Source organism: Lissotriton helveticus, chromosome 2_1 (genome assembly GCF_964261635.1).
Source record: "Lissotriton helveticus chromosome 2_1, aLisHel1.1, whole genome shotgun sequence".
In the NCBI taxonomy this organism is placed as follows: domain Eukaryota; kingdom Metazoa; phylum Chordata; class Amphibia; order Caudata; family Salamandridae; genus Lissotriton; species Lissotriton helveticus.
Window position 1 is genome coordinate 862,816,537 of NC_136059.1, and position 144,179 is coordinate 862,960,715.

Sequence of the window (144,179 nt, forward strand, 5' to 3'; positions counted from 1 at the left end):
TGCGTCACGTTGTAATAATCCTGCAGCATGGCGCTTTGTGTGCTCCGCCGCTGCGTCACTAAAGTGACCCTATGGCGGTGCACAGAGGCGCAGGTGCCTTGTTGATCTGCCCATCAGTCCTTATGGACTCAATGGTGGTTGGGAGCACACTGCCTTACAGTCCCAGCACAGTTTGCCCCTTTGCATCCGGGTAAATGCTGTTTACAGTACTAACTTACTCCTGAATCATCTGTGTTTGCAGGGAATGCTGCCAAGTTCCTCTCAGATCACAGTAACACTCACAGGCACACAGCAAACCCAGATGATTTACTTTGCTGTCTGAAACTGCTGCTCTCTACTGATGAAGCGCTCATTCCAGGAACACGTGTCTAGAGATATACAGCAAAGTCAGCTGCAAAATTGGTGTATGGCTCCAGATTATTCCAAAGTAAGTTTGAACTGTGTACTGCATTTACCAGGATGCAAAGGGACAAACCGTGCTGGGACTGTGAGGCAGTGTGCTCCCAACCCCCATTCTGTCCATGCACTCACATTACATGTATGCACACTGTCATATACTGAATTGAGTTTTACATGGACATCTCATGTGTATTATTGTGGCTTGCGCAACTGCATTATCCAAACCTCAACCTTGGCATTGTTGTGATCTGTGTGTCGTGTCACTGCTGCATGTGCCAGTTCAACTACAAGTCCACCATAGGAGAACATGAAGAGTCCAGATATAATAGATATTTGCCATTGATATGGATTAGCAGCTATTTAACGTCTGGACAAGTGTCATCTGCTTTGTAGCATTGTATGGGACAAGACAAATGTGGGTCACACATCCACATGGGGTCTGGAGTACTCCTCTAGCTACATTGTGTGTCTGGCCTTTTGATGTCCCCACACATCTTCGGACAATCCAGTGCCACATAGTGCCTTACTTGACTTACAAGGTAGTGCAGTACACCGCTGAACAGTGGTGGGCGGTTGTGACAGCTACCTGTACATGTGAAATGTCATATAGGCCACTGAGGGTGAGACGTCTGTCAGTGGACACACCTTGCCAAACTATGTGAACTTGTGAGTGATGCAAGGATCTCAAAATCTGTCATGACTCCAAAGCACATGATGATCTGTCTCAATTGGAACACAACGCTACAGGTGCAATGCTAATCACAACATCCAATCCCCTATGGCCTGCCATGTGCAGACTGGACAGTCTCTGTACCATCGCTCATCCAATGCACACATCTGTTATGATTGACTTCGTTCAATTGTAGTGGTGCTGGCAGAGCAGAATTCAATATGGATGCATGAGTGCAGCGCATTTACCCAGTTGTCATGAGAAAACTACAACTCCCAAAAGGCTCCCTGGCCTGTATAGTACATATGCCACAGTGTGCCTCTTGAAACCTGGTGCCTGCTGCTTGGACATGCAATTGGCTAATGGAGGCATGGAACACACAATGGTACAGCACTGTTTCACTCACATCATACTCCCAGACTCATATTGCATATGATGCACTTACTAGGTCCATGCTGCTCGTGCTCCTCCAGCTGAGCATGGAGGGTCGGCCAAGCTGCTCGCAGGACCCTCCTGTACAGTGGTGACAGGCGAGGACGATGTACATGGTGCTGGGATGACAGGCCAGCCAGCTCGGTAGCCTTGGTACGGGCCCACCGCTTCAGGTCCTCCCAGCGCTTGCGGCACGCCCTAGGCCTCCTCCTGGCCACTCCCACTGCACTGCAGCGCTCGGCGATGTTGGCCCATAGCCTGCCCCGGGCTGCAGTGCTCAGCTGGTGCTCAGGGTCCCCATATAGCTGAGGGAATTTCTCCAGCACCCCCTCCACCAAGATGTCCAATTCCCTGTCTGTGAAAGGGGGGGCTCTCTCCTCATATTCCTCAGCCATTATAGGGAATGAGGTCAGATGAGAGCAGCAGGATGCCTGAGGATCTGATCAGTGATAGAGGATGACTCAGAATGACCACAAAATGGCTGCCAACTACTTCCTGTGATGTATTTTCTGTCTCCCACTTCATGTATTGCCTTGCCTGTATGAAATTATGTGTTCTAGTTTATTTTCGTAATTTACGGCCCAAAATCGTAGTTTCCGGTTCCGGGGCGTAGTTTACGCGCACGCGCATTACGATGCGGCGCCGAAAACTACGATTTTGTGCTGTAAAGTACGAAAATGACCCGGAACACATTATATCATACAGGAAATGTTATACAGGTAGTGGGAGACAGGAAATACATCACAGGAAGTATTTTGCTGCCATTTTGTATTCATCTTGGACCATCCACATTCAGTAAACAAATACACTGCCATCCTGTTGATCTGATGTAGGGGAAAGTGAAATGACAATGCAGGTGTGTATAATGAATATGCATGAAAAGGGGGAACAGGTCATTTCAAGTCATGTATGCAGTGACAGGGGGTAGGGGGCTGAGAACATCCATCCCACTTTCCTAATCTCATACTTTGCATTATGGGACATGTAGTTCATATTGAGTACTCAGTATCAGAGTTGAATGATGTGTTATGTAACATTGGTGTGGATATGTCAGATACATATGGGGGCAGCTATACGAGCCCTGTGTGCACCAATTGCGCCACAGTAGCGTAACTTTGGTGGCGCAGCAGCGCTACGCCACCTCCATGCTGTGGGGTATCTTCAACATGACGCATCTGTGAAATGTGTCATATTGTAAGGCCCTGCACCGCAGTTGTGCATTCCTGCATGGGGGGGCCTTCCAGCACACAAACACCTCCGAACAGTGGCAGGGTGAAATTTACACATTTACACTCAGTCATTTTCATGGCCATGCTGCGTCACAACCCTGCGCCTGCATGTAGGAGGCCTAAGAATTGATGCAGCATGTTAGGCATCGGCTCGCCACTTGCCTTGCTGGAGCTGCATTGCTCTTGCGACCCAACTCCAGTGGTGCTTCACCTTTATGACAGCATATGCTTCACGCTTCTGTCTATACTTGGCCCACAGCGCACAGCTTTGTAAATGTGGCACATCCATGATGGCGCAAGGGATGTCTGCTGTGAGGCACAATTACTGGGGCATCCCTGCTGATAGGCAGAGATGCAACTGTTATTGTGAACCTGACCCATGGTGCATGAATCTCCCATGACATCATCACTCACATTCTGTGCCCATCATTTGTGGGGGAGTCAAATGTGTAGTGGCCATAGGCCTGAGTATGAAACCTTTTGTGATTTGGTGACCCATCCTTATGAGGTCCAGGTATGTCTGTCAGGACATGTATTGTTTGTCATCAGCGTGAATAGTTTGTTTCAGGGCTGTCCACTACGCTGCTTGCTGACATGGGCACATGACCTGAGGCACAATCCACCTTTTGACTTCTGTCAGCAGCTGTGATTTGCATGCAGTTAGTGTGGTTTGCAAAGTCGTCTCAGGGTGGCATTTATGGACACTGTTGTGTCTGGCCACATTTCATCATTGACAACAGACAGCAAACCACATGTTGGCCGTGACACTACCGTTTGCTCATGCAAAATACGTGGCAACGAGCTGATCACGGACTTGCATGTCCTGACGTCGGTCATGTGCAATAGCCCGGTCTCCCACATTCAGAGCTAGTCGAGGTTCGAGAGGCATGTGTAAGCCATGCATTAGAGCAATGTTGTGCAAAACACAACAGGCTAGTATGATCTTGCACACGACTACTGGGGAGTACAGAAGCACACCCCCTGTACGGTCGAGACATCTGAATCGCGACTTCAACAGTCCAAAAGTGCACTCGATGATGGCTCGAGTACGTATGTGTGCCCTATTGTACCTACGCTGAGGTACAGTGTTAGCACGCCTGTAAGGGGTGAGGAGATGTGGAGAGAGTGCATACCCAGCGTCACCTGAGGAGGAAAGAAAGGGCAGTTGTTAACATTTCACTCTTTGACTTTCATAGGACATGATCTATACGTTCATACATGCAGTGTCTGTTGGGCCATGTATCTTATTGTACAATCATTACTATTGGGGGGCATTCAGACATTTCAATGACGCATATCACTCATTTTCATTGCTTGGTACTTACCCAGTAGCCACATGTTACCAAATTCTCCAGCAGCCATACGCCGAGCAAGAGGTGACATGCGGAATATGAAGCTGTCATGTGTACTGCCTGGGAACACTGCATGCACATTGATGAACCTTCCACTGGCATCACAGACTGCTTGAACATTGATGGAATACCATCTGTGTCTGTTGCAGAAGATGTGTGCAATGTGGCGGGGTGGCTGAAGGGCCACATGGGTGCAATCAATTGCACCCAGCACACGTGGGAATTGTGCAAGGAGATAAAAATCTCTTGCTGCCCTTTGTCTCATGGCCAAAGTATATGGCATTTTGATGTAGTTGGGGGCTCTATCAGTGATGCATTTCAGTACCTGATGCAGGCACAGCGACTGGCTCGCCTGGGAAATGCCCACATGGTCACTGGTGACCCTTTGGAAGGACCCAGTAGCAAAGAAGTGGAGGGCAGAAAGGTTCTTGAGGTATGCTGGTATTGCATATGAGCAGCAGGTCACAGAGTCAAGTTCCTGCTCCCACTCACATATCAGTTCCAAGATGACTTCAGGTGGGAAACGGTACCTGGCCCTTACATCCTGGATAGACATTCCAAATATGTTGACCCTCTGCCTGTAGATCCTCTCTGCTCTTCTCCTCCTCCGCAAGTAGTTTTGCCGCATGGCAAGGGGTAGTGCTACAAACACGTTCAGTGACATCCTGAAAAGGGATTGTTTGTGTCTGCTCTGCTTTCATACATGCAGCAGGGCAGGGATTGGCTGCTGTGTGTCAGCTGATCCATGTTGGGGGATGGGTGGACCATGGCCAGGTGTTTCCCCTTGGCTAACATGCCCAACGGGCCAAAATCGTAAAATACGTCCCGTAATCGTAAAATACGCCCCGTAATCGTAAACTACGCCCCGTAATCGTAAATTACTGCACGGTGGCGTAAATTACGATTACGGGCCATAAATTACTCCCCGGCGGCGGACGTAAAGTTAGTAGTCTTAAGTCAAATCTGTGAATACCGAAAGTAGTAAGTTTATTCTGTGAATCCCGAAAGTAGTAAGTTTATTCTGTGAATTCCGGAAGTAGTAAGTGCATTCTGTGAATACCAAATTGTAGTAAGTGCATTCTGTGAATACCAAATTGTAGTAAGTTTAGGATTTTGTCTTAAGTTCATTCTGTGAATCGGGCCCAATGTGCGTGACATTCCATCCATCAAAAGCTCTCTTCTCATCTACCGGAATGTTTCCCTTTTCTATAATCTTAGCCATCACAACTATACCTTTTATTAAGGAGCTGCGGATGAAATCCAATCCAGTTTCTGAGGTTTTTACAGGATTTCTAAGCTTGTTGTGGTATGCGGCCGAAAACATAGTCAGATAGGCCCAAGCTGAACCTTCATATGAGAAAGGGAGGACCAAATAAGGCATTCCCTTCTGCGTATTATGTGGCATAAGACCGCACACCCAACAGTCAGTCATATTGACGGGCAACTGGTGTTGGTGCTACCTCTTGTATTTTGTTGACTCACGACTGTCACTTTTGTAATGCACCGTTTACTACCTCTTATACTTTGTTGGCGCACAATTGTAATTTTGCTTCATTTAATGTAACGTTTGCCTTTGTATTTTGCTCACTTGTAATGTTCTCATGTATCAGTTCTGTTCCTAGTGTGAAGCGCTCTGACACCTTCGGGTAAAGTCCGCGCTATATAAAAATGCATAAATAAATAAATAAATAAATAAACTGAATGAATGTATTATTCATGTATTCAGCTCCCCTTATCTGTTCATGAGGGGGTAAAGCATGCATTTTATGTGACAGGACAGAAAGACAAGAGGGCAAAGAAGTTGTAGAGTTAACATCATTCTTTGGTTGTAGAACATGGACAACCCAACCGATACAAGCTAATAAAATACACAAAAACATAAAAATACACAAGGTTACGCCAAATCGACTACGCAATGATTTGCAATATTTCAATCTCATTTCTTGTTTCCTATTTTCCCTACTTATGGTTGTTGTACCATCCATCTTTATCTAAAAGAAATGTCGCTAACGGCAATCTTCTTGAATCACTCAGCTATGTACTTCTGTATATCCTGAGGCGCTAGCCACTTACTAAAAGAACAAAAACCAGGTTACAGTTTGAGTCTCCTACTGTGACCCTGCGACGGAGACGGATTGCACTTCTAATACTAATACCTCACAAAAAAACAAACAAAAGGACAACAAGAGGACAAAGCAACCAAAAAGTGTCTTTAAAATGGTATGAGAAAGAAGGAAAAATGCGTTCAAAGTATTCAGTTCTTCTGGTCAACTCTCGACCTCAAGTTATAGCGAGTTTTGCTCGGCACTGTCTGATCCGAAAACAATGTCTCTGGATCCGTAGTGTCTATTCGAAGGTGCGCAGGCACAGCAGCTTGAAGAATGTCGTTGTCTGCTTTTTCGGACTGAGTTCCATAAATTTGAGCATCACTGAAGGGCAGAAAACAAGGGACTGATGCAGTATCTGATTCTCTTACACCACTGCGAATCCACTGGTCAAAGGGTAATGGTAATGGCACTTTCACAGCCGTGCGGGTGACGAGCAAAACTTGCGAAGGTGTAGACCAACGAGGCTCCAAGTTTTTAGTCCTTTGGAAATTCTTGATGCAGACCCAGTCACCGGGCAGGATGGTGTGACCTGGGTCCGTGGAGGCCTCTGGCAAAGCACTTTGTACCTGTTGACGAATGACACTTAATTTAGTAGTCAAATCATGCAAATAGTCAATTAGCAAAGGATATGGTATATCAGAAAACTTTTTGGGGCGGGGGACACCCCAAACGTTTGCTGGCCGTCCAAATACCACTTCATACGGGCTAAGTCCCATACGAGAGTGTACAGTAGTTCTGGTTGACAAGAGAGCTAGGGGCAAGGCATCTGGCCAAGCAAGACCCGTACTGGCTTGAATCTTGGCTAGTTTAAGTTTGAGTGTACCATTATAGCACTCAACCAAACCTGCTGACTGTGGGTGGGTTACCGCATGAAATTTCTGTCTGATCCCAAGACCAGAACAGACTTTCTGCATAATTTGACCCACGAATTCACTGCCATTGTCACTCCAGACAATTCGCGGCAAACCAAATCTAGGGAAGAATTCTTTAAGTAACACCTTAGCAGTTTACAGAGCAGTGTTATCTTTCAAGGGGTAGGCCTCTGTCCAACGGGAAAAGGCACATACCACCACCAGAACATACTTAAGGTTGTTACATCGATCCATATGAATGTAATCGATCTGCAACACCTCAAAAGGATATGACGGGGGAGCAAAATTACCTGCCGGAGTTGGGGTACCCTTTCCTGGGTTATGCATTAGACAAACAATACAATGCTTAACCACGTTCTCTGCACATTTCGGAATTCCTTCATTCTTCCACACAGGAGCCAAAAGCTTGCAAATGCCTTTCGAACTAATGTGTGCTGGACCATGAGCCATAGTTACAACCGGCAATACATAAGCGTCCGGTAATAACCATCGCTGATGTTCCGACAATTCCGTCCAACAACCCGTCGAGTCTAACATTCCCGTACTTTCGTTCCACGTTCTTAATTCCTTCTCAGTCGCTTCTCCCTGAATCGTTTTCACTCTCTCAATCGTATCTTCACACATTCCAATGTCCCTAACCCAATTTGCAGGACCTGCCACATACATTCGGCTAGCTGTGTTTCTAGCTGTAGTTTTTGCTACCTCGTCTGCAAACGCATTTCCACAACCCACATCATCTGTGACTTTCTTATGTGCGCTGCACTTTATGATTGCTATCTGTGCAGGTAAGGTAAGTGACTCAAGAAGATCAGTCACTAACTGACCATGCTGAATCTTTGTCCCGTGAGAGGTAAAGAATCCTCTCTCCCTCCATAACCTACCAAAACTATGTGCAACGCCAAAAGCATACTGGCTGTCGGTGTACACATTCACTCTCTTTCCTTTTGACAACACACACGCTCTAGTCAAGGCTATCAATTCAGATGCTTGTGCTGAATTATGTCCAATACGTGCCGCCTCGACAATTGTAAATAAGGTGGTAACAGCATAGGCAGAAGTAGTCTCCCCATTTGGAAGCTTGAAACAGGAACCGTCTACCCAAAGGATCCCATCCGGGTCCTTGAGCGGAGTGTCCTTCACATCAATTCTACCCTTCGTTTCTTCTTCCGTTCGAAGAAAACAATCATGTTTTTCCTGAACATCTTTCTCATCTGGTAATGGCAACAATGTAGCTGGATTTAACGTGTTACATCTTTTGATGTGCACATGACTCGCCAAAAGTGTCAGCTCGTATCCAGACAAACGAGCACTCGTAAGATGCTGTGTTCTGGTTCTATTCAACAAAGTATCCACTGCATGTGGAACCATAACAATGAGTGTGTTATGGTAAGCACCTGGAAGCGGCCAACTCTTGATTACCGAGCCCGTCCTGCACGGCATTACTAGCCGAGCAGAGGATGGTAGAAGTAGTTTACTGGCCTTTTACCTCACCAGCAAACTGTAAGTAGATTAATCCTTCTCCCTACAGAAACCCTGACACCTAGTCTGGCATTTTATCGCGAAGCATTACCTTACCGAGGTGGGCATCCCTCACGCCCCTCGGTGGGTAACAGACCTGTCTCTCACTAGTACATATTCAATCATTACAGAGTATGTTTTCACTGCGTGATGAGCCTACCCCCTGCCCGCCTAAGCATTTGACAGCATCAAATTAAGTAAGCCTTTCTTCCCCGTCATGCAGTACCAGTGTGCCTCTTCATGTTACATGTCTGTTAGTCCTTGTGTGTCATTTATTTATATATACGGGCAAAGTTTGCACTCCGATTTTCCAGATCACCATAGCTGGGCATACCGAATGTAATATTGCGCCGATTGCTGTATTCACAAGACAAATTGCGACTGCGATAAAAATAATGCATGCAATAGAGCACGCACCCATTGATAAGCATATGTGTCACGGACACCCGATCATCACGTTCTTGATCATATAAAGGTCTTCCAATCACATTGGTATGAAGTATGAAAGCACAGAGACACATCACGTCGTAACAGGCTAGTAAGAATGATCACGCCTGATAACTGTTTACTTTCTCTTCTCCACAGGTCTTTTTTACCTGATATCCTGATATCCTGTGTATTCCTGTCGGAGACCTGGCTGTCCGAGTCGTATGCCCCTGATTTGGCAAATGCCGTACCCTCCGCCTACAATATATTTAGGAAAGATAGAGCATCTGGTAGAGGCGGTGGAGTGGCGATTATAGTGAATAAGAATATAGCATGTCGCACCTTCCCTGTTGATAATATACAGGGCAGTGAAGCCCTTGGCTTCACCCTTCAGCTCTCGGCTACTCAGGCTTGTACAGGGATTCTTGTTTATAGGCCACCAGGCTCAGTGGGGCCGTTTTTAGAAGAACTACAGGCAGCCCTATCGACCCCCTGCCTTAGATCTAATCACTGCCTCTTACTGGGTGATCTAAATATTCATATGGATATTAGCTCTGATCCGGACACTAAAAAACTACTGGATATTACTTCCGTGCTCGGATTATCTCCCTATGTGGTAGGACCGTCCCATGAGAAGGGCCACACGTTGGATCAGATTTTTTCTACTCTTCCTATTGGAGTGGAACCTCCCGTGCCAGTTCTGTGGTCGGATCATTTTCTTATTTCCTTCTCCCTCCCTAATATGGTTTCAACACGGTCCAAACCTGAGGGGCCGTCAAAGCATTTCTCTAAATCTTTCCATCTTCTTACTAGAGAGATGCTATCAAACGCCATAACCAACTCTCCTTGTCCTACATCTGACAATGTAGAGGAGTATACTGCTCTTTTCCATAAATGGCTCCTAGAGTGTTTGGAGAGCTTGGTTCCGGCCAAGGCACAAAATTCTGCCAATAAAAGGACATCGGCCCCATGGTTCACTCCTCAGCTAAAAAAAGCTAGACAAGATCTCAAAAAAGCTGAAAGAGCATGGAGGCGATCTTATGATCACTCTGAGAGGCAGAATTTTAAGGCATTGACTAGAGCCTACCATAAATCAATTTGGGCGGGAAAGAAAGCTTACTTGGAATTTAGAATTAATGAGGCGGAGCATTCCTGTAAAGAACTCTTTAGGGTGGTAAAAGATTTTACTTTTCCCTCCGCTTATACCCCTATCCATACTCACTCTGAATCCTGGTTGAGGGACCTGGCTGTCTATTTTGTACAGAAAATTACCACCATTCAAGATTCCCTCCAATCTACTTTCCAGCAGCAGTTTGTGAGTTTGGGGTGTCCCACGTCGGATCATGGTCCTTTGTTGTGTGATTTTCCTTCATTGGATCATGAGAGCTCTCTTGACATCCTGTCCAGTCTCAAATCGGGATCTCCCCAGGATCCGTGCCCGGCCAAGTGTCTAGCAAATTTGGCACCTGTGCTAAATGACCTGGTTAATGCCATCTTAAATATGTCGCTCTCATCCGGGGTAGTTCCAAAGGCTTGGAAGAGCGCCATGATCCTGCCACTCCTGAAAAAACCAGCACTTGACCCCCTAGTCCATGCCAATTACAGGCCTATTTCCTTACTCCCTGCTCTAGCGAAAGTGACTGAGAGGTTTGTTCACAGATCAATCTCTAATTTCATCGAGGAAAATAATCTGTTGCATAACACCCAATCCGCTTTCCGTGCGAATTTTAGCACGGAGACTGCGCTCCTCGAAGTCACAGACGCCATCCGGGAGGAGCTGGATGTTGGAAGGAAAGCTGTATTGGTCATGCTTGACCTGTCGGCGGCATTCGACACCGTTCCCCACGCGCTTCTCCTTTCTAGACTCTGGGACTTTGGTCTGCGGGGAACGGTGTGGAGTTGGCTCAAATCCTTCTTAGCCGACCGCCGTCAGACAATCTGGGCTCCTCCTTACTCCGCCGAGATGCCACCGCTAGAAGTGGGGGTTCCCCAAGGTTCCATCTTGAGCCCCCTCCTTTTTAACATCTTTATGGCTCCTCTGGCGGTGGTGGCGGAGTCCTTCGGCGCCCGGATTGTCACCTATGCCGACGACACCCAGCTCCTGTTTGTACGCAACAGGGATGGTCTGTTTGACGATGATCAGGTTAGGGGCTGTTTGAAGGCAGTTTTTGAGTGGTTTGGACGTCATGGATTGAAATGCAACTCCGACAAGTCGGAGTTGCTCTTCTTTGGTTGCATCACTGAGCCTGATTGGAAACCCTGGTGGCCGCAGGAAATGTTCCCTCCCGCTAGTTCATCCTTGAAGGCCAAAAATTTGGGAGTTATCATTGATAGCGACTTATCTTTTGGACCACATATTTCCTCTCTTATTGGGAAATGTTTTGGCATCCTTCGGATGCTTCGTAAATTTCTCCCTTTAGTGTCCATCGAGCATAGGAAAATCATAGTCCAGGCACTGGTCGGCTCTAGGCTGGATTACGCAAATGTTTTATTTCTGGGACTTCCCAAATATCTGGTCAGGCGTCTACAAATCGCTCAGAATTCTGCGGCCCGAGCTGTCTTCGGCCTTCCAAGAAGAGCCAGAGCTACTGCTCTTCTTTCAACCTTACACTGGCTACCTATTGCCAAAAGGATTCTTTTTAAAACTCTGACCACGACTTTCAAGGCCTTGCATGGTATTGGCCCTAAATATATCTCCAAACGATTGTCTTGGTATCAGCCCCCTAGATCTCTCAGATCTTCCTCGCTATCTAAAATGAAGGTTCCCATTATTAAGCGCGCCAGAGCAGGAGGACGGTCCTTTCGTTATTTAGCTCCTCGTGCTTGGAATGACCTCCCGATCTCTCTAAGACAGGCTTCTTGCCTGCTGTCCTTCCGAAAGGCCCTTAAAACATGGCTTTTCCCTTAAATTGGTGCTGCTTTTCTTCTGTCTCCTGTTTTTACATGTCCCTTTAGTGTTATGTTTCTCCCTTACTTGGTGGGTACCTTCGATAAAGCGCCGGGATACTCCGTGGAGTGGCCGTGCGCTATAGAAGCATAAAAATAACATAACATAACATAACATAACCCTTGCTCGTCCAGTTTTGATTGAGCATTTCATACCATTGGCAATTTGCCAATAGGTACACAGGGATTTAGGATAGGGTGCGCCTTTTAGGGGGCCCATACCGTCCATCTCCCTGGTCCTGAGGAATACCGGGTATTAACCCATATGGTAGAAACATGTCGACCAACCCACAAATACACATATAGAGATACACTTCCCTACCAGTATCTCGCCACTGCTTTTTAACATTGTCCAGTTACTTTAAAATAAAATTCTTGTTTTAAGTTAAACCAGGACAATTTTTAACACTTTTTTGCACTTACAGTCACAACCCGCTCCACTGTATTACAGGTGTCGAAGCACATCCTGGTGATGCTAGGTTACCAGGGTGGACCCCGATGATGAAGAATGTCACCACCAGGTTGGTGAGTGAGGGGTTTCCTACAAACGGATAAAAAAAATTCCTTTTTTCTAGTAAACCCACCCTGCAGAAAACCTTCTATTTTTCCTTTGGTGGTACTCCTTTATTTGTTTGACTTATGGTAAGCACCACCAGCTCATCCGCACCACCAAGAAGAAATCACTGAAGGAACGACTGGACAACAACGCCCACGACAGCAAGGAACTCTTCAGCATTGTCAAGGAGTTCTCCAACCCCAGCACCGGCAACAACGACATCACTCCGTCACAAGATCTCTGCGACTCCCTCGCCTCGTTCTTCCACCGCAAGATCGCCGACATCCACAACAGCTTCGGCGCATCATCCACGCACCCAACCGTCGAACCAACACCCCCCCACCGCCACCCTCCGCACCTGGACCACGGTGACCACCGAAGACACAGCCCGCACGATGAACACGATCCACTCTGGATCTCCAACCGACCCCTGCCCCCACCACGTCTTCAACAAGGCCGACTCCACCATCGCACCCCAACTCCGGAACATCATCAACACCTCTTTAAACACCGCCAACTTCCCGGAGAGCTGGAAGCATGCCGAGCTCAGCGCCCTACTGAAGAAACCAACAGCGGACCCCACCGACCTCAAAAAACTTCCGCCCCATCTCGCTCCTGCCTTTTCCTGCTAAAGTCATCGAGAAGATCATCAACAGACAGCTTGCCGCCTTCCTCGAGACGAACGGATCCCTCGACCCCTCGCAGTCCGGTTTCAGAGCCAACCACAGCACCGAGACCGCCCTCATCGCAGCCACCGACGACATCCGAGCCCTGCTCGACAACGGGGAAACAGCGGCACTCATCCTCCTGGACCTCTCTGCAGCGTTCGACACTGTCTGCCACCGCACACTAGTTCAGCACCTCAGCAACATCGGCATCCAAGAGAAGGCACTGGAGTGGATCATCTCGTTTCTCGCCGGAAGAACACAGAGAGTCCGCCTCCCCCCGTTTCGCTCCGAGGCTACCGAAGTCATCTGCGGCGTACCGCAAGGATCATCACTCAGCCCCACCCTTTTCAACGTCTACATGAGACCTCTTGCAGCCATCGCACGCCAACACAACCTCAACATCATCTCCTACGCCGATGACACCCAGCTGATCCTCTCCCTCACCAGAGACCCCGACACCGCCAGAACCAGCCTACACGAAGGGATGAAAGACGTCACCGAGTGGATGAAGAACAGCCGCCTGAAACTGAACTCAGACAAGACGGAAGTCCTCATCCTGGGACCATCGCCATCCGCCTGGGACGACTCCTGGTGGCCCCCCGCCCTGGGCACCACACCCAAGCCAACAGACCACGCACGCAACCTGGGCTTCATCCTGGACTCCTCACTCTCGATGACCAGACAAGTCAATGCCATCTCCTCATCGTGCTTTCACACCCTGCGCATGCTTCGCAAGATCTTCCGATGGATCCCGACCGAAACCAGGAAGACGGTCACCCAAGCACTCGTCACCAGCCGACTGGACTACGGAAACACCCTCTATGCCGGAACCACAGCCAAGCTACAGAAAAGACTCCAACGCATCCAGAACGCCTCCGCCCGACTCATCCTGGACATCCCCCAATGCAGCCACATCTCCGGCCACCTGAGAGACCTGCACTGGCTCCCCGCCAACAAGAGGATCACGTTCCGGCTCCTCACCCACGCACACAAGTCTCTCCACGACCTGGGCCCCAAGTACCTCAAGGACCGCCTGACCTTCTACACGCCCACCCGCCAGCTACGGTCTACCAGCCTCGCCCTCGCCGCCGTACCACGCATCTGAAGAGCCACCGCCGGAGGAAGATCCTTCTCCTACCTGGCGGCCAAGACATGGAACTCCCTCCCCATCCACCTTTGGCTGACCCAGGACCATCTCGCCTTCAGGAGACAAGTCAAGTCCTGGCTGTTCGAGCAGTAGCGGACCCTTTCCCCCAAGCGCCTTGAGACCCTTCCGGGTGAGTAGTGCGCTATACAAGTGTTATGATTGATTGATTGATTGATTATCCAACACTAATCCAGCCGATTGTCCAATAGAAATTGCCGCAGCTGCTGTGGCTCTAAGACAACTAGGCAAAGCTTTAGCTACTGGGTCTAATGTAGCGGAGAAATAGGCACATGGCCTCTGCTTATCTCCAAATTTCTGCGTCAAAACTGACAATGCGCAACCCTCTCTCTCGTGAACATACAGTGTAAAAGGCTTACTGTAATCTGGGGTACCCAACACCGGAGCAGAACACAGAGCAGCACGTAGATCAACAAAGCTTTTCTGACATTCATCCGTCCAAGGGAGCGGATGTGGCATATCTTTCAACGTTAAGTCCAACAGAGGTCTAGCCAAAAGTGAAAAATTGGGAATCCATTGTCTACAGTAGGAAGTGATACCCAAAAAGGCACGCACTTCTCTCTGTGTAGTGGGTACAGACATCTGTGAAATAGCATGAATACGTTCTGGGGTCAATCGCCTTCCCTCCTTCGACAAGAGATGACCTAAATAGGTAACCTCTTGGCGGGCATATTGCAACTTAGAGGGGGACACCTTATGCTGTAGTGCAGACAAATTGTGTAACAACGCAACAGTCACTTCCTTACACACATCTTCCGTATCAGCAGCCACCAACAAATCATCCACATACTGAATAAGTGTAGCGCCAGGAGGCAAAGAAAAAACATCAAGTTGCGACTTAAGAGCCTTGCTATAAATAGATGGACTTTCACAATAGCCTTGAGGAGCTCTCTTAAATCTAAAACTTCGGCCTTCGAGAGAGAAACCAAAGATATCCCTACTTTCTTCAGCAATAGGAATACTAAAGAAAGCATTCTTGAAGTCTATAACTGAAAACCAAGCTGCCGAAGGAGGAATCATTGTCAACAAAGCTGTAATGTCCGGAACAACAGGAAACTGTGGCACCACAATTTTATTGACCTCTCTAGGGTCAATAACAAATCTGTAAACAGGAGGTTGTGAAGGATCAGTTCTCTTAAGAATCGGAAGAACAGGACTGTTACAAACATTGTTTCCTCAACTACGCCTTTCTGTATAAAATCATCGACAATAGCCAAAGTGCTCTCTCTCCATCACTAGAGATACGATACTGGGGAATGCGTGGCATACTCACATTCTCCTTAACTGTGACAACATATGGTGGAATTGCAAAACAACCCACGTCATTTGGGCCCGTAGCCCAAAGACTTTCAGGAAGAGAAAGCAACTCGGGTTTGAATTTGTCCCGTGACAGATACACGGAAGATGTCATTTTCTTCCCCAACGTAAGATGCACACCCGAAGGGGAACAATACAGTGTTGCATGTAATCTTTTCAATAAATCCAGACCTAGCAAGTTCTCTCCGCAACCAGTAGTTAGAATAGGCGGAGCTTTTAGGTCATAAGGACCAACCAAAACAGGCAAGGGACAAGAAACCGGATTACGAACTGGGGTACCAGAAAATCCTACAGAAGTATTTATTAAGCCAGACAAAGGTGCCCCAGGGAGTTTAGCATGCATAATAGAACTTCTCATCGCGCCAGTATCCAAAAGAAACGGTTCTGAAACACCAATAGTATTGATCGTGACATATGACCCATTTTGATCTACTGGAATCGACACAACTCCCTCACTTCGTCCATGGCTGTCCTATTCGATCTGAAAATCGTCAGCCCTTTCTTCACAATAATCGTAAATATAATACTGTGTGGACTGAACTCTCTGCTGATCAAAATAGTTCGTAGTAGATGGAGGAATAGAACGCTGCTCCTGAGAGGACACACCTCGTCCTCTACCTCTAGATCCTGACTGAGAATTACCACGACCTCGTCGAGCAGACATTCCATTATTACGCTGTAATAGGACCGGACAACTATTCTTAAAATGTCCTTCTTCTCTACAATAGGCACATTGATTAGGACCCAACGGAAGACGTGGTGCGAAATACTCAGGTTTCTGAAACACTTTCTGAAACTGTTGGGGTTGAGAAAACTGAGGCTGTGTAGATCGCGGGATAAGCTTGCTGCAAAAGCACCTTCGTTTTCAAATCTTTATTTTTCTTCTCTTGTTTCTCTTTCTCCTCCTTATCTCTATTCTCATAATACTGTGGAGTAGCCAGGATTTTAGCAGGGGAAGAAGCAGCCCACGCACTTTCAGAACTTTTTAGTTTATTCGATAATTCAGGAAGCAAATTGTATACAAACTTATCCACAAACAACCGCTGTCCACCCTCTACACTCAAATCCTGACCACTGTGATCAATAAACGTCTCTTCAAAACGGGTGAAGAAATCCGAAACACTTTCGTCTTTCTTTTGCTTGCATGCGGCCAGCTTATCCCAATTAACTCGTACCGCTGGCATCATAGTTTTCGTTAATTCTGTTATTCTGCCTGGTAGGGCCGTAATTAGATCATCTGGTTTTGCACCACCAACTTGACCTGCATCAGCGGCTCTAATAGCAGCCCAATCACCACCTAATTCAGTATTATGATTTTCCCTACGAATCCGTGCCCACAAGGCTTGTGGAACGACATTCCCAAACAACATATCTATATAGGCCAAATTCATAATACAAGCGTCAACTGTTTGAGATAATTCCTTATAATATCCAGCCGGATTTTTACGAGGGTCCGGAAGAGTTTGCTTAAGCGCCAACACTTCAGACCTTTTCCAGGGTTCATGGACCCATATACGCTGGAAATGAGTGGGAACAGCAGGTGGACCAACTATCGCGTCCCTCCATACAGGAGGAACTTCACGCATCGGATAATTCTTAACGCCTGTGTGTTTGGCAGGATCAGCCTCGGAAAGGGATAAAGACAAGAACATTGTTCGAAACACAATAAGTTTAGTGACTGCGTCTTCGACTCGTGGCCCTACAATAAAACCTTTATCGAAATCAGCTGGTAATTTCAACAGCTCTGAAGGAACTGTATCCAACCCCATATCTTCCCAACCTTTGATGAGAGTCTGACACATGACATTAAAAACATATCTCTGTGTGGGCTCTACCCATTGGTTAAAAGAACTCATAATATCTTCTGTACTATAATCTAGTCCTCTCTCAATCCATTTACGAGCGAGGGAACCCAAAACTACCTTCTCGTCCGTAAGAGGAAGCTGACAACGGGATTGTCGTCTAGAGAAAGCTGGAGACAGATTCAAAGACCCGAGAAGAGGAGAAAAGTAATTGGAGACAGTCTCAGCCAGTCTCCTATGTGATGTAGGGGAATCCCTCGAGAGAATGGGAGGCAATACAGATGCAGAAGGTAACGGAGACTGATATGTAGCCGACTGAGGAACAAGAGTGGGAATTGGTAGAGGTGGGGGCTGAATTGCAGGCTGTAAAGACGGAGCAGAAACAGGCAGGGAAGCATTAACGGGCTGAGCCGGTTGCAGAATAATCGGCAATTGAGCAACCAGTGGTTGAGCGATAGGAGGAGGTAATGGAGTTGCGTTCAATAAACAAGACATTAGGGAATCTTCTTCTAATTCCTTATTTTTATCTGAAGAGGAAGTAGGCAACACTGGATAGCATCTATCTATAGCCATGTGATGTTGTCTTTCTAATACCTCATTTGCACCATCTGCTTCATTATTTTTAAATTGTTGAGCAGCCACTATAATTGACATATTTTGTGCTTTCTTATCCTTTTTTGCTTGCTTAATTTCTTTCTGTTTGGCTCCCTTACGCCAAAGGCGAAAAGAGTCAAACATTGCCGGCTGGGCTTTTCTTCTAAACAAAATCGTTTCCAAATTATCTAGTATGGCGGGATCAAAACTACCATTTTGGGGCCAACTCAAAGCTCCACTATTTTTCGTGTATCGGACCCATGTCTCGATAAAGTTAATGGGACCAATACCATGCTTAGAATAGAGCTCATAAGTGGGAGTTCCAACTGGAGGAATCGGACATGAATCCTCCAAGGTTGTCCCTTGTACAACCTAAACAACAAATCCTTTTGAACTTACTCAGTCCAGGCATCGTTACTTCTCTAGACTGTTCACAAACAACAAGGGGTATAAATCACTGAAACAGTACAATCGTACTTACCCCTTGGCTTCGGGTATTGCAATACCTGAATAAAACCCAAAAACAAAACAAAACAAAGAATCGTGGGAGCGACCCACCAAATACTTAACTAAGGATCGTCCTACACCAGCGAAGGTCCGTCTATCGTCTTGCTTTACCAAACATCATCAGAAGGGTCCAAGGCAGGGCGACAGTCAGGGCAGCAGTCTTCAGTAGCCGTCCGAAAGGAGTAGCCACGCTGTCAAAGACCTTCGGTCCACTTCGACATACAGGGGTCGATCACGTGGTGCGCGTCCTCCATAATATTCTTGCGGGCTCCTCACGACCCTTGGGCTTAACCGCTACCTCTGAAGTCACCCCACGTTGGGCGCCAGTTGGAGAACTGTAGCCTTAGGGCCCGGTGGCGCAGGGTACGCCTGAAATCCCCGGGATTCACCTGCCTTGTCAAATACAGAGACACGGACTCTTCGTCTGGCGTAGAAGATGGTATTTATTAGCTGCAGCTAGTACAGTGGTCTTATAAGTCGTCAGTACAACGAGGTTCAAAAGAGACTGCCACTTAACTCCGTGGCGCACAGGTTAATATATGGTACAATACAATGCAAAATGCAATCACACAAGAGCAGGAGACATAAACAAATGTTATAAACAATGCCTTAAGCCCAAAGTAACTCAAGTTTCCCGGTTGCGTTTGTTACTCGACCCCTTAAGTAAAACATCGAGTGAATCCACACAATTTGGTTTACAAGCAGAGAAAACACAGCTGTATGTGTTAGAAGAATAGTCGTGAAACAGGAGAATACATGAGACATGTAGCGAAGGACAGCAGATAAGATAACCTGGAGGAAAGAATGGTGTGAGCCAACAAATAGTCCGGACGGGGATTAATCAGCTCAGACAGGAATTAATGTACTCGGCCAGACCCTGACACTCGCCGGTAAACATGAGCAAAGAAGCCACCTGACACGTGAATGCAGAAATTTCAAAAACATTGCGTTCGCCGCGCTGCCTGAGTGAGGGCAACACAAAATGGCGGCGATTACAAAATGGAGGCTGAGCACGAACGAATTCGTAATTTACAGAACCTCAAGCTGGGGTCCCTGGTTCCCACGTTTTATTTTAATGAGGCCCCTGGGTGTAATAGGTTCCGGGGGCATTTCTTAAAAAACTAATAGCAGGGGCTCGCAGGGATTGTGGGGGCCCGCTGGGGTCCGTGCAGCCCGAGGGCTTCACTCATGTTGGGAGGGAGCCCTCCATGTGGTTATAACTTTGGCTTCGTTTGACGTATCTTTGCAAAATTACCCAAAAAGTGGCTTTGATTAGCTCCTACATTGAAAGTTTGGGGGTGAATGGTGTAGAAGGGGCTAAGAAAAAAGGAGTTCCCAAAACGTGTTTTTTCCATGCAATTTCATACAAAACTTTACAGAAGAGTAGAGTTGAAACTGATGAACGGAATTACGCCACATTTGGCAGGGAGAAAGGTGAGGTTCCAGAAAGCACGCTTTTGTTTAAATGGTGTAAATCTGTTCAGTAGTTTTTGAGAAATATCAAATTTTACAGATATTGATATTTGAGAATTCTGACATCTGATTGGCTGAGGCGTTACGAGTATGAGCTTGCTTTTAATTGGCTGTAAACTGTTGAAACCAGGAAGTGTTGGCAGGCATTTTGTGACTTAGTCCGTCAGCTTGCATCTCTCTGTGTAGAAGCCATCAGGTCCGCAGTTTTACCTGTGCAAGGTAACAATGGCATCTGTGATATTTTGTGACACTCAGTCACATCATGAGTTAGCTATCATCTAGCCAAGAAAAATGAGTTTGTGCATTTTGGATTAGGGCAGTAACTCGTGTTATCTGTCAGTCACTAGCTAAGGCTCAAGAATATTTTTATGCCCCTCAGGTATTTACTCATTTACTCATTAACCCACACATGACCGGGGATAAGTGCCAGTGTCTCCTAGCAATTAAAAGAAGGAATTGTGGCATATTCATATGCAAAAAGCAGAACAAAAACTACCAGTCCCACACTCCGGAACGAGCCGAATAACGTGCTGCCAGGATGTTTGTTTTTTACGTTCTGTACGCAAGTAGGCACCGATTATCAACCACTTCACTATCACCATTTTTGCCATGAGCCTGGAACTCGTTTCCACTTCCCGGTTATACACACCTTAATCATTCCTGATTGGGACAATACAAACACTGTCTTCACGCACCTTGGCCTGAATATCCGTTCATTTAATCTACTGATAAGATCACTCCGCCAATTGTCCCCCTGGCAGGTCCTTCTGCTTCAAGCTTTAAACAATTCATTAGTAAGTTTCACCACGTGTTACTTTTGACTGAGACCACTCTTCCATGTGCCTATTCCTGTTGAATTGATCACTGAAACACCTAGTGCATGACTTCCTTGACCAAATACTACTGCCACCATGTCTATTCCTGGTGATTTAATTACGGAATCACCTAGTGCATGACCTCAATGACCATGCACAAGCTCTGACACCAACAAATCTCATGACAGGCTCCAAATGCTCTCTCTTTTTCTCCTTTTTTCCTAACAGGCATTGTGTGTACATTCAGGCAATTATTCGTATAGTTCTGATGATGATCCCAGTATTCTCTGTGCAAGGGATCGAAACATCGTCGACCAACTCAATAGTTCCACGCCTAACCAACGTGTGACAGTAGTGCGGTTACTATTTATGGATAGCTTTTTCACTTTCTGATCTAAACAAGCTTCCATGTTTTTGTTTTGCCTGAAATTTTATGTTTAATGTTTTCCTGTTTCTTGTTGTTTGTACTGGATGCAGGATTGTGTCCCGCTCTGTTGTTTTTTTCATTTGTGCTCAATTTACTCTATCCAAACATATTAAAACTCTGTGTCATGCTGGACACTGTATAAATATAGCGCCTATCTTGGTCTTTATTTCATTTTTGCCTTAAAAATTGCTTTTCTAAGGACCATTGTGACATGATATAATTGACACCCGGGGTCCTTATTTACTCATCGGGTTCCCTTGTTTGTTGAAAACAGTTAACCAAGGTATGGGCAGGTGTCCCTAGGGTAGGCGGAAGAACAATTCAGTTTTGTATGTAAGCCAATGGTGCTGTATTAATTGCCCGGATTGCCAGGAGTTTGCAACAGCTTTTAGAATCTTTTATTACTTTTATGAATAGCCTGGACCTTTCTACCAACTTTTAAAAGTCTTTTTTTTATGGTTGGGGGCCCAATAAATACCACAACACGCAGTCTTTCTGCACAGGGCCAGATTTTATCCAGGATTGATGATTTCTCCTATTTAGGTCTTCTCTTGAATTCTGGTCTTAGTTGGGCACCTTTAGTTAAGGAAATGGGAGAATTCAGCAATGCAATTTCATGAGTGCATGCCTTTGCCAGATGTATTGGCCATAAACCAGCTGATCTTATTTTAAAAATATATATGCCCAAGTGTATTTTGATGCCCACCTTTGGCTGTGAAAGTTGGGGGTGGGGGGGTTCCAAAATTAACACAATACAAATGTTTGAGAATATCTTTCTGAGGAATCTTTTGGCTGTAGGTCAAGGTATCCCTGCTGAGATCTTTCATGAGGAATTGAGAATGGCTTTCATTTTTGATCTCATTCGTGTATACCAGCATTTTTGTGGTGTTTTTTCTGGTCAGAAGACGTATTGCATTTAAATAATCCTACAGGACTGTCTGTCACTAGATAAAGCGGATCATATCTCATGTACCTCATACATAAAGAAAACTTTCACGTGATTGGGCCGCCCAGACCTCTTTTATGATCCTGTGGGTATCACAAACTAGGACCTAATTTGAGTCAAACAGGCCTTTGTCCAGAGGGTGATTACAGTCGTTTTGTTGTTATGCAATTGTTAAATCTATCTCGGGAATGGAGCTGTACCTCCTTTTTTCAATATGCCTAATCATCATCAACGTCTCTTAACATTTCTGAGACTCAATATTTTCCAGCAAAAACCCAGGGTGATGGACGGAATGTTGCACATTGGCAAAACATTCAGCCCCAGGCACAGATCTGGGTTTAATTCATTGTTATTTTACTCACCACGCCACCTCAGTTCAGACATGGCCATATGCAAATCAGTCTTGACCCTGTGCCTCTTGGGAACAGTCCAGCCCGAACTGTCATGCCATGTCTTCCCTGGACCGGAATCAAGCATCCTAGGACCAGTTTCTGGCTATCAGCCGTCATCAGCCAGGATAGCTTGACTCCAGTGGCGTAGTGACCACGGGACCCACGTCTGGGCATACCCTTCCCACATAAGGCGAACAGCAAAACACACACGGTGATGGACGGAATGTTACACATTGGCAAAACATTCACCCCCCAGTCACAGATCTGGGTTTAATCCTTCGTTATTTTGCTCACCACGCCACCCCAGTTCAGACATGGCCATATGCAAATCAGTCTTGACCCTGTGCCTCATGGGAACAGTTCAGCCCGAACTGCCAAGCCATGTCTTCCCTGGACTGGAATCAAGCATCCTAGGACCAGTTTCTGGCTATCAGCCGATCAGCCAGGATAGCTTGGCTCCAGTGGCATAGTTAGCAAGGGACCCACGTCTGGGCATTGCCTTCCCACATAGGACGAACAGCAAAACACACATGTGATGGACAGAATGTTGCACTTTGGCAAAACATTCACCCCCACTCAATATTTTCCACCAACTGTTATTCCCAAAGGAGATTTGGTTTTCTCATTCCAACCTTCCTCTATGCACCTATGATAATATTTCCATCTGTACCTATGTGCACATAGTATTTTATGGCTGAAATTTTCCACCCTCCGACATAAATATCTAATGCCTATATTGATTGCATGTTTAACCAGATCAGACTCCCTTACCTATACTAACAGCTTTTGACTACTCCCAATCTGTGGTTTTTTGTCTTACATTTTTTTAATCTGGGGACTTAATTTCTACTCAATAGTTATTTATCTATTTGTCTGAGGAATGCTTTGTTAATCTCTATTTTTTTTAAATTGCTTTAAAAAACGTGACTGATTTTAATGCTGAATGGATTGATGTATTTTATTTTTTAGCCAATCTTGCTTGTTATGATTAATTTCTTTATATTCTGCACTAGTATGACAATTGAGTAAAAGTTTATTGATTGATTCATTGACTAGGAAGTTAATGAACAATATGTTGTACTAGACCAAATAGGTCTACAATATACATAAGGTAAATCTTCAATGCACTTAGGCCAGCCCTCGATTGCATTATTGCTAAACCCAATTGGGACTTTTGGATTTTAAAGCCCACCCGCTTTCCAAGTATTTTTATGAGTATTGAAATCAAATCCTCATTAAAACAGGTGCCCGCTATTAGAATATTTCAGTGTGCACACATGCGTGCATGGCAGCCCTTTAATGCATTGCTGTTATGGCAGATTAAAAAATGGATGTTAAAAGCCAACTGCGTGGTACGAGTTCCTATGCTTTGTATCCTTACACTATATAATAATTTACAACAAGGGGTGGTGATGGACAGAGTCTCTGAATTAAGCAGAGTACTCTCACCCAGTCAAGAGATCAGGGCTAGATCCAACACCGTTTTTTAGCTCATTGCACCATCCCAGTTTCAGAACCTGGCTGTATGCAAATTAGTCTGTCCCTGGCCCAGTGCATCATGGGAACAGGGCAGACCAGACTACAAAAGCCAATTCTTACACTGGGAAGGAAACAAGCTTCCGGGGACCGGTTTCTGCCATTTCAGGCGTCTTCGGCCCGGCTTGCTTGAATCCTGATGGTGCAATGAGCAAGGGACTCACATCTGAGTATACCCTTCCACGCTTAGGGTGGACCAAATTATTTACAACAAGGGGTGGTGATGGACAGAGTCTCTGAATTAAGCAGAGTACTCTCACCCAGTCAAGAGATCAGGGCTAGATCCAACACCGTTTTTTAGCTCATTGCACCATCCCAGTTTCAGAACCTGGCTGTATGCAAATTAGTCTGTCCCTGGCCCAGTGCATCATGGGAACAGGGCAGACCAGACTACAAAAGCCAATTCTTACACTGGGAAGGAAACAAGCTTCCGGGGACCGGTTTCTGCCATTTCAGGCGTCTTCGGCCCGGCTTGCTTGAATCCTGATGGTGCAATGAGCAAGGGACTCACATCTGAGTATACCCTTCCACGCTTAGGGTGGACAAAATTATTTACAACAAGGGGTGGTGATGGACAGAGTCTCTGAATTAAGCAGAGTACTCTCACCCAGTCAAGAGATCAGGGCTAGATCCAACACCGTTTTTTAGCTCATTGCACCATCCCAGTTTCAGAACCTGGCTGTATGCAAATTAGTCTGTCCCTGGCCCAGTGCATCATGGGAACAGGGCAGACCAGACTACAAAAGCCAATTCTTACACTGGGAAGGAAACAAGCTTCCGGGGACCGGTTTCTGCCATTTCAGGCGTCTTCGGCCCGGCTTGCTTGAATCCTGATGGTGCAATGAGCAAGGGACTCACATCTGAGTATACCCTTCCACACTTAGGGTGGACAAAATTATTTACAACAAGGGGTGGTGATGGACAGAGTCTCTGAATTAAGCAGAGTACTCTCACCCAGTCAAGAGATCAGGGCTAGATCCAACACCGTTTTTTTGCTCATTGCACCATCCCAGTTTCAGAACCTGGCTGTATGCAAATTAGTCTGTCCCTGGCCCAGTGCATCATGGGAACAGGGCAGACCAGACTACAAAAGCCAATTCTTACACTGGGAAGGAAACAAGCTTCCGGGGACCGGTTTCTGCCATTTCAGGCGTCTTCAGCCCGGCTTGCTTGAATCCTGATGGTGCAATGAGGAAGGGACTCACATCTGAGTATACCCTTCCACGCTTAGGGTGGACAAAATTATTTACAACAAGGGGTGGTGATGGACAGAGTCTCTGAATTAAGCAGAGTACTCTCACCCAGTCAAGAGATCAGGGCTAGATCCAACACCGTTTTTTAGCTCATTGCACCATCCCAGTTTCAGAACCTGGCTGTATGCAAATTAGTCTGTCCCTGGCCCAGTGCATCATGGGAACAGGGCAGACCAGACTACAAAAGCCAATTCTTACACTGGGAAGGAAACAAGCTTCCGGGGACCGGTTTCTGCCATTTCAGGCGTCTTCGGCCCGGCTTGCTTGAATCCTGATGGTGCAATGAGCAAGGGACTCACATCTGAGTATACCCTTCCACGCTTAGGGTGGACAAAATTATTTACAACAAGGGGTGGTGATGGACAGAGTCTCTGAATTAAGCAGAGTACTCTCACCCAGTCAAGAGATCAGGGCTAGATCCAACACCGTTTTTTAGCTCATTGCACCATCCCAGTTTCAGAACCTGGCTGTATGCAAATTAGTCTGTCCCTGGCCCAGTGCATCATGGGAACAGGGCAGACCAGACTACAAAAGCCAATTCTTACACTGGGAAGGAAACAAGCTTCCGGGGACCGGTTTCTGCCATTTCAGGCGTCTTCGGCCCGGCTTGCTTGAATCCTGATGGTGCAATGAGCAAGGGACTCACATCTGAGTATACCCTTCCACGCTTAGGGTGGACCAAATTATTTACAACAAGGGGTGGTGATGGACAGAGTCTCTAAATTAAGCAGAGTACTCTCACCCAGTCAAGAGATCAGGGCTAGATCCAACACCGTTTTTTAGCTCATTGCACCATCCCAGTTTCAGAACCTGGCTGTATGCAAATTAGTCTGTCCCTGGCCCAGTGCATCATGGGAACAGGGCAGACCAGACTACAAAAGCCAATTCTTACACTGGGAAGGAAACAAGCTTCCGGGGACCGGTTTCTGCCATTTCAGGCGTCTTCGGCCCGGCTTGCTTGAACTACGATTTTGTGCTGTAAAGTACGAAAATGACCCGGAACACATTATATCATACAGGAAATGTTATACAGGTAGTGGGAGACAGGAAATACATCACAGGAAGTATTTTGCTGCCATTTTGTATTCATCTTGGACCATCCACATTCAGTAAACAAATACACTGCCATCCTGTTGATCTGATGTAGGGGAAAGTGAAATGACAATGCAGGTGTGTATAATGAATATGTATGAAAAGGGGGAACAGGTCATTTCAAGTCATGTATGCAGTGACAGGGGGTAGGGGGCTGAGAACATCCATCCCACTTTCCTAATCTCATACTTTGCATTATGGGACATGTAGTTCATATTGAGTACTCAGTATCAGAGTTGAATGATGTGTTATGTAACATTGGTGTGGATATGTCAGATACATATGGGGGCAGCTATACGAGCCCTGTGTGCACCAATTGCGCCACAGTAGCGTAACTTTGGTGGCGCAGCAGCGCTACGCCACCTCCATGCTGTGGGGTATCTTCAACATGACGCATCTGTGAAATGTGTCATATTGTAAGGCCCTGCACCGCAGTTGTGCATTCCTGCATGGGGGGGCCTTCCAGCACACAAACACCTCCGAACAGTGGCAGGGTGAAATTTACACATTTACACTCAGTCATTTTCATGGCCATGCTGCGTCACAACCCTGCGCCTGCATGTAGGAGGCCTAAGAATTGATGCAGCATGTTAGGCATCGGCTCGCCACTTGCCTTGCTGGAGCTGCATTGCTCTTGCGACCCAACTCCAGTGGTGCTTCACCTTTATGACAGCATATGCTTCACGCTTCTGTCTATACTTGGCCCACAGCGCACAGCTTTGTAAATGTGGCACATCCATGATGGCGCAAGGGATGTCTGCTGTGAGGCACAATTACTGGGGCATCCCTGCTGATAGGCAGAGATGCAACTGTTATTGTGAACCTGACCCATGGTGCATGAATCTCCCATGACATCATCACTCACATTCTGTGCCCATCATTTGTGGGGGAGTCAAATGTGTAGTGGCCATAGGCCTGAGTATGAAACCTTTTGTGATTTGGTGACCCATCCTTATGAGGTCCAGGTATGTCTGTCAGGACATGTATTGTTTGTCATCAGCGTGAATAGTTTGTTTCAGGGCTGTCCACTACGCTGCTTGCTGACATGGGCACATGACCTGAGGCACAATCCACCTTTTGACTTCTGTCAGCAGCTGTGATTTGCATGCAGTTAGTGTGGTTTGCAAAGTCGTCTCAGGGTGGCATTTATGGACACTGTTGTGTCTGTCCACATTTCATCATTGACAACAGACAGCAAACCACATGTTGGCCGTGACACTACCGTTTGCTCATGCAAAATACGTGGCAACGAGCTGATCACGGACTTGCATGTCCTGACGTCGGTCATGTGCAATAGCCCGGTCTCCCACATTCAGAGCTAGTCGAGGTTCGAGAGGCATGTGTAAGCCATGCATTAGAGCAATGTTGTGCAAAACACAACAGGCTAGTATGATCTTGCACACGACTACTGGGGAGTACAGAAGCACACCCCCTGTACGGTCGAGACATCTGAATCGCGACTTCAACAGTCCAAAAGTGCACTCGATGATGGCTCGAGTACGTATGTGTGCCCTATTGTACCTACGCTGAGGTACAGTGTTAGCACGCCTGTAAGGGGTGAGGAGATGTGGAGAGAGTGCATACCCAGCGTCACCTGAGGAGGAAAGAAAGGGCAGTTGTTAACATTTCACTCTTTGACTTTCATAGGACATGATCTATACGTTCATACATGCAGTGTCTGTTGGGCCATGTATCTTATTGTACAATCATTACTATTGGGGGGCATTCAGACATTTCAATGACGCATATCACTCATTTTCATTGCTTGGTACTTACCCAGTAGCCACATGTTACCAAATTCTCCAGCAGCCATACGCCGAGCAAGAGGTGACATGCGGAATATGAAGCTGTCATGTGTACTGCCTGGGAACACTGCATGCACATTGATGAACCTTCCACTGGCATCACAGACTGCTTGAACATTGATGGAATACCATCTGTGTCTGTTGCAGAAGATGTGTGCAATGTGGCGGGGTGGCTGAAGGGCCACATGGGTGCAATCAATTGCACCCAGCACACGTGGGAATTGTGCAAGGAGATAAAAATCTCTTGCTGCCCTTTGTCTCATGGCCAAAGTATATGGCATTTTGATGTAGTTGGGGGCTCTATCAGTGATGCATTTCAGTACCTGATGCAGGCACAGCGACTGGCTCGCCTGGGAAATGCCCACATGGTCACTGGTGACCCTTTGGAAGGACCCAGTAGCAAAGAAGTGGAGGGCAGAAAGGTTCTTGAGGTATGCTGGTATTGCATATGAGCAGCAGGTCACAGAGTCAAGTTCCTGCTCCCACTCACATATCAGTTCCAAGATGACTTCAGGTGGGAAACGGTACCTGGCCCTTACATCCTGGATAGACATTCCAAATATGTTGACCCTCTGCCTGTAGATCCTCTCTGCTCTTCTCCTCCTCCGCAAGTAGTTTTGCCGCATGGCAAGGGGTAGTGCTACAAACACGTTCAGTGACATCCTGAAAAGGGATTGTTTGTGTCTGCTCTGCTTTCATACATGCAGCAGGGCAGGGATTGGCTGCTGTGTGTCAGCTGATCCATGTTGGGGGATGGGTGGAGCATGGCCAGGTGTTTCCCCTTGGCTAACATGCCCAACGGGCCAAAATCGTAAAATACGTCCCGTAATCGTAAAATACGCCCCGTAATCGTAAACTACGCCCCGTAATCGTAAATTACTGCACGGTGGCGTAAATTACGATTACGGGCCATAAATTACTCCCCGGCGGCGGACGTAAAGTTAGTAGTCTTAAGTCAAATCTGTGAATACCGAAAGTAGTAAGTTTATTCTGTGAATCCCGAAAGTAGTAAGTTTATTCTGTGAATTCCGGAAGTAGTAAGTGCATTCTGTGAATACCAAATTGTAGTAAGTGCATTCTGTGAATACCAAATTGTAGTAAGTTTAGGATTTTGTCTTAAGTTCATTCTGTGAATCGGGCCCAATGTGCGTGACATTCCATCCATCAAAAGCTCTCTTCTCATCTACCGGAATGTTTCCCTTTTCTATAATCTTAGCCATCACAACTATACCTTTTATTAAGGAGCTGCGGATGAAATCCAATCCAGTTTCTGAGGTTTTTACAGGATTTCTAAGCTTGTTGTGGTATGCGGCCGAAAACATAGTCAGATAGGCCCAAGCTGAACCTTCATATGAGAAAGGGAGGACCAAATAAGGCATTCCCTTCTGCGTATTATGTGGCATAAGACCGCACACCCAACAGTCAGTCATATTGACGGGCAACTGGTGTTGGTGCTACCTCTTGTATTTTGTTGACTCACGACTGTCACTTTTGTAATGCACCGTTTACTACCTCTTATACTTTGTTGGCGCACAATTGTAATTTTGCTTCATTTAATGTAACGTTTGCCTTTGTATTTTGCTCACTTGTAATGTTCTCATGTATCAGTTCTGTTCCTAGTGTGAAGCGCTCTGACACCTTCGGGTAAAGTCCGCGCTATATAAAAATGCATAAATAAATAAATAAATAAATAAACTGAATGAATGTATTATTCATGTATTCAGCTCCCCTTATCTGTTCATGAGGGGGTAAAGCATGCATTTTATGTGACAGGACAGAAAGACAAGAGGGCAAAGAAGTTGTAGAGTTAACATCATTCTTTGGTTGTAGAACATGGACAACCCAACCGATACAAGCTAATAAAATACACAAAAACATAAAAATACACAAGGTTACGCCAAATCGACTACGCAATGATTTGCAATATTTCAATCTCATTTCTTGTTTCCTATTTTCCCTACTTATGGTTGTTGTACCATCCATCTTTATCTAAAAGAAATGTCGCTAACGGCAATCTTCTTGAATCACTCAGCTATGTACTTCTGTATATCCTGAGGCGCTAGCCACTTACTAAAAGAACAAAAACCAGGTTACAGTTTGAGTCTCCTACCGTGACCCTGCGACGGAGACGGATTGCACTTCTAATACTAATACCTCACAAAAAAACAAACAAAAGGACAACAAGAGGACAAAGCAACCAAAAAGTGTCTTTAAAATGGTATGAGAAAGAAGGAAAAATGCGTTCAAAGTATTCAGTTCTTCTGGTCAACTCTCGACCTCAAGTTATAGCGAGTTTTGCTCGGCACTGTCTGATCCGAAAACAATGTCTCTGGATCCGTAGTGTCTATTCGAAGGTGCGCAGGCACAGCAGCTTGAAGAATGTCGTTGTCTGCTTTTTCGGACTGAGTTCCATAAATTTGAGCATCACTGAAGGGCAGAAAACAAGGGACTGATGCAGTATCTGATTCTCTTACACCACTGCGAATCCACTGGTCAAAGGGTAATGGTAATGGCACTTTCACAGCCGTGCGGGTGACGAGCAAAACTTGCGTAGGTGTAGACCAACGAGGCTCCAAGTTTTTAGTCCTTTGGAAATTCTTGATGCAGACCCAGTCACCGGGCAGGATGGTGTGACCTGGGTCCGTGGAGGCCTCTGGCAAAGCACTTTGTACCTGTTGACGAATGACACTTAATTTAGTAGTCAAATCATGCAAATAGTCAACTAGCAAAGGATATGGTATATCAGAAAACTTTTTGGGGCGGGGGACACCCCAAACGTTTGCTGGCCGTCCAAATACCACTTCATACGGGCTAAGTCCCATACGAGAGTGTACAGTAGTTCTGGTTGACAAGAGAGCTAGGGGCAAGGCATCTGGCCAAGCAAGACCCGTACTGGCTTGAATCTTGGCTAGTTTAAGTTTGAGTGTACCATTATAGCACTCAACCAAACCTGCTGACTGTGGGTGGGTTACCGCATGAAATTTCTGTCTGATCCCAAGACCAGAACAGACTTTCTGCATAATTTGACCCACGAATTCACTGCCATTGTCACTCCAGACAATTCGCGGCAAACCAAATCTAGGGAAGAATTCTTTAAGTAACACCTTAGCAGTTTACAGAGCAGTGTTATCTTTCAAGGGGTAGGCCTCTGTCCAACGGGAAAAGGCACATACCACCACCAGAACATACTTAAGGTTGTTACATCGATCCATATGAATGTAATCGATCTGCAACACCTCAAAAGGATATGACGGGGGAGCAAAATTACCTGCCGGAGTTGGGGTACCCTTTCCTGGGTTATGCATTAGACAAACAATACAATGCTTAACCACGTTCTCTGCACATTTCGGAATTCCTTCATTCTTCCACACAGGAGCCAAAAGCTTGCAAATGCCTTTCGAACTAATGTGTGCTGGACCATGAGCCATAGTTACAACCGGCAATACATAAGCGTCCGGTAATAACCATCGCTGATGTTCCGACAATTCCGTCCAACAACCCGTCGAGTCTAACATTCCCGTACTTTCGTTCCACGTTCTTAATTCCTTCTCAGTCGCTTCTCCCTGAATCGTTTTCACTCTCTCAATCGTATCTTCACACATTCCAATGTCCCTAACCCAATTTGCAGGACCTGCCACATACATTCGGCTAGCTGTGTTTCTAGCTGTAGTTTTTGCTACCTCGTCTGCAAACGCATTTCCACAACCCACATCATCTGTGACTTTCTTATGTGCGCTGCACTTTATGATTGCTATCTGTGCAGGTAAGGTAAGTGACTCAAGAAGATCAGTCACTAACTGACCATGCTGAATCTTTGTCCCGTGAGAGGTAAAGAATCCTCTCTCCCTCCATAACCTACCAAAACTATGTGCAACGCCAAAAGCATACTGGCTGTCGGTGTACACATTCACTCTCTTTCCTTTTGACAACACACACGCTCTAGTCAAGGCTATCAATTCAGATGCTTGTGCTGAATTATGTCCAATACGTGCCGCCTCGACAATTGTAAATAAGGTGGTAACAGCATAGGCAGAAGTAGTCTCCCCATTTGGAAGCTTGAAACAGGAACCGTCTACCCAAAGGATCCCATCCGGGTCCTTGAGCGGAGTGTCCTTCACATCAATTCTACCCTTCGTTTCTTCTTCCGTTCGAAGAAAACAATCATGTTTTTCCTGAACATCTTTCTCATCTGGTAATGGCAACAATGTAGCTGGATTTAACGTGTTACATCTTTTGATGTGCACATGACTCGCCAAAAGTGTCAGCTCGTATCCAGACAAACGAGCACTCGTAAGATGCTGTGTTCTGGTTCTATTCAACAAAGTATCCACTGCATGTGGAACCATAACAATGAGTGTGTTATGGTAAGCACCTGGAAGCGGCCAACTCTTGATTACCGAGCCCGTCCTGCACGGCATTACTAGCCGAGCAGAGGATGGTAGAAGTAGTTTACTGGCCTTTTACCTCACCAGCAAACTGTAAGTAGATTAATCCTTCTCCCTACAGAAACCCTGACACCTAGTCTGGCATTTTATCGCGAAGCATTACCTTACCGAGGTGGGCATCCCTCACGCCCCTCGGTGGGTAACAGACCTGTCTCTCACTAGTACATATTCAATCATTACAGAGTATGTTTTCACTGCGTGATGAGCCTACCCCCTGCCCGCCTAAGCATTTGACAGCATCAAATTAAGTAAGCCTTTCTTCCCCGTCATGCAGTACCAGTGTGCCTCTTCATGTTACATGTCTGTTAGTCCTTGTGTGTCATTTATTTATATATACGGGCAAAGTTTGCACTCCGATTTTCCAGATCACCATAGCTGGGCATACCGAATGTAATATTGCGCCGATTGCTGTATTCACAAGACAAATTGCGACTGCGATAAAAATAATGCATGCAATAGAGCACGCACCCATTGATAAGCATATGTGTCCTGGCACAACTATAAGCCCCCACGGACACCCGATCATCACGTTCTTGATCATATAAAGGTCTTCCAATCACATTGGTATGAAGTATGAAAGCACAGAGACACATCACGTCGTAACAGGCTAGTAAGAATGATCACGCCTGATAACTGTTTACTTTCTCTTCTCCACAGGTCTTTTTTACCTGATATCCTGATATCCTGTGTATTCCTGTCGGAGACCTGGCTGTCCGAGTCGTATGCCCCTGATTTGGCAAATGCCGTACCCTCCGCCTACAATATATTTAGGAAAGATAGAGCATCTGGTAGAGGCGGTGGAGTGGCGATTATAGTGAATAAGAATATAGCATGTCGCACCTTCCCTGTTGATAATATACAGGGCAGTGAAGCCCTTGGCTTCACCCTTCAGCTCTCGGCTACTCAGGCTTGTACAGGGATTCTTGTTTATAGGCCACCAGGCTCAGTGGGGCCGTTTTTAGAAGAACTACAGGCAGCCCTATCGACCCCCTGCCTTAGATCTAATCACTGCCTCTTACTGGGTGATCTAAATATTCATATGGATATTAGCTCTGATCCGGACACTAAAAAACTACTGGATATTACTTCCGTGCTCGGATTATCTCCCTATGTGGTAGGACCGTCCCATGAGAAGGGCCACACGTTGGATCAGATTTTTTCTACTCTTCCTATTGGAGTGGAACCTCCCGTGCCAGTTCTGTGGTCGGATCATTTTCTTATTTCCTTCTCCCTCCCTAATATGGTTTCAACACGGTCCAAACCTGAGGGGCCGTCAAAGCATTTCTCTAAATCTTTCCATCTTCTTACTAGAGAGATGCTATCAAACGCCATAACCAACTCTCCTTGTCCTACATCTGACAATGTAGAGGAGTATACTGCTCTTTTCCATAAATGGCTCCTAGAGTGTTTGGAGAGCTTGGTTCCGGCCAAGGCACAAAATTCTGCCAATAAAAGGACATCGGCCCCATGGTTCACTCCTCAGCTAAAAAAAGCTAGACAAGATCTCAAAAAAGCTGAAAGAGCATGGAGGCGATCTTATGATCACTCTGAGAGGCAGAATTTTAAGGCATTGACTAGAGCCTACCATAAATCAATTTGGGCGGGAAAGAAAGCTTACTTGGAATTTAGAATTAATGAGGCGGAGCATTCCTGTAAAGAACTCTTTAGGGTGGTAAAAGATTTTACTTCTCCCTCCGCTTATACCCCTATCCATACTCACTCTGAATCCTGGTTGAGGGACCTGGCTGTCTATTTTGTACAGAAAATTACCACCATTCAAGATTCCCTCCAATCTACTTTCCAGCAGCAGTTTGTGAGTTTGGGGTGTCCCACGTCGGATCATGGTCCTTTGTTGTGTGATTTTCCTTCATTGGATCATGAGAGCTCTCTTGACATCCTGTCCAGTCTCAAATCGGGATCTCCCCAGGATCCGTGCCCGGCCAAGTGTCTAGCAAATTTGGCACCTGTGCTAAATGACCTGGTTAATCCCATCTTAAATATGTCGCTCTCATCCGGGGTAGTTCCAAAGGCTTGGAAGAGCGCCATGATCCTGCCACTCCTGAAAAAACCAGCACTTGACCCCCTAGTCCATGCCAATTACAGGCCTATTTCCTTACTCCCTGCTCTAGCGAAAGTGACTGAGAGGTTTGTTCACAGATCAATCTCTAATTTCATCGAGGAAAATAATCTGTTGCATAACACCCAATCCGCTTTCCGTGCGAATTTTAGCACGGAGACTGCGCTCCTCGAAGTCACAGACGCCATCCGGGAGGAGCTGGATGTTGGAAGGAAAGCTGTATTGGTCATGCTTGACCTGTCGGCGGCATTCGACACCGTTCCCCACGCGCTTCTCCTTTCTAGACTCTGGGACTTTGGTCTGCGGGGAACGGTGTGGAGTTGGCTCAAATCCTTCTTAGCCGACCGCCGTCAGACAATCTGGGCTCCTCCTTACGCCGCCGAGATGCCACCGCTAGAAGTGGGGGTTCCCCAAGGTTCCATCTTGAGCCCCCTCCTTTTTAACATCTTTATGGCTCCTCTGGCGGTGGTGGCGGAGTCCTTCGGCGCCCGGATTGTCACCTATGCCGACGACACCCAGCTCCTGTTTGTACGCAACAGGGATGGTCTGTTTGACGATGATCAGGTTAGGGGCTGTTTGAAGGCAGTTTTTGAGTGGTTTGGACGTCATGGATTGAAATGCAACTCCGACAAGTCGGAGTTGCTCTTCTTTGGTTGCATCACTGAGCCTGATTGGAAACCCTGGTGGCCGCAGGAAATGTTCCCTCCCGCTAGTTCATCCTTGAAGGCCAAAAATTTGGGAGTTATCATTGATAGCGACTTATCTTTTGGACCACATATTTCCTCTCTTATTGGGAAATGTTTTGGCATCCTTCGGATGCTTCGTAAATTTCTCCCTTTAGTGTCCATCGAGCATAGGAAAATCATAGTCCAGGCACTGGTCGGCTCTAGGCTGGATTACGCAAATGTTTTATTTCTGGGACTTCCCAAATATCTGGTCAGGCGTCTACAAATCGCTCAGAATTCTGCGGCCCGAGCTGTCTTCGGCCTTCCAAGAAGAGCCAGAGCTACTGCTCTTCTTTCAACCTTACACTGGCTACCTATTGCCAAAAGGATTCTTTTTAAAACTCTGACCACGACTTTCAAGGCCTTGCATGGTATTGGCCCTAAATATATCTCCAAACGATTGTCTTGGTATCAGCCCCCTAGATCTCTCAGATCTTCCTCGCTATCTAAAATGAAGGTTCCCATTATTAAGCGCGCCAGAGCAGGAGGACGGTCCTTTCGTTATTTAGCTCCTCGTGCTTGGAATGACCTCCCGATCTCTCTAAGACAGGCTTCTTGCCTGCTGTCCTTCCGAAAGGCCCTTAAAACATGGCTTTTCCCTTAAATTGGTGCTGCTTTTCTTCTGTCTCCTGTTTTTACATGTCCCTTTAGTGTTATGTTTCTCCCTTACTTGGTGGGTACCTTCGATAAAGCGCCGGGATACTCCGTGGAGTGGCCGTGCGCTATAGAAGCATAAAAATAACATAACATAACATAACATAACCCTTGCTCGTCCAGTTTTGATTGAGCATTTCATACCATTGGCAATTTGCCAATAGGTACACAGGGATTTAGGATAGGGTGCGCCTTTTAGGGGGCCCATACCGTCCATCTCCCTGGTCCTGAGGAATACCGGGTATTAACCCATATGGTAGAAACATGTCGACCAACCCACAAATACACATATAGAGATACACTTCCCTACCAGTATCTCGCCACTGCTTTTTAACATTGTCCAGTTACTTTAAAATAAAATTCTTGTTTTAAGTTAAACCAGGACAATTTTTAACACTTTTTTGCACTTACAGTCACAACCCGCTCCACTGTATTACAGGTGTCGAAGCACATCCTGGTGATGCTAGGTTACCAGGGTGGACCCCGATGATGAAGAATGTCACCACCAGGTTGGTGAGTGAGGGGTTTCCTACAAACGGATAAAAAAAATTCCTTTTTTCTAGTAAACCCACCCTGCAGAAAACCTTCTATTTTTCCTTTGGTGGTACTCCTTTATTTGTTTGACTTATGGTAAGCACCACCAGCTCATCCGCACCACCAAGAAGAAATCACTGAAGGAACGACTGGACAACAACGCCCACGACAGCAAGGAACTCTTCAGCATTGTCAAGGAGTTCTCCAACCCCAGCACCGGCAACAACGACATCACTCCGTCACAAGATCTCTGCGACTCCCTCGCCTCGTTCTTCCACCGCAAGATCGCCGACATCCACAACAGCTTCGGCGCATCATCCACGCACCCAACCGTCGAACCAACACCCCCCCACCGCCACCCTCCGCACCTGGACCACGGTGACCACCGAAGACACAGCCCGCACGATGAACACGATCCACTCTGGATCTCCAACCGACCCCTGCCCCCACCACGTCTTCAACAAGGCCGACTCCACCATCGCACCCCAACTCCGGAACATCATCAACACCTCTTTAAACACCGCCAACTTCCCGGAGAGCTGGAAGCATGCCGAGCTCAGCGCCCTACTGAAGAAACCAACAGCGGACCCCACCGACCTCAAAAAACTTCCGCCCCATCTCGCTCCTGCCTTTTCCTGCTAAAGTCATCGAGAAGATCATCAACAGACAGCTTGCCGCCTTCCTCGAGACGAACGGATCCCTCGACCCCTCGCAGTCCGGTTTCAGAGCCAACCACAGCACCGAGACCGCCCTCATCGCAGCCACCGACGACATCCGAGCCCTGCTCGACAACGGGGAAACAGCGGCACTCATCCTCCTGGACCTCTCTGCAGCGTTCGACACTGTCTGCCACCGCACACTAGTTCAGCACCTCAGCAACATCGGCATCCAAGAGAAGGCACTGGAGTGGATCATCTCGTTTCTCGCCGGAAGAACACAGAGAGTCCGCCTCCCCCCGTTTCGCTCCGAGGCTACCGAAGTCATCTGCGGCGTACCGCAAGGATCATCACTCAGCCCCACCCTTTTCAACGTCTACATGAGACCTCTTGCAGCCATCGCACGCCAACACAACCTCAACATCATCTCCTACGCCGATGACACCCAGCTGATCCTCTCCCTCACCAGAGACCCCGACACCGCCAGAACCAGCCTACACGAAGGGATGAAAGACGTCACCGAGTGGATGAAGAACAGCCGCCTGAAACTGAACTCAGACAAGACGGAAGTCCTCATCCTGGGACCATCGCCATCCGCCTGGGACGACTCCTGGTGGCCCCCCGCCCTGGGCACCACACCCAAGCCAACAGACCACGCACGCAACCTGGGCTTCATCCTGGACTCCTCACTCTCGATGACCAGACAAGTCAATGCCATCTCCTCATCGTGCTTTCACACCCTGCGCATGCTTCGCAAGATCTTCCGATGGATCCCGACCGAAACCAGGAAGACGGTCACCCAAGCACTCGTCACCAGCCGACTGGACTACGGAAACACCCTCTATGCCGGAACCACAGCCAAGCTACAGAAAAGACTCCAACGCATCCAGAACGCCTCCGCCCGACTCATCCTGGACATCCCCCAACGCAGCCACATCTCCGGCCACCTGAGAGACCTGCACTGGCTCCCCGCCAACAAGAGGATCACGTTCCGGCTCCTCACCCACGCACACAAGTCTCTCCACGACCTGGGCCCCAAGTACCTCAAGGACCGCCTGACCTTCTACACGCCCACCCGCCAGCTACGGTCTACCAGCCTCGCCCTCGCCGCCGTACCACGCATCTGAAGAGCCACCGCCGGAGGAAGATCCTTCTCCTACCTGGCGGCCAAGACATGGAACTCCCTCCCCATCCACCTTTGGCTGACCCAGGACCATCTCGCCTTCAGGAGACAAGTCAAGTCCTGGCTGTTCGAGCAGTAGCGGACCCTTTCCCCCAAGCGCCTTGAGACCCTTCCGGGTGAGTAGTGCGCTATACAAGTGTTATGATTGATTGATTGATTGATTATCCAACACTAATCCAGCCGATTGTCCAATAGAAATTGCCGCAGCTGCTGTGGCTCTAAGACAACTAGGCAAAGCTTTAGCTACTGGGTCTAATGTAGCGGAGAAATAGGCACATGGCCTCTGCTTATCTCCAAATTTCTGCGTCAAAACTGACAATGCGCAACCCTCTCTCTCGTGAACATACAGTGTAAAAGGCTTACTGTAATCTGGGGTACCCAACACCGGAGCAGAACACAGAGCAGCACGTAGATCAACAAAGCTTTTCTGACATTCATCCGTCCAAGGGAGCGGATGTGGCATATCTTTCAACGTTAAGTCCAACAGAGGTCTAGCCAAAAGTGAAAAATTGGGAATCCATTGTCTACAGTAGGAAGTGATACCCAAAAAGGCACGCACTTCTCTCTGTGTAGTGGGTACAGACATCTGTGAAATAGCATGAATACGTTCTGGGGTCAATCGCCTTCCCTCCTTCGACAAGAGATGACCTAAATAGGTAACCTCTTGGCGGGCATATTGCAACTTAGAGGGGGACACCTTATGCTGTAGTGCAGACAAATTGTGTAACAACGCAACAGTCACTTCCTTACACACATCTTCCGTATCAGCAGCCACCAACAAATCATCCACATACTGAATAAGTGTAGCGCCAGGAGGCAAAGAAAAAACATCAAGTTGCGACTTAAGAGCCTTGCTATAAATAGATGGACTTTCACAATAGCCTTGAGGAGCTCTCTTAAATCTAAAACTTCGGCCTTCGAGAGAGAAACCAAAGATATCCCTACTTTCTTCAGCAATAGGAATACTAAAGAAAGCATTCTTGAAGTCTATAACTGAAAACCAAGCTGCCGAAGGAGGAATCATTGTCAACAAAGCTGTAATGTCCGGAACAACAGGAAACTGTGGCACCACAATTTTATTGACCTCTCTAGGGTCAATAACAAATCTGTAAACAGGAGGTTGTGAAGGATCAGTTCTCTTAAGAATCGGAAGAACAGGACTGTTACAAACATTGTTTCCTCAACTACGCCTTTCTGTATAAAATCATCGACAATAGCCAAAGTGCTCTCTCTCCATCACTAGAGATACGATACTGGGGAATGCGTGGCATACTCACATTCTCCTTAACTGTGACAACATATGGTGGAATTGCAAAACAACCCACGTCATTTGGGCCCGTAGCCCAAAGACTTTCAGGAAGAGAAAGCAACTCGGGTTTGAATTTGTCCCGTGACAGATACACGGAAGATGTCATTTTCTTCCCCAACGTAAGATGCACACCCGAAGGGGAACAATACAGTGTTGCATGTAATCTTTTCAATAAATCCAGACCTAGCAAGTTCTCTCCGCAACCAGTAGTTAGAATAGGCGGAGCTTTTAGGTCATAAGGACCAACCAAAACAGGCAAGGGACAAGAAACCGGATTACGAACTGGGGTACCAGAAAATCCTACAGAAGTATTTATTAAGCCAGACAAAGGTGCCCCAGGGAGTTTAGCATGCATAATAGAACTTCTCATCGCGCCAGTATCCAAAAGAAACGGTTCTGAAACACCAATAGTATTGATCGTGACATATGACCCATTTTGATCTACTGGAATCGACACAACTCCCTCACTTCGTCCATGGCTGTCCTATTCGATCTGAAAATCGTCAGCCCTTTCTTCACAATAATCGTAAATATAATACTGTGTGGACTGAACTCTCTGCTGATCAAAATAGTTCGTAGTAGATGGAGGAATAGAACGCTGCTCCTGAGAGGACACACCTCGTCCTCTACCTCTAGATCCTGACTGAGAATTACCACGACCTCGTCGAGCAGACATTCCATTATTACGCTGTAATAGGACCGGACAACTATTCTTAAAATGTCCTTCTTCTCTACAATAGGCACATTGATTAGGACCCAACGGAAGACGTGGTGCGAAATACTCAGGTTTCTGAAACACTTTCTGAAACTGTTGGGGTTGAGAAAACTGAGGCTGTGTAGATCGCGGGATAAGCTTGCTGCAAAAGCACCTTCGTTTTCAAATCTTTATTTTTCTTCTCTTGTTTCTCTTTCTCCTCCTTATCTCTATTCTCATAATACTGTGGAGTAGCCAGGATTTTAGCAGGGGAAGAAGCAGCCCACGCACTTTCAGAACTTTTTAGTTTATTCGATAATTCAGGAAGCAAATTGTATACAAACTTATCCACAAACAACCGCTGTCCACCCTCTACACTCAAATCCTGACCACTGTGATCAATAAACGTCTCTTCAAAACGGGTGAAGAAATCCGAAACACTTTCGTCTTTCTTTTGCTTGCATGCGGCCAGCTTATCCCAATTAACTCGTACCGCTGGCATCATAGTTTTCGTTAATTCTGTTATTCTGCCTGGTAGGGCCGTAATTAGATCATCTGGTTTTGCACCACCAACTTGACCTGCATCAGCGGCTCTAATAGCAGCCCAATCACCACCTAATTCAGTATTATGATTTTCCCTACGAATCCGTGCCCACAAGGCTTGTGGAACGACATTCCCAAACAACATATCTATATAGGCCAAATTCATAATACAAGCGTCAACTGTTTGAGATAATTCCTTATAATATCCAGCCGGATTTTTACGAGGGTCCGGAAGAGTTTGCTTAAGCGCCAACACTTCAGACCTTTTCCAGGGTTCATGGACCCATATACGCTGGAAATGAGTGGGAACAGCAGGTGGACCAACTATCGCGTCCCTCCATACAGGAGGAACTTCACGCATCGGATAATTCTTAACGCCTGTGTGTTTGGCAGGATCAGCCTCGGAAAGGGATAAAGACAAGAACATTGTTCGAAACACAATAAGTTTAGTGACTGCGTCTTCGACTCGTGGCCCTACAATAAAACCTTTATCGAAATCAGCTGGTAATTTCAACAGCTCTGAAGGAACTGTATCCAACCCCATATCTTCCCAACCTTTGATGAGAGTCTGACACATGACATTAAAAACATATCTCTGTGTGGGCTCTACCCATTGGTTAAAAGAACTCATAATATCTTCTGTACTATAATCTAGTCCTCTCTCAATCCATTTACGAGCGAGGGAACCCAAAACTACCTTCTCGTCCGTAAGAGGAAGCTGACAACGGGATTGTCGTCTAGAGAAAGCTGGAGACAGATTCAAAGACCCGAGAAGAGGAGAAAAGTAATTGGAGACAGTCTCAGCCAGTCTCCTATGTGATGTAGGGGAATCCCTCGAGAGAATGGGAGGCAATACAGATGCAGAAGGTAACGGAGACTGATATGTAGCCGACTGAGGAACAAGAGTGGGAATTGGTAGAGGTGGGGGCTGAATTGCAGGCTGTAAAGACGGAGCAGAAACAGGCAGGGAAGCATTAACGGGCTGAGCCGGTTGCAGAATAATCGGCAATTGAGCAACCAGTGGTTGAGCGATAGGAGGAGGTAATGGAGTTGCGTTCAATAAACAAGACATTAGGGAATCTTCTTCTAATTCCTTATTTTTATCTGAAGAGGAAGTAGGCAACACTGGATAGCATCTATCTATAGCCATGTGATGTTGTCTTTCTAATACCTCATTTGCACCATCTGCTTCATTATTTTTAAATTGTTGAGCAGCCTCTATAATTGACATATTTTGTGCTTTCTTATCCTTTTTTGCTTGCTTAATTTCTTTCTGTTTGGCTCCCTTACGCCAAAGGCGAAAAGAGTCAAACATTGCCGGCTGGGCTTTTCTTCTAAACAAAATCGTTTCCAAATTATCTAGTATGGCGGGATCAAAACTACCATTTTGGGGCCAACTCAAAGCTCCACTATTTTTCGTGTATCGGACCCATGTCTCGATAAAGTTAATGGGACCAATACCATGCTTAGAATAGAGCTCATAGGTGGGAGTTCCAACTGGAGGAATCGGACATGAATCCTCCAAGGTTGTCCCTTGTACAACCTAAACAACAAATCCTTTTGAACTTACTCAGTCCAGGCATCGTTACTTCTCTAGACTGTTCACAAACAACAAGGGGTATAAATCACTGAAACAGTACAATCGTACTTACCCCTTGGCTTCGGGTATTGCAATACCTGAATAAAACCCAAAAACAAAACAAAACAAAGAATCGTGGGAGCGACCCACCAAATACTTAACTAAGGATCGTCCTACACCAGCGAAGGTCCGTCTATCGTCTTGCTTTACCAAACATCATCAGAAGGGTCCAAGGCAGGGCGACAGTCAGGGCAGCAGTCTTCAGTAGCCGTCCGAAAGGAGTAGCCACGCTGTCAAAGACCTTCGGTCCACTTCGACATACAGGGGTCGATCACGTGGTGCGCGTCCTCCATAATATTCTTGCGGGCTCCTCACGACCCTTGGGCTTAACCGCTACCTCTGAAGTCACCCCACGTTGGGCGCCAGTTGGAGAACTGTAGCCTTAGGGCCCGGTGGCGCAGGGTACGCCTGAAATCCCCGGGATTCACCTGCCTTGTCAAATACAGAGACACGGACTCTTCGTCTGGCGTAGAAGATGGTATTTATTAGCTGCAGCTAGTACAGTGGTCTTATAAGTCGTCAGTACAACGAGGTTCAAAAGAGACTGCCACTTAACTCCGTGGCGCACAGGTTAATATATGGTACAATACAATGCAAAATGCAATCACACAAGAGCAGGAGACATAAACAAATGTTATAAACAATGCCTTAAGCCCAAAGTAACTCAAGTTTCCCGGTTGCGTTTGTTACTCGACCCCTTAAGTAAAACATCGAGTGAATCCACACAATTTGGTTTACAAGCAGAGAAAACACAGCTGTATGTGTTAGAAGAATAGTCGTGAAACAGGAGAATACATGAGACATGTAGCGAAGGACAGCAGATAAGATAACCTGGAGGAAAGAATGGTGTGAGCCAACAAATAGTCCGGACGGGGATTAATCAGCTCAGACAGGAATTAATGTACTCGGCCAGACCCTGACACTCGCCGGTAAACATGAGCAAAGAAGCCACCTGACACGTGAATGCAGAAATTTCAAAAACATTGCGTTCGCCGCGCTGCCTGAGTGAGGGCAACACAAAATGGCGGCGATTACAAAATGGAGGCTGAGCACGAACGAATTCGTAATTTACAGAACCTCAAGCTGGGGTCCCTGGTTCCCACGTTTTATTTTAATGAGGCCCCTGGGTGTAATAGGTTCCGGGGGCATTTCTTAAAAAACTAATAGCAGGGGCTCGCAGGGATTGTGGGGGCCCGCTGGGGTCCGTGCAGCCCGAGGGCTTCACTCATGTTGGGAGGGAGCCCTCCATGTGGTTATAACTTTGGCTTCGTTTGACGTATCTTTGCAAAATTACCCAAAAAGTGGCTTTGATTAGCTCCTACATTGAAAGTTTGGGGGTGAATGGTGTAGAAGGGGCTAAGAAAAAAGGAGTTCCCAAAACGTGTTTTTTCCATGCAATTTCATACAAAACTTTACAGAAGAGTAGAGTTGAAACTGATGAACGGAATTACGCCACATTTGGCAGGGAGAAAGGTGAGGTTCCAGAAAGCACGCTTTTGTTTAAATGGTGTAAATCTGTTCAGTAGTTTTTGAGAAATATCAAATTTTACAGATATTGATATTTGAGAATTCTGACATCTGATTGGCTGAGGCGTTACGAGTATGAGCTTGCTTTTAATTGGCTGTAAACTGTTGAAACCAGGAAGTGTTGGCAGGCATTTTGTGACTTAGTCCGTCAGCTTGCATCTCTCTGTGTAGAAGCCATCAGGTCCGCAGTTTTACCTGTGCAAGGTAACAATGGCATCTGTGATATTTTGTGACACTCAGTCACATCATGAGTTAGCTATCATCTAGCCAAGAAAAATGAGTTTGTGCATTTTGGATTAGGGCAGTAACTCGTGTTATCTGTCAGTCACTAGCTAAGGCTCAAGAATATTTTTATGCCCCTCAGGTATTTACTCATTTACTCATTAACCCACACATGACCGGGGATAAGTGCCAGTGTCTCCTAGCAATTAAAAGAAGGAATTGTGGCATATTCATATGCAAAAAGCAGAACAAAAACTACCAGTCCCACACTCCGGAACGAGCCGAATAACGTGCTGCCAGGATGTTTGTTTTTTACGTTCTGTACGCAAGTAGGCACCGATTATCAACCACTTCACTATCACCATTTTTGCCATGAGCCTGGAACTCGTTTCCACTTCCCGGTTATACACACCTTAATCATTCCTGATTGGGACAATACAAACACTGTCTTCACGCACCTTGGCCTGAATATCCGTTCATTTAATCTACTGATAAGATCACTCCGCCAATTGTCCCCCTGGCAGGTCCTTCTGCTTCAAGCTTTAAACAATTCATTAGTAAGTTTCACCACGTGTTACTTTTGACTGAGACCACTCTTCCATGTGCCTATTCCTGTTGAATTGATCACTGAAACACCTAGTGCATGACTTCCTTGACCATGTACTAGTGCCACCATGTCTATTCCTGGTGATTTAATTACGGAATCACCTAGTGCATGACCTCAATGACCATGCACAAGCTCTGACACCAACAAATCTCATGACAGGCTCCAAATGCTCTCTCTTTTTCTCCTTTTTTCCTAACAGGCATTGTGTGTACATTCAGGCAATTATTCGTATAGTTCTGATGATGATCCCAGTATTCTCTGTGCAAGGGATCGAAACATCGTCGACCAACTCAATAGTTCCACGCCTAACCAACGTGTGACAGTAGTGCGGTTACTATTTATGGATAGCTTTTTCACTTTCTGATCTAAACAAGCTTCCATGTTTTTGTTTTGCCTGAAATTTTATGTTTAATGTTTTCCTGTTTCTTGTTGTTTGTACTGGATGCAGGATTGTGTCCCGCTCTGTTGTTTTTTTCATTTGTGCTCAATTTACTCTATCCAAACATATTAAAACTCTGTGTCATGCTGGACACTGTATAAATATAGCGCCTATCTTGGTCTTTATTTCATTTTTGCCTTAAAAATTGCTTTTCTAAGGACCATTGTGACATGATATAATTGACACCCGGGGTCCTTATTTACTCATCGGGTTCCCTTGTTTGTTGAAAACAGTTAACCAAGGTATGGGCAGGTGTCCCTAGGGTAGGCGGAAGAACAATTCAGTTTTGTATGTAAGCCAATGGTGCTGTATTAATTGCCCGGATTGCCAGGAGTTTGCAACAGCTTTTAGAATCTTTTATTACTTTTATGAATAGCCTGGACCTTTCTACCAACTTTTAAAAGTCTTTTTTTTATGGTTGGGGGCCCAATAAATACCACAACACGCAGTCTTTCTGCACAGGGCCAGATTTTATCCAGGATTGATGATTTCTCCTATTTAGGTCTTCTCTTGAATTCTGGTCTTAGTTGGGCACCTTTAGTTAAGGAAATGGGAGAATTCAGCAATGCAATTTCATGAGTGCATGCCTTTGCCAGATGTATTGGCCATAAACCAGCTGATCTTATTTTAAAAATATATATGCCCAAGTGTATTTTGATGCCCACCTTTGGCTGTGAAAGTTGGGGGTGGGGGGGTTCCAAAATTAACACAATACAAATGTTTGAGAATATCTTTCTGAGGAATCTTTTGGCTGTAGGTCAAGGTATCCCTGCTGAGATCTTTCATGAGGAATTGAGAATGGCTTTCATTTTTGATCTCATTCGTGTATACCAGCATTTTTGTGGTGTTTTTTCTGGTCAGAAGACGTATTGCATTTAAATAATCCTACAGGACTGTCTGTCACTAGATAAAGCGGATCATATCTCATGTACCTCATACATAAAGAAAACTTTCACGTGATTGGGCCGCCCAGACCTCTTTTATGATCCTGTGGGTATCACAAACTAGGACCTAATTTGAGTCAAACAGGCCTTTGTCCAGAGGGTGATTACAGTCGTTTTGTTGTTATGCAATTGTTAAATCTATCTCGGGAATGGAGCTGTACCTCCTTTTTTCAATATGCCTAATCATCATCAACGTCTCTTAACATTTCTGAGACTCAATATTTTCCAGCAAAAACCCAGGGTGATGGACGGAATGTTGCACATTGGCAAAACATTCAGCCCCAGGCACAGATCTGGGTTTAATTCATTGTTATTTTACTCACCACGCCACCTCAGTTCAGACATGGCCATATGCAAATCAGTCTTGACCCTGTGCCTCTTGGGAACAGTCCAGCCCGAACTGTCATGCCATGTCTTCCCTGGACCGGAATCAAGCATCCTAGGACCAGTTTCTGGCTATCAGCCGTCATCAGCCAGGATAGCTTGACTCCAGTGGCGTAGTGACCACGGGACCCACGTCTGGGCATACCCTTCCCACATAAGGCGAACAGCAAAACACACACGGTGATGGACGGAATGTTACACATTGGCAAAACATTCACCCCCCAGTCACAGATCTGGGTTTAATCCTTCGTTATTTTGCTCACCACGCCACCCCAGTTCAGACATGGCCATATGCAAATCAGTCTTGACCCTGTGCCTCATGGGAACAGTTCAGCCCGAACTGCCAAGCCATGTCTTCCCTGGACTGGAATCAAGCATCCTAGGACCAGTTTCTGGCTATCAGCCGATCAGCCAGGATAGCTTGGCTCCAGTGGCATAGTTAGCAAGGGACCCACGTCTGGGCATTGCCTTCCCACATAGGACGAACAGCAAAACACACATGTGATGGACAGAATGTTGCACTTTGGCAAAACATTCACCCCCACTCAATATTTTCCACCAACTGTTATTCCCAAAGGAGATTTGGTTTTCTCATTCCAACCTTCCTCTATGCACCTATGATAATATTTCCATCTGTACCTATGTGCACATAGTATTTTATGGCTGAAATTTTCCACCCTCCGACATAAATATCTAATGCCTATATTGATTGCATGTTTAACCAGATCAGACTCCCTTACCTATACTAACAGCTTTTGACTACTCCCAATCTGTGGTTTTTTGTCTTACATTTTTTTAATCTGGGGACTTAATTTCTACTCAATAGTTATTTATCTATTTGTCTGAGGAATGCTTTGTTAATCTCTATTTTTTTTAAATTGCTTTAAAAAACGTGACTGATTTTAATGCTGAATGGATTGATGTATTTTATTTTTTAGCCAATCTTGCTTGTTATGATTAATTTCTTTATATTCTGCACTAGTATGACGATTGAGTAAAAGTTTATTGATTGATTCATTGACTAGGAAGTTAATGAACAATATGTTGTACTAGACCAAATAGGTCTACAATATACATAAGGTAAATCTTCAATGCACTTAGGCCAGCCCTCGATTGCATTATTGCTAAACCCAATTGGGACTTTTGGATTTTAAAGCCCACCCGCTTTCCAAGTATTTTTATGAGTATTGAAATCAAATCCTCATTAAAACAGGTGCCCGCTATTAGAATATTTCAGTGTGCACACATGCGTGCATGGCAGCCCTTTAATGCATTGCTGTTATGGCAGATTAAAAAATGGATGTTAAAAGCCAACTGCGTGGTACGAGTTCCTATGCTTTGTATCCTTACACTATATAATAATTTACAACAAGGGGTGGTGATGGACAGAGTCTCTGAATTAAGCAGAGTACTCTCACCCAGTCAAGAGATCAGGGCTAGATCCAACACCGTTTTTTAGCTCATTGCACCATCCCAGTTTCAGAACCTGGCTGTATGCAAATTAGTCTGTCCCTGGCCCAGTGCATCATGGGAACAGGGCAGACCAGACTACAAAAGCCAATTCTTACACTGGGAAGGAAACAAGCTTCCGGGGACCGGTTTCTGCCATTTCAGGCGTCTTCGGCCCGGCTTGCTTGAATCCTGATGGTGCAATGAGCAAGGGACTCACATCTGAGTATACCCTTCCACGCTTAGGGTGGACCAAATTATTTACAACAAGGGGTGGTGATGGACAGAGTCTCTGAATTAAGCAGAGTACTCTCACCCAGTCAAGAGATCAGGGCTAGATCCAACACCGTTTTTTAGCTCATTGCACCATCCCAGTTTCAGAACCTGGCTGTATGCAAATTAGTCTGTCCCTGGCCCAGTGCATCATGGGAACAGGGCAGACCAGACTACAAAAGCCAATTCTTACACTGGGAAGGAAACAAGCTTCCGGGGACCGGTTTCTGCCATTTCAGGCGTCTTCGGCCCGGCTTGCTTGAATCCTGATGGTGCAATGAGCAAGGGACTCACATCTGAGTATACCCTTCCACGCTTAGGGTGGACAAAATTATTTACAACAAGGGGTGGTGATGGACAGAGTCTCTGAATTAAGCAGAGTACTCTCACCCAGTCAAGAGATCAGGGCTAGATCCAACACCGTTTTTTAGCTCATTGCACCATCCCAGTTTCAGAACCTGGCTGTATGCAAATTAGTCTGTCCCTGGCCCAGTGCATCATGGGAACAGGGCAGACCAGACTACAAAAGCCAATTCTTACACTGGGAAGGAAACAAGCTTCCGGGGACCGGTTTCTGCCATTTCAGGCGTCTTCGGCCCGGCTTGCTTGAATCCTGATGGTGCAATGAGCAAGGGACTCACATCTGAGTATACCCTTCCACACTTAGGGTGGACAAAATTATTTACAACAAGGGGTGGTGATGGACAGAGTCTCTGAATTAAGCAGAGTACTCTCACCCAGTCAAGAGATCAGGGCTAGATCCAACACCGTTTTTTTGCTCATTGCACCATCCCAGTTTCAGAACCTGGCTGTATGCAAATTAGTCTGTCCCTGGCCCAGTGCATCATGGGAACAGGGCAGACCAGACTACAAAAGCCAATTCTTACACTGGGAAGGAAACAAGCTTCCGGGGACCGGTTTCTGCCATTTCAGGCGTCTTCAGCCCGGCTTGCTTGAATCCTGATGGTGCAATGAGCAAGGGACTCACATCTGAGTATACCCTTCCACGCTTAGGGTGGACAAAATTATTTACAACAAGGGGTGGTGATGGACAGAGTCTCTGAATTAAGCAGAGTACTCTCACCCAGTCAAGAGATCAGGGCTAGATCCAACACCGTTTTTTAGCTCATTGCACCATCCCAGTTTCAGAACCTGGCTGTATGCAAATTAGTCTGTCCCTGGCCCAGTGCATCATGGGAACAGGGCAGACCAGACTACAAAAGCCAATTCTTACACTCGGAAGGAAACAAGCTTCCGGGGACCGGTTTCTGCCATTTCAGGCGTCTTCGGCCCGGCTTGCTTGAATCCTGATGGTGCAATGAGCAAGGGACTCACATCTGAGTATACCCTTCCACGCTTAGGGTGGACAAAATTATTTACAACAAGGGGTGGTGATGGACAGAGTCTCTGAATTAAGCAGAGTACTCTCACCCAGTCAAGAGATCAGGGCTAGATCCAACACCGTTTTTTAGCTCATTGCACCATCCCAGTTTCAGAACCTGGCTGTATGCAAATTAGTCTGTCCCTGGCCCAGTGCATCATGGGAACAGGGCAGACCAGACTACAAAAGCCAATTCTTACACTGGGAAGGAAACAAGCTTCCGGGGACCAGTTTCTGCCATTTCAGGCGTCTTCGGCCCGGCTTGCTTGAATCCTGATGGTGCAATGAGCAAGGGACTCACATCTGAGTATACCCTTCCACGCTTAGGGTGGACCAAATTATTTACAACAAGGGGTGGTGATGGACAGAGTCTCTAAATTAAGCAGAGTACTCTCACCCAGTCAAGAGATCAGGGCTAGATCCAACACCGTTTTTTAGCTCATTGCACCATCCCAGTTTCAGAACCTGGCTGTATGCAAATTAGTCTGTCCCTGGCCCAGTGCATCATGGGAACAGGGCAGACCAGACTACAAAAGCCAATTCTTACACTGGGAAGGAAACAAGCTTCCGGGGACCGGTTTCTGCCATTTCAGGCGTCTTCGGCCCGGCTTGCTTGAATCCTGATGGTGCAATGAGCAAGGGACTCACATCTGAGTATACCCTTCCACCCTTAGGGTGGACAAAATTATTTACAACAAGGGGTGGTGATGGACAGAGTCTCTGAATTAAGCAGAGTACTCTCACCCAGTCAAGAGATCAGGGCTAGATCCAACACCGTTTTTTAGCTCATTGCACCATCCCAGTTTCAGAACCTGGCTGTATGCAAATTAGTCTGTCCCTGGCCCAGTGCATCATGGGAACAGGGCAGACGAGACTACAAAAGCCAATTCTTACACTGGGAAGGAAACAAGCTTCCGGGGACCGGTTTCTGCCATTTCAGGCGTCTTCGGCCCGGCTTGCTTGAATCCTGATGGTGCAATGAGCAAGGGACTCACATCTGAGTATACCCTTCCACGCTTAGGGTGGACAAAATTATTTACAACAAGGGGTGGTGATGGACAGAGTCTCTGAATTAAGTAGAGTACTCTCACCCAGTCAAGAGATCAGGGCTAGATCCAACACCGTTTTTTAGCTCATTGCACCATCAAAGTTTCAGAACCTGGCTGTATGCAAATTAGTCTGTCCCTGGCCCAGTGCATCATGGGAACAGGGCAGACCAGACTACAAAAGCCAATTCTTACACTGGGAAGGAAACAAGCTTCCGGGGACCGGTTTCTGCCATTTCAGGCGTCTTCGGCCCAGCTTGCTTGAATCCTGATGGTGCAATGAGCAAGGGACTCACATCTGAGTATACCCTTCCACGCTTAGGGTGGACAAAATTATTTACAACAAGGGGTGGTGATGGACAGAGTCTCTGAATTAAGCAGAGTACTCTCACCCAGTCAAGAGATCAGGGCTAGATCCAACACCATTTTTTAGCTCATTGCACCATCCCAGTTTCAGAACCTGGCTGTATGCAAATTAGTCTGTCCCTGGCCCAGTGCATCATGGGAACAGGGCAGACCAGACTACAAAAGCCAATTCTTACACTGGGAAGGAAACAAGCTTCCGGGGACCGGTTTCTGCCATTTCAGGCGTCTTCGGCCCGGCTTGCTTGAATCCTGATGGTGCAATGAGCAAGGGACTCACATCTGAGTATACCCTTCCACGCTTAGGGTGGACAAAATTATTTACAACAAGGGGTGGTGATGGACAGAGTCTCTGAATTAAGCAGAGTACTCTCACCCAGTCAAGAGATCAGGGCTAGATCCAACACCGTTTTTTAGCTCATTGCACCATCCCAGTTTCAGAACCTGGCTGTATGCAAATTAGTCTGTCCCTGGCCCAGTGCATCATGGGAACAGGGCAGACCAGACTACAAAAGCCAATTCTTACACTGGGAAGGAAACAAGCTTCCGGGACCGGTTTCTGCCATTTCAGGCGTCTTCGGCCCGGCTTGCTTGAATCCTGATGGTGCAATGAGCAAGGGACTCACATCTGAGTATACCCTTCCACGCTTAGGGTGGACAAAATTATTTACAACAAGGGGTGGTGATGGACAGAGTCTCTGAATTAAGCAGAGTACTCTCACCCAGTCAAGAGATCAGGGCTAGATCCAACACCGTTTTTTTGCTCATTGCACCATCCCAGTTTCAGAACCTGGCTGTATGCAAATTAGTCTGTCCCTGGCCCAGTGCATCATGGGAACAGGGCAGACCAGACTACAAAAGCCAATTCTTACACTGGGAAGGAAACAAGCTTCCGGGGACCGGTTTCTGCCATTTCAGGCGTCTTCGGCCCGGCTTGCTTGAATCCTGATGGTGCAATGAGCAAGGGACTCACATCTGAGTATACCCTTCCATGCTTAGGGTGGACAAAATTATTTACAACAAGGGGTGGTGATGGACAGAGTCTCTGAATTAAGCAGAGTACTCTCACCCAGTCAAGAGATCAGGGCTAGATCCAACACCGTTTTTTAGCTCATTGCACCATCCCAGTTTCAGAACCTGGCTGTATGCAAATTAGTCTGTCCCTGGCCCAGTGCATCATGGGAACAGGGCAGACCAGACTACAAAAGCCAATTCTTACACTGGGAAGGAAACAAGCTTCCGGGGACCGGTTTCTGCCATTTCAGGCTAAATAATGGTGATGGATCAAGCCCTGATCTTTGGACTGGGTAAGAGTGGTCTGCTTAATTCAGACACTCTGTTCATCACCACCCCCTTTTCTGAATCGTTTTTGGCCACTATAGGTGTGGCAGGGTAAACTCAGACATGAGTCCCTTGCTCACTGCTCCATCAGGATTCAAGCAAGCCGGGCCGACGAGGCTGAAATGCCAGAAACCGGTCCCCGGTAGCTTGTCTCCTTTCTGGTGAAGAATTGGCTTGGTAGTTTGGTCTGCCCTGTTCCCATGATGCACTGGGCCAGGGACAGACTAATTTGCATATAGCCAGGTTCTGAGCTGGGATGGGGCAGTGAGCTAAATAACGGTGATGGATCAAGCCCTGATCTTTGGACTGGGTAAGAGTGGTCTGCTTAATTCAGACACTCTGTTCATCACCACCCCCTTTTCTGAATTGTATCCTTACACATCTTTGTTTAGAAGTGTATTAAGAGATCCTAAGTAAACATATGTGCAGCGTGTGTCAAACACACTCAAGCTAACCTCCCAATCCATTTTTGCCATTTCACTTTGTCCCGTTTGAATGTTCAAGGCCGTCTGCTTTCGAGTTGTTCCAAATGGTTTTATATTGAAACCCTCATTAGAAAAAGCGCACCAACTGTTAGGCTAGCATGGCATTGACAATATCTCAGTGTTCACGCTCACAGTACACACTCTGCAACTCTGTAGCACTTCTAATGGTTGGCTCAATATGACTGTAATCATAAAGGAACATATATGCTAGTGGGATGTTACTAATGTATATTTGCATTTCAGCAATATCATATTTGATGTACATAAGGCCAAGTGTATTTTGATGTCCACCTTTGGCTGTGAAAGTTGGGTGGGGGGGGGTTCCAAAATTAACACAATACAAATGTTTGAGAATACCTTTCTGAGGAATGTTTTGGCTGTAGGTCATGGTACCCCTGCTGAGATCTTTCATGAGGAATTGAGAATCTCATTAATTTCTGATCTCATTCGTGTATACCAGCTTTTTTGTGGTGTTTTTTCTGGTCAGAAGACGTATTGCATTTAAATAATCCTACAGGACTGTCTGTCACTAGATAAAGCGGATCATATCTCATGTACCTCATACATAAAGAAAACTTTCACGTGATTGGGCCGCCCAGACCTCTTTTATGATCCTGTGGGTATCACAAACAAGGACCTAATTTGAGTCAAACAGGCCTTTGTCCAGAGGGTGATTACAGTCGTTTTGTTGTTATGCAATTGTTAAATCTATCTCGGGAATGGAGCTGTACCTCCTTTTTTCAATATGCCTAATCATCATCAATGTCTCTTAACATTTCTGAGACTCAATATTTTCCAGCAAAAACCCAGGGTGATGGACGGAATGTTGCACATTGGCAAAACATTCAGCCCCAGGCACAGATCTGGGTTTAATTCATTGTTATTTTACTCACCACGCCACCTCAGTTCAGACATGGCCATATGCAAATCAGTCTTGACCCTGTGCCTCTTGGGAACAGTCCAGCCCGAACTGTCATGCCATGTCTTCCCTGGACCGTAATCAAGCATCCTAGGACCAGTTTCTGGCTATCAGCCGTCATCAGCCAGGATAGCTTGACTCCAGTGGCGTAGTGACCACGGGACCCACGTCTGGGCATACCCTTCCCACATAAGGCGAACAGCAAAACACACACGGTGATGGACGGAATGTTACACATTGGCAAAACATTCACCCCCCAGTCACAGATCTGGGTTTAATCCTTCGTTATTTTGCTCACCACGCCACCCCAGTTCAGACATGGCCATATGCAAATCAGTCTTGACCCTGTGCCTCATGGGAACAGTTCAGCCCGAACTGCCAAGCCATGTCTTCCCTGGACTGGAATCAAGCATCCTAGGACCAGTTTCTGGCTATCAGCCGATCAGCCAGGATAGCTTGGCTCCAGTGGCATAGTTAGCAAGGGACCCACGTCTGGGCATTGCCTTCCCACATAGGACGAACAGCAAAACACACACGTGATGGACAGAATGTTGCACTTTGGCAAAACATTCACCCCCACTCAATATTTTCCACCAACTGTTATTCCCAAAGGAGATTTGGTTTTCTCATTCCAACCTTCCTCTATGCACCTATGATAATATTTCCATCTGTACCTACGTGCACATAGTATTTTATGGCTGAAATTTTCCACCCTCCGACATAAATATCTAATGCCTATATTGATTGCATGTTTAACCAGATCAGACTCCCTTACCTATACTAACAGCTTTTGACTACTACCAATCTCTGGTTTTTTGTCTTACATTTTTTTTAATCTGGGGACTTAATTTCTACTCAATAGTTATTTATCTATTTGTCTGAGGAATGCTTTGTTAATCTCTATTTTTTTTAAATTGCTTTAAAAAACGTGACTGATTTTAATGCTGAATGGATTGATGTATTTTATTTTTTAGCCAATCTTGCTTGTTATGATTAATTTCTTTATATTCTGCACTAGTATGACAATTGAGTAAAAGTTTATTGATTGATTCATTGACTAGGAAGTTAATGAACAATATGTTGTACTAGACCAAATAGGTCTACAATATACATAAGGTAAATCTTCAATGCACTTAGGCCAGCCCTCGATTGCATTATTGCTAAACCCAATTTGGACTTTTGGATTTTAAAGCCCACCCGCTTTCCAAGTATTTTTATGAGTATTGAAATCAAATCCTCATTAAAACAGGTGCCCGCTATTAGAATATTTCAGTGTGCACACATGCGTGCATGGCAGCCCTTTAATGCATTGCTGTTATGGCAGATTAAAAAATGGATGTTAAAAGCCAACTGCGTGGTACGAGTTCCTGTGCTTTGTATCCTTACACATCTTTGTTTAGAAGTGTATTAAGAGATCCTAAGTAAACATATGTGCAGCGTGTGTCAAACACACTCAAGCTAACCTCCCAATCCATTTTTGCCATTTCACTTTGTCCCGTTTGAATTTTCAAGGCCGTCTGCTTTCGAGTTGTTCCAAATGGTTTTATATTGAAACCCTCATTAGAAAAAGCTCACCAACTGTTAGGCTAGCATGGCATTGACAATATCTCAGTGTTCACGCTCACAGTACACACTCTGCAACTCTGTAGCACTTCTAATGGTTGGCTCAATATGACTGTAATCATAAAGGAACATATATGCTAGTGGGATGTTACTAATGTATATTTGCATTTCAGCAATATCATATTTGATGTACATAAGGCCAAGTGGATTTTGATGTCCACCTTTGGCTGTGAAAGTTGGGTGGGGGGGGGGGTTCCAAAATTAACACAATACAAATGTTTGAGAATACCTTTCTGAGGAATTTTTTGGCTGTAGGTCAAGGTACCCCTGCTGAGATCTTTCATGAGGAATTGAGAATCTCATTAAATTCTGATCTCATTCGTGTATACCAGCTTCTTTTGTGGTGTTTTTTCTGGTCAGAAGACCTATTGCATTTGAATAATCCTACAGGACTGTCTGTCACTAGATAAAGCGGATCATATCTCATGTATCTCATACATAAAGCAAACTTTCACTTGATTGGGCCGCCCAGACCTCTTTTATGATCCTGTGGGTTTCACAAACAAGGAACTAATTTGAGTCAAACAGGCCTTTGTCCAGAGGGTGATTACAGTTGTTTTGTTGTTATGTCATTGTTAAATCTATCTCGGGAATGGAGCTGTACCTCCTTTTTGGATATGCCTAATCATCATCAACGTCTCTTAACATTTCGGAGACTCAATATTTTCCAGCAAAAACACACGGTGATGGACTTAATGTTGCACATTGGCATAACATTCAGCCCCAGTCACAGATCTGGGTTTAATCCATTGTTATTTTACTCACCACGCCTCCCCAGTTCAGACATGGCATAAGCAAATCAGTCTTGACCCTGTGCCTCATGGGAACAGTCCAGCCCGAACTGTCAAGCCATGTCTTCTCTGGACCGGAATCAAGCATCCTAGGACCGGTTTCTGGCTATCAGCCGTCATCAGCCAGGATAGCTTGACTCCAGTGGAGTAGTGACCACGGGACCCACAACTGGGCATATACCCTTCCCACATAAGGCGAACAGCAAAACACACACAGTGATGGACGGAATGTTGCAAATTGGCAAAACATTCACCCCCACTCAATATTTTCCACCAACTGTTATTCCCAAAGGAAATTTGGTTTTCTCATTCCAACCTGCCTCCATGCACCTATGACAATATTTCAATCTGTACCTCCGTGCACATAGTATTTTATGGCTGCAATTTTCCACCCTCTGACATAAATATCTAATGCCTATACTGATTGCATGTTTAACCAGATCAGACTCCCTTACCTATACTAACAGCTTTTGACTTCTCCCAATCTGTGGTTTTTTGTCTTACATTTTTTTTTATCGGGGGACTTAATTTCTACTCGATAGTTATTTATCTATTTGTATGAGGAATGCTTTGTTAATCTCTAGTCTTTTAAACTGCTTTAAAAAACGTGACTGATTTTAATGCTGAATGGATTGATGTATTTTATTTTTTAGCCAATCTTGCTTGTTATGATGAATTTCTTAATATTCTGCACTAGTATGACAATTGAGTAAAAGTTTATTGATCGATTCATTGACTAGGAAGTTAATGAACAATATTTTGTACTAGACCAAATAGGTATACAATATACATAAGGTAAATCTTCAATGCACTTAGGCCAGCCCTCTATTGCATTATTGCTAAACCCAATTGGGACTTTTGGATTTTAAAGCCCACCCGCTTTCCAAGTATTTTTTATGAGTATTGAAATCAAATCCTCATTAAAACAGGTGCCCGCTATTAGAATATCTCAGTGTGCACACATGCGTGCATGGCAGCCCTTTAATGCATTGCTGTTATGGCAGATTAAAAAATGGATGTTAAAAGCCAACTGCGTGGTACGAGTTCCTATGCTTTGTATCCTTACACATCTTTGTTTAGACCTGTATTAAGAGATCCTAAGTAAAGATATGTGCAGCGTGTGTCAAACACACTCAAGCTAACCTGCCAATCCATTTTTGCCATTTCACTTTGTACCGTTTGAATTTTCAAGGCCGTCTGCTTTCGAATTGTTCCATTTGGTTTTATATTGAAACCCTCATTCGAAAAAGCGCATCAACTGTAAGGCTAGCCCGGCATTGACAATATCTCAGTGCGCACGCTCACAGTACACACTCTGCAACTCTGTAGCACTTTTAGTGGTTGGCTTAATATGACTGTAATCATAAAGGAACATATATGCTAGTGGGTGTTACTAATCTATATTTGCATTTCAGTAATATCATATTTGATGTAATGGACAATCACAGGCAATTGGGATATGTGTACCACACGCCACTGAAAAGATATGATTTAAGGGATAATTTTAAATCTTTAGAAATGACTTGAGGGTTTAGACTTGTCCCCAAATAACATGCCAAGAATGGCCACAGTGACTCAAATATGGCAAGTTAATGCTAAGCACAATCATGTCACTAACCCCAACTCAACTAAATTTGTGTCAGTCACCATCAATATGGCGTTTCGTTGCACGAAAGACTAACATGAAATGCGAGGCCTTCATGGCGGGAACTTTTATATCCCGCCTGAGAGTCACCTAGCTGAAAAGGGTGTTGCACCTGTGTGGTGCACACCAGGGAGCATGTGAAAATTACCTCCACATATTTAAACTCAGAAAAAACAAGGAAATGACCTGGACATCTCACACGAGCAATCTCCTGCAAAGCCAAGACTGGCCACATTCAACAATACTATCTCTATATTGCACAAAGGAGGCTCAACCTGCGCATATCACCAATGGAGCCCACGGTCCAAGATACCTCATCATTCTGGGTAAATATAAGCAAAGAAGACAGAACAAATTTGTATGTGCTACCTTCAGGACTTCATAAATGAGAATGCCCGGCGTGTTCTTGTGTCCCCCATTTGGAAAAGACTCTCTGAGTCCTGAACTACTAATCCTGTATACTGCATAGACCAGAGTGCCACACCCACTCTTATATATTAGATGTTGAAAGACGGTTTGTGCCATAAACCAATATGTAATGCTTTTGGTTTTATTTGTTAAGAAAATAAAAAAATATTTTCCCTAAATGTAAAGCCAGCAGATTTTCCGTTCTTTAAAGTCAGGCCCCTTTCCCAGATGATTGAGGAGGAAGGAACACTGAGGCTAATTGAGATGAAGGGAAGTCAGGGGGTGAGATGTTTAGAAAATAGGCCTGTGAGGGAAGTTTGATAACCCTGATACAGAAGCTAATCAGGGAGATTCAGGATGGATTAATAACTTCTGAGAACAACCAAAGAGGAATCCAAGAGGACTGCAGAACTTTGTGGGAAAGGCTTGATGACTTGACAGTGCATATACTGATGATAGAGTTAGATTGGAGAGGGTCTCCAAACAAGTGGAGAAATCTCAACAAGATATCGCAATATTGAAGGCTCAGGATAAGAAGTTCAATGGGACATTAGAGAGGTTAGAGGATCACTCTAGGAGGAATAACCTACAAATTCTAGGTGTCCCAGAGGCCAGTGAAGGTGGTAACCTGGTTGTATTAGTAATCTCAGTGATCAAAAAAACCCTGCTAGACAGAAGCCCAGAAGGATACTAATAAACTTTCAGGCATACTTAGTGAAAGAAAAGGTCTTGACTAAATCATTGCAACCTAAGCAGATGGGATATCACAGCTATTCCTTTATGATTAAGTCATTGCCATGTGACACAGGACAGGCAGTGGGCCCTTAGTCAGAAAATGGAAGAGTTGCATGGGGTAGGTGAAAGAGTTAACATGAAGTTCCCTGCTACCCTGAGAGAAATGACAGATAATCAGATGTAAACATACAGGTACATAGAGGCAGTACAGGAACCAATTGTGTTATGGGAAAAAAAGTAATATATAGGGTCTCTGCCATTTATACTATAGTCCCCTGTTTTTTATAATGTGGATAAAAGAGAAATGAAATAAGTAAATAAAAGAAAATAACATGGAAATAAAAGTTTAAAGTAAATAATCAACTACATAAACAAATAAAATGCATATTGTGGTGTCACATGGGTCTTTGAGTTATAGGACCTGAATAAAAACTTTACGAATGGTTTACTCTGTCCCAACGGTGATGGATATGCCATCTGCCAAAATATAAATCCTATTATATGCTGTGGGGTTTATATTTCAGCTGACATTGTGATGGAGTAACCCGTCCTCAAAGATCGAAATCAGGCCCAAAGTCAAGAGATAGTGATTTTGAAGAATGGGAGGGTTCTTCTGGAAGGATGGGAGAGGGGAAGGGTCACTGGGTAGGGAGCATAGCGGTAGAAATAATTAAAAAAAGAAGTTCTCATTAACCTACCTCATATTAAAGTCCAGAAGTTACAATGTATGATGCTGGGCTAAATTAGGATGAGCAGGGGCAGTAGTGATCCCAAAATAGGGTTCAGAAAAAGAGAGCCCCTGTTACAACAAATGGGAGGTGTCGACCAGGGGAACAGTACACTTTACAAAACGAGTGTAATTCTGCCTACCACAACATTTATAAATTTCTCATAAGCCTCTTTTCAATATTACAGAATAGAATAATGTTGAGCCATAAATAACATTTACAAAACAGCTTTTATTAATTTTTTACAAAAAATAATGTTTTCTCACGTATGAGACATCTTTTTAAAATATCAAGTGATTTAATGCGTGTAACATAAACTTCCAAACCTTTTTCCCTCAATCAAAATCATCCCTCCCTCACATCCTCAACCCACCAGTGCAAAATTATTTAAGACCGCTACCTACTAATCTATCTCACTCATTCATGCCACATTCATACTGTAAATGCTCAACATCACTCAACTAACTAAAACCAACAAAAAGGAATGAGATTCCTGGGCCAAATAAATCACACAATACAGGTATGTTTTACCCAAATACTTCTCTTATGACATCTAAATGCTGATTTCAATAGCGTAACAGATCAACCCCTTCTCCTTGCTTCAGTGGAAATCTAATAATTCAACTCCATTAGTGGACCAGGTGGATAACTTCAATAACAATTTCTTAATTCAAAACGTAAGGAGGGTCATGCATGGGGGTCAAAACACAACTGCAACAATAAAATAATGATAGATAAAATAGAATACATACGGCTCATACTGGGGGAAAAAATCTTAATTCAAAAAATAAATACAGGAATAAGGCTCTTAGCATTTAATATTGTGTGTGTAGTCGGTAAACCAAAAAGTAAACAAACCATCACTATAATCATCCGTGTGTATGCACCCAAGTAAAATCTCCGTTCAATCTAATTGCCCCCCTGGATATGGCACCACCTGCAGATAAAATTACATGAAAAGCCTAATATATTCAACGTTTGTAGAGGGGTTATTCTATGAGTGCTATCACCAATAACAACCATATCACTACCTTGTAACTTTATAGTAGGCACCAAAAAGTGGTTAATTGGGGAACAAACTTCGATGGTAACTGCTGGAGAGCAAAATCTAGTAGGTAAGTAAAAAAATGAAAAATCAACAGATTACCAGCAAGCCATCCAAGGTACAATCCAAATAAAGTGTAATCCTTCATAGAATTAATATGTACATCGATTTCTGTCTCACTTCCCTTCTTGGAATCATGACACTTGTAAATCCAACAGTTTTGGTATGATGGAAAAGATCTTCTATTACAAATAATCAATATAGATCCATGATGATCTCCAACCCCATGTAACTAATCACCTCAAAGATATCAATTCTACAAAAGAAAAGGTTATAGCAGTAGTCAAAACAGGGATAATATTAAGACAAGAAACAAGGTCTGGTCTATACAATTGAGCATAGTCTGTGAATAGCAGTTCAGGACTGTATATGTTGCCTCAAGTAATGCCCACATTGATTTCAAGTTCTTTCTTCGAGCATCCGCCAATCAAGCAATGAGAAGCACATTTCTACACATAGTTAGATACCATGCAATCACGCTATATCTCTTCCGGGACTGTCTCATATAGTCTAGCTTTATACACCATGGTTAAGGAGCAAGAGAAAGTAAAAAGACTTACTGTCAAGGAACTCTGCTATATCTAACTCCAGCCACATTCATTACTAGCATCCCAACCACTGCAACATTAACCCCTGGGTTCATAATCTCAAGTACTGGCATCCACCTCATATAGCAATGCGAGGCCCCAGCGCAGATTCTAATACATCTACTTACCTCTTTATTAACCCAATGACTGCATGGTCTGCCATTTCCATTCTGGATGTATAAAAAACACGAGATGCCTTCATTTTCCTTTATATTTGTCTCGGTGTTCAACACATAATGCTGAAGTTGTCGGGCATACACTAGAAAGATGATGCAAACCAACTGAATAGCTATATCACCTACTTGAAATAACTTCTTGTCTCAATTCCATCCAATAATATCCATTCAAGTTGAACAGAAAAACCTTTCAACTCCTGTTGTTCTAATTATACAAGGGAACGAGGAGCGAAACCCCTTTATTATAACCATATTATGAATATGTTGTTCCACAGAGTCCTGCAGGCATAACACTTGTCATCCATCGCTATTTATTTCACGGGCGCCCATTTTGATATGGCTTGCTGGAAATGATTCACCCTATAATTATACTTATACTGCAAATGTGTTCTTATACATATAGTAAAATGGTTAGAAATGACAAGTAAGCAAAAACAGATTAGTTAAAAAGTGTTTTGCAAGCACGTATATACAACAGATACTGAACACATCTATCACAAAGTTCCTAAATGCTTTGCAAACAAGTACATACAAGAGATACAATTTGAGTACAAAACACAAAGCCACAATGCACCCCTAAAAAAGATGATACATCAAAGGTCATATTGAACATGTCTGTTTCCCAACTCACATCAAGGACCCTCTTGAGAAAATCAGATATTTCTGATGTAGGATGTAGGATGTTAAATTCTCAACCAATCATCTTAAAAAATAATCACTATATCTAGAAACATTGTGAAAAAAACAACCTTTCCAGCGCAGCAACAATAGGACACCCTAGAGGGTTTGTGGCATCAATATATATTTTTGGTACAAGGTAGAAAAAGGCTAGTTTACAGTGTTCATTCTTCAAATATGTATATTGTTCCCAATTTAGAAGCCCATGAAGCTTCCATTCATTAAGATCATAATAAAATCATTATTGATTTGTAAATACACTGCTTTAATGATTTTCTTGTAACATTCAGCATCAGTAAGTTGTTAATTTACTTCAGTTACGTCCATTTGTTTGGACTACAAAATCACATTATCCCCCTTATCTGAACTTATAACACTGCTTTTATTCTAACTTAGTTTACTCACAGTCTGTTTCTATTTAATCATTCCTTTTCTTTGATATGTCCTCTTGTTGTTATTCTTATATTTCATACTTTGCAATGTGAGGCTTGAGATATACTCCTTGATTTAGGTTTGAAAGTGGTACCCCCTTCTTCCTTTAAATTAGGTGCCATCAATTCAAAAGTATGAATGTCACTTACAGTCATGTTAGCTCCCACATTTTCGCTCTCTAGCAGATCCCTCATCAGATCTACATCAGAGACTACCAAATTGTTTTTTGTCTTTGCTTTGAGTTTGATACCCACCTATGTACAGATCTAGATCTAATGAGGCAACACTAGGAAAGTGTTGGGAGTTTGGAAGGTTTACATTCATTATTTCCACTCCAATGTGAGCAAAGTAATAAAACAATTTAGACTTTTGTGGGGTTATATATACTTTCCTACCCCAATCTAAGCTACAACAGGGAAACTGTTTAACTTTGGAGGAATGAGACTTACTCCACTCCAACATAAGGAAAAACCTTTTGTAATTAGTAGAGGTTAGATGTACCATTTCCACTCCTAATGATTTAAGAAAATATTTTTAAAACTTACAAAACATATTGAAAATAAAAATATAAAATATCAATAATTAAAATTAAATGTACATGATTAAAAAAATCTGAAATGTATTTAAAACGTAATACATGAAATAAATACATTTGAAATATATTCACCTGCCTCCCTAGTGCTCACAGATATTCACATATACCACCAGAAATAAAAAAAAACATTATAAAAGTAAAAAAACAAATACAAATAAAACTATTAATAATTACAAAATACATTCCAGAAACTTAGGCCCTCATTACAATGGCCGTTGGCCAGACCTCTTACCGCCGACAATGAGTTGGCGGTCCCGCCTGCCCTTTTATGATAGGACTGCCATGCAGGCAGTAGTGAAGTGCTCTTTTCTACTGCAGCTTGTGCTGCAGCCCAGGAAAAGGGCTGCAGCACCAGCCGCAGTAGAAAAAGGCACTTTGTGCACACACAGGCACCTTGTGCCAGGCACCATGTAGTGCCTGGCACACGGTGCAAGGGTGTGTAGGGGGGCAATACATGTGCCCCCAGGCCACTTAGCAGTGGCCTATGGGTGATGGGAGCCCTGCTTGGATCATCCAAAGTCGCTTTCTGTCTGACTTTTCATGGTGATCAGACCTTCATGAACAGGCAGTCAGAAAGGGATATCCTAATCCCTAAGGCAGTGCCTGTGTAGGCACCAACTCCATTGTAGGGATAGGAATGCGACAGCCGTCTTGCCAGGATCTTTGATGCTGTTGGAGGCGGTTGTCCAACCCCCCTACCTCTGAGGTCTGACCGGCTGCATTTTAGCGCAGCAGTCGGACCAATGCTGTGGATGGCGGGCAGACCACCACCGAAGTACTGCCTGTGGCGATTTGCCTGCCATCGTAATGAGGGCCTTATTAATTACTAAGCCTTATTTACAAATGAACAATTAAATACAATTCATCAAATTACATATGACAAATACTGAATTAAATAATGCACATAATTAGTTATAAAACAAATACTTTGTTAAATAAATATACATTAGCGATTAAACTATAGAACGATAAATTATAAATACAAATTCACAAAATCCATTGAACCAATTGAAATATCCATTAATCTATTAAGCAATTGACATCATTTCCAAATAAATATTTATTTTAAGTTAAAAAAATTAAAAAATATAATTTAAATAACTTTCTATCCCAACCTGCTATCAAGTCATAGGTAAATAAATAAACTACAAAAACATTACATTAAAATTCACAAAATACATTGAAATAATTTAAATACTCATTAAACATTTAGCTAATTTACATAATTAAATACCAAATGCATTTTTTATTAGACAATTAAAATCAAATTAAAATAATATTTCAGCAGCACTTATATAACATTCCACTCTATTAACCTAACACCCCCAAAATCTGCTACTTCATTAACTAAATGAAAGCCTAAATTAACAACAAAATAAAGTTAGTATATTATCATTACTGCACCTAAAGTTAATGTAAATACTAATATATATATATATTAACATATACAAACAATATTTATTGCAACCATTTTAAAGTAAATAATCTATATAGAATGGGTTTTTTAGAAAGATATTACCCACATAAGAAATGATATCCTTACCTTTGATACCCTGGTACATCATATTTTTGTAATGATGGCATTTTTTACCCAGTATTTAGGTTACACAATATATTATTAACCATTGTAAGTGGTTTTGTTTTCAAAATTTTACATGGCATCTAGTGTGTATGCTTACCTTTCATTTTGCTCAAAGGCTGCCAACTATTTGAAGATCCATTTTGAGGGCTTGAAGCAGCAAGTGCATTTTGGGCCGGTTGACTGTTGGGTGGGCTGGGTTTACCTATTTATAGTTTCTTCTTTTATTAAATGAGTAAAGTATTTACTGCCATGAATCCATCAGCAGATGCCACCATCAAAAGCATTCAGATGGAATTGAGTTTCCTATTGGGCAATCCAACAATGTTCAACCAAAATGACAACAGACAGCAGGGTAAGAATGTGGAGGAGGCAGAAGACAGAATATGGAGGTTCCATCTGAAATTTTTCACACTCTTTACATGGTGGATAGTAAGGTATGACAGAGGACAGAACATCCTCTTTTTTATGTTGATTCTTCCACAGCTGCCGAACTCTAACTAAGACCCTTAATGCCTGATTCATACATACCTTTAATATGACTACCTTTACAAAACAGGTCTTTATGTATTTTGTTTAAAATAGTTAAAAATATTATTATGTACAAAACACTACATTTAATCATTTCAAGTTAAAATGTTCATTAAAAAAGTTAATATAATGTTAAGCAATCTGGGCATATGTTCTAAACCTTTGCTTTGCACAACCTTCTGTTTTTATTACAGCACATAAAACGTCTCAAGACAAAGCAAAAGTTTAAACAATCTTTATATAGCCACGTAAAGGTCAAATGTTATCACCTTTCATGAGTATTCATAAAGACCCTTAATATTCCTATCACTCTATCACAACAAAGACTGCAAAAAACATTGGGGCACATACTCAAGGAACTATCACCGAGTTATCTGCACTTTATCACAGCCAAAGGTGCGATAAACTTATCTCCCCATTCACAAGCTGGTGCTAACAGCTCATATCACCAGTTTACCCACTATAGCAGCCGCATAAAACATCGCCACAGATGACCCCGGCAACTATCGCTAATGAGATGCAGAGTAGGCGTTTCCGTGCCAAAAGTCGCAACAACACCACTCCGCAACATTCTTAAGGATCAGCCAGATCGGCGATAAGATCACAAAACATGCGAAAAGGCGCGTTGGCAGCAAGAAATTAACACCTGCTCTGACCTGGTGTAAAGTCGGATGACATCCTGCACCAGAAAAGGGAGCCCAGGCCAGAGCTACACCTGAAGGGCAACAGATGCCATGGAGCCACTGATCATGCAGACCAGACATCCAAGAGGGCCACAACACCCACTGCAACCACCCCCAGGACCTCACCGGCCACTGGCCCTACCCCGGGCAACCCCACCTCCTCCGGACCAAGATATTGCACATCAACATCACAAAATCATGATCAAAAGCATTCGCCTGAAATCGCCCCTATACAACAATCAACATATATATGAGTACAGAAATTCTGATTTATTCATTCACCATTGAAAGTCCAAACAAAATATCACATTCACATTTGTCTCCAAACAACTACTTTGAAGAGTCATGGCAGGGCCTCCCTGGACAATCTGTGAGTCCCAGCCAGCAAGACAATACCCAAGATAAGAAGGTGTGTCAGGCACTCATCAAAGGACAGAGAGAGAGAGAAAAGAGAGAGAGAGAGAAAGAAAGAGAGACAAAGAGAGAGACTGAACAAGGAGCGCAAGGCCAATCGGACCCTTGGCTCATTCAAACATGCCAACTGCTGCATGTGTTTTGCAATTGGTGCACCCGAAATCACAGGCCTGGCATCAAAGTCAGTGCGAAGGCTACACCACATTTAAGAAATGCAAGCAGTAGTCAGACTAAAAATAGGTATGAAAGCTCCTTTGTCTTAATACACAAGGCGGAAGGACAACCAAACCTCCAACCTTGGTCCAGAATGAGGCTGGCACATCCTGCATGACATACCATACCAGCCTCCGGTGACTCCCACACTACGAACTGCGCAAATAAAAGACCAACATGTCCACACCCCACACACACTTGTCCCTGCACGAGCTACACCTGCAAGGGATGCTGACACATTAGTTAAAAACAACCCATACATCCAAATGTTGCACACACATATGACTCATTGCCCAGAGCTGTGGCATATCGTCCACCGTAATGCTGCCGGTCTGAGGATTGTCGGTGCCACAAGACCAACAAACTCAATGGCAGGCATTTCTGGGCACATGTACAACCCCTGTCACGTGGAACTGTACGGTGCATGAATGCTGCATCTGTCGGGATCTGTGCCAAAGGCAGTGTTGCAAATCCGTTTCCGTCTGAGTTTCCATCTTGCCAACATCACCTGCATCCAGCCCTGGTTCCACTGTCGATCATGTACATTCGAGTGACCCATGGAGGTCTGCCTATCCAACACAACGGTAGCTCAGTTGGAGTATGACCTAACAGTGCGCCCCCTTTTGGCCCACGAACAGGAGTGTCACTGGGATACCCGTGCATGGGATGCACTGATCTTTGGCGTATGTGCTGGCAGTTGTGCATGGAAGATTGCACAATTCCTCATGTGCAGTGACCACATCGAGGCGCTCCCCTATTGGTCTGTGTTGCGGATTGGTGAAACTGCGTGGACTGAGCACATCTGCCTGGACCAGTTAATGGATTGGCTCTCCCCGGTGTTCCTTGAACTCGACAACAATGTACTCTTAGAACAGATTGCCCAAGAAGCTGCGCTCACATTCATGGACGGGTAACGACGTTCCTGCAGCCACATCAGATTGTCACCCACAGCACAGGTCTCAACACCTTGTTTCATCTTGGGGAATGCTCACAAATCCGACCACAATAATGGACATGTCTGCCTTCATCTGGACTCAGAATGCATGTGTGTGGAACTGCACGTGTGACCACACACCTGTGGAAGGTGATGCAGTTTCATGGGCGGAAAAGCACAGCGTCGTTTGGCAACGTTCCCTTTCGGACATACTGCTGGGGGGAGAGTACACACATGGCAATGTAGCACGCCATTCGACCTTGTCGGACCCTTTCAACTGCTCACTGTCAGCAGAGCAGATAGTTGGCGCAGTCCAGTGGTATAACACTATGCAGATCCCATGGGCTGTGAGTCGTGTCCCCTGACACGGGGCAATGAGCAGACGCCAAACTTCACATGACTCGTCCAGCAAGGCAAGGTGGGCTGAGACCGTTGCCATCTATAATGATCTGTGTACATTTTAGCCTCCCCATTTCTTGAACCTCAACATGTTCCCATGCTGCCTGTAAGTTTCTTAAGCATTTCCCTGCATGTTGTGGCTGTTGCCTTGTCCGTACTGACACGCACATGCTAATAAAGTCTAGCAACTTCATTAGTGTCCAACTGTGATGTGTGCCGGTTAGATTGACAAATTGTTTGCCTCAATGAACATTGTCTGTACACAGGGAGGGACTGACTGACGCATGTACAATTGAGGTGGGTCCCTTTTGACAGCTCCACCTCCGTGAACCAGACATTGTGTTTGGGATTGTTGCTGGCAGACCTGTGCACTTACGTGTTTTCAGCAATGTTATTGTTGTTATTGTTATTGTTAGTTTATATTTGTAGAGCGCCAATCACCATAGGTCTCTAGGCGCTGGTAGCGTGGACCGAGGTCCATTGGTCCCAAGTGTTATTAGCGCACTGAATGGATTTAGCCGAATGCCTCAGTAAACAAGATGGTTTTAAGTTTTTTCCTAAATGGCAGTAACACAGTTTCCATTCGTATATTATCCGGAAGTTTATTCCAGACCTGGGGGATTACGACTGAGAAAGCCCGTCCGCCCATGGTGGTTCTATTAAAGCACGGGCAGGCCAGCAAGCTGGCCTCTGATGACCGGAAATGCCTACTAGGCATCTATGACTTCAGGCGATCTGTGATATATTTCGGTGCCATTCCATATTTGGCTTTGTGCGCAATGCACAGACCCTTAAACCTGATCCTCTGCCTAATAAGGAGCCAGTGCAACTGTTACAGCAGGGGGGTGAAATGTGTTCTTCTAGGAGATTTAAAAATCAGCCTTGCTGTATCATTTAAAACTATCTGGAGTTTCCCCAGGAGTTTTTCAGGGAGACCTATGTATATTGCCTTACCATAGTCCAAGAGTGACAATATTAGGGCTGTCATGATGGTACGCATAGTAGAAAATGACAGCAGGGTACCAAGCTTTCAGGGTTGCCGCAACCGATTTGTGCAGCTCACCACTACCGCGGACACTTGATTGTTTAGGGTAAGTTTGGTATCTAAATTGATGCCGACTCTTTACAATTGATACTGGTGTCGGGGTGGTATTGAGCTCTTGGGGCCAGAAAAGATTTGACGTGGGTGAGGCCTCTGTGGATAGGGCCAACACCTCTGTATTATCAGGATTCACTTTTAGTGAGTTCAAGGTCATCCAATTCATGATGAAACATAGTATGTTCTAGACATTGAGTTGATCTTGGGGACAGCTATTGACTCAAACTATTAGATAGGTGTTGTCAGCATAGTTGAACACCTGGCATTCTAGTTTTGCTAGTGATTCGACCAGAGGCTGAAGATAAATATTAAATAGCTGGGGGGATTGCGCTGAGCCTTGTGGGACCCCCCACGGTAGGACACCCTGCCTAGACCTGCAGTCCCCAAGTTGGGTTCTTTGAGACCGGTTTTCCAGAAAGGAAGTAATCCATTGAAGCACCCTCCCACTGATTCTTAGCCGCCGGACACGGGCCAGCAGCTGCGCATGGTCCACCGTGTCAAACGCGGCTGAGAGGTCTAGTCGGATCAGTGTTGAGGGAATCTTCTTGTCAACTGCTAGCCTCAATTCATCCAGCACTAACAGCATCACCAGCTCAGTGCTGTTGTGGGCCCTGAAACCTGCTTGTGGAGTATGTAGCAACTGATGTTCTTCCAGGAAGGTCGAGAGAGTTTTAAGTCTATGTTGCTCCAGGACCTTCGTCAGGAAAGGCAGCTGGCAGATCGGTCTGAAGTTTTTCAGATTTCTCAGGTCCGCCCGTTATGGCTTCTTTGAATTTTTGAAGTACCATCTCTGTAGTTAGAGAGAGATTTAGTAAGGATAGTACCTCTGACCCTACTGCAGAGACAACCTTTTTAAACAACAAAGAAGGGCAGGGATCTTCGGGAGACCCAGACTTTACTTTGGCCATAATGTGGGCTAGGCCCTTAAAATCGAGTGTCGGAAAGGTAGAGAGCAAGGTATCCAGGGGCTCTGGAGGCTCCACCACTAATAGGGGACAGGGAGTGATGCCAGTATTGTTTATTTCAGTGATAATGTTTTTAACCTTGGTCAGGAAAAAATCCTGTACCTTTTCACATTCTGCTTGGTTTACCACAATCCTTTGTTATTTTGTGCGACTCAGTTCCTTGAGTATGTTAAACGTCTCTTTCTGGATGTTTGTTGCCTAATCCTCCCTTCATAGTACAGGGTTTCAGTCCTAATGATTGATTTTTTATAGATAGCTAGTGATGTTTTATACTTTTCTCAGGATTCAGAGTAGTGTGCTTTCCACCAGTGCCTCTCGCTTTGACAAAGGGCCTGTCTTTCCCCTCTGAGTGCTGGTGTATACCAGGGAGCCCCTTTCGTGGTGTGCCTTATCCTTTCTTTTTGCATAGGTGCCACCAAATCGAAAGCTCCCCTCATCCCAGATAAAAGGGTTTTGTTCGCCCGGTCCAGATCCCCGGTCTGAACACCCACATGTAGTGTCTTATTTAGTTCTTCCCTCAGTTTAGCGTCCTCTATTTTGTGCCAGTTCCGTGCTGCCCTCCAAATTGGAGGGGGATGTATCGGGCGGCAATCTACCGGAAGTTGGAGGCTGAACAGATGATGATCTGACCAGCTGCAATGTTTACATTCAGTGTGTATCTTAGCTGAGGACGTAGTCCATATAAGATCGAGGGTATGACCCTTCTCATGGGTGGGGGACTCCACGAGTTGCTGAAATCCTAGCATAGTCATGGACTCTCCGAACCACCTGGCTGCATGGTCCTTGGGTAGAGAGTCCCAATGGTAGTTAAAATTCCCAAGAACCAGGATCTGTTGGTATCTGGAAATTAGGTCGCTAATCACTTTGTGAAACATGTCGTTAAATAGTGGGGTTGGTTGGGGCGGACGGTAGACCATCACCACTATCAGGCACGATGATTTGAGCCTCATCTTGGTCGCCAGCACCTCCGCCTCATCCCAGTTCTCCTCAACTATTTTCTCTGTTGATAGTGGCCTACGGTAGTAGAGTGTGACTCCGCCTCCTCTTTTGCTAGCTTGCCTGTTGTATGTTAAGATTTCATATTCTGGGGGAAGGGAGGCCACTATGTGAGTATGGTCTCCAACCTCTGGCCATGTAGAGCAATGTTATAAATTAAAATAGACTGTGTCCACACAGATGTGTTTAAGTAGGTATGCAAAGTGATGTTCTGTTGTCGCATGTGATGGAGCACACCACTTCTGGCCTGCTACCAATTTTGTCATTTCTACAGACAGCCCTATTTAATACATGGACGTGTGCCTACGTTGGGGGGTTGTGAGATTGTTGTTCATGTGCAATGAGGTCACAGCTAGTTCACACCTTCACAGTCATTTAATTGGCCATGTGGCTCAGGGTCAAACATGTGCATTGATGCCATTTACCAGGGTGTACCTTCTTGTTCAATCAATGTCCCTTCATCCATCCATACTTCCATACTTGAGTGAACATAGACATGACATGACATGACATGACATGACACATCTGTGGGATTTTGAATGTTTTATTCACATTCTGGTAAATGCAGAGCTGGAGCTGTACATGGCCATGCCAAGCCCACATTACATGTTAGACCAATGGTGGGCCAACCAGAGTCCTTTGGGGATTGAAAAGTGAATTGGAAAAGGGAGAGTGCAGTCCGCAGCAGGATTGCTGTGTAATTGGCAACCAGTGACGATATGGCAGTCCATGTCGGGGCCCAGGTGAATGTCTCAGGGTGTTCCGGGGGACAGTGGGAGGTGTTGTCCCAGGGCATGATGCATAGAGCTGACCCATGCAGGGACAGGGCATATGGCGTGCATGGAGACTACTACCTCCTTCCTCACACAGTCATTACCATCCACATCTTACTCCTCTGATACTTCTTCTGTGTCCGGTGTGTCAGGTGTGTGTGGTGGTGTTATGGCTGCATCACTGTGTGCCACTGACACATCAGGGTGTGAAGGTGATAGGGCTGCATCACTGTTTGCCACTGACACATCAGGGTGCGAAGGTGATAGGGCGGCATCACTGTGTGCTAATGATACATCAGGGGTCGGAGATGTGTGTGCCGAAGTTCCCGCTGCAGTTATCTGGGACAGGCTCAGTGGCAGCAATAGTTCAAGTTCAAGTTCGGGCATTTGTATAGCGCACTACTCACCCAGAGGGTCTCAAGGCGCTTGGGGAAGGGGTTCATTATTTGTCGAATAGCCAGGTTTTCAGTTCTTTTCTGAAGGAGATGTGGTTCTGAGTAAGGCGGAGGTGGGTTGGGAGTGAGTTCCAGGTCTTGGCAGCCAGGAAGGAGAAGGACCTGCCACCCATGGTGGATTTCCGGATGCGTGGGACTGCGGCGAGGGCTTGATTGGACGATCTTAGTTGGCGGTTGGGTTTGTAGAAGGACAGTCGAGTGTTGAGGCATTCGGGTCCTAGATTGTAGAGGGCTTTGTGTGCGTGGGTGAGAAGGCGGAAAGTAATTCTTTTGTTGACGGGGAGCCAATGAAGGTCAATGGCAAGATCCCAGCTACATCTCACTGGTGTTCAGCTGTGGCAGCCATACTTCCAGCCTGCATCGGCTCCATGGTCTCCATTGTCCTGCGCATCTGTGCCAACTCTGTGCTGTCATCGCTGGTACCTTTCTGACTATACAGTTCTTGAATCCATGTAATGGCCCCAGCGATGTCAGCCAAGGATTGTCAGGGAGCATGGTGCGGACAGTGGGTGTCCGTTAGGGACTGTAATTGGTCCCTGATGGGACTCAGACACTCACGTATGGCATCGAGTTTGGCAGCCACGAGCTCGAAACCCACCCACAGCTGATCAGCCATCTCCTCCTGGCAACCCAACACATTGCATTGGAATGCCATGTGTTGTTCGGGGGGGTCCTAGGAGACAGCTGTGGTGGCATGTGTTTCCTGGTGTGGGGTCTGTGCAGGGGTGGGGTCACCTTGAGGCAGCTGGGCTGCCCTGCTCCAGGGGGTGGGGGGCGGAGGCTGTCCATTAGCCATTGGAGGGTGTCTGAGCATATGTGCAGGTTTTCCTCTTCATCATCACTGATGGGATTTGTGGTCTGCTCTGCAGTAGGTGTTTGATTGTCCCTCTACAATGTAAAGCAGAGATGCAGGTTAAAAGAGTGTCCCATGTATGTTGACGCTTTGTAGATGTTTACATACTGACTGCATGTCAATGTATATTGTGACTGCTTTGGTGCAGCTTGAGGGATGTATGGTTGTACTCGTACTTATCATCTCACAGTTTCATGCAATTCCAGATGTGAGTGGCCAGTTACTATGCACAAGCGGAACCTGTTGTGTCCTCTGTCCTGTGGTGTAGGTGTTGCACTTTGTACCACATTGCTCAATGTTGATGTGCTGTGATTGCTATGTGTGTGTGCTGCATTGTGGGAGAGTCGCTCCTGCAGCTCTGATTTCGCATACCCTTATCCCGTTGAGGTGGTGTGCCTTTGAAATGTGTGCTTTCAGGGGGCTGGAATGTTTTAGACATGGGTCATGTGTGCTCTTGGACAGATTTTGTGGTCTTGTGTATTGTTTGTCTGCTGATGTGTAATGGACGACATGGGTTGTAGGTGCACATAGATGTGTCAGAGTGTGACCTGCTCCTTTATGGATGCGATCCACACAGGGACACCTCAATATCGAATCTTGCACCATGTCGATTATTTTGACTGCAGCCATGCTAACAGTCATGCAGTGTCACTTGCATAGTCAGTGTGGCTCACACAGTCTCTGCTTTTCTGAATTCTGCACATGTGCATGGGTAGGTTGTGGCGTTGGTGATAAGGAGGGGGCCCATTTGTGCACATTGTGCATGGTGCCCTACTTTGTGTTTCTATGTGTGCTGCAGTGTGCGAAGGGTATTGGGGACATGTTCCTCTATCATTGTGTGTGTGCAGTGTGCCCATCTGCCCCGTCCCCCCAGTCCCTGGTCGTTACTCACCCTGCTGCAGTTGGGTCAGGTCATATCGAGCTCTGTCCAGTCCCTCCACTCCTTTCACTGTCTCCACACTCCAGCTCATCCAGCTCCTCCTGTGGTGCAAGACTCCCACCTCCAGTTGCCTTTGCTGCCTTTGCTGCCTTCCTGTTGGCTGCGAGTTTCTGCTTGTTCTGGCTTTGCACATCATACCAGCGCCTCTTGACCTCCTCCATTGACCTCCTTGACACTCCGACTGCATTGACGTTGTTGACAATGGTCTGCCATATTTCCGTTTGTGCTGCCAGTGCCACAGTGGAGGTGACAAACTTTTGTTGGTAGTGTTCTGTCACCTCCGTGACGATGATTCGGTCTTCCTGCGGACTGACCCCCGTCTTCCTCTTCCTCTTCTCCTTGCCCTTCGCCCAACTGGCTAGTCCTCCATGGGGCTTGTGGGGTTCGGGTTGTCCTCGGTGCATCCATGGTGCTACGCAGTTAACTTCGGTTTTGGTGTATTTATTTTGCTTTTATAGTGCATTTTCTCGCATGACGCGTGGGAATTGCAGACCTGTCGCTGGTTGTCGCTGATTTTTGTATCGCGATTTGGGGGCACCACAACTTTTTGGGCATTCATATTTTGCATTTTTTGTGCGTCACGTTGATTTTTACGCTGTCATTTGGTACATTATCCTGGTACTATTGCATGGTGCAGTCGGGTTGGGAATTGGACGTTTAGACTGTGTTGTTTTCTCGTGATAGACTGCGATATGCAAAGTTGTGTTGAGCTAAATTTGAAATGTTTATCACACGTTCTTGTGAATATGCCCCATAATACAGTATCTTAATTGAAAATGTCAAAAATAGCATAAACTAAAAATAATGGTTTATTCATACATTTAATCATATTAAAACTAAGATTCTAACTTGAATTTTCATATAAATTATGGTAAAATGTTCAAAAATGTTATAAAAGCAGATGTCTACTACTTTGTGCACAGTGTTACACTGACCAGAGAAGTGACCACATGCACTGTTGACAAAAGGAGAGTCAGAAACAGTGACTACTGAAAACGGTGCCACCTACACGGCAAAGTAGGTATAACTGTAGAAAAATAGATTCTATTTAAAGTAATACTTATTAGCATTCAGAATTGTTTTTAGAATGGATTATATTTCTCACATCCGCAGACACCATCTTTGAAGAAATGTATATTTTTCTCTGTCATTCACTTACTTTGTATTCAATCAATCAATCAATCAATCACAGTATTTGTAAAGCACAATATTAACCTGTGAGGGTCTCAAGGTGCTGAGGGTGAGGGGGTGCTGCTACTGCTCCAAGAGCCAGGTCTTGACGAGCCTTCTGAATGTGAGTAAGTCTTGGGTCTGCCGTAGGTGGGTGGGGAGGGTGTTCCAGGTCTTGGCGGCGAGGAAAGAGAAGGATCACTCGTTGGATGAGGGGGAACGTGGTGAGGGCGAGTTCGGCAGAGCAGAGCTGGCGGGTGGGGGTGTAGAAGGTGAGTCATCTGTTGAGGTATGCTAGTCTGGTGTTGTGGAGTGCCTTGTGTGCTTGGGTGAGGAGTTTGAAGGTGATCCTCTTGCTGACAGGGAGCCAGTGCAGGGGTCTCAGGTGGGGAGTGATGTGGCTGCAGCGGGGGGTGTTGAGAATCAGATGTGCCGAGGCGTTCTGGATGCGTTAAAGCCGCATCAGGAGTTTGGCCAGAATTCCTGCATAGACTGCGTTTCCGTAGTCCAACCTGCTACTGATGAGGGCCTGGGCCTGGGTGACCGTTCTTCTCGTTTCGGTGGGGATCCATGTGTAGATCCATGTGTAGATCCTGCAGAGCATGCAGAGGGTGTTGAAGCAGGAGGAGGAGACGGCGTTGACCTGCTTAGTCATGGAGAGTGTGGAGTCAAGGATGATTCCTAGGTTGCATGCGTGGTTGATGGGTGTTGGTGCTGTTCCCATTGTGGTTGGCTACCAGGTGTCATCCAGGGCGTGGATCCGAGGATGAGGACCTCCGTCTTTTCTGAGTTCAGCTTCAGTCGGCTGTTCCTCATCCATTCTGCGACGGCCTTCATTCCTTCATGGAGGTTGGTCTTGGCGGTCTGATGGTCTTTGGTGAGGGGGAGCATCAGATGGGTGTCTTCAACATAGGAGATGATGTTGAGGTTGTGTTGTCGGGTGACGTGGGCGAGAGGGGCCATGTAGATGTTGAAAAGTGTCTGGCTGAGGGATGAACCCTGGGGTATGCTGCAGATGATCTTGGTGGCTTCGGAGTAGAGGGGGGGAAGCGGACGCTCTGCGATCTGCCGGAGAGGAAGGAAGTAGTCCAGTCCAGGGCCTTCTCTTGAATCCCGGCATCGTGGAGGCGTATTTGTAGTGTGCGGTGGCAGACCGTGTCGAAGGCGGCTGATAGGTCTGGGAGGATGAGGGCTGCTGTTTCTCCGTTGTCTAGCAGGGTCCTGATGTCGCCGGTGGCGGCGATGAGAGTGGTCTCGGTGCTGTGGTTGCTTCGGAACCCGGATTGGGACGGGTCCAGGATGTTGTTCTCCTCGAGGTAGTGGGTCAGTTGTTTGTTGACGATTTTCTCGATGACCTTCGCCGGGACAGGAGCAGGGAGATGGGCCGGAAGTTCTTGAGGTCCTTGGGGTCAGCCTTGGGATTCTTGAGCAGGGCGTTGATCTCGGCTCTCCGGGAAGGTTGCTGTCTCGAAGGAGATGTTGATCACTTTCTGGAGTTGGGGTGCGATGGCTGTGTCAGCTTTGTTGAAGATGTGGTGTGGGCATGGGTCTGATGGTGATCCTGAGTGGATGGATTTCATGATCATGCGGGTGTCGTTGTCGCTGATGTTGGTCCAGGAGAGCAGGTGGTTGGTGAAGGTGGTGGATGCGGAGGGATGGATATATCACCTACTTGAAATAACTTCTTGTCTCAATTCCATCCAATAATATCCATTCAAGTTGAACAGAAAAACCTTTCAACTCCTGTTGTTCTAATTATACAAGGGAACGAGGAGCGAAACCCCTTTATTATAACCATATTATGAATATGTTGTTCCACAGAGTCCTGCAGGCATAACACTTGTCATCCATCGCTATTTATTTCACGGGCGCCCATTTTGATATGGCTTGCTGGAAATGATTCACCCTATAATTATACTTATACTGCAAATGTGTTCTTATACATATAGTAAAATGGTTAGAAATGACAAGTAAGCAAAAACAGATTAGTTAAAAAGTGTTTTGCAAGCACGTATATACAACAGATACTGAACACATCTATCACAAAGTTCCTAAATGCTTTGCAAACAAGTACATACAAGAGATACAATTTGAGTACAAAACACAAAGCCACAATGCACCCCTAAAAAAGATGATACATCAAAGGTCATATTGAACATGTCTGTTTCCCAACTCACATCAAGGACCCTCTTGAGAAAATCAGATATTTCTGATGTAGGATGTAGGATGTTAAATTCTCAACCAATCATCTTAAAAAATAATCACTATATCTAGAAACATTGTGAAAAAAACAACCTTTCCAGCGCAGCAACAATAGGACACCCTAGAGGGTTTGTGGCATCAATATATATTTTTGGTACAAGGTAGAAAAAGGCTAGTTTACAGTGTTCATTCTTCAAATATGTATATTGTTCCCAATTTAGAAGCCCATGAAGCTTCCATTCATTAAGATCATAATAAAATCATTATTGATTTGTAAATACACTGCTTTAATGATTTTCTTGTAACATTCAGCATCAGTAAGTTGTTAATTTACTTCAGTTACGTCCATTTGTTTGGACTACAAAATCACATTATCCCCCTTATCTGAACTTATAACACTGCTTTTATTCTAACTTAGTTTACTCACAGTCTGTTTCTTATTTAATCATTCCTTTTCTTTGATATGTCCTCTTGTTGTTATTCTTATATTTCATACTTTGCAATGTGAGGCTTGAGATATACTCCTTGATTTAGGTTTGAAAGTGGTACCCCCTTCTTCCTTTAAATTAGGTGCCATCAATTCAAAAGTATGAATGTCACTTACAGTCATGTTAGCTCCCACATTTTCGCTCTCTAGCAGATCCCTCATCAGATCTACATCAGAGACTACCAAATTGTTTTTTGTCTTTGCTTTGAGTTTGATACCCACCTATGTACAGATCTAGATCTAATGAGGCAACACTAGGAAAGTGTTGGGAGTTTGGAAGGTTTACATTCATTATTTCCACTCCAATGTGAGCAAAGTAATAAAACAATTTAGACTTTTGTGGGGTTATATATACTTTCCTACCCCAATCTAAGCTACAACAGGGAAACTGTTTAACTTTGGAGGAATGAGACTTACTCCACTCCAACATAAGGAAAAACCTTTTGTAATTAGTAGAGGTTAGATGTACCATTTCCACTCCTAATGATTTAAGAAAATATTTTTAAAACTTACAAAACATATTGAAAATAAAAATATAAAATATCAATAATTAAAATTAAATGTACATGATTAAAAAAATCTGAAATGTATTTAAAACGTAATACATGAAATAAATACATTTGAAATATATTCACCTGCCTCCCTAGTGCTCACAGATATTCACATATACCACCAGAAATAAAAAAAAACATTATAAAAGTAAAAAAACAAATACAAATAAAACTATTAATAATTACAAAATACATTCCAGAAACTTAGGCCCTCATTACAATGGCCGTTGGCCAGACCTCTTACCGCCGACAATGAGTTGGCGGTCCCGCCTGCCCTTTTATGATAGGACTGCCATGCAGGCAGTAGTGAAGTGCTCTTTTCTACTGCAGCTTGTGCTGCAGCCCAGGAAAAGGGCTGCAGCACCAGCCGCAGTAGAAAAAGGCACTTTGTGCACACACAGGCACCTTGTGCCAGGCACCATGTAGTGCCTGGCACACGGTGCAAGGGTGTGTAGGGGGGCAATACATGTGCCCCCAGGCCACTTAGCAGTGGCCTATGGGTGATGGGAGCCCTGCTTGGATCATCCAAAGTCGCTTTCTGTCTGACTTTTCATGGTGATCAGACCTTCATGAACAGGCAGTCAGAAAGGGATATCCTAATCCCTAAGGCAGTGCCTGTGTAGGCACCAACTCCATTGTAGGGATAGGAATGCGACAGCCGTCTTGCCAGGATCTTTGATGCTGTTGGAGGCGGTTGTCCAACCCCCCTACCTCTGAGGTCTGACCGGCTGCATTTTAGCGCAGCAGTCGGACCAATGCTGTGGATGGCGGGCAGACCACCACCGAAGTACTGCCTGTGGCGATTTGCCTGCCATCGTAATGAGGGCCTTATTAATTACTAAGCCTTATTTACAAATGAACAATTAAATACAATTCATCAAATTACATATGACAAATACTGAATTAAATAATGCACATAATTAGTTATAAAACAAATACTTTGTTAAATAAATATACATTAGCGATTAAACTATAGAACGATAAATTATAAATACAAATTCACAAAATCCATTGAACCAATTGAAATATCCATTAATCTATTAAGCAATTGACATCATTTCCAAATAAATATTTATTTTAAGTTAAAAAAATTAAAAAATATAATTTAAATAACTTTCTATCCCAACCTGCTATCAAGTCATAGGTAAATAAATAAACTACAAAAACATTACATTAAAATTCACAAAATACATTGAAATAATTTAAATACTCATTAAACATTTAGCTAATTTACATAATTAAATACCAAATGCATTTTTTATTAGACAATTAAAATCAAATTAAAATAATATTTCAGCAGCACTTATATAACATTCCACTCTATTAACCTAACACCCCCAAAATCTGCTACTTCATTAACTAAATGAAAGCCTAAATTAACAACAAAATAAAGTTAGTATATTATCATTACTGCACCTAAAGTTAATGTAAATACTAATATATATATATATTAACATATACAAACAATATTTATTGCAACCATTTTAAAGTAAATAATCTATATAGAATGGGTTTTTTAGAAAGATATTACCCACATAAGAAATGATATCCTTACCTTTGATACCCTGGTACATCATATTTTTGTAATGATGGCATTTTTTACCCAGTATTTAGGTTACACAATATATTATTAACCATTGTAAGTGGTTTTGTTTTCAAAATTTTACATGGCATCTAGTGTGTATGCTTACCTTTCATTTTGCTCAAAGGCTGCCAACTATTTGAAGATCCATTTTGAGGGCTTGAAGCAGCAAGTGCATTTTGGGCCGGTTGACTGTTGGGTGGGCTGGGTTTACCTATTTATAGTTTCTTCTTTTATTAAATGAGTAAAGTATTTACTGCCATGAATCCATCAGCAGATGCCACCATCAAAAGCATTCAGATGGAATTGAGTTTCCTATTGGGCAATCCAACAATGTTCAACCAAAATGACAACAGACAGCAGGGTAAGAATGTGGAGGAGGCAGAAGACAGAATATGGAGGTTCCATCTGAAATTTTTCACACTCTTTACATGGTGGATAGTAAGGTATGACAGAGGACAGAACATCCTCTTTTTTATGTTGATTCTTCCACAGCTGCCGAACTCTAACTAAGACCCTTAATGCCTGATTCATACATACCTTTAATATGACTACCTTTACAAAACAGGTCTTTATGTATTTTGTTTAAAATAGTTAAAAATATTATTATGTACAAAACACTACATTTAATCATTTCAAGTTAAAATGTTCATTAAAAAAGTTAATATAATGTTAAGCAATCTGGGCATATGTTCTAAACCTTTGCTTTGCACAACCTTCTGTTTTTATTACAGCACATAAAACGTCTCAAGACAAAGCAAAAGTTTAAACAATCTTTATATAGCCACGTAAAGGTCAAATGTTATCACCTTTCATGAGTATTCATAAAGACCCTTAATATTCCTATCACTCTATCACAACAAAGACTGCAAAAAACATTGGGGCACATACTCAAGGAACTATCACCGAGTTATCTGCACTTTATCACAGCCAAAGGTGCGATAAACTTATCTCCCCATTCACAAGCTGGTGCTAACAGCTCATATCACCAGTTTACCCACTATAGCAGCCGCATAAAACATCGCCACAGATGACCCCGGCAACTATCGCTAATGAGATGCAGAGTAGGCGTTTCCGTGCCAAAAGTCGCAACAACACCACTCCGCAACATTCTTAAGGATCAGCCAGATCGGCGATAAGATCACAAAACATGCGAAAAGGCGCGTTGGCAGCAAGAAATTAACACCTGCTCTGACCTGGTGTAAAGTCGGATGACATCCTGCACCAGAAAAGGGAGCCCAGGCCAGAGCTACACCTGAAGGGCAACAGATGCCATGGAGCCACTGATCATGCAGACCAGACATCCAAGAGGGCCACAACACCCACTGCAACCACCCCCAGGACCTCACCGGCCACTGGCCCTACCCCGGGCAACCCCACCTCCTCCGGACCAAGATATTGCACATCAACATCACAAAATCATGATCAAAAGCATTCGCCTGAAATCGCCCCTATACAACAATCAACATATATATGAGTACAGAAATTCTGATTTATTCATTCACCATTGAAAGTCCAAACAAAATATCACATTCACATTTGTCTCCAAACAACTACTTTGAAGAGTCATGGCAGGGCCTCCCTGGACAATCTGTGAGTCCCAGCCAGCAAGACAATACCCAAGATAAGAAGGTGTGTCAGGCACTCATCAAAGGACAGAGAGAGAGAGAAAAGAGAGAGAGAGAGAAAGAAAGAGAGACAAAGAGAGAGACTGAACAAGGAGCGCAAGGCCAATCGGACCCTTGGCTCATTCAAACATGCCAACTGCTGCATGTGTTTTGCAATTGGTGCACCCGAAATCACAGGCCTGGCATCAAAGTCAGTGCGAAGGCTACACCACATTTAAGAAATGCAAGCAGTAGTCAGACTAAAAATAGGTATGAAAGCTCCTTTGTCTTAATACACAAGGCGGAAGGACAACCAAACCTCCAACCTTGGTCCAGAATGAGGCTGGCACATCCTGCATGACATACCATACCAGCCTCCGGTGACTCCCACACTACGAACTGCGCAAATAAAAGACCAACATGTCCACACCCCACACACACTTGTCCCTGCACGAGCTACACCTGCAAGGGATGCTGACACATTAGTTAAAAACAACCCATACATCCAAATGTTGCACACACATATGACTCATTGCCCAGAGCTGTGGCATATCGTCCACCGTAATGCTGCCGGTCTGAGGATTGTCGGTGCCACAAGACCAACAAACTCAATGGCAGGCATTTCTGGGCACATGTACAACCCCTGTCACGTGGAACTGTACGGTGCATGAATGCTGCATCTGTCGGGATCTGTGCCAAAGGCAGTGTTGCAAATCCGTTTCCGTCTGAGTTTCCATCTTGCCAACATCACCTGCATCCAGCCCTGGTTCCACTGTCGATCATGTACATTCGAGTGACCCATGGAGGTCTGCCTATCCAACACAACGGTAGCTCAGTTGGAGTATGACCTAACAGTGCGCCCCCTTTTGGCCCACGAACAGGAGTGTCACTGGGATACCCGTGCATGGGATGCACTGATCTTTGGCGTATGTGCTGGCAGTTGTGCATGGAAGATTGCACAATTCCTCATGTGCAGTGACCACATCGAGGCGCTCCCCTATTGGTCTGTGTTGCGGATTGGTGAAACTGCGTGGACTGAGCACATCTGCCTGGACCAGTTAATGGATTGGCTCTCCCCGGTGTTCCTTGAACTCGACAACAATGTACTCTTAGAACAGATTGCCCAAGAAGCTGCGCTCACATTCATGGACGGGTAACGACGTTCCTGCAGCCACATCAGATTGTCACCCACAGCACAGGTCTCAACACCTTGTTTCATCTTGGGGAATGCTCACAAATCCGACCACAATAATGGACATGTCTGCCTTCATCTGGACTCAGAATGCATGTGTGTGGAACTGCACGTGTGACCACACACCTGTGGAAGGTGATGCAGTTTCATGGGCGGAAAAGCACAGCGTCGTTTGGCAACGTTCCCTTTCGGACATACTGCTGGGGGGAGAGTACACACATGGCAATGTAGCACGCCATTCGACCTTGTCGGACCCTTTCAACTGCTCACTGTCAGCAGAGCAGATAGTTGGCGCAGTCCAGTGGTATAACACTATGCAGATCCCATGGGCTGTGAGTCGTGTCCCCTGACACGGGGCAATGAGCAGACGCCAAACTTCACATGACTCGTCCAGCAAGGCAAGGTGGGCTGAGACCGTTGCCATCTATAATGATCTGTGTACATTTTAGCCTCCCCATTTCTTGAACCTCAACATGTTCCCATGCTGCCTGTAAGTTTCTTAAGCATTTCCCTGCATGTTGTGGCTGTTGCCTTGTCCGTACTGACACGCACATGCTAATAAAGTCTAGCAACTTCATTAGTGTCCAACTGTGATGTGTGCCGGTTAGATTGACAAATTGTTTGCCTCAATGAACATTGTCTGTACACAGGGAGGGACTGACTGACGCATGTACAATTGAGGTGGGTCCCTTTTGACAGCTCCACCTCCGTGAACCAGACATTGTGTTTGGGATTGTTGCTGGCAGACCTGTGCACTTACGTGTTTTCAGCAATGTTATTGTTGTTATTGTTATTGTTAGTTTATATTTGTAGAGCGCCAATCACCATAGGTCTCTAGGCGCTGGTAGCGTGGACCGAGGTCCATTGGTCCCAAGTGTTATTAGCGCACTGAATGGATTTAGCCGAATGCCTCAGTAAACAAGATGGTTTTAAGTTTTTTCCTAAATGGCAGTAACACAGTTTCCATTCGTATATTATCCGGAAGTTTATTCCAGACCTGGGGGATTACGACTGAGAAAGCCCGTCCGCCCATGGTGGTTCTATTAAAGCACGGGCAGGCCAGCAAGCTGGCCTCTGATGACCGGAAATGCCTACTAGGCATCTATGACTTCAGGCGATCTGTGATATATTTCGGTGCCATTCCATATTTGGCTTTGTGCGCAATGCACAGACCCTTAAACCTGATCCTCTGCCTAATAAGGAGCCAGTGCAACTGTTACAGCAGGGGGGTGAAATGTGTTCTTCTAGGAGATTTAAAAATCAGCCTTGCTGTATCATTTAAAACTATCTGGAGTTTCCCCAGGAGTTTTTCAGGGAGACCTATGTATATTGCCTTACCATAGTCCAAGAGTGACAATATTAGGGCTGTCATGATGGTACGCATAGTAGAAAATGACAGCAGGGTACCAAGCTTTCAGGGTTGCCGCAACCGATTTGTGCAGCTCACCACTACCGCGGACACTTGATTGTTTAGGGTAAGTTTGGTATCTAAATTGATGCCGACTCTTTACAATTGATACTGGTGTCGGGGTGGTATTGAGCTCTTGGGGCCAGAAAAGATTTGACGTGGGTGAGGCCTCTGTGGATAGGGCCAACACCTCTGTATTATCAGGATTCACTTTTAGTGAGTTCAAGGTCATCCAATTCATGATGAAACATAGTATGTTCTAGACATTGAGTTGATCTTGGGGACAGCTATTGACTCAAACTATTAGATAGGTGTTGTCAGCATAGTTGAACACCTGGCATTCTAGTTTTGCTAGTGATTCGACCAGAGGCTGAAGATAAATATTAAATAGCTGGGGGGATTGCGCTGAGCCTTGTGGGACCCCCCACGGTAGGACACCCTGCCTAGACCTGCAGTCCCCAAGTTGGGTTCTTTGAGACCGGTTTTCCAGAAAGGAAGTAATCCATTGAAGCACCCTCCCACTGATTCTTAGCCGCCGGACACGGGCCAGCAGCTGCGCATGGTCCACCGTGTCAAACGCGGCTGAGAGGTCTAGTCGGATCAGTGTTGAGGGAATCTTCTTGTCAACTGCTAGCCTCAATTCATCCAGCACTAACAGCATCACCAGCTCAGTGCTGTTGTGGGCCCTGAAACCTGCTTGTGGAGTATGTAGCAACTGATGTTCTTCCAGGAAGGTCGAGAGAGTTTTAAGTCTATGTTGCTCCAGGACCTTCGTCAGGAAAGGCAGCTGGCAGATCGGTCTGAAGTTTTTCAGATTTCTCAGGTCCGCCCGTTATGGCTTCTTTGAATTTTTGAAGTACCATCTCTGTAGTTAGAGAGAGATTTAGTAAGGATAGTACCTCTGACCCTACTGCAGAGACAACCTTTTTAAACAACAAAGAAGGGCAGGGATCTTCGGGAGACCCAGACTTTACTTTGGCCATAATGTGGGCTAGGCCCTTAAAATCGAGTGTCGGAAAGGTAGAGAGCAAGGTATCCAGGGGCTCTGGAGGCTCCACCACTAATAGGGGACAGGGAGTGATGCCAGTATTGTTTATTTCAGTGATAATGTTTTTAACCTTGGTCAGGAAAAAATCCTGTACCTTTTCACATTCTGCTTGGTTTACCACAATCCTTTGTTATTTTGTGCGACTCAGTTCCTTGAGTATGTTAAACGTCTCTTTCTGGATGTTTGTTGCCTAATCCTCCCTTCATAGTACAGGGTTTCAGTCCTAATGATTGATTTTTTATAGATAGCTAGTGATGTTTTATACTTTTCTCAGGATTCAGAGTAGTGTGCTTTCCACCAGTGCCTCTCGCTTTGACAAAGGGCCTGTCTTTCCCCTCTGAGTGCTGGTGTATACCAGGGAGCGCCTTTCGTGGTGTGCCTTATCCTTTCTTTTTGCATAGGTGCCACCAAATCGAAAGCTCCCCTCATCCCAGATAAAAGGGTTTTGTTCGCCCGGTCTAGATCCCCGGTCTGAACACCCACATGTAGTGTCTTATTTAGTTCTTCCCTCAGTTTAGCGTCCTCTATTTTGTGCCAGTTCCGTGCTGCCCTCCAAATTGGAGGGGGATGTATCGGGCGGCAATCTACCGGAAGTTGGAGGCTGAACAGATGATGATCTGACCAGCTGCAATGTTTACATTCAGTGTGTATCTTAGCTGAGGACGTAGTCCATATAAGATCGAGGGTATGACCCTTCTCATGGGTGGGGGACTCCACGAGTTGCTGAAATCCTAGCATAGTCATGGACTCTCCGAACCACCTGGCTGCATGGTCCTTGGGTAGAGAGTCCCAATGGTAGTTAAAATTCCCAAGAACCAGGATCTGTTGGTATCTGGAAATTAGGTCGCTAATCACTTTGTGAAACATGTCGTTAAATAGTGGGGTTGGTTGGGGCGGACGGTAGACCATCACCACTATCAGGCACGATGATTTGAGCCTCATCTTGGTCGCCAGCACCTCCGCCTCATCCCAGTTCTCCTCAACTATTTTCTCTGTTGATAGTGGCCTACGGTAGTAGAGTGTGACTCCGCCTCCTCTTTTGCTAGCTTGCCTGTTGTATGTTAAGATTTCATATTCTGGGGGAAGGGAGGCCACTATGTGAGTATGGTCTCCAACCTCTGGCCATGTAGAGCAATGTTATAAATTAAAATAGACTGTGTCCACACAGATGTGTTTAAGTAGGTATGCAAAGTGATGTTCTGTTGTCGCATGTGATGGAGCACACCACTTCTGGCCTGCTACCAATTTTGTCATTTCTACAGACAGCCCTATTTAATACATGGACGTGTGCCTACGTTGGGGGGTTGTGAGATTGTTGTTCATGTGCAATGAGGTCACAGCTAGTTCACACCTTCACAGTCATTTAATTGGCCATGTGGCTCAGGGTCAAACATGTGCATTGATGCCATTTACCAGGGTGTACCTTCTTGTTCAATCAATGTCCCTTCATCCATCCATACTTTCATACTTGAGTGAACATAGACATGACACATCTGTGTGATTTTGAATGTTTTATTCACATTCTGGTAAATGCAGAGCTGGAGCTGTACATGGCCATGCCAAGCCCACATTACATGTTAGACCAATGGTGGGCCAACCAGAGTCCTTTGGGGATTGAAAAGTGAATTGGAAAAGGGAGAGTGCAGTCCGCAGCAGGATTGCTGTGTAATTGGCAACCAGTGACGATATGGCAGTCCATGTCGGGGCCCAGGTGAATGTCTCAGGGTGTTCCGGGGGACAGTGGGAGGTGTTGTCCCAGGGCATGATGCATAGAGCTGACCCATGCAGGGACAGGGCATATGGCGTGCATGGAGACTACTACCTCCTTCCTCACACAGTCATTACCATCCACATCTTACTCCTCTGATACTTCTTCTGTGTCCGGTGTGTCAGGTGTGTGTGGTGGTGTTATGGCTGCATCACTGTTTGCCACTGACACATCAGGGTGCGAAGGTGATAGGGCTGCATCACTGTTTGCCACTGACACATCAGGGTGCGAAGGTGATAGGGCGGCATCACTGTGTGCTAATGATACATCAGGGGTCGGAGATGTGTGTGCCGAAGTTCCCGCTGCAGTTATCTGGGACAGGCTCAGTGGCAGCAATAGTTCAAGTTCAAGTTCGGGCATTTGTATAGCGCACTACTCACCCAGAGGGTCTCAAGGCGCTTGGGGAAGGGGTTCATTATTTGTCGAATAGCCAGGTTTTCAGTTCTTTTCTGAAGGAGATGTGGTTCTGAGTAAGGCGGAGGTGGGTTGGGAGTGAGTTCCAGGTGTTGGCAGCCAGGAAGGAGAAGGACCTGCCACCCATGGTGGATTTCCGGATGCGTGGGACTGCGGCGAGGGCTTGATTGGACGATCTTAGTTGGCGGTTGGGTTTGTAGAAGGACAGTCGAGTGTTGAGGCATTCGGGTCCTAGATTGTAGAGGGCTTTGTGTGCGTGGGTGAGAAGTCGGAAAGTAATTCTTTTGTTGACGGGGAGCCAATGAAGGTCAATGGCAAGATCCCAGCTACATCTCACTGGTGTTCAGCTGTGGCAGCCATACTTCCAGCCTGCATCGGCTCCATGGTCTCCATTGTCCTGCGCATCTGTGCCAACTCTGTGCTGTCATCGCTGGTACCTTTCTGACTATACAGTTCTTGAATCCATGTAATGGCCCCAGCGATGTCAGCCAAGTATTGTCAGGGAGCATGGTGCGGACAGTGGGTGTCCGTTAGGGACTGTAATTGGTCCCTGATGGGACTCAGACACTCACGTATGGCATCGAGTTTGGCAGCCACGAGCTCGAAACCCACCCACAGCTGATCAGCCATCTCCTCCTGGCAACCCAACACATTGCATTGGAATGCCATGTGTTGTTTGGGGGGGTCCTAGGAGACAGCTGTGGTGGCATGTGTTTCCTGGTGTGGGGTCTGTGCAGGGGTGGGGTCACCTTGAGGCAGCTGGGCTGCCCTGCTCCAGGGGGTGGGGGGCGGAGGCTGTCCATTAGCCATTGGAGGGTGTCTGAGCATATGTGCAGGTTTTCCTCTTCATCATCACTGATGGGATTTGTGGTCTGCTCTGCAGTAGGTGTTTGATTGTCCCTCTACAATGTAAAGCAGAGATGCAGGTTAAAAGAGTGTCCCATGTATGTTGACGCTTTGTAGATGTTTACATACTGACTGCATGTCAATGTATATTGTGACTGCTTTGGTGCAGCTTGAGGGATGTATGGTTGTACTCGTACTTATCATCTCACAGTTTCATGCAATACCAGATGTGAGTGGCCAGTTACTATGCACAAGCGGAACCTGTTGTGTCCTCTGTCCTGTGGTGTAGGTGTTGCACTTTGTACCACATTGCTCAATGTTGATGTGCTGTGATTGCTATGTGTGTGTGCTGCATTGTGGGAGAGTCGCTCCTGCAGCTCTGATTTCGCATACCCTTATCCCGTTGAGGTGGTGTGCCTTTGAAATGTGTGCTTTCAGGTGGCTGGAATGTTTTAGACATGGGTCATGTGTGCTCTTGGACAGATTTTGTGGTCTTGTGTATTGTTTGTCTGCTGATGTGTAATGGACGACATGGGTTGTAGGTGCACATAGATGTGTCAGAGTGTGACCTGCTCCTTTATGGATGCGATCCACACAGGGACACCTCAATATCGAATCTTGCACCATGTCGATTATTTTGACTGCAGCCATGCTAAGTCATGCAGTGTCACTCTCTGCTTTTCTGAATTCTGCACATGTGCATGGGTAGGTTGTGGCGTTGGTGATAAGGAGGGGGCCCATTTGTGCACATTGTGCATGGTGCCCTACTTGGTGTTTCTATGTGTGCTGCAGTGTGCGAAGGGTATTGGGGACATGTTCCTCTATCATTGTGTGTGTGCAGTGTGCCCATCTGCCCCGTCCCCCCAGTCCCTGGTCGTTACTCACCCTGCTGCAGTTGGGTCAGGTCATATCGAGCTCTGTCCAGTCCCTCCACTCCTTTCACTGTCTCCACACTCCAGCTCATCCAGCTCCTCCTGTGGTGCAAGACTCCCACCTCCAGTTGCCTTTGCTGCCTTTGCTGCCTTCCTGTTGGCTGCGAGTTTCTGCTTGTTCTGGCTTTGCACATCATACCAGCGCCTCTTGACCTCCTCCATTGACCTCCTTGACACTCCGACTGCATTGACGTTGTTGACAATGGTCTGCCATATTTCCGTTTGTGCTGCCAGTGCCACAGTGGAGGTGACAAACTTTTGTTGGTAGTGTTCTGTCACCTCCGTGACGATGATTCGGTCTTCCTGCGGACTGACCCCCGTCTTCCTCTTCCTCTTCTCCTTGCCCTTCGCCCAACTGGCTAGTCCTCCATGGGGCTTGTGGGGTTCGGGTTGTCCTCGGTGCATCCATGGTGCTACGCAGTTAACTTCGGTTTTGGTGTATTTATTTTGCTTTTATAGTGCATTTTCTCGCATGACGCGTGGGAATTGCAGACCTGTCGCTGGTTGTCGCTGATTTTTGTATCGCGATTTGGGGGCACCACAACTTTTTGGGCATTCATATTTTGCATTTTTTGTGCGTCACGTTGATTTTTACGCTGTCATTTGGTACATTATCCTGGTACTATTGCATGGTGCAGTCGGGTTGGGAATTGGACGTTTAGACTGTGTTGTTTTCTCGTGATAGACTGCGATATGCAAAGTTGTGTTGAGCTAAATTTGAAATGTTTATCACACGTTCTTGTGAATATGCCCCATAATACAGTATCTTAATTGAAAATGTCAAAAATAGCATAAACTAAAAATAATGGTTTATTCATACATTTAATCATATTAAAACTAAAATTCTAACTTGAATTTTCATATAAATTATGGTAAAATGTTCAAAAATGTTATAAAAGCAGATGTCTACTACTTTGTGCACAGTGTTACACTGACCAGAGAAGTGACCACATGCACTGTTGACAAAAGGAGAGTCAGAAACAGTGACTACTGAAAACGGTGCCACCTACACGGCAAAGTAGGTATAACTGTAGAAAAATAGATTCTATTTAAAGTAATACTTATTAGCATTCAGAATTGTTTTTAGAATGGATTATATTTCTCACATCCGCAGACACCATCTTTGAAGAAATGTATATTTTTCTCTGTCATTCACTTACTTTGTATTCAATCAATCAATCAATCAATCACAGTATTTGTAAAGCACAATATTAACCTGTGAGGGTCTCAAGGTGCTGAGGGTGAGGGGGTGCTGCTACTGCTCCAAGAGCCAGGTCTTGACGAGCCTTCTGAATGTGAGTAAGTCTTGGGTCTGCCGTAGGTGGGTGGGGAGGGTGTTCCAGGTCTTGGCGGCGAGGAAAGAGAAGGATCACTCGTTGGATGAGGGGGAACGTGGTGAGGGCGAGTCCGGCAGAGCAGAGCTGGCGGGTGGGGGTGTAGAAGGTGAGTCATCTGTTGAGGTATGCTAGTCTGGTGTTGTGGAGTGCCTTGTGTGCTTGGGTGAGGAGTTTGAAGGTGATCCTCTTGCTGACAGGGAGCCAGTGTAGGGCTCTCAGGTGGGGAGTGATGTGGCTGCAGCGGGGGGTGTTGAGAATCAGATGTGCCGAGGCGTTCTGGATGCGTTAAAGCCGCATCAGGAGTTTGGCCAGAATTCCTGCATAGACTGCGTTTCCGTAGTCCAACCTGCTACTGATGAGGGCCTGGGTGACCGTTCTTCTCGTTTCGGTGGGGATCCATGTGTAGATCCATGTGTAGATCCTGCAGAGCATGCAGAGGGTGTTGAAGCAGGAGGAGGAGACGGCGTTGACCTGCTTAGTCATGGAGAGTGTGGAGTCAAGGATGATTCCTAGGTTGCATGCGTGGTTGATGGGTGTTGGTGCTGTTCCCATTGTGGTTGGCTACCAGGTGTCATCCCAGGCTGAGGGCGTGGATCCGAGGATGAGGACCTCCGTCTTTTCTGAGTTCAGCTTCAGTCGGCTGTTCCTCATCCATTCTGCGACGGCCTTCATTCCTTCAAGGAGGTTGGTCTTGGCGGTCTGATGGTCTTAGGTGAGGGGGAGCATCAGATGGGTGTCTTCAACATAGGAGATGATGTTGAGGTTGTGTTGTCGGGTGACGTGGGCGAGAGGGGCCATGTAGATGTTGAAAAGCGTCTGGCTGAGGGATGAACCCTGGGGTATGCTGCAGATGATCTTGGTGGCTTCGGAGTAGAGGGGGGGAAGCGGACGCTCTGCGATCTGCCGGAGAGGAAGGAAGTAGTCCAGTCCAGGGCCTTCTCTTGAATCCCGGCATCGTGGAGGCGTATTTGTAGTGTGCGGTGGCAGACCGTGTCGAAGGCGGCTGATAGGTCTGGGAGGATGAGGGCTGCTGTTTCTCCGTTGTCTAGCAGGGTCCTGATGTCGTCGGTGGCGGCGATGAGAGTGGTCTCGGTGCTGTGGTTGCTTCGGAACCCGGATTGGGACGGGTCCAGGATGTTGTTCTCCTCGAGGTAGTGGGTCAGTTGTTTGTTGACGATTTTCTCAATGACCTTCGCCGGGAACAGGAGCAGGGAGATGGGCCGGAAGTTCTTGAGGTCCTTGGGGTCAGCCTTGGGATTCTTGAGCAGGGCGTTGATCTCGGCTCTCCGGGAAGGTTGCTGTCTCGAAGGAGATGTTGATCACTTTCTGGAGTTGGGGTGCGATGGCTGTGTCAGCTTTGTTGAAGATGTGGTGTGGGCATGGGTCTGATGGTGATCCTGAGTGGATGGATTTCATGATCATGCGGGTGTCGTTGTCGCTGATTTTGGTCCAGGAGAGCAGGTGGTTGGTGAAGGTGGTGGATGCGGAGGGATGGATTCTGTTGTTGTCGGGGTGGTAATAAAGTTAAAGCTGTCGTGGATGTTGGCGATCTTGCGGTGGAAGAAGGTGGCCAGGGAGTCGCACAGGACTTGTGAGGGTGGCATGTCGTTAGTGTTGGAGCTGGGGTTGGAGAGTTCTTTCACGATGTTGAAGAGCTCTTTGCTGTCGTGTGCATTGTTGTCTAGGTGGTCTTTGAATGAGGATCTTTTGGCTGATCTGATGAGGTGGTGGTGTCTGCGGGTGGCGGTCTTGTGGGTCATGCAGCTGTCTAGTGTTCGTTCAAGGAGTGATTTCTTCTCCAGTTTCCGGCATGCTCGTTTGGATGCCTGGAGTTCTTCGGTGAACCAGTTGGCTTTCTTGCTGGTGCAGCTCTTGTAGGGTTTCTTGAGTGGAGCGAGGGTGTTAGTGTAGTAGTCGATCCATTGTCTGACGTTGTGTGCAGCAGTGTCGGGGTCGGTGGGTTGGTTCTGTGCAAGAGTTGTGGTTAGCTGGTCTTTGGTGACTTTGCTCCAGCAGCGGCGGGGCATCTGTTGGGTGCCGTGGTGCGTGGTGGGCTTCCTGTAGGTGAAGTGGATGCAGCGGTGATCAGTCCAGTGGAGTTCGGTGGTGTGGTCGAAGGAGATGTGGGGGCTTGTAGAAAAGATGAGGTCAGGTGTGTGGTCGGCGGCATGGGTGGGTGCAGAGAAGAGTTGTCTGAGGCTAAGGTTGGCGAGGTTGGCGATCAGGGTGGCGGAGTTGGCGTTGTTGTTGTTCTTGAGGTGGAAGTTCAGGTCCCCGAGGAGGATGTAGTCCATGGAGGCGAGTGCGTGAGTGCTGACGAGGTCGGCGAAGGATTAGCTGAACTGTGGTCGGGGTCCGGGGGGTCTGCATTCAATGTATTCAAGGAAATTTCCAGAATCAGTACGTCAGTTAAATTTCCCTTATTTTTTTGTAATGTAATGTAAAACTTATTTATAGAGCGCTCGGTCACCACTGGTTTCATGGCGCTTTAGTACAGATGAACAGAGGTGGAAGCAGGGGACGGTGTTAATCATCATATGCTTGTCGGAACAGGTGAGTTTTTAATAGTTTTCTAAAAGAAGTGAAGCATGAGGTGAACCGTAGTTCTAAGGGGAGAGAATTCCAAGTCTTGGGAGCAAGAAAGGAAAACCCAAGACCGCCATGTTTCTTCCGCTTGAAGGAGGGGACAGAAAGAAGGTTATGATGCGAGGAGTGCAGGTTACGAGAGGGAACGTAGCGATGAATCCTAGATGTTACAAAAGCAGGACCCAGCCCAGTCAAAGATTTAAAGGTGGTACAGCCAAATTTAAAAATGCCCAGTTTCACCATGGCAGCCAGTGAAGATTTTTCAATAAGGGGGAGACATGTTGATGTCTGGGTTGACCAATTGTAGTTGGCGAAGTTGGTAGGCAGGGATGCCAACGTAGAGAACGTTGGCATAATCAAGACGGGCGATGACCAATGCCATGATGACTAAAACCAGAGCCTCAGTGGTCAGGCACCTAGAAATCTTTCGAATTCGCCGTAGATGGAAAAAACATGACGAGGTAACTGCCTTGATCTGAGGTGTGAGGGAAATATCTTTGCTGATGATAACCCCTAAACTCTTAACAGAGTCGGAGGGGGGAGGAGCAAGGCCCCAAGACGGTGGCCAGAAGTTGGAGTTCCATGGATTATGAGGGCCTCCTGTTAGGACAAGCTCCGTTTTATTGGGGTTCAATTTCAGTTGGCTTTTTCTCATCCATTCGTCAATAAAAGTCATGGTAGATTGAAAATCGGCGATGGATTCAGATGTATGGTAAAGATTGAAGACCATTTGAATATCATCACCATAATTAAAGATGGTGACGGGGTAATTGTGTAAGGAGTGAATCAGAGGTTGCATATATAAATTAAATAGAAGTGGTGATAGGGCCGACCCCTGTGGAACTCCACAAGTTAGTTTCTCAGGAGTGGCAGAGAAGGAGGATAAATGGACGGCCTGGGAGCGATGAGATAGGAAGGATTTGATCCACTCTAGCGCCGTGCCCCGGATGCCGGCGCTGCCGACACGGTCGATCAAAAGAGTGTGATCGACCGTGTCGAAAGCAGCCGACAAATCCAGCAGCACAAGAGCCTGGGGGATGTTATGATCAGCTCCCTTCCTGAGCTCATCCATCACAGCCATAATGACAGCCTCAGTGGAGTGCCCCGACCGGAAGCCTGCTTGCTGGGGATCCAGGAATTGGGAAGACTCGATGAAAGAGCTGAGACAGTTAGTCACATGGGCCTCTAGAATCTTACTGGGGAAAGGGAGAAGGGAGATGAGGCGGAAGTTACTCAATACTAAGGGATCAGCATTGAGCTTTTTAAGGATGGGCACCACAGCGACACATTTAAAGAAATCAGGAACAGTACCTGTGATCAAAGAACTATTACGTAATGAGAGTGGAGGAGCGGGGCAAGCTCGAAAAGCTTCTTTTAGGACCTCTGGGGACAACAATCATTTGGGGAGCCAGAATTGACTCTGTTCAAGAGAGCCAGAAACTCAGGCATGGAAATTAGAGGAATATGATCTAATTCCCATGGATTCTCGTTAATGTTAGTGTGGACCAAGGAAAAAATAGAATGCGGAATGTTGTTTTTAATAAGAGCAATTTTTTCAATAAAAAAGGTGTTTAGAGAGTCACACTGTGCCTGCGAGGGGACCGGCTTAACCAAGACCCGGTCTGGTAGAGTGAGGTCGTTGACAATGGAGAAGACATCTTTGGATTTCGACGAGGACTTAATGATTTTTTGAGAGAAATATGTGCGTTTGGTTTGTAAGATAGAGTTTTTATATTGTTTTAGTAGGATGATGTAGGTAGTTTTCTCCTCAGGAGTATAGTGGCGCCGCCAGCGGCGTTCAGCCTGCCGTAGGGCTAGTTTCTTCTTTTGAAGATCCTCTGAAAACCAACGCTGAGCGTCATGAGGATGCTTGATTTTAATTTTTTTCATGGGAGCGACTGTATCACATGCTGTTTCCAGCCAGTTAACGAAGCTAGAGGCTTGGACAGAAATAGAAGACAGTTCCTTAGGGGCGGAGGAGATCAGAAGACTATGGAATTCGCTCTGGTCAACTCGGGTCCAGTTTCGAGCCAAGAAATTATTAGCAGGAGTTGAGGGGACATAGGGAATCTGAGTAATAACAAAGGAAATGAGAGAATGATCAGACCAGGGGCATGGAGAAATGGTAGGGGGAGTGATGGTGATATTGGAGGTCCAGACTTGGTCTAGAATGTGCCCCCTAATGTGAGTGGACTTCTCAATATTTTGGGTGAGGTTTAAGCCAGTCAATAGATCGGAGAATTCCACCAAGAGATTGCTCTCGCCAGGATCTAGATCTATTAACAAAATATAATCGTTTTCTTTCTTTCAAAAATGTATTTCTTTCTTTTAATAACTTCAGACATGCGCAGGGAATATGAGATAGGGATTCATGTTCATAGTTGCACAATCTGCAGTATTGATTTTAGTGCTGGTCTTTCCAGGAGGGGATCAGATCCTTTGTTTCCCACATGACAAAGCGCAAATTCATGAATAGATTTTTTAAAATGTTTGTTAAATTAGCTGATAGATAGGACTGAGGTTTCCTGGTACCATATGACTTAATCACCATCCTTCATGACGTCTTTGTAATAAGCTGTTTTCATCTGCTATGTTACACAGAAGTTTTGTTGACAGATTAATAGCTTTGTTAAAAGCCAGTTTTCCCATACCTGAGTTCCAAATTTCTTGAGCAGACTGATCCACAATGACCTGTTCTACATAGTAGCCCCATGAACCCTGTATTTTATTTTCTCTTTGAGCTTCTATTTCTTTCCAGCACAGGTGCTCGATAGAATTGGTTGTGGCTGTCTGAGCCTTCCACATAGTTTAATAAAAGCATTCTACTACGGAATATTTCATTGGTCAAACCAAACTTGCGTCGGACATGAGCGGGTGATACTGATGAGGAAGACATTCTTATCAACCTCTATTTGGATGTTATTTATAATTGAGATTTCGCGGCCCCTCATAATTTTGTGACAGAAGGCATTAATTGTGTTGCCATGACGGAAAGTAGGTGTCTGTGGGATGAACAACTTAATTCCTTTTTCATAATTTGAAACCTTATATGAGATTTTGTGCTTTGACCCTCTTTGCTAAGAGCTGATGCCTATAACTCAGTTTTCTCTCAATTTTAAATTCCAGATATTTGCATGAGGTGATGGCCTCAACTCTTTTCCCGTCCAAAAAACATACTTGTTTTTGTATTTGGCATCCACTAAATGCACTACCTTTGTTTTAGATAAATTTAGTTCTAACCCGTGCCGATCCACGTACTTAGCTCATATACTCGCGCTGCGTTGAAGCGCAATTGGGGTTTCGCTAAAAAGCACTATCTCATCAGTGTACTACAGGCACCTGATTTCCTCACTGGCTAGCATTGGAGGATGGCTGTTAGCTTCACTCAGTGCTTCTTCAAGATTGGATAAATAAAGAGGCTTGGTGCTAACAAACACCCCTGTTTTAATCTATTGTGGCTGTCTGTTTTCTTCGGTACACCACTGCCATCACCTATTTTCACTTGGGTCCATGTACCTGTGTACAATTCGTTAATGGCAGTCAATAGGGTATTTGAGATATCCCACATTGCCAGTTTTCCCCATAACTCTTTTCGGGGCATACAATCAAAAGCTGACTTTAGATCCACAAAGCAGGTTAACAACTGCGTGTTCTGGTGTTTGGCCTTTTCGGTTAGTAGTCTTAAAGCTGCGAGATTAGATAATGTACCTTCCCCTACCCTGAACCCAGATTAGAACCGAGGTACCCGTTTATTATCATCTGACCATTATTTGAGATGTTCTAGCAGACAGGTAGCATACAGTCTGGCCTCTACGTCTATTAGTGCAATGAATCTATAATTGCTGGGCAGTGATGGATTTCCGCCTTTAAAGATTGGCTGAAAAGTACTTCCCTTCCCTGAGTCTGGGATTCTATTTTTAAGAAACAGCTCCTTGAAAAAAGGAGTAAAGTAGACAGCCCAGTAGTAAGCTTCACCCTTAAAGAGAGCATTAGGTATCCCGTTTGGGCCTGCTACACCTTCTGTTTTTAGTTTCTTTATGATTTTTGTTAGTTGGTTTGTTTCTGTGAGTTTGAGGATATTTTTACTTTGATGTTCCTTATTCATGCTGGTTTTTTCTTGAGCCCCTGATGCTGTCTGCATTGCTGTTGATGAGCCCCTTCTCATTTTGGTTAAGAAATCACAACTGTATGTTTTTAGTTCGAACTCTTAATCTCTGATACGCAGCAGGGATTATGATGTCGCTTTCCAACAGGCTTTTCGTGTTTGACTTTCCGACATTAAAAGCCTGTTGGAAAGTGACTTTGGGGGCCCCTAGCAGGTCCCCCATGTCTTCCCAGGCTCTGGTTGGGGTCCTGGAGGGAACCCATGTAGCCCCCATGTAAATTCCTGCAACATGTGGTGGTCACCACATGATACAGGGATTTACACAAACTCCCATTTCTCCAGGGGCCCTTGTGATACAGACAGTTTAAGGCTGCTACACAAGCTGGAAAAGGAAAAGGGAGTATGCAACCGCACCATGTGCGGTGTCGGGACTGCCGACCGTAAGTTGAATAGTCCCAAAACTGTTGCAATATCGACATCGTAAATCAGGCCTGAATGTTTATTTGTCTTGTATGCATTTACAAATGTATTTGTATTTATTCAAATATATCAAATTAGTTCTTTGTTACATATTTTTCAAATTTCCTGTAGCTTCCTGGTCAACAAAAATCCACTGCAATAAATAAGCAGTACTAGTGGCAATTTCAAAACAGTTTGGATTTCGATGGAGAGTATACACCTTTGTGTTGTTATGGGAGGAAGTTGGAGTCATGTAATTGGAGTCGTGTAGTTCTTCAAAGGTTGTAATTTTGTGACAGGTGTAAGTTGGTTATCAAGGAACAGAACAGAAGAAACCTCTGTATTTTGACCCAAAAAAAGGATATATTTTTAAAGGCGCACTCAAAAATCTTCAATGTAGGATAGGCTCAACTTTATTAAAATACTACTTTTGTTTTTATGCAACTCCTAGTGTACCTCCACGAACTCTGCCCACTCCTAATGATGACATGGACATTCTGCTTTTCCCATGTTCGTTGTGGTGTTGCACTACTATATGAATACATCTAACAGTATGTTCAGGGAAGGGATCACCCAAAGCTATATGTGATCCGACATATTAACTATAGGTATATAGACAGTGAAGAAAAACAAATGAATCAATGGAAGATAAGAAAAAGTCATTGAAGAAGCCCTTCAAACAGTGGTACTAGTATCAAAAAGACATTGTTTATTACATATAGTACAAAAGATTCTTAAAGCAGCTACGCTCAAGACAAAGTGCTGGTATACAAAAAAAACATATATCGCAAACCAGACATGTGGCAAACAAAACCATTACATATTACGGTAATAGAACAACACAAAGATAATGTGTCCTTAATTCAATTATAGCCACCAAAAAGCATTGACGGCGTTTCGACCGCTATATTATTGTTCGGTCATCTTCAGGACTCACAATTTGCTTGAGCATTATATATCTGTATAAAATTGTTGAGACCAATCATTAATTATGGTCATCCGCAGGAAACTTAAAAAATGTGGCATCCACCAGTGTAGACACACTATGTCATAGAAACTTAGTGGAGTTTTATCAGTGGAATCAAACTTCCACCCAACTGAACGCCCATTTAATTGGCAACTCCGAAAGGATACCGGTGGAGATAGTACCAAGTCAAATTCCGCCTAGCGGGCGGAATTTGACTAGGTACTATCTCCACCAGTGTCCTTTTGGAGTTGCCAATAAATGGGCGTGATCCCTTCCCTGAACCTACTGTTAGATGTATTGATTGACTGTCCCGTGTTCGGGGTGTTGGACAACCCCTGTGGTTGTTAATGATGCACTACTATATGAAGGCGGATCCCTGGTGCCTCCTAAAAGAAGGATAATGACTACATTGTATCAGCGTCCAATTTCTATAGGCATTACAAACATAGATTTACACTAGTTAATTCAAATTAGGCTTTACAAAAATATAGCCATCTTTTATAAGCATGGGCGTAAAATCCGCTCCGATCGCGGATTTTTCGGATTTTCGGCAAATTCGCAATCCGCGAACTCTCGCGAATTTGTCGAAAATCCGTGAATCCGCTCGCGGCGGAATTTTTGCTTGGTTGCGGCGCGCGGCGTGGTGCACGGCGTTCACTTTCCGTCATTTAGCGTTTGCCGAGTTGTTTTTCTTTGCGAGTGCCGCGCCATTTTGGATCTTGCTGCGTGATCCCGCGGGAGTTTGGCGCCCGCGAATACGTAATCGCGGCTTGCCACCTTGCACAGCACACCTCGCGAGAGTTCGCAATTGCGAACACGTAGTTGCGGCGGAAAGGAACAATCTCGCACTCGCGAAATAGAGATTTTGCAATTCTGCACAAGAAAATCACCAGCGAACAGGATAAACCTTCAGAAAATTATGATTTTTATCAGAATCACTCCTCAGGTTGACATTTGCATGGCCTTTTTTTTTGCAAGGAGTCCATTTTTGGGGGGGGGGAGGAAGAAAGTGCCCCACAGTCTCCAACTTCCTGTTCCTGTCCAGCAGGCTCCTCCCAGTGCTTTGTCCATCTCCTGGTCACTTTCATTTGGATCTGGAGCTGGAAGGATTACTTTTTGTGGGTGCTGCTGGATATTTGGATTTGAGGCCTTTTTGACTGTCTTTGGATCACTTTTGGATTAGAAATCAACTTTCAGAAGTAAGTTTGTTTGGGGCATTACAGTTGCTGCAAGTACAATTTTGGAACTTTTTCAGAACATTAAATAAATTATATTGTGGGTAGCCACAGTATCCAGTAGGACCAGGGTTGGTTAGGGGTGCATGATACAACTGTTTTGTTGAATTTAAACACCATTGAGGCCATGGATGGGCTGGGATTGTGCTGATTTTTGTCGTTTTTTTGGGCCTGCTGGTGTGGCCCTTTGCCCAGGGGTGGTGAGTGTTGCATGGGCCTAGTCTTTCTGTGGGGTGTCTTCTTGAATTTAAACATCATTGAGGCCATGGATGGGCTGGGATTGTGCTTATTTTATTGTTTTTTGGGGGCTGCTGGTGTGGCCTTTTGCCCAGGGGTGGTGGTGCATGGACTGAGTGTGCCTGTGGTGTGGTCTCACTCTCTTTAATGTAAACATCATGGATGGCATTGGATTGTGGTGATTTCTGGCTGTTTTTCTGTTTTTTGGGGGTGTACTGTTGATGTGAACTGGCCATGTGGGTGGTGGTGGTGGCCATCTTGAGTGCTGGCTGGTACAGGCAACATGTGCTTGGGGTGTAAGGGGCCATTTTGAGGAGAGGCAGTGTCTGAGGCCTGCACTTATTTTGCCTACTTTTCATCCATTATGCCCAGGGGTAGTGAGTGTTGCATGGGCCTAGTGTTTCTGAGGGGTGTCTTCTTGAATTTAAACACCATTGAGGCCATGGATGGGCTGGGATTGTGCTGATTTTATTGTTTTTTGTCGTTTTTTGGGGGCTGCTGGTGGGGCCCTTTGCCCAGGGGTAGTGGTGCATGGACTGAGTGTGCCTGTAGTGTGGTCTCACTCTCTTTAATGTAAACATCATGGATGGCATTGGATTGTGGTGATTTCTGGCTGTTTTTCTGTTTTTTTGGGGTGTACTGTTGATGTGGACTGGCCATGTGGGTGGTGGTGGTGGCCATCTTGAGTGCTGGCTGGTACAGGCAACATGTGCTTGGGGTGTAAGGGGCCATTTTGAGGAGAGGCAGTGTCTGAGGCCTGCACTTATTTTGCCTACTTTTCATCCATTATGCCCAGGGGTAGTGAGTGTTGCATGGGCCTAGTGTTTCTGAGGGGTGTCTTCTTGAATTTAAACACCATTGAGGCCATGGATGGGCTGGGATTGTGCTGATTTTATTGTTTTTTGTCGTTTTTTGGGGGCTGCTGGTGGGGCCCTTTGCCCAGGGGTAGTGGTGCATGGACTGAGTGTGCCTGTAGTGTGGTCTCACTCTCTTTAATGTAAACATCATGGATGGCATTGGATTGTGGTGATTTCTGGCTGGTTTTCAGTTTTTTGGGGGTGTACTGTTGATGTGGACTGTGGCCATGTGGGTGGTGGTGGTGGCCATCTTGAGTCCTGGCTGGTACAGGCAACATGTGCTTGGGGTGTAAGGGGCCATTTTGAAGAGAGGCAGTGTCTGAGGCCTGCACTTATTTTGCCTACTTTTCATCCATTATGCCCAGGGGTAGTGAGTGTTGCATGGGCCTAGTGTTTCTGAGGGGTGTCTTCTTGAATTTAAACACCATTGAGGCCATGGATGGGCTGGGATTGTGCTGATTTTATTGTTTTTTGTCGTTTTTTTGGGGCTGCTGGTGGGGCCTTTTGCCAAGGGGTAGTGGTGCATGGACTGAGTGTGCCTGTAGTGTGGTCTCACTCTCTTTAATGTAAACATCATGGATGGCATTGGATTGTGGTGATTTCTGGCTGGTTTTCTGTTTTTTGGGGGTGTACTGTTGATGTGGACTGTGGCCATGTGGGTGGTGGTGGTGGCCATCTTGAGTCCTGGCTGGTACAGGCAACATGTGCTTGGGGTGTAAGGGGCCATTTTGAAGAGAGGCAGTGTCTGAGCCTGCACTTATTTTGCCTACTTTTCATCCATTATGCCCAGGGGTAGTGAGTGTTGCATGGGCCTAGTGTTTCTGAGGGGTGTCTTCTTGAATTTAAACACCATTGAGGCCATGGATGGGCTGGGATTGTGCTGATTTTATTGTTTTTTGTCGTTTTTTTGGGGCTGCTGGTGGGGCCTTTTGCCAAGGGGTAGTGGTGCATGGACTGAGTGTGCCTGTAGTGTGGTCTCACTCTCTTTAATGTAAACATCATGGATGGCATTGGATTGTGGTGATTTCTGGCTGGTTTTCTGTTTTTTGGGGGTGTACTGTTGATGTGGACTGTGGCCATGTGGGTGGTGGTGGTGGCCATCTTGAGTCCTGGCTGGTACAGGCAACATGTGCTTGGGGTGTAAGGGGCCACTTTGAAGAGAGGCAGTGTCTGAGGCCTGCACTTATTTTGCCTACTTTTCATCCATTATGCCCAGGGGTAGTGAGTGTTGCATACTTGCATGGCCCTAGTCTTTCTGTGGGGTGTCTTCAATGTAAACATCATGGATGGCATTGGATTGTGCTGATTTTTCCGTGTTTTGTCGATTTTTTGGGGTGTATAACTGAACTGATGTTCCTCTGTCTTCCATTTCTTTTAGGTGCACAAGACTCAAGAGAACCACCAGTGCCAGGAAGAAGTCCTGCAGCGGTGTGTGTGTGCAGCATAACGTCACGCGACGTCACGTCTGGACACAGACAACTCTGCAACTCGTGCAACTGCTGCCTGCTGTTCTGACCTGCTCTGAAGAAGATGGCCCCAAAAAAAGTAACCCGTAGCTCCTCTAGCAAGAAAGGTGCCAGTAAGGAGCAGAAGAAGCAAGTTACCAAGGAGACTGGTGTGCCACCCGCCCCTTTATTTGGGAGTAAAAAAAAAAGTATGCCTGCGGCAGCAGCGGGATCTGCTGGGGACCAAGCTGGCAGCAGCACCCCCGCTCCATTGGGCTCAGTGCCACCACCACCACCACACCAACTTAAGTCCAAGCCCTTGAGTGCTGCAGAGGCAGCCAGTATAGTTCTTCAATCACCATCGACCAGTGATGTTGGCTCATCGCAAGAAAGCAGCAGCAATGTCCCTCAATCAACACAGGTTGTTGTAGCTCATCTGACGAGTGTTGAACAACCACAGCCGCAACAACAATCACATGTGCAAGTACAAGCCCAAGTACATGTGGAAGGAGAGGCAGCGCAAGGAGATGCGCAAGCAGAGGTGCATGGAGGGTCACAAGTGCCCACAATAGTTGTTCCTCCCGAAGTAGGGGCACATCAGGAAATCGACAATCAAGGCGAGGTATCATTTGAGGAAGCCACTCCTCCTGATGATCCTTCATTGTCTTCCACACCCCTAGCAAGGAAGAGATCAAGGGTGGTGTCTACATCTTCTTCAAGCACACCTCCTTCTGATGATACGGATCAAACTTGGGAACCAGCACCACTGCCGTCTGAGAGTGAGGCACACCATGATCCGACAAAGGTAGTTAAGCGTAAAAGGAAGCTCGTCCAAAGTCTCAGAGTTATGGAGTGTGATGAGGCTCAACAAGAAGTGGCGGATACTGCTGCTGATGAAGACTCTGCCAACGACGACCCAGTCATCATAAAGGTCACTGCAGCCCCAGCGGGCATGCAGCAAACAGACATTTTGACCCTAGCCCGAAGAGCTGCTGAGCGTGATGATGATGATGTTGTCGATGAGGAGGCAGTGGAAACACCACAATCATTGGAGTTAAGTAGTACACCAACTCGTCCCGCTTCCATATTTCTTTCTGGCAAGAAGAGACCTCCATCCACCTCGACCTTAATTAGTGGCGGTGAAAGTGCACAACGTACAAAAGTTGGGCAATCCAGATCCTCCACTTCATCTGGCATTAGCTTCATGACCACCACCACCAGTATCGCCGCCTCCTCCAGGTCCCACAGACACTTCAAGTCCCCAGTTTGGGACTTCTTTACTGTTTGTCAAAAAAATCCAAAGTTTGCCATTTGTACCCTTCGTAAGGTTGCAGTTAGTCGTGGTAAGCCAGGTACCAACTATGGTACCGGAGGCCAGAGAGGTCATCTTAGGAGACAGCACACTGTCCAATGGTTTGCGCACCTAGATGCGATCAAGAAAGGCCGAATTCAAGGAAACGTTGATGTTGCATCTGATGATGACGAGGAGGAAGAAGACGTGTCAAACACTTCCCTTACACCCAGTACCCCTGTCAGCAGCACACCCAATGTGAGGCACACTAAGAGTGTTGGAGCGAGTGAGACACCAACGCACAAAAGTTCACCAGCGAGCAAAATTGGGTCAACAAAGTCATTATCAGCCCGTAAATGCTTGGTCCAGGGCAACATTAGAACAATGCTTACTTCAGACGTGCCATATGAACGCAACCACCCACTGATGCGTCTGTATAACACTAAGCTGGCTAAAATGCTAGCTGTGGACCTTCTCCCTTTTTCTTTTGTAGAAGCGGTAGGTTTTCTAGAATTAGTGGCAACGCTCTGCCCTAAATGGAAGGTTCCTAGCCGGTTCTATTTTGCCAGAGTTGCGGTTCCAGCACTACATGAAGATGTGCTGGAGGCGATTGGGGCAGCTTTGCAGAAGAGTGCTGTTCACACAATACATCTGACAACAGACATGTGGACCAGTGGCGCAGGCGCTGAATACATGTGCATCACTGCACACTGGGTCTCTTTTTCAGGTGTTAAAGCAAAGCTAAACGCAGGTGTTGACCCGGACAAAGTTTTCAAAGCTGCTCGGAAACATGCAACACTAGCCATGTTTGGCTTGGAGAAAAGTCACACAGCAGAAAACATTTTGGAAGAGTTTGACAAAAAGGTCTTGAAAATGCTATCTCCAATAAAACGCAAGATTGGTTATGTTTCCACGGATAATGGCGCCAATGTAGTTAAGGCCATGTCGCTGGGTAACTATGTTAGAGTGCCGTGTTTGGCGCACTGTATCAACCTGGTCGTTCAAAAATTCTTGAGTGATAGAGACAGTGCAGCGTTCGCGGTAATGGCCACCTGCCACAAAATGTGCAACCATTTCAGCCATTCCTTTAAGGCCCGGAAGCATCTGAGGAGGCTGCTACTTCAAAGTCGAATACCAGTGAAAGCACTCATCCAGGAGGTGGCAACACGTTGGAACTCAACCTTCTACATGCTTGAGCGTCTGTATGAGCAGTATACGGTACTCGATCACTATTTCTTAACAGAGGGTACAACTCAGAAGGAGGACCTGCGGATGGCTGCGGCGCAATGGGACATAGTTAAAAGCCTGACAGACATGCTTCGTCCTTTTGAGTTCTTCACGCGTGCAGTCAGCCAGGAGGACTGTAATTTAGGAAAAGCTATCCCATTGTTGTGCATGCTGGAGCACCAACTGATGGCGGTGTCTTCTGAGTTTCAAAAAGATGTACAAAAAAAGACCATTTTATTTTGTCTGAGAAATTATTAGAGCGCCTACGTGGTGATGAACGTCTTCAAAAGATCAAGTCAGATCAGCATTACATTTGTGCTACTATTCTGGATCCACGCTACAAAAAGGCGCTGGCAGGCGAAGCATTCTTTCCTTTTGCTGATGCAGATGTTCAAAAGTACAAACATTGGTTAGCCTGGTCAGCCAAGAGGTTTGAAAAAGAACGGCAGGTTATTGAAGGAGAAGACAGTACATCAGCATCAGCAGGCCATCCCCAGTCACAAGAATCCACTTCTGCACCTGTGGCTGGGGCACAAGTGACCTCTCAACCGTTAAAGACACCGGCAACTGGATCATCTGCACCACACACAACACTAACAGTGGCTGCTGAGGAGGATTGGCTAAGTTTGCTTGGGTATGGTTCTCGAAAAAATGTCAAAGGCACAGCAAAAAGTAAGCAAAGTGGAGGAACCGTTGATGACCTTGAGTCGATGGTGCAGGACTATATGAATGACTCAACAGAGGTCTTTCTTAATGATGAGCCATTGCAGTATTGGCATGGCAAAAAACAATTGTGGCCACAGCTCTCCAACCTGGCTATAAACTATTTGTCTTGCCCACTCGCAAGTGTGTCTTCTGAACGTGTTTTCAGTGCTGCTGGTGGCATTGTAACTCCCAAACAGAGCCGCCTCTCGCCCAAAAATGTGGAACGGCTGACAATGATCAAGATGAATCAGCACCTCATACCACCAGATTACAAAGTACGAGAAAGCACGCCGCATGAAGATGAGGAGGACGGCAACGTAGATGAGGGGATTTGTTCTCTGTTCGGTGGCACTGACCTCATCCTGCCTGAATTCGCAGAGTATGATGACGAAATCTTCTTCTTATTCCCTGACACCGAGCCCTGAAAATGAGACAATGAATAAAGAACTTTCTTTTTCGTCCTTATTCACTTTTATTCCTGTGTGTCTCTCTTTCTTTGTTTTGCACAGTTAATTTAATTCAAATTTTAATCACCTAATCCCAAAAACAAGACCATCAGCAGAACTGTCTTCACTTGTTTGCTTATTGATTTGAAGGTGCCGCAGTCTACATTCCTCAGGTTCACAAGTTCTGAAGAACATGCTCCTCTATCCTCCTCCTCCAGACTGCGATTTCCCTCAAAGCAGAGTGCTGGATTACGCCCAATGAAGAAAGACTCAGAACTTGTGGGGGTGTTGTACTTCTTTGCGGGTGAGTTGACGGATTTGGGCCCATTGCTGTGAAGCTCTAATAATGGACAAAAGTGTTTTGGACCAAATATGAGGTGGAAATTTCTTGCCGTTTTTGCTGACTTGCTTGCCTTTGAGGTGCTCTTTGGCGGGGTTCCGGGTGTTTGTGGGTGATTTTTGGTGTCTGGGAGCACTGCTGCGACAGTCTAATCTTGATTGCATTTTCTTTTCAGGAAATCCTTGGTGGAAAACAGGAGTTATGATGATTGATGATGACCTAGCTGCACAGCGCCGCGTTTGGACCGAAGGCCGAGAGATATTGTAAGTATGAGATTTAGCTTTTTCGCTGTTTGGGGGTGTTGTCGGGTAGTTTTTTGCAGGTGGGTTGGCGGGTCTTCCCTGGGGCATTCCTGGGAAGGCCTAATACCGGATAGAAGTGTTTTAGACAAAATCCTTTAGGAACAGCCTTTTTTTTGCTATTTCTTCTGACATCTTGTTCAATGTAGCGTTTTGGGGGGCTTCCTGCTGTTCGTGGGTGGGTTGCGGCCGGGGTCTCTGTCGAAGCACTGCTGCGAGAGTCTATTGCATTTGCTTTTCAGGAAATCCGTGGTGGAAAACAGGAGTTATGATGATTGATGATGACCTAGCTGCACAGCGCCGCGTTTGGACCGAAGGCCGAGAGATATTGTAAGTATGAGATTTAGCTTTTTCGCTGTTTGGGGGTGTTGTCGGGTGGTTTTTTGCAGGTGGGTTGGCGGGTCTTGCCTGGGGCATTCCTGGGAAGGCCTAATACCGGATAGAAGTGTTTTGGACAAAATCCATAAGGAAACACCAGTTTTGGCACTTTTTGTAAGTTAGGGTTCGTTAGGGTTCGCCCTAGCAGCAGGATTGCATGTGTTTCGGGGGGTTCTATTGCAACGCAGTTCTGGGGTTTTAGAGCACTGTTGGAGCGATGCTGGCTATGGATACTTTTGCTTGCTTGCAAGTGGTTTGAATACAATCCACGGTCTGTATTTGGGCCTACTGTTACTTTCAAAGTACGTTTTGTCACCATTTTTCTGCTAGGCATCGTTTTTGGAGATCTGATTGGGGGTCTTCTACATTTTTGCGACTGGCTTTAGTAAGGGTCTTGGTGGGAGCATTGCTGGAAAGGTCAAATTTTGTTCTAAAACACAGTTTACAGTACACCTACCTTGAGGGGAAAGATCCGCTATAATATTTTGGCCATACTTATTTATCCTTAAAAAGGTGACTCAGACAGAGCACGCAATTTCAAAAATATTGTACTGTCTATTAGGGAAATCAAAGTGTCACTTTTTGCACCACACAGCGTACATACCTTTCATTTATTTATCAGTGGTATTGTAATAGCACTTCCTGTTTTCCGTTCAATAATTACAGGCCGGGTTTCAGTCAACATCCGCCAGGCAGGCAGTGGACAGGGTGTCTTCTGGCAGTGGTCACCAACATTGATGGACGAAGCGTCAGCTGGAATGGAGGAGTGCCGCCAATAAGAGGAATTGTTTGCTGCATGCAACTTACTTACCAAATTCAACAGGACAACTCCAACAACATACGCAATACAGATACAGTATCCATTGTTTTATTCTATGAGTGTGACTGCATGTGCTTAGCTTTAGTTTGTACCCAAAGATTCTCTTTATCTTCAATTATTGTTTGTCCACGCTTTGCTTTTTTTTTCTTCTCTCAACAAAACCTACCCAAAAAGAAACCCCCATTCCCATCCATTTTCCAAACCCTAACCCTCTTCCCCCGGGCTGTGTTGTTTTGCTTGCTGTCTGATTAAAATGACATCAATAATTCCACACACTTGCTGGGGAGGATAAGGTCATAGCAACAGGCTGGTGAAGGAATACGAGGATATCTTCTAGACTTACTCAGCTTCAGTACTATATCTTCTAGTAGTAGGAGCCAATGTCAAATAAATTCAGCCAGCCCTGGGCCTAGCCCTAATTTCTAACACAAATTACAGGTAAGATAAGCGTTTGGTGGGAGGTAGTATAATGGAGTAATATTTAGGACTAGACGAGAGATTGACGGTAGTACTACTAAAGTCCTACGACTGTTCAGGAAAACAAACTTACTGTTACACCCCCGTCCCCCACCCACCAGACTGAAAAGCAGTAAAAAACAGGTATGGTCAGATAAAGTTTAAAAATGTATATTTATGTAGCCCTAACAAAATAATCTCCCTCAAGACCCACCCTAACCCCAACGATTGTCTTTGAAAAGTCCCAAAACGATCCCAACTCCCAAATCCCACCCCCCAAAAGTCTATAAAAAAAGGGCAAGGGACACTCCACTACTGGAGGGTGCTGGACCTGGTGCATTTTGCGGCATGGGCATCATACTCCTTGCGGAGGGTGGCAAGCTCGAAGCGGAGGCCCTCTACCAAGTTCTTATAGTTCAGGACCTCCTGCTCCAGGTAGGACATTCGGACTCCTAGGCGGCGTTGGCGTGCCTTGCAGCTCCTGTGGGGGTCAGCTGGTCTTTCTGTTGCTTGGCGGTGGCGGTTGTCTTTGTTAGCCCGGCTCGGTCCCGCTGGAGCACTGCGCATGCTGGCGTCCCGTGGGGTCACGGAGGAGGATGCAGCGGTCCCAGTCGAGGATGTTGTTGTTGCACCGGTCGACTGCGTGTCCTCCTCCTCCTCCAGGGCCACCAGCCGCCGATATTCGGCGACAGTGGCATCCAGCCTCCGTTGCCGGGCCATTTGCGCCTGCTCCCTCCGTGATGTTGATTTGGAAGGAGCAACTATATGAAGAAAGAGAGACATAGTCTGTAACCAATGCTCCTTAGCATTAATAACACAAAGTGATTGAGCCGAAAGTTGGGTCACAGTACAAGTAGCAAATTGAAAGCACAGTACATAACTATTGAGGACAGTATCTATGTAACCTCCCACTTCTGCATCCTTGCTCTAACATTAGTGGTAGTTTAATGAACAAATTCTACGACCACTATGGACTTCCATTACAGTCGACTATGACAGTACACCAGTCTTATTCTTCTTCTTCTCTCTTGTTTAGGAAAATTGGTACGTTATCTTATGCAAGCCGGCAGAATGGCAGCACAGTGAACTTGCACCCGAGAAAAACAGTTGCACACCATGATGAGTGAGACAGACTTGCGTTACTGTACCCGTCCAGTACATGCGGGTGGTGAAGCTATTACTTTTCTATTACGGGTGGCACTGAGAATACTCTGTTACAAGGGCTACTGCTTAATTAATTTACATTTCACCCTACAGTGCAAATGAGTACTAGAAAAGGAAAATGAAGAAGCTAAATAATTTGATTATCTATCACTTCACATGGGACGTATTTGATGACATATGGGATGACTTTAGGTGCTTTGCTTAATATTGAGTGAACAGTGATACACCCACACATGAATGACGCACTACAACTAAACTAAAGTTATTAAGAGAGGTACGGAGTGTCCACCGTAATAACCAGATATATGCTGTGCTTGCAGTTGCAATACAAAGTACTGCTACTATTCATGGTAGTATTGGACACATTTACAATTTCTTTTCCTTGCCTTCCCTACACTGGAACGGACGTGCGGGTGCGGTGGTACATGCTCTTCAAGGTAACACTTAGTTCATCCAGCGACCATCTACTCTCTATAGATACACATGTGCTATCTAAGAGTCAGAGAATACCATGCTCCAGGCATCCATTCATTCAAAGTATACGCACACATACAGTTTCTGTTTCACCCACCCAGGCTGATGTCCTTCCACCCATCCTTGCTTCATCATTGACCCAGCCATGCACCATACCATATTCTTTCCTTCGCAGCCACCTCGGGGGCCAACCAAACACATATCGTTCTTCTTTGCCAGCCATCATACAATTTCGCGTCCCACTTACTTACACCCTTCTTTCGCTTTTCGTTCATCCCATCCATCACGTTCGTCTAAGAACTTATTGGGATTCTTCTCACCAAAAACTTCACAGCTAAGTCGAAGTACATTTCGAGGAGGCTACTACCCCGTTGATTTGTAATACACCCGTGCAGAAAGCACACTATGCAGTCTTCAATCTCAATAAGTAAGGAATATATAGCTTACCTGTTCCCGCCACCACCGTGCGAACCCCCACAGGACCGCCCGCCGGCTCTTGCACCGCCTCCTCCCCAGAGTCCTCCGAGTCCTCGCCCAACACCGCCACCTCCGCGCTGGCCCCGTCACCAGATGTTACACCTACAAAGTACATTTAAGAATGTTAGAATACACCACTCACTACTATATAATATTTGGTCTATGAGAAATGTTAAAAAAACAGAATACAATGTAATAATTTGTGACTGTCTACTCTAAAGTAAAAATGTCCCTTTTTCCAGGGAAGGCTGTTGTCTTGCTGCACTTTTATGCAGAACTGATGAATGCTTGCTTTTTATTTTTAACACGCACCACTTTTTCTCCTAACAGACAGAAGCTTGACTCCTAAGAACACGACCAGGATCAAGTTCAAACCAGGTGAGAGCTCGGCTCGACCACAAGAAATGTGTCCAATTAATCGTCAGCACTAAGCACTTTTCCGTTTTCAGTTAAATAGTTTTATGACAAAGTAGATTTTAATAAATGTGTTTACTTTTAATAAAGCTTTTAAACTTAAATAGACTCTGTGGTTTTTGGTCCTCCAGACTAGAGTGGATGAGCTAAAGGTTTTGGAATTTTTGCAAGCATGAGTGCCTCTGACACTTCTTGACTGTGCTGTGACTCCGTACTCTCTTGTCCTGCGTACGATAATCTAGAGATCATTGGGGATCAATCATCGGTGACTTCGGGAGCTGAATGACTCTGCCACACTATCTAGTCAGTAAGGAGACAGTGCATAGAGCTATTGCTGAATAGAATGGGAGTCCAATGGAATTGCCAAATGTCCAATCTTAGTTAGCTACACAGACAGACTAATAAGAATAATCTACTAATACCACAGGGAGTCATATTCGAGCCAGGATAAGAATTTATATCCAGTCAACAAGAAGATCAAAGACGATTTAGAAAAAATCGAATGAGGAACGCTAGGAAAAAATAGGTACTCTTTATTACAATTAAAACTTACTGGGGCCAGCAAAGGAGCCCTCGCCTGCCTGATCCTGGCCTGCATCCTGAACAGCACCCTCCTCCTCCTGTGTCCTCTTGCCCTTGGGGGGAGCTGATGTACAACATGAAAGAAAGAAAGACCAGAAAACATGGATGAGATTTGTCAACCAAATCAACCATTTCAAAAGAACAATAACAACATTTTTTGGAGAAATAGCAAATAGATAGACAACTATTCCACGGGATCTATCTCATGTGGTATACTACGTTATTCGTATTGCCTGATTTGCGGACCGTTGACTTAGAAAGTTCCTATGTAACTCAATAAACAGACTACTAAAGAGGTTTGCCTAGGCCTGGCACTGCAGGCAGCAGTCCGCAGCACGCGAAGTGACAGACAAAGTCCATCCTGCTTGCAGATCAGTGAATACTCAAACTATCAATCCACCCACCACCACCACTATTTCTTCTTATAGCCATGTGTCTAAAGGAAGGACTGGACTTCAGTCTGTTGGGGCTGATTTAGAAGTCCCTTGCGGCTCATTTTCCTCCATTGTTGCGTGACTTTTGTGACGCAGCGGCAGAACAAAAGACTCGCCATGGTGTTGGTGCGGCGTATATATTGAAAAAAAAAATATGGGCGATGCATCACGTTGTAAAGCCCTGCGCCATCAGGGGGCGTTCCGGCGCAAGGGAGGGCGTACCTGCGCAGGGACGAATCCTAAAAGTAGCTGAGGGAAATCTACAAGATGTCAATCAGTCACTTTTAAGACAATGATGCATGAGTCAAACCCTGCGCGCTTGAAGCCGACGTACGGCTTGATGCAGCATTGGGGAGATAGGGTACCCCAGAGCATTGCTGGAGCTGCGCCATCGTTGGCACGCAACTCCATCAATGCGCCGCCTTTACGGCACAGATGCGTAAGGCTTCTGTGACGTTTTGGGCCAATGGGTGGTGGTGGCATGGCACACAATTACTGCTGCATCCCTGCTACTTTGCAGGGATGCGCCGGTAATTGAAAATATGACCCTTAGTGTCTAGCATTACGCAGTTCTTATCTTTACACTACACTCATACATAATTTCTCAGGCCAATGAAATGAACACAATTTACAAAACAAATAAGCATAGTAGCAAGCAAGGCTACTGAGAAGGAGAGCAGTGCACCTGAAATGCATAGAAGATTTTGAAATATAATTTACCTACAATGTAATCGGCAGCATTATTGCTCTTGGTAAAGAACAAAGATTTGCAAATAACAGAGCCGGATAAAACAGAGTAGTGATGAATAGCTACTACTACTCACCAAGCCCGGGGACCTCTACGCCGAGCGCGTCCAGCAAGTCCCGTTCCCGGTCCATGACATCGGTCCAGCGGTGGGTGGCCTGGTTATATGTGCGCCGGACCCCAGAGAGCTTATACATGGCCCGGCACACCTTCTCCCACCGCTTCCGGCGCTCCCGGATGCCATAACCAGTTGCGATCTTGCCGCCTCCCAGGATCGTCTTGGGGAGGCGGCGCTGGACGTGGAAGATGAGCGCGGCCACCTCCTCCGCGCTGAAGATCTCCCGTGGCACCACTTGCTCCCCCCTCAAACGCCAGCACGGGAGCCGGGCACGGGGTGCGGGACCCTTCCCCTTCTCAGGGTGCTTCCCGGCTCCCTTTACCATGGTCTGGGCAGAAATAAACTTAAATGATAAAGAAGAAATAGAATAGTGAAGAAGAAAAGAAAAGAGTTTAAAAAAGTAGTTTAAAAGTAACTAAAAGTAGCAGAAAACACAAAAATATACAGCTAGAAAAATAGAGGGATAGATAATAAGTAAAATAGATTAAATAAACTTCAAACAAGCAAAGGATGGCAGAGATTCAGAGAGGATACAGAAAGCATGCCCAGAACCATAGCAATGAATGAGAAACAAGATGGCCGCGCCCGTTCACGACCGTGTGGGTAAGTTCGCGCGAGATTTTCCTCGCGAGCACGCGCGAAATTGTACTAGCGAGCAGCACAGTTTGCGAGATTACACATAGCGGCCGGAAACGGAATTACGTCACGCAAACAAGATGGCCGCGCCCGTGTACGACCGCTAGGGTAACTTGGCAAACGTATAGCTACAAGCGCCTCGCGAACACGCACAAAAGCACGCGAACATACACGTCGCAAAAAAAAATTAGTGTATTGGCAAGCATTCGCGGCTTCCGAAATCGATCTCGCATGGATTCGCGCCCCAAAAAACGAGCGAAATTGCAGAAAAAACGATTTTTGCTAAACTGAAAGCAATGAGCAGGTGCAAAAGTTCAAACTTAACATTTGTAACATTCACTGTAGTGCTTCCTGAGGGGCCCCTCCAGAGTTTGCAACTATTCTATGACCCTGCTATGACCCAAACAGCAGGCTCATAGAATAGCTACAAGTAGACCATAAAGGTCCTGTGAAAAAAAAATTCACTGCAACAGAAAGCAATTTAGAGATAAGGAAGGAAGCAGGTGCCAGCCAGACTGGAACTTTCTAAATAACTGACACATTAATCAACCCCAAATTAATTCATGGCAGTTGAAGTAGGGGAGGTGTGCTTTCTTTTTTCACCCCCCATAAACTACAGTGATAAACAAACCTAATGGGTGGCAGTGAGGATGTACCAGAGGGTGGCATGGGTGTCCCAGAGGGTGGCAGTGGTGAAACAGAGGGTGCTGTGAACCTGTGAGATAAACCAGACGTAGAAACAACATAGTCGCGGCCGTTGCGTGCCGAAAAGTAAGTTCGCAATTGCGAAATTGCCCCAAAATCGGCGCGAACGCTCGCCAACACAAAAAACGGGAAAATCTGCAAATCCGCAAGAGTTCGCGTATCTTCGCGGATTGCGAATCCGTAAATCCGCAATTTCGCGTACGCGAGATCCGCTAGATCCGCCCATGCTTAATCTTTTATTAGGTATTACGTATGAAGGTTATATATGATTATTTCTTAAGCTGTCCTTTCATTTTCTGATAGTATGAAAGAATTCCAAGAATGAAAGATACGTAGGTATTTGTTCTGTAAGAATACATATTGCTGCAACAATTTTAAAATGAAAATATTTATGAAAAGCAATAAACATTGATATGTATATTCTATGCTTCTTCAATGCTTCCAGTCTCAGCTCCCCTTTCCGTCTTCATTATGCTGGCTGTGTGGATAATTTTCATAACAACTTCTTTCCAGGATTGTAGGTCTGAAAACAAATGCGAGGGTGTTTTGAGAGGAACTCTCATCTGGTCAGAGGCAATAATAAATAAATGTGATGGGTATAGCAAAGGACGGCAGAGAAGGTTGAGTATATAGATTGAACAATACAAAATACCTGCTAGGGCACATGAACTTTCGTTCAGAAATATGAGTATTTTGAAGCAGACTGGCCAAGAGGTTGCCACCAAATGTAGTTACAATGCAGATGGTATCAAGCTATGATGTATTGTTTACTTATATAGTCACATCCTACTTGTTTGCCTTTATTTGTGTATGCGCATTTTCACTAGGTGGCATTCCTGCATGTGGAAATACCAGCTGCAAAAAGCGTACAAGTCTACATGCATTGACACACATAGTGAATCTTATTCCTCAGGACCTTGTAAAAACTCATAATCCAGGGACCCGAGGTTTGAATTAGTAGGTGGCAATAATATCTCTGTGGCAGACTTGCTAAAAATCAAAATCAAGCCCTTTATATTCAACAACTTATTCATAAAGAAGCCTTCTGGTCTCCACTTTCCAATTATTTATCCACTTCTGCACTACGTGATCAAGATAGTTCCTTTGTTTATCAACCACCATGAGTATTTTATTCTTTTCTTCTATTTTAAGTTTTTATATGTCAAATGTACAGTTATTATCCTGTTTTTAGGAACCATTATGTTTACTATAGTATTAAAGTTTCAGTATGATATTAGATGAAGATACTACTACATCTTCATTTTCTTTTTTTTCTCTTCCTTTCCTTTTCTCTTTCTCTTCCCCGCCTCTGTTTTTTCTCTTTCCTCTTTTTCTTTTCTTCTTTCTCTCTTTTGTAGGTTTTCCCTTCTTCTGAAAAAATTTAATATGCTATTTTGTTTCCAGGTACAATTTTTTATTATTGCTTTTCTTCATTGCAAGATCTCTATATTAATGACAGACTTCTTGTGTCCTTTGTTCCATCAAATTTGTTTTCTTATTTTGCTAATTCCTTGCTACCTTTTTTGTAAGTACTGTTGTATATTGTACCTATGTTTCTAATTAATTCAATGAAGCTCTTTAAACTTTAAGACCTTTATATTAACCCAATTTTATCAACATCCTAGCAGATGTTTTTTCTGAATATCGCTCACATAACTCTTCATATTCTGGTCTCTTACAGATAGCCATAGAATGCGGAGCACATACACTGTTTGGCCTAAAATCTATAGCATGAGAATTTGGCTTCCACTCCACAGGAGCTATGATCTTGGTGGTGCTTGCAGTCTGGAGGTGTTTATGCGGCACACCTCATAATTGGGCAGTCAGTCCACCAAGGTGGCTGCGGTCAGACCGCCAATGACGCTATGGCAATCCCAGGACCACCGTACTTGTAATCGAGTCCTTAAATCAGAGGCAAGTGTCTGTTAAGCATATGTCACCAGGACAGTGCAGCCCTCTACAGACACACACACATACACTTAGTTCAAAACACATTCAAATGAAATGGTGTGTTACAAACACAATCAACAATGAAAAAGCATAAAAGTGAAACCCAGAAAATAGGGAAAATCTGGCACCTGCATTTCTAGGAATGCCTTTATGTCAAAAAACCGCATGTGAAAATAACATTAGGTTACTTATGAATAATGTAGTAATTTTGCTTAAAAAATAGCTGTATCGCAATTTTGGAACAGGAGACGCTAATCACAATCAATATGAGCTATTCACCCATTTAAGTCTTTATTGTATTTCATTCCCATCAATCAATCAATCAATCATGCCATTTGTATAGCGCACTACTCACCCAGGAGGGTCTCAAGGCGCTTGGGGGGAGGGGTATGCTACTGATCGAACAGCCAGGTCTTGAGTTGTTTCCTGAAGGCGAGATGGTCCTGGGTCAGCCGAAGGTGGATGGGGAGGGAGTTCCAAGTCTTGGCAGCCAGGTAAGAGAAGGATCTTCCTCCGGCGGTGGCTCTTCGGATGCGTGGTACGGCTGCGAGGGCGAGGCTGGTGGACCGTAGCTGGCAGGTGGGCGTGTAGAAGGTCAGGCGGTCGTTGAGGTACTTGGGGCCCAGGTCGTGGAGAGACTTGTGTGCGTGGGTGAGGAGCCGGAACGTGATCCTCTTGTCGTTGACTTGTCTGGTCATCAAGAGGGAGGGGTCCAGGATGAAGCCCAGGTTGCGTGCGTGGTCGGTTGGCTTGGGTGCGGTGCCCAGGGCTGGGGGCCACCAGGAGTCGTCCCAGGTGGAGGGCGAAGATCCCAGGATGAGGACTTCCGTCTTGTCCGAGTTCAGTTTCAGGCGGCTGTCCTTCATCCACTCGGCGACGTCTTTCATCCCTTCGTGTAGGCAGGTTCTGGCGGTGTCGGGGTCTCTGGTGAGGGAGAGGATCAGCTGGGTGTCGTCGGCGTAAGAGATGATGTTGAGGTTGTGCTGGCGTGCGATGGCTGTGAGAGGTTTCATGTAGATGTTGAAGAGGGTGGGGCTGAGTGAAGATCCTTGCGGGACGCCGCAGATGACTTTGGTGGCCTCGGAGCGAAACGGGGGGAGGCGGACTCTTTGTGTTCTTCTGGCGAGGAACGAGATGATCCACTCCAGTGCCTTCTCTTGGATACCGATGTTGCTGAGGCGCTGGACTAGGGTGCGGTGGCAGACCGTGTCGAACGCAGCGGAGAGGTCCAGGAGGATGAGGGCCACTCTTTCCCCCTTGTCGAGCAGGGTCCGGATGTCGTCGGTGGCTGCGATGAGGGCGGTCTCGGTGCTGTGGTTGGCTCTGAAGCCGGACTGCGAGGGGTCAAGGGATCCGTTCGTCTCGAGGAAGGCGGTCAGCTGTCTGTTGACGATCTTTTCGATGACTTTAGCAGGAAAAGGGAGGAGCGAGATGGGGCGGAAGTTTTTGAGATCGGTGGGGTCCGCTGTAGGTTTCTTCAGGAGGGCGCTGATCTTGGCGTGCTTCCAGCTCTCCGGGAAGGTGGCGGTGTTGAAGGAGGCGTTGATGATATTCCGGAGTTGGGGTGCGATGGTGGAGTCGGCCTTGTTGAAGACGTGGTGTGGGCAGGGGTCGGTCGGTGATCCGGAGTGGATGGTGTTCATTGTGCGGGCTGTGTCTTCGGTGGTCACCGTGGTCCAGGTGCGAAAGGTGGCGGTGGGGGGCATTGGTTCGACGGTTGGGTGCGTGGGTGGGGCGCCGAAGCTGTTGTGGATGTCGGCGATCTTGCGGTGGAAGAACAAGGCGAGGGAGTCGCAGAGGTCTTGTGACGGAGTGATGTCGTTGGTGCCGGTGCTGGGGTTGGAGAACTCCTTGACGATAGTGAAGAGCTCTTTGCTGTCGTGGGCGTTGTTGTCCAGTCGTTCCTTCAGGGATTTCTCCTTGGTGGTGCGGATGAGCTGGTGGTGCTTGCGGGTAGTGTGTTTGAGGGCGGTCATGTTGTCGGTGGTCCGGTCGAGAAGCCAGGCTTTCTCGAGGGTGCGGCAGGTCTTCTTGGAGTCCTTGAGGTCGTCGGTGAACCAGGATGCCTTCTTGCTTCTGGGTCTGCTGGGAGGGTTCTTTAGTGGCGCGAGGTCGTCGGCGCAGGCGGTCAGCCACTGTGTGAAGTTGCGGGCTGCTTCGTTGGGGTCCGTTGTGTTGGCGGGATGGCTCTGGCTGAGGGAGGTGGTGAGCTGGTCTGCGGTGATCTTGCTCCAATTCCTGTGAGGTACCTGTTGCGGGTGGTGGTGGGTCGTGGATCTTTTGAAGCTGAAGTGGACGCAGCTGTGGTCGGTCCAGTGGAGTCCGGTGGCGTGGCTGAAGGTGATGTACTTGCTGGAAGAGAAGACGGGATCAAGCGTGTGGACGGCGTAGTGGGTGGGGGTGTTGACCAGTTGCTTGAGTCCGAGGTTGGCGAGGTTTTCCAGCAGGGCGGTGGTGTTGCGGTCCTTGTTGTTCTCCAGGTGGAAGTTGAGGTCCCCGAGGAGGATGTAGTCAGTGGAGGGGAGGGCGTGCGGGCTGATGAAGTCTGTGATGTCTTCGCTGAATTGTGTGCGTGGTCCCGGGGGTCTGTAGACGAGGGTGCCTCCGAGGGTCGTCTTAGGGTCGGTGTGAATCTGGAAGTGGAGATGTTCGGCTGCGGCGAAGGAGTCGTTGGCGTCAGTCGTGATGCGGATGGTGTTCCTGTGGACGATGGCGATGCCACCTCCGGTCTGGTTGATGCGGTCCCTCCTGATGATCTTGTACCCGTCCGGGATGGCGATGGCGATGTCGGGTGCAGAGGAGGCGTTCATCCAGGTTTCCGTGAGGAAGGCGACGTCCGGTGATGTAGCGTCGAGGAGGTTCCAGAGTTCCACGGCGTGTCTGTGGACGGAGCGGGTGTTGATCAGGATGCACTTGAGGTGGTTGCTGCTGGTGTTTGTCTTGGCGGGTGCGGGGCAGGTTCGGAGGCTGGTGAACTTGCAGGTGCAGCAGGTGAAGGGTCCGTGGGTGCGTCTCGGGGTGGCTCGGCAGCAGGCGTGGGTCCGGCCGGCATTGAGTGCGTTGAGAGTGGCGGCGTTGTAGGTCAGTCGGGTCGTCTTGCCTCGGCGGGGAGGGCCAGGGGTCCTGGCGCTGGGCGCGGGCCAGGCGCGGACGGGCGCAGACGGGCTTACCTTTGGCGCACCTTCGGCACTCAATCGGCGCTCCCACTGCACGCGTCCGCTGCGCGGTCGCTCTGGGGGCGTCATAAGTAAGGAGCCGGGAGGGAGGAGCAGCTGGGTGGCGGGAGCGGGGCGGCGAATGGAATCACAGGGGGGCGGGGCCGCAGGGAGGCAGCGGCGGGAAATTCAAAGAAGCAGCAGGAAATTCCCAGGAGCAGCGGGAAATTCCCAGGAGCAGCGGGCAGCGAGCGAAGGAATCTGCAGGCAGGAGGCGGCAAAGGCAGGCAGGAGCGGCAGCAGTGAGTGGGGCGACCAAGCCCTGTGGAGGGCTGAGCAAAGTTGCTCATGTGAATGCTGTGCAAGGTAATTGTGTCCGTGTTCTGCAGCCAAGTAGAAATTGCCTGCAGATATTAGAAGGTAAACAGCATTTGCAGTCAGCAGCCCTCAAGCATCTCTTCTGGTGATGTATCGCTCTTTATCAAAGATACCCCCCTTCCCAAATACATCGGTCTAGACTGCATTGAAAACACTACATTTACAAACAGCACGTTGTCTGGGTACATTTCTTTTTTCTCTTAACCTCGACCCCACTCAACTCTACTATATCAAGACTAACCCTACCTAGGGCCAGATGTAGGTAATTCATATTTACCGACTCTTAAATACCGAATTTTACCGATTAGGTATTTAAGAGTCTGTAAATATGAAAGGGGGAGATGTAGGTATTACAGATTCTGTAAATACTGAATCGTTAAGATTCGGTATTTACCGATTCTGTAATTACAGATTTGGTATTTCCCATTGATTCCTATGGGCTTTGAAGCCCATAGGAATCAATGGGAAATACCGAATCTGTAATTACAGAATTGGTAAATACCGATTTTAGCAAGGGTGCAGGGGGTGTCACTTTGACACCCTCTAGCACCCCAAAGACGGGCATGTGAGCCATGTGGCACCCAGACATGCCCTAAGGGCATGTCTGTCTTTCACATGGCTAGGTGTGCATGCACACATGTGCATGCACACCTGGATTCGGTATTTTACCACACAATTGGATTGTGTGGTAAAATACCGAATCTGTAAGGCCTGTGGCACTCTCAGGAGTGCCACCTACACTTGGATATACCGAATCGGTAAAAAATGCAGATTCGGTATTTTACAGAATCGGTAAATTTACCGAATCGGTAAATTTACCGATTCTGTAAAATATATGCCCCTACATCTGAAAACCCAAATACCGGTCGGTAACGGACAAATTGGGCCATTACCGATCGGTATTTTGGCTCCTACATCTGGCCCCTAGTCTTTTATTTTTAGGATGAAATAGATTTTTATGGATTTTCAAACAAATTAGTAATATAATCACTCACCTACATCCATAGGCCAGTGAGGGAAAAGGAATGAGTATAGATTAAGGAGGGAGATAATGGTTGGGATTTTCAAATTGAGAAAGAGAACAAAGTAGGGGAAGAGAGAGCGGTGGGGGGAGATGAGCGAGAATGGGTGCACTCACAAAGCAATATCAAAGGGTTTATCTCCAACTTCCACTTCACCTTCCAAAAGGATTACGCTGTATCTGATGTGTCTATTGTAAGATGAAGTACACCTAGGTACTGAAAGTTCCTGAAAAGTGGTGGATAGGAATTTCAAACAATGGTCCCGAGTTTTTTCAAAATTAGGAATGGTGTGTTTCACAATGGATGTTAGCTTCTCCATACTGAGTAAGTCCCTGAGTTTGTGTAACCAGTCAGTGGGTGTGGGTATGATGTCAGTGCATGCCCCATTAAATAGCAGAACATGTTTAGCTGTGCAGAATGCTAAAGTAATGGCTCTGTCCCTCGTAGATTGTTAGATATCTATCAGTGCATTGGTGAGACACAAAAGAATGCAACTAGGAAAATGAGGTATATCAAAATTAAACATCGGATCAAAGTCTGCGAGAATAGTGGCCCAGTAGTGGTGTAGCTATCCCACTAGTGCCAACAGCGATCATCACTTCCCCTTTTCCACCTAGCAATGCGCATGGGTGTTTAATGCCTATAATGAGTGGTGATCTTAAGGAGAGTCTCTCTACCAGAAGTACTGCAGGCGGAGGTGTGAGCCCACTGCCGATTATCAGACCAATCTATGTCAGAAAACTGACATTCCCATTCATTCTCCCATGGTGCATGGCCGGGGGAGGCCAAAGCTTGAGTGATAGTGTTCAGGAAAGCTGAATGTCAGAGAGTATATCTCGCTCATCCAGCCTAGAGAGAAGCCATCACTCAAATGGGGTGAGCGGTCTACTCGCATGAGGGCGTATCCAAGGGTGGGTCACACAGTGTCGAATTTCACTGAAATACCATTGCTCCTCATCGGGCAACCAGAAGTCTTTTTGTATCTGGAGAAAGTCTAGTAGACCCTGGACATCAAAGAAGCCTCCTCTTCTTTTGAAGTTAGCTTCCTGCCAATGAGAGAAGGATGTGCTGGGCAGTGTCGGGAGGAAATCTGCATTCCCTATAATTAGTGTAAGTGGAGTGTTGCGTAGATAAGATGAGTTTGTCCCACAATCCGACTGTAGCCCTAACAACTGGGAAAATATACACCCCTGGTGGGCGGTGTCTCAGTGGAAGCCATGGAATTTTCTAAATATGTATACTCGCTATTGCCTGGTCTAAAAAACACCAGTGTTTCTCCATACTTGCACGCTACCATTCCACTGAAATCCTCAGCTGTGCCACTTGGTATTATCGTATCAAGTGTGGGATGCCTAATCCTCCCCAGTCATTGACACATATGATCATTCCCTGGCCTTCCTAGGGACTTTGTCTTTCCAAATAAAGGACTCAATGAGGTGGGGGTTGGAGAGGCAGCGTTTGCCTGAGATAAAGAATCTTGCTGAGTAGGGACATTATAATAGGGGTTAATATTCCAATCCATGATATGGGTCCCCTATGTCAGGATTGAACCACAGAGTGAGCTGTCTCTATCAAGGCCTCATAATTATATGTCACGGTCTTTTCAGAGGTGAAGAATAGCTGAATTCCCAAGTATGGGATTCCCTGTGTCGCCCAAGGGAATTGTAAAAGAGTCACCCATTGGAAATGTTCAGCATGGGGAATAGTTAGGTTAATGGCCTGGGATTTGCAGGTGTTTACTTTAAATCCGGATGCCTTACCAACCACGAGTTCTTCCAAGAGCGGGAACAACGATTAACGGGGCTTAGTGATTGCTAGGAGCACATCGTCTGCATATAACACAATCATCTGAGTTTGACCTCCCATGTAAACTCCTTCTATGAGAGATGCCGCCAAAGTTATTCTGCCATGGGCTCCATGTAAAGAGAAAATAGAAGCAGCACCCTTGCGGTGTCCCTCTAGAAATAGAGAAGGGACGGGTTAATAACCCATTAACTCAAACGGATGCTACAGCTTCCAAATACCTAGACCATATCCATTTGCAAAATCGGTGTCCCAGACCTATCACTTCCAGAGCTGACTGCACGAACGGCCAAAGTACATGACCAAAAGATTTCTCAGCGTCGATCGATATTACTATGGTGGGAGCATGTAAGCAAGTACTGTAATCAATATGATGATTCAAGCGATTGGTGTTATCACCGCAGCTGATCCACAGTATGAAGCAGGCATGATCCGGATGTATCTGTCCAGGCATATTCTGTCCAAGTCAGGTAGCTAGAATACCAGTAAAAATCTTCACATCTACATTCAATAAAGATATAGGGCGGTATGAAGCAGAGTGATGTGGATCTTTCCAGTGTTTGGGCATTGCTGTGATAGTGTCTGATTTCATAGTGTCTGTGAGGGAACCTCAGGTTCTAAAGGAGTTGTACGGCCTGCTCAGTACAGGGGTCAGCTGTGTGTCAAATTGTTTATAACATGTGGTGGTGAACCCATCCTGCGTGAAAGCCATGTCAAGTTTAGGTCTTCCTATAGCTCCGATTATCTCCTGGATTGTAATATCTTCATTTAAGAGAGAGGTTTCTCTCTCAGGAAGTTTTGTTAGAAGTGTCCATGCTATATATGAGGTGATATCATATGGGAGAAGCAGTTCAGAGATGTATACCTCTTATTAAAAGCGGATGAACTCCTCCACTATCCCTTTGTCGTGTCACACTGCGTGTTTGGAGGAATCTTTCATTTCAGAGGTGGTGTGTCTGCGCTCACCGGCAGTGAGCAAGGAACCACCGGACTCTGTTGCCCCAGCATAGTGCTTCTGCTTAGTGTGGAGTAGCGCATGTTCCGCTGCATCCATATCTAGGGCCTTGAGTTGTTTCCTAGCTATTGTGAGCTACTTACAAACTATAGTTCTGAGCCCGTCTGTCTATGGGACTCTTTCAATGCCTACATCTGAGCTTCCAGTGTGGAATGCTTATTCTTCTGATCCTTGTTAAGCTGTGCATCTGCCACTATGTATATCCCTTAAGTACCATCTTAAGTGCGTCCCGTAGTAATGCCACTGGTGTATGTGGAATGTCATTTATGCCAAGATTTCCAAGGATTACCCCCTTTACTTCCTTCACTGAGGGCTCATAGACCAAACATTTAGGGTTGAAGTGATAGAGCTGTGATCATGGGCAGCTTATGGGCAGGTGTAGTGTAAGTGTGATTGGTGCATGGTATGAAAGAGCTGACAGTACTGTGTGTGTATGGGTGACTACTGGTAGAAGAGAGGTGGTAGCCAAAAAATAATCTATTCTGGTGTAAGAGTGGTGCGATGCAGAAAATAAAGAGTAGGTCTTTGTAGCTGGATTCAGAGAACTCCGCACATTCAACGGGTCGCCTCATTATTCCATTGGAGGTGCTGTGAAGAGTATGACCTGGTCAGGCCTGCCCGTTGTATTGAACAATCGAAGAGAACATCAGTTACCAAGGTAAATCAGGATATTGGCATCAGGGGAAGTAAGGACATTCCCAAATCCTTGGTGGATGAGGAATTCTTGATTTATTTATTTATTTATTTATTTATTTATGCGACTTTTAAAGCGCGCAACTACCCGTGGGTGTCTCGACGCTATAGATCAAAAGTAGTCAGACAGAAAGTGGTTGAACAGAAAGGGCCATTTACTGAGTGAAGAGCCACTTTTTCAGCTGTCTCCTGAAGGTCATGAGGGTGGGGCTGATTTTGATGTAGGTGGGGAGAGAGTTCCAAAGTTTGGCAGTGGCTATGACAAAGCATCTGTCTCCCCAGTTAACTCTTCGGGTGCGAGGAATTTTAACACAATGAGAAGAAGAGGAGCGCAGGGTTCTAGCTTTGTTTTTGGGTTTAAAGGCCTCTCTGAGAAAAGCAGGACCTATGTTGTTGATTGCTTTGTATGCTATGCAGAGGGACTTAAATCTGGAGCGGTTCTTGATGGAAAGCCAATGAAGATTTTGCAGGTGGGAGGAGATGGATTGAAATTTGGGAATCTTCAGAAGGACTCTGGCTGCCGCATTCTGCACTAGCTGAAGTTTGTTAGTGATTTTGGCCTGTGCATTCAGAAAAAGAGCGTTGCAATAATCTATACGTGAAAAAATCAGAGAGGTGATGAGTGTTTTTGCATGGGTACTGGGGATATAGGGTAGTAGTTTTTTTATTTTACGTAACGTAAAAAAGTGAAGTGGACACCACATTGTTCGCATGGTGGGTGAATAGCAGTTTGTCATCAAATATTACCCCTAAGTTCCGCACCTTGGTGACCAGGGTAGGGGGGGGACCTAGCTTGTCAGGCCACCAAACAGGAGACCAGATGGGTTCCAGTTTACCGAAGACCATTATCTCTGTCTTGGAGGAATTCAACTTTAAGCAATTGGCCGCCATCCAGTCGCTTATTGCTAACATGCCTGATTGAAAGTTAGCGGCCACATCAGCACCATCTTGATGGATAGATAAGACGAGCTGTGTGTCGTCGGCGTATGTTGTAAGGCTGATGTTGTGGGCTTTGATTACCCTCGTCAAGTCCGACACATATATATTAAACAGTATCGGACTTAGCGATGATCCTTGTGGGACGCCGCATGGGAGTGAAAAAGTAGGCGAACAAAATTGTCCTAGTTTGACTGTTAGGGATCGGTTCTCTAGGAATGAAGAGATGAGGTTTTTTGCTTTGTGTGTAATCCCCAAGGCAGAGACACGGTCGACCAAGGTGGTGTGGTCGACCGTGTCGAAGGCTGCGGACAAGTCCAATAATATCAGGACCGCCGCTCCCCCTTTGTCCATAGTAGACCTAATCTCATCAGCCGCTTTGATGAGTGCTGTTTCGGTGCCATGTGCCTGTCTGAAACCAAACTGTGTGTCATCTAAAAGGTCGTTGGTTTCAATGAAGTTGGAGAGTTGCGTGTTCATGAGACTCTCAAATATCTTAGATGGAAAGGGTAGGCAGGTGATAGGCCTGTAGCTAGCTGGATCTCCAGGGTCTAGGTTAGGCTTTTTAAGAAGTGGACGTATGACTGCTTGTTTCCATACTGAGGGGTATATTCCTGTACTGAATATGGTATTACAGATGTTGGCAATTGCTGGTATAATAATGTGTGCGATCGAATTAAGGATTGAAGGTGGACATGGGTCATTGGGGGAACCGGATTTGATTTTGGTTATAAGGTATTGGATGCACTCTTGAGAGGTTTCTTGAAAATGAGAAAATGTAACTGAGATGTTTGAAGGGTCAGGCAGAGATGTTAATGCACCAGAATGAGTAGAAGGGGACAAAGTGCTAAAGATTGACATAACCTTGTCTGTAAAAAACTTGGCAAGGGAGTCACAGAGTTGTTGAGATGTATCCTCCGGGGGTACCGGGGTATTGGAAAGCTGGTTCACTACCTGAAACAATTGTTTAGTGGAGTTTTGTGCGGAATTGATTTGTGACACAAAATAGTTGGTCTTCTGGGTGAAGATTAATTGTTTGTAATTGGTTAAGGCTGATTTATAAGTTAGTTTGTCAGATGGGTAATAATGCTTGCGCCATCTCCTTTCTAGGTGTCGGCAGTGTTGTTTTTGCCTACGGAGATCCTCTGAGAACCAAAGAGCTGATGGAGTGTGACGATTTCTATTGGAAGTTTTGAGGGGGGCGAAAGTATTGCATGCCTGGGTGAGGTGTGTAAGATAGTTGTTCGATGCTATGTCAGGATCAGAGTAGGTGTTTTGCAGTAATTCCGTTAACATTGTGGAAAAATCAGGGATGTTAAGGTTTTTCCAGTTCCTTGATGTCGTATGGGGTGGTGGTTTAGTTGGTACTACAGTCGTAGGGTTCAGTTTAATGTTAAAGTACACCACCGAGTGATCAGTCCATGTAAGAGGTTCTACTCTGGAGACCGTGATGTCGTTATTGTTCGTGAATATCGCATCCAAAGTATGTCCTGCAATGTGGGTAGGGGCTACAACATTGATGGAGGCCGGCCGCTAGGCAATCATTTAGAATAGTAGTAGAATCTGTATCATTTGTTATCTCTAAGTGAAAGTTTAAGTCACCCAAAATGGTGTAATGCGTCGATCCTATAGAATTTTCCAGGATGGAATGGAAGTTGGCAAGAAATTTAGTACGTGGACCAGGGGGACGATACACTAGTGTCCCAGCGAATGATTGTATTTTAGACAAGGTGCAACTAAAGGCCATGGCTTCGCATTCTTTGAGGGAAAGGGGTGTGGTATGGAGACTGAATTCTTCTCTATGTACTATGGCTATTCCGCCACCCTTCTGTCCTTTTCTGTCCAATCTACTTACACAATACCCTAAGGGCAGGGCAGCCGTAAAGTCTGATCCCGATGATAGGTCTGCCCATGTTTCTGTTAAAAATATTAGATCTAGGGATTTGGACGATATGAGCTCTAAAATGTCCCATTTGTGTCTAGGAAGGGAACGGGTATTGAGGAGAGCGGCTAAATTAGTATTATGAGCGGGAGTAGGTGGGTAGGGAGTGCAGGTGTTACAGTTAATCGGCCCACATATGGTATTGGGATTAAGGAGAGTGGGACAGGAGTGAGGGAGATGTAGAGGTTGCCTGATGGAAAGTAGCTGATCCCTAGAGTATTGGTATATGTGTTAAGGATTGATGTAAGGTACATCAGGGTAACGGGTCCGTGGTCCGGCGGTCCCGGCGCGGACGGGCGCAGACGGGCGAAGATGGGCGCAGACGGGCATGACTCTGGCGCGACTCCGGCACGCAGACGTCGCGCCCGCTGCGCACGTCCGCTGCGCCTGACTGGGAGCATTGGCTTTTATGGCCGGGGTAGGCGAGGCACTAGAGTGCTGACCTGCCGCTAGTGTTGTGAAAACGGAAGTGGGTGTGCAGTACTTCCTTTTAGTGGCGCTAGTCCCCTCCACACAGCCAAACTTTTGGTGGTGGAGTAGTGAGACTCGCCGTGTGCCTTACAATAAACAGGTAATGTGCAGCAAGTGATTTGTGACAGCGTTTAAATTTTAAAAACAATTCATACAATTTTTAAAAAACGCGTAATCATCTGATGCTGGCGAAATAATAATGTAGGCTGGTTTAGATTAGTGCTCAACGCTCGCCGGGCGCTTCTTCAGCCGCCGTGCACGAGGGAGCCGATATTAAGGGAAAGCTAACAAGAAAGCTAACAGAAGAACAACAAATGATGGTCATTGGTAGCATACAAGCATGCCACTGTAAATTTATGGTGATGAACAGTGAAGCATAGGGAGAGCATGCAACCTGTAATTTCTGAATAGACTTGAAGAACCTGTCTCTGAAAATGTGTGGCCCAGAGAATCACCACCCCACCTTCTTCCTGGGGTCTGAGGAGAGGTATTTCCATTCAAACCACTCTGATTTCACGTGACCCCAGTCTCTTCAGAGGAGATGTGTCTCTTGGAGGAGGCATATATCACATGGGAAGTCTTTCATTGCAACAGTAATGTCAGTTGCTAGCCAGGCATTAAGGCCTCTGACATTAAGGCTAAGTACCTTTACTTTAAATGTAATAGTTGGAACAGTACTTAGCTATCTTTTCCGGACATATCCATCCTAGGAACATGTGTGTGTGTTTTACTGTGGAGCAGTATGGAGACAAACTGGATAGTTGTATATGTTATGGGTATCCAAGGAGTTGGAGGGGGTATAAATCAAGGGACACTACTACACCAACAGGTGAAGAACAACTGGCGATATCCATCTAAGGAGGAGGAAGAAGGTCTTATGAATAGGCGGAAGCCCCGGCGCGACCAGAAAGGAAACAGTGCAGAGTTATGGCATCTCAAGCAAGAAGAGGGGGTCATCATAGTCTGTATTGCATGTCACTTATGCTGAAGGAGTGTGCCACCTGTAGGATGAAATCAAGCTAGAACGGAGACCACTAAGTGAATAATAGGGTCTATTTAAGAGGAAAGCCACTGGTTGCCACCTTACTCCACCATTGAGTCTGGTGATGTCTCTCTATATATATTTTGTTGCAGTTGAAGAGGACCTTCTTTTGAGGTTCTCCACTGCTGATGGCTTACTAATCTTCTTGTGGTTATGGGGCCTAGAATAGCATGGAAAGCCATTTTCCAGCAAGGGGAAGAGCAGGCACTGTGACTGTGAGTCAAGCTTTTCCTGAATGAGCCCCAGGATCGTGGAGAGTATGGACCACATGTGTTTCTTCCTCCCAAGCAATAATGAGACGGAACGGATGTCCCCACTTGTAACAAATCCCTTTTTCTTGCAGGAGAGAGGTTTCCGGTTTTAAGGCCCTGTGTAACTGAAACATGATGAATGAGGGATCATGATAGAGCCTGATGTTTGTCCCTTCAAAGGTGATATAGTTGTGGTCATGCACTGTGTTCATGATCAGTTGATTTTGGTGATAGCTATGCAGACATGTCAAAATGTCTTGAGGGGTCCCTGGAGCCCCTGATAGATGACCAGCTCGGTGTGTGTGAGCCAGTTTAAGCTCTTTTCAGCTAGGTCTGGAAAAATATGCTGGGAAAGCCTAAGCAAGTAGTCTTCCAATTTTCCTGCCACAGGGGTATCCCCTTGATTCGAATGTTGGCTCTAAGGGACCTGTTCTCCATATCTTTCAAGTAGTAGTTGAGGTCAGCATTTCGGTTCTGGATCATGAGTATCTGGATTTGGCAAGCCTCCAGTTCCTCCTCCCTAGCATCAGTCCCCTGTTCTAGCATGTTTACTCATTGACACAGGTGTCCCACCTCATGGTGGATTTTTTTGACATCTCTAGCCACCTCCTGCCTCAGGGTCTCCATGTCTTCACGCAGTGTGTGAAATAAAGGAAGCTTTGTGTGACAGGAGCTTCCTCCCATTTTGCGGCTCTCTGTGATGGCTCAGGAATCAGACTGAGAAGAGGAGCCCGAGCTTTTGGTAGGATCTGTCCATTTGGATGGGTTTTTGGACAGCAGCTCTTTGATGTTGGGGCCTCTCCTACTATGTGGTGTTGTCAAATTCTCTGCATGATGAACTGCCCCTCATTCACTTCACTTACAGTACCCGATGGCAGTACGGGAGGACAGGCATCCCCTTAGATATCTTGCTCTTCAGGTACAGCCTGTTGCGTCATACCTAGCCTCAGGAGAGCACACCTCCACATCCGTTCAAATGGTCAGGCAGTCTCAGTTTGCCAGATCAACCCAGCCAGGCACCATTGTAGTTCAACTAATCCACTGGTTGTAGGGGTAGCCACAGAGGGGATCACCAGCCCTGCTCTTCATGGAAGCTGCACTATGCAATGTCCATTACCGGGATCACAGGGGCTCTTCCAGGGCACTGGGGGAGAAGGGGCTCTTCCTCCAATGGCAATGCCGCAGTGTCCTGTCTCGATTGTGTGGGCAAGTCAGGCCTACTCAGCTTTACTGATTGATCTGTGGGCCCTTCTGTTATACCAAAGTGCCCCGGGGGCACACAAAGTAGGCGCAAATGCCCATTGAGCCCTGTGGCTCTTTGTGTAATATGGTCACAGGTACCCTTTCCTCCATCTGCAGTCACTTAGGTGGGACTCTGTACCACTCTGGCAGCCCAGTCTATTGCACAGGCAGGCCCTACTCACCGGGGACTGCCACATGTTTCCAAGTTTCTCCCCACTGCACCTGCACCCTCCAGCCGGCTTGCAGTCTTTCCTCCTCAGCGTCTCCTCCTCCGCGGCTTGGGTCCATAGGACTGCAGTCCTCACCCTCAGTAAGGAGAGGACCAGGCACTCTCCAGATCACTAGCGGGCCTGGCGAGGGGTCAGGGAGTCTGGGCCGAATCGGCAACTCAGGCCACCATCTTGCCACCGAATCCACTGCACTGCCCTTCTCACTTCAACCAGGGCAGTCAGATAATTCTGCAGAAAGTATGGCATATCCTGTGCTCTACCTGGGCACTACCTCATGGTTCCGCTACCACCAGGACGTCCCGAGGCTCCCTATCTGCCGGTTGCCTAATTGGTGCGGGGAGCTCCGCAACTCAGCTCCTACATGGGCACCATCATGCATACCTACTCTTTTATTTTAAAATATTTGTTTTTTAATTGTAAGTGCAATCTTTTTCTTCTTATGCGTAATCTGTATTTATTATCCTTAACGTAACTGTAACTATTTAATATATTGCATTAATTTATCATCTAAATAAACTACAATTATAAGCTAGACCTTTAAATATGTTTATTGAATTTAGAATTGGAGTAATTTTAATTCATAATCTTACAATCTAACCACTACTGATGCTTAAGCAATCTTTAGTTGTTTAATGTAAAAAAGAGTCCTAACCTTTGAATATATTTATTTAATCATATACATTTTTGTTCAATTACCTATTGCCGAGCTTTACATTTGCCTATTTAATTAATTATTTTAATTAAATAATGCAACTAAACATTTTAGATATGTAAATCATGCATCGTGAAACATGTATTAATTTTCCCAATAGTAGATTTATTTTGTATTTTTGAATGATCCTTGTTTGTGTTTTTTTAAAAATAATCTACAGCATAATTTAATAGCGCTCCTTTGACGACATAGTGACCAGAGATGGACTGACCCTGGATGACATTGTGGGGGAGATTTTCAAAAATTCCATGCAACACAGCGCAGCCCCCCACAAGTCTGTGCTGCGTTGCGTGACAGGAAGGGAGCAGGAGAACACCACATCTTCAGAGCTATGGCTCCCCTTCCTCTTGTGCCAGGTCTAATTTCAGCTGCGTGCTCCAGGCGCACACCGTAGTGCTATAGAGCTAGGGTGTGTGCATGAGTCTAGCATAGGTTTTGTAAAGGAAGGGTATCCCTTCCTGTACAAACTACTATGCCTAGACATAATGCAAAGGTATTCCAAATTTGTATGCATGCTGCGCAGTGCAGCACACATGCAGTCGGAAAAGCAAGGAGGAATGAAAGCATCTCTCCTGTAAGATCCTCCTTTGAAGAGGCATTAACTTTTGGCGCAAAACTATGTCTTCGAATCTTTGTAAATATAGTTTTGCATCAAAAGGCACGGGGGTTGCATGGGAAAGCCCATGTCCCACCCACGTAACGCCCCATTGGTGCAAAGTAACGCAAAGAAGTGCTTTGCACTGCTTTGTGCTGCTTTGAGGGTGCTCTCCAGCGCAACACAAATTTTGCCCTGGAAAGTAATTAGCAAAAAAAACATTGTGCGCTGGTTAGCATCCCTTTTGTGGAGCTAACCCATTCCAAAATATTTGTAAATCTCACCCTGTGTGTGTTATGTAGTGGGCTAGACGTATTGGGTATGCAACTCCCTCCACCTGTGATCTCATTTCCCTTTTCACCTCTATGACTCCCTAGCCTTCACTGACCAACCCTTACCGCAATGATGCCTGCTATGATCAAATCCCCTTTCTGTAATTTGTCTGTTCCCACACAATTCCTGTCATGCCAATGGACCCCTCAGATTCCTTGGTCTATTTCAGTGTTCTGCGTTAGGCTGTTCCTCAAATCGCTTGCATACAATAGCGAAGGACTTCAAAGTTCAAATCGTGTCATTTCAACATTGATTTTCACACCCAATTATTTTGTAATGACTCCTATTTCCTGGACCTATTGAGAGTCATTTGTAGATTCATCACTATAATTTTAGATTTATATCAGGAGCACTGAAAAAAAATCTATCCAATACTTTTTCATTAATTAGTCTACATAATCACTGGCTAGAAGGTGTACCCATGCCTTCAAGAAACAACATCCTGCCCCGGAATGCTATTATTCCTTGACCAGCAATGTATGGAAATCTGACTACTATTTACTAGTCTGCAAATTCGGGTAGAAATGGCGAAAACTTGTTTAGAGGGCAAATGCGGCAGAGAGTGGAGATCATGAACAGTCTTCTGTAAGCCTTGGAAGGGCAGTAATTGAACAAGCATGAGTGGGTTCAAGGCCCCTATAGCTGTGCTCCAGCCACCCTTCATTTCAAACCCTTGGAGAGTGACATTGTACTCTGCAGTCCTTACGAACTCTCCCTCCAGCCCGATAATATATGCTCCATTTAGTAGAAAATTCGATATTGCAAACCGAGTTATGTGTAGTGGAAAATATACTCAATGACGATCTGTCAATCGACGAGTTCTATATCAAGGGGTTTACTTCGGAACAAAGGCATGAGGAGAAGTTGCGTCTATTTGCATATTCGAGGAGGAGTGCTCAATTTTTAAGACTTTCACAGAAATGCTCTGTCACCTCATAGCATTCAGTAAAGCATGCTGTCAACTATGTTCAACATCACAGACTCTTTATGCCCTCTTTAGGTTGACATCAGCAAGTTGGGGCTCAGAGGATTGACCCAATGTTATGGTGAGTTCATTTAATGGTGCATGATATTAAGATGTTCTTATTTTTTCCCAGTCTCAACACTGCAGCCTTTCCTTGCTGTCATAAAACTTTGAGTTGGGTGTTTTCTTCTTTTTTTTCTTACATTAAACATGTTTGCTATTCGACTAATAGCTTTTCCTGTGATCCAGCGCCCTTATAGAAAATATGTCTCAGCAACACTACCCAACACCATAATACTCACCATAATTCAATAAACTCCTCACAAGGCCCATAAACTAACAGGACATATTTTTGGGCAACCAAATCATGTGACCTAATTAATAAAATCTATTCACAATATATATACACATTTATATACAACTGCAGTATAAGGATTTTACCATGGTTATTTATATTTCTTATCATTTAATTAAGTCACTTAGGCAAATGGATCTGCTGATGGTAACAAGACCATGAATAAACAAGACCAGCTTGTCGTTTCAAAAATCTTATTTATTAACTATTTATTCAAAGAAAATGCATTTTTAAGTTTCTCTTTATTAGCATAAAATTTGCGGCTTTTATTTGAGGAACAGCAAATTAGACTGGCATTTTCAAGCAAAATCAATTAGCATGATTAAAAAGAATAAACAGTTTTCAGAATAAATAGTTTCCATCACCTAAGCCCTAATTTCCCTGTCTAAAACTCGCTCCACCTAAAAGGAAAAGTCATTTATCCCTATTATCCTTACGTGCTCTAAGAAGTCCTTCAGCACGTCATGCCGTTCAGGAATCGGAAAGCGAGAAGCGCCCTCCCTCCAAAGGGGTCAATTTTTATACCTTTTTCTCTAGCTAATCTCACTAAAAAGTATACTTTTCTCCTGCCATCCAAAGTTTTATTGGCTGACAGACGTCAGTCCACATTGATGTGTCATCATCCTTTCGAAGCCTAATTCAGACTTTTCTTAGAGCCTATTGTCTCTTATTCACAAGTCAAGCAGCTTCCTCCAAAAAGAAACAATTTCCAAATGGCAGTCCGTGACTTCCTTAGCTTGGCAATCTCTGCCTGTTTCCGTCCTTGGCAAAGTCCTTCCAAGAGCACGTAAAATACAATTTTCAATTGAGCTTGCAAATATTTTTGACATGATAAAACTTTTCATGCAGGGCTCTTGCTCTTTTCTGGACAGGACTCGACAACACCATCTTTTAAAAGGCTAGGTCTCAGGCCTTTCTCTTGATAACTATTATTCAAACAAACACAAAAGAATAATTAATGAAAGAATTAGAATTCATTCTGTTACCCACCCTCCTTTGCTAATTATTAACCCGTTAATAAATATTACCTAGCCAAAGCATTTTAGTAACAAACATGATTCTTGTGCTACATAAAGACAAAACATTAGCACACACAAATAAGCACATGCCATTAATAAAACAGCCGCAATTAATACTGACAAAGACAATAGGCAAGGTTAGTTTATTATTCTTATAAACATATATTTGCAACAAAGAGCACATGTATTAGTCCCTCATGTCGTGAATGCATTTTAATCTAGGTTGGTTAGTAATTCACCACAAATCAATTAATACAGTTATTTTGTTATGGAAGTTTAACTTTGCGAGTCAGAATAAAATATTTCTCTGAACCTCGCTCCATCACCTGCTTTCAGTAATACATTAAGTGGTAGCACACTTTCATTCTGTGCATAAACGAGTATGTCCTATTTAACTGTATTTGCTTCCATGTACACATTCTGAACGTGCTTTTAACACAAAGGTGTTGTCAAGGAGGTTTAAATTGCAGAAATCATTATTTCATAGTTCAGTAGTATTGAAATTGTCATTCATAGCAGAGCAATATTTGGTGTTCCGACCTGGAACAGCCATGTTACTCTCTGACTTCTGCTATAGGCTTGACACACATCAAACCTATCTTGTAAACAACAATAAAGTCGTCATTAATCGTGTTCTTCAAAATGTGTTAAGATTTTGTTCTTCTTGTCCTGTTTCAGGTTCTCTGTCTGCACTGTAATAGATGGTGACTTTGCCACTTTTTAAACTGCACAATTCGTGTGTGAGAGGGCAGCCTGCAATGCTGTTATCAGTACTTCTACTGAACAAGTGCGAGCAAGTTTGTCTGGCTACTGACCTCGTCACACCTGTTTTGTGTATAACGGGAAGCTCGCAATTGTTCCTGTGCTCACCCGTTACACATGCTGCCAGTCACGTGTGTTTTGACGCATAAAAAAGTCATTTTCACAAAGCAAAAGTTAAGAGCATTGCTTTTGTCAGTGTTTGTTTAATTAAAATCGTTTTGAAAGGGAGAAGACATCGTCAATTTGGTGTAAATAGAGAAATATGGCCAGATCTAAAGAAGAAAAGTAGTACACGTGGCTAATGAATGTATGGATCATGTGAGCAAATGGACACATTGGATCATGTTGTTTAAATTAAATTGTGCAAATAGTAAGACAACTTGCATCTACAGGAGGTGTCCCAAATTTAATAGACAGGTACGATGAATTCACATTGGGCTATAAAGTGTAATTATATACAGTCACTAAAGCATCCACTTCATCTGCATTTTGTGTTGAATGGGCAAGTCAAAATTGAGTCTGCAAATGACCTTTGTACATCATTATGCAAATTGATTTTGATGACCTTTCTGTTTCCAATAATTAGGCATGCTTGAGATGCATTCATCTCCCTCCTACGGTGATGAGATTACTGCAGGCTCTTCTGCCTCCTTCAAAGCCTCGCTCTGCGTCTTCGTTCAGATAAGGTCTCTCTTCTGATGGATGAGGTGGAGGCAGAAATATGCTTGACGGTAATTTATAAAGCAGTAGCGAAAAAGAATGCAAACTGACTAGCTCTTAGGCTCCTGAACTCACTGCAGCACAGACATTCGAAATGTCTAAACATTGCATTATTGAGATGGGAATGCCCCCAGTATGGTAATATCCCCTGGCGTGTTCCTCTGCCTTGAGAACCACACTCCACACTCTGTGTCTGTTTACCTGACATTTTAATGTTAGTCTTATTGGCATGTCAGTCCAGCGTCTACTCAGAGGCATAGGCCTTTCCTTATGAGAGGTGCTGAGCTTGTTCTGTGACCTGAGGGGATGCACTAAGTGTACCTAATTTTTAAACAGAGGAGAACTGTCCCTGTTATATTGAGGGATGAGCATGTAGAGGGGCGGTAGCATTCTTTGTTTTAAAATCAGTTGTGTGGCCAGATATTTTTATCAGTCACTGGAGTGGAGGCCTACAGGCCCACTTGTATAAAGTTCCACTTCCTGTAACCTTTTTAAAAAAAAATCTCATTTTGTAACGTCCATGTGTGCTGCATGAAGCACAGACACCCTTGCCCTCTGGTGCAAGGGTGCCTGCATTGGCACTAAGTTGTTGAACTTAGCGCCATCACAGGGGGAAACGCAAGGCTGCACCATATTCTTGTAAATATGGTGCAGCCTTGCATTTTCAAAGTGGAAAGCGTGTCGTTAAGCCCAGGAGGCTAACACCACGCCCCGTCTCTTCATTGTACATATCCCCCCAAGTATCTACAAGTTTTTTCTGATACCACAAATATGGCTTTTGGGGCAATTGGTGAAAATGCCCAGTCTTCAATTTGCAATAGCTTTTTCAAACAGTCCGTTGACAAAAGAAATAGCCCAAGCTAGTCGCCATAGAAATAAGCATCTACATGAGATAACCTGTCACACTGCTGGTAAACCCTGGTATTTAGTTAGGAATTCTTGTATTGTTGTACACTTCAGTTCCTATTTGGGTTTTCTATTTGTCATTCCTCTCAGGCCTTGTCATGGGTATGTTTTAAATAGTACAGTGAACACGTGCAATGTTGCAATTGTGATCTCAAATCCTCATCGATTCACCAGCTCTGTCCGGATTATCAATGTTTAGCCTTTTCTAATACTCACCCTTACTAACTCACCAGGATTCAGTCAAATATTTTATATTGCATTGTGGTTTTATGACCTTAGGTTTATGGACCTCATGTGTAGACTCATTTCACAAGCTTACACCTTTGGATATATTACCTGTTTGTATATATTATTTTTACAGTCTTGATCCCCTGATCTCAGTTCACGTATACGTATGTTAAAACCCGATCTTACCATCTCAGGCATGTATTTTTTAAATTTTACTGGTGGATTGTGTTTTACACATGTATTGATGAATTATTCACACTTATGGATAATAGTTTGATCAGCGTGGATACATAACTTACCTTTAGGAAGTTCTTTCTGTTTCTCTTGTGTTTGGTAAACCACTGCAACTGGCCACATTAGTTACTCTTCCTATTGGTGTTATGAGGTCTCAACTATCTAGCTTTCTTGAGCTCTATTTATACCGATAGGTCACAGAATGGTGGATATAAATAGGCCTTTGTAATATCTTAATAAATGTGTTCACATGTCTTCCTCTACTCCACCAGTGGAACTCTGTAAATATGATGTCATTTAGAATGTTATGACCTGATTCATCACAGTTGGTCTTGGGCTGAGCATCTAGCCAGACGCTCCTGGTGGGGTTTTTGTATATGTATAACTTGTCCTAATAAATCTACTTAAAAGCTACCTTCAGTCTGGACCTAAGTTACTACATTAATTTGGCGACGATTTCAAGAAAGAACCTACAATTTCCACCTCAAAAAGGAAAAGAAGATGTGTCTGGGAACCTCAAGTTATATACACTGCTGTAACCAACTATCAAGAAATCAACCCCACCAGTGACCTCTACACCGGTCGCCCTCATCAGCCTTCAAGTTGGTTCCCGTGCTGTGCTCCCAGTGAGAGCAAGCAAGACACTCCACAACCCATGTCTTCAGCGATGATTTCATGAGGGTATGAAGCCACTCCTCAACTATATTTGCGTGCTAAATCTACAAAACAGGGTGAGCAGACAATTACTCTTATTTGATCTACACTACTTCCAGACACGCTCTGCCCTGCTTTGGTCTTCTTTCAATATTGAGACCCTTGGCTGCTGTGCTTTGCATGTTGTAAGCTGAGTTTGACATTTTGTTTATAACTGGACTTCAACAAAGTCCTACATGCTGTTCCTACAGCGCATCAAGAACTCAGTCCCTACTGCCCTTACAGCAATTCATTTTAACCACAGCTAAAGAGTACTGTTCAATGTCCAAACAAATTAATATTACATGCGTGTAAGAAACTGCACAGAGACACTCCAAGTACAATAAGCCAGTTCGTTTGTTTAACTTGCATTTCCCAAAGTAATTGACTTTTGACCATCTGGCTTCAAACAGACATGCTAAAGAATCTGCTTGATTTATGTCTATTTCCCTAATCTCATCTGTTGTGATACTAGGAAGAGCAAAACCAGGTCACGAGATGGATTTGGGGTCACGCAACTACGACAGAACAAACCTTACTGTCTTAAATTGGTCGTCTTAAACTGTCGTTAATTTTTATGCCAAGTTTTGAATACAATTGTGATAATTCTAAAATTTTCAATATTTAATAAGCTTGAAGAAATATCGTGCAACTTAATCCAACGTCATATCAACTGCTCAACTGCCTTTCCACGTTTAAAACAACGTTTTAAAAATGCAGCGCGCGCCTTTTGCTTTGCGCACTCACCTGCTTTCTGTTACGGAGCTCCTATGACGCGCTGCCTTCCCTGCCGAATTCTCCGATGCTTTGGTGTGGAGAAGCGCCGTGAGCCATCCGTCTTTGCGCCACTGTACGTGCCGCCATCTTTTATAGTGTTGCGCTAGTGCGTCCTGTCACCACTGGAGTTTGTTTCCCGTCGTTCTACATTTCACAAACCACTGCGATGGGACTTTTGGAAGTGAGCTTCTACTGTTTGTTCTTGAGGGACATCCTACAGGAAGGTACTGTGGATCTACTATTTCTTTTGGTGGCAGTTTGTCCTTCGTTTCAATGAGGATATATTGCTCGGGGGCAAAGATCGAGATCGAGCTCAATGCGCATATAAAAACTTGAGCCCCAGTGCTGGACTGCTTCACAATTACAATCCATAAGTGAAATCTGCGTTTGTCACATTTATCTGTAGTTTTCCTATATTTCCACAGAATTCATTTCACTGTACCATACTGCCATCTTCTGGGTCGAGTTAGTATTTTGAATTTTATCCACTTTAGTATAGTCCCATTTCAGTCCCATTTCCTTGCATTTTCAATGGTGCAATTTGGGAATAGTGAACGTAATTCATTTTGTGTTCAAGTTGACAAATCTATTTCTGCGGAGCTCAAAAATACCTCGTTTTTTTTTAGGCACACTATTGTCATGCTTTCAACTTTATTTTACGCATTATTAGCGTACAGTAATGCCGTTATTATTTCAAGCACAGTACAGTTTATAAAATTATAATAATACAGCAGTTATTTGTGCACAATTAAGTTTAGTCTTATACAGTGTATATTCGTTTTGTCTCACAGTGCACAAATTTTAAGCTTCAGTCGGTTCAAGGTTTGTAGTTGTATAGCTGTTTCTCTTTCTTAAGAGTTGAAAAAAAAATGATTCTCATTTTCTTTTGGATTCTTACCCAAAAAATACGTACCTCATGTTATTTCAGTATACAATGTCTACAGGAAATTTGTTTTTTTTGCAGTGCACGACTTTCTGTACTTCTTTTTCACGATGCACAATCTGTACCACGAGTCGTGGTGTCTCACAGGGTTATGGTCCTGTCTGTTAATACACATTGTTTTTTTTACTCCGCAAAGGGTATCACGAGAGGATGTTGAGTCCTGTCATTACAGTGCACAACGTAGAGCTCTTCAAATGGTGTTCTGTTTACTATGCATAATTTTTGACCTTTCCTAAGGTTTGTTTGTTGGGTCTTCCCATCATTATATGCACTTCAGTTTACTTGTTCAATGCCCTCACTATTGTGCACATCTTATCTTTCTTCTGATGTTTAGTGTGGGCTTAGTTTAATTTTGTATCTGTGCACATTATTTTCTCCATGCATAAGTACATTTTACCCTTAATGGGTGTATGGTCTCAGTAGCCGTAATGCATGGGTTAAGTTACTCTGGGCGTTTTTGTTCATCATACTTGTTCTGTGTTTTCCACTTTAGCCCAGTTTGAATTTTTCTTATAATTAATTTTCTTCTTATATGATTGTGAGGGTTAAGAGATGTTATTCTTTTCCTTCACTGTCTATTCATTTTCTCCTGATCTGTGTTGTCCTTTTCTAACTTACCTGGCCAGTAGGTGTGAATTGAACTGCCATTGATGGTTTTCCTACCTTTTCTTTATCTTTTCTTCCTTTTCTGTGTTTAGAGAAGAGGATGAGTATTATATCTTTTATGGAATTCAATAACGAATCTCTATTTGTATTTAATTTACTTCCTCATCTCTCTTATATTGTCTTTACTTTTATTGCTGGATCTTCAATTCTCTTTACTTCTCTTTTGAACGTCTTTTATTCTGATTCTGCTCACTCTTATGCTTTTCTGTGATGTATTATTTTCTTATCTAAGTTTCTTTCTTTGTGTTCTTTTGAGAAAGGAGGATATGTAATATCTTAATAAATGTGTTCACATGTCTTCCTCTACTCCACCAGTGGAACTCTGTAAATATGATGTCATTTAGAATGTTATGACCTGATTCATCACAGTTGGTCTTGGGCTGAGCATCTAGCCAGACGCTCCTGGTGGGGTTTTTGTATATGTATAACTTGTCCTAATAAATCTACTTAAAAGCTACCTTCAGTCTGGACCTAAGTTACTACAGCCTTATACGTGTACATTTGAACCAGCAATCACAATTGATGTCATATATGGAGGACCACTGATATAATAACAACTCGAGAATAATAATAAACATTAAAGAGTTATATTCTGTTACTTGCCTTGAGTCTAAGCTCTCCCCATCAGAAACATTGTTCTATATATTGGAAAATATTTGAATTTGTTAAAATAAATTTATACATATATATAGGAAAATTGAAATCTGTAGTATGAAATGAATTTGTAACAAAATTGACATGTTTCTCACATTTTTATGGTTTATTTTTTGATTTTTTAGTTGCTTTTTTCTGTTTTGTCTCTCTTTCCTCTACAGTGTATTGTACAAACTTGTAACAAGGACAGAGTGTCGTGAAACATTCTAAAAATGTGTGTTGTGTTTCTCAATACTGAATTTGAAGACTAACATTAAGATGCCAAAAAAACTACAATTTTGGTTTCTAATAAAATCCGGACTAAGCAGGTGCCTCTAATATTTAGATACACTATTTTATGATACAGGATGGACCCTGGAACATTAGAGGCAAAAGACCTCAACCCCCATGGTTGAAGCGAATAGCACATGTCTGCTCAGTGCCCCTCCCCTGGAACTCGGTCTCACATCCATGCTTGAGAAAGACTAAAACATTAAATAGCCATTTTCCAGGAACGCTCCCAACATTTGGAATTCAAACCTGCCAAACCCGCCAATGCATAAGGATGTATTCCTCTTTAAAATGAGAAATCAAGAATCTGCTCTAGCTAGGTCACTTCCACCAGCAACAATTACGCCTTTCATGCTATATTGTTCTGTGTGTGCAGCCCACGCCTCTCCCCAGGAAGTCAGCTGTTTTCTTCCATGTAATGCTCTACAATTCTGTATCTCTTTTTACATTTCTACACCACTGTTCCTTCAGAAGATCTAAAACACGCTGACTAACTAGGCCCTTCTTGCACTAAGTAAAATTACAAAATAAATATATGAACAAAAGTCGACCTATGATCACAAAAGCACCATGGCACCAAGTATTGCCTGATCATTTGTAATTTTAAACATGGTTATCAGCTCCAGACATAATTATGGAATGGTTGCCACCAGAGGCCCAACTAGAGACAAATTTCCGGTGGGGGGCTAATAAACATTTCAGGGAATGAATTCTTCCAGCAATAGGCAGAGTGGAGATGCAGGGGCTCTAAGAAGGGGTGAAAAAAAAAAAATCTTGTTAACAAGTAAATGGTCTTTTAAAGACCTATGAAGTACTCGGGTGCAGCTGCAATAAGACGGAAGCCAGACCAGCCAGACCACAGCAGCTCAAAAACTGTGGGGCATATTATCAAGGGGGTTTATCTCCGCTTTTTTGGCTTTAAAAGCCAAGAAAGCGGAGATAAAATTATCTCCCTATTACCAAGCTGTCGCTAACACCAGTTAGTGACAGCTAATACGAGATAGCGACCATCTTGGGCCCCGCTTTGCATGTCAGTGATATTTATCACTAATGACATGCAAAGTGGGCGTGCCAAGATGTTAGCGACTGGAAACAGTCGCTAACATCGCTATCTCCTATTACCAACTTTTGGAGATATTCGCGCTAAGCGCGAATATCTCCAAAAGCTAACACCTGCCCTGGGCAGTTCTTCACCATGTTATCCAATGGGAGGTGGATAGAATGGCTAAGAGCATTTGCTCGATAATGCATGAATATCGCTGACTTTTCAGCGATATTCATGCATTGCGGCCGTTTTTTATCGCATTTGCGATAAACCTTGCTAATAGCAAGGTTTATCTGCGATAAAAATCGCCGATGTGCGGCGATAATTTTTGTCTCTAAACAAGTTAGAGACAAAAATTATCGCTAGTTGTTGGTAATATGCCCCTGTGTGTGTGTGCGCCCGGGGGCTGACACACGAGGGGGGGCTGAAGCCCTTTGAGCTCAATGGGCTTTGCACGCCTGTTTGCCACTGCTTTGAAAAAGATAGAGCATGCCAAGTTCTTATTTCAGTTTCAGGCAATCAATAAATGGCAGGAACTGTGCAAAGGAAATCGGAAATTATACTTTTCAGGGAGCCTAAAATGTGATAGCAAATTCTTCTTTGATGATCATTAATATATTGCACTTCTGGTTAGAGGTTATATTGCAAGTAAATATGAACTTCAGCTTTTCAACAGACTATTAACCACACAATTTTGTGTAAACCCAGAGATCTACTAATTTCATCTAACCTATAAACTGCTGTGCAAATAAACTATGTAAATTACAATAAGAGCATCTGTGGCCTAGAATGAGCTCAGAAGTGAATAAATCTAGCCCAGTTAAAAGGGCTGGGGGGCTTCCATTGTTCCTTTCTTGTAGGAAACAGGGGGGCATATTATCAAGCCTGTGCGATAAAATTATCGCCGCTTTATCGGCCGAAAACGGCCGATAAAGCGGCGATAATGGGCTTGATAATATGCTCTAAGGAATTCCAATCGAAGCCCATGTTAGATGTGAAGACATCTAACATGGGCTTCGATTGGAATTCCATAGAGCATATTATCAAGCCCATTACCGCCGCTTTATCGGCCGTTTTCGGCCGATAAAGCGGCGATAATTTTATCGCACAGGCTTGATAATATGCCCCAGGGTTCGTACAGCCTGACTGAGACTTAGGGGTATATTATCAAGGGGTTTTATCTCCGCTTTTTTGGCTTTAAAAGCCAAGCAAGCGGAGATAAAATTATCTCCCAATTACCAAGCTGTCGCTAACACCAGTTAGCGACAGCTAATAGGAGATAGCGACCATCATGGGCCCCACTTTGCATGTCAGTGATATTTATCACTAATGATATGCAAAGTGGGCGTGCCAAGATGTTAGCGACTGGAAACAGTCGCTAACATCGCTATCTCCTATTACCAACTTTTGGAGATATTTGCGCTAAGGGCGAATATCTCCAAAAGCTAACACCTGCCCTGAGCAGTTCTTAGCCATGTTATCCAATGGGAGGTGGATAACATGGCTAAGAGCATTTGCTCGATAATGCATGAATATCGCTGACTTTTCAGC